This window comes from Rhea pennata, chromosome 4 (genome assembly GCF_028389875.1).
Source record: "Rhea pennata isolate bPtePen1 chromosome 4, bPtePen1.pri, whole genome shotgun sequence".
Lineage (NCBI taxonomy): Eukaryota > Metazoa > Chordata > Aves > Rheiformes > Rheidae > Rhea > Rhea pennata.
Genome location: NC_084666.1, coordinates 39,055,341 through 39,199,519, shown reverse-complemented (window position 1 = coordinate 39,199,519; position 144,179 = coordinate 39,055,341). Strand labels below are relative to the sequence as shown.

General features: G+C 36.3%; 2 protein-coding genes and 1 long non-coding RNA gene across 12 annotated transcripts; 2 read left to right on the top strand and 1 right to left on the bottom strand.

The window, feature by feature from the left end:
* Positions 1-58,522: 58,522 nt before the first annotated feature.
* CEP44 (centrosomal protein 44) lies at positions 58,523-116,870 on the top strand. 6 transcript variants are annotated; one of them, XM_062575792.1, is made up of 12 exons: positions 58,523-58,607; positions 61,359-61,490; positions 103,919-104,065; positions 105,468-105,615; positions 106,616-106,762; positions 107,656-107,763; positions 109,158-109,289; positions 110,227-110,436; positions 113,276-113,345; positions 115,449-115,576; positions 115,835-115,872; positions 116,670-116,870. In XM_062575792.1, exons 3-12 carry the CDS (start codon positions 103,977-103,979, stop codon positions 116,725-116,727), a joined length of 1,128 nt encoding a protein of 375 aa, XP_062431776.1. In that variant the 5' UTR covers positions 58,523-58,607; positions 61,359-61,490; positions 103,919-103,976; the 3' UTR covers positions 116,728-116,870. The 6 variants fall into 6 exon arrangements, with proteins under 6 accessions (XP_062431776.1, XP_062431779.1, XP_062431778.1 ...); XM_062575790.1 differs by lacking the exons at positions 58,523-58,607; positions 61,359-61,490 and adding an exon at positions 101,504-101,716; XM_062575791.1 differs by lacking the exons at positions 58,523-58,607; positions 61,359-61,490 and adding an exon at positions 102,009-102,097.
* Positions 81,814-101,417, bottom strand: FBXO8 (F-box protein 8). 5 transcript variants are annotated; one of them, XM_062575800.1, is made up of 6 exons: positions 101,217-101,417; positions 95,213-95,552; positions 92,662-92,788; positions 84,945-85,063; positions 83,157-83,353; positions 81,814-82,388 (listed from the first exon to the last, which is right to left on the bottom strand). In XM_062575800.1, the coding sequence occupies exons 2-6, from the start codon at positions 95,539-95,541 to the stop codon at positions 82,201-82,203; spliced, it is 960 nt and encodes a 319-aa protein (XP_062431784.1). In that variant the 5' UTR covers positions 95,542-95,552; positions 101,217-101,417; the 3' UTR covers positions 81,814-82,200. The 5 variants fall into 5 exon arrangements, with proteins under 5 accessions (XP_062431784.1, XP_062431781.1, XP_062431785.1 ...); XM_062575797.1 differs by having other exon boundaries at positions 95,213-95,549; positions 101,217-101,298; XM_062575801.1 differs by lacking the exon at positions 101,217-101,417 and adding an exon at positions 101,004-101,097.
* Positions 116,871-126,678: 9,808 nt separating the features above from the next.
* LOC134140285 (uncharacterized) lies at positions 126,679-138,029 on the top strand. Its single transcript, XR_009958379.1, has 3 exons — positions 126,679-126,834; positions 135,944-136,004; positions 137,950-138,029. It is a non-coding gene; the product is annotated as an uncharacterized LOC134140285 (long non-coding RNA).
* Positions 138,030-144,179: the final 6,150 nt, after the last annotated feature.

Here is a 144,179-nt window from a genome sequence, read left to right as displayed (position 1 = left end):
ATGACATCTGCTGCCTATACAGTTATGTGATATTCCTCTGCCAGAGGACAAGAATGGAGGGAAAAGGAGAGATGGAAGGGGAAGAACATGATACTTACTGGTGAAACATAAGCATGAAAATTGGTAGCAATATGAATTGGTGATAACATTATTTTTAGGAAATATGAAAGGAGGATACCTCAGCCAAGGAATATGTCACCTAGACAGAACAGTTAGGGAAAAAAGAAGGGGGGGAGGGCAAGTACATATAAGAAATAGAGTTACAGTGCTAAGAGTGCTGGAACACAACACAGAATTTGGTATTACTGGTCTATTTGAAATAGTTTTTATAACTAGACTGTAACTGTTTTCTATTTTCAGCTTTTTAGTCCTTAGTTTAAATGAAGCTTTTCAAGGTGAACTCTCCACCTTTTGTTTTTTTATTGGTCTCTTATGCATATTTATTGGGTTCTTGGACTGTAAGCATCACTCCCATTACTGTTGGTAGGTTACGCTGGATTTCTCTGTAAAGATTCCTGGGTGGACTGAAGGCTGCGCTCACAGTATGAAGCCTATTTTCCCAGCTGAAGGAAACTTACTTTCAGTTCAGACTTTCTAAATATTTTTTATCTGCTCTGTATATATTTTTTAAATTTAAATATTCAAATCATTCACATTTCTTCCTTTTTTCCTCATAATTATTCTTTCCCTTGAAGTGTACTGCAGAGGCTGAGTTACAATGCTGGAAATGGAAGTTACCAAACATTTTTTCTCAAATTTTTGTAAAATGGATGAACATGTGGGCAAAGAATTTATAAGCTAACATTAGCTAAATAGAATTTTCCTTATGGCTAGTTAATATACCCTTAAGGTTTGGTCTTGTTCCCACTGTTATCAATGAAAAATCTTCTGTTAACTTAAATGGGTGTGGAATCAGGTGCTTAAAATTTGTATTGAAACAGGAAATGGTATTGATGGTAGTAAACTTTCAAGAGTGATCTTTCAATGGCCCTGAGAATTCAGGGCGGATTTACACTAAGGTGTGCTTTCTGAAGAAAGCTAATGTACTGAAATATCACCAAATCCTCCTCCATCCCCTGGCCTTCAGAAAGTTAAAAAGACAAGTGCAGTGCGCTCTTCAGGAAACTTATACATTCTGGATTGATAACAGTCAGTGAAGCATATGCATTTCATTAAATTCTTGCACACATTCAGGAGATTTCAGGAATGAGAATTAGGAGGAAATACGATAGATACACTGAGCTTCAGGTCCTGGGTGCACATCTCTGTTCTTTGACTGAGGTGCACACACTGACAGTGACTTGGCTTCAGACTGGACCAGGACCTGAGGGCACACCAGGAAACCTTGAAACACTTGCCAAGAGGGACCACTTGTAGCTTCCAGTCTGTGTGGTAGGAAAGCCCATCAAACTCACAGTTTAGAGACAGACAAATAACAGAAATCTAAAGCACTGCTTTAAGGTTAACTTTAACTCTCCCTCTGTATAATACTCAGAATGTATTCATTAAAGGGACTAGAGATACTATTTTTATGTACAGTACCTGTATTATAAGTGTCACTTCTCTTTTTGTCTATTCCACTGTGTATTGCCTGTTAGAGTTTCTGATTGCTTCTGAAATTCCTGCTTATCTCTACCATACTGTTACTTACTTAGAATACGTATTACTTCTAAAATTCTACTTAATAGTGGTACTTATTTCTCTTGCATTTCAAGGCATTTCATAAACATGAAGAATCTTATGCATTGTTTTTCATACATCACAGTTTGAGTAAAAAGGCATAATTAGACCTTAAATAAGTCACTCTGTGTGTGTGTGTGTGTGTGTAAAGGTACACTATGTTAATAATCATTCAGAGGTATAGGACAATATCTCAAAGCTTCCTGGGATCAGAGACTAAATCACCATCAAAATGCAGCTCAAGAATTTTAATTTCCTATGACTGACAGTTCATCACAAATTAACATCTTGGCCAAATGTTCAGCTGACATCAATTATTAGAGCTTCTCAGAAGTCAATTTACACCATGTTATAGTAGATGAAGATAGCTGTAGGATATCGTAAGGATAAAGGACACATTGTATGAAAAGTTCTCTCACCATATCAGATGGGATAAAACATACAGCAAAGTTTTCTGCAGAAAAATAGCTCCTTGGCTAATAATCATTGTTGTCAGGAAAATCCTTGTCAAAAAAAGACTTTTTGATTCAAAACTTCTCTTTTTGTATTTGAATAAGTTTTGTAGGATTTTATAGGAATTTTGCTTTGGTTACTTCATAACACAACAGGCTGTGGCTTTGGAGTTCTTTTACAATACCACTTTTCCTCCCCAAGACTGGAAATCCTTGTGCATTATTTAAGAGGTCATTAAACAAAGAAGTTCAGCAATGTATATACTATCAAATTATAATTTATATGAGACACTCCTATGGTATTTTGCACAAGTCAGAGGCTATACAGAGCAAAAACTAAACCTCTCTAATTACTTCTGCTTAAGACTCCTGTGAGTCAGTCTGATGAAGTGGTGCTTCTTACACAGACACACATGGAGCACAGCACTAGGGAACAGCGAAGGAAAAGCTCTGAATGATCCAGTGCTTTTCACATCCAACTCAAATAGGAAGTTCTGCAGTTCATCCCAGAAAACCAGAACATCAAAGCTACAAAAGCACATACTTAACATTATGAAATTCAACTCAACTGCAAAGAATATCTCAAATGATAAGCAAAGTTAACTACATTGGGAATGTCATTATCATCAGTTGTTATATTTTGAAGGAAAAAGACCCACACATTGTCATGTGTATTCTAACATTCAGCTGACGGAATATTTAGCTCTTTTACTGTTCTGAGTCAAACACATCAATAATATTTTGGCTTCTAATTAAAAAAGCTGCACCTAGGACTTGCTGATTCTACTGTATTTATGTGTAAGCTGAAGCTAAGTGCATACCTCAATGCTTTGATGAAGTAGTAATATTTTCTAAAAGCAATAAGGAGTTATTTCAGCAAAATTAAAAAATTCTACATTTCCATTCATAGCCGGTTATTTGCTGTAAATGTAAATCTAATGTGACGTTTTGAGTATAGTACTTAAATTAAAAGTTTGTGGTCAATAATCATTGTCCAGATTAGTAATACTAGATATCAGTTTAACTTTCTGTAATTTCAGAAAAATGTCAACCCAACAGTATTATGGTCTGCAACCATCCTAATATTTATGTCCCCTCATTTTTTACCAGACTGAGATTTGGTTCTTCCCCCTCCCCCCAAAAAAAGTGAGTTAAATTAGCTTATATGCCTCAAAATATTAATGCTAATTTTCTTTGCCAGTTAATTTGGAGGTAAAAAATAGAATGTAAACTCAGTCCACCTTATTTTATAATTTAATACCAATATTACTTACATTATTAGTTTTACTGGTAAATCAAGGAGCAACTTGCCGGAATCCAGCTGTGACCCCAGGGCAGGAACTTTCTGCCGGCTGTCACCTTCTGACAGTTTGGGCTGTTAATTACCTCCAACAGTTGGAGCACAAGCACCTCTCTGTCTGCCAGCTGGCAGCCTCAGCCTCAAACTGGCAGCCTGAGAAGATTTAAAACCTGTAACAAAAGGCTGCTATGTAAACAGTTTATTGTATAATACACAATGGCAACAGTAGACCCTCATCAGGAATCAAAGGTAGTCTCTGCTCTTGTGATTAGTTAGAATGGAAATGATGCAAGTCCTTGCTTGGCTCTTCCCATCAGTCGGTTGACAGAACCTGAAGTCCAAAGTGAAACTCAGTAGATATTAAAGCCTTCTCAAAATCTAAATACTTCGATTCTGAAGTTTCCTATCTAATTGTTGAGGTGTCCTTGAACTGTACTGATTACTTTAGCATATGAAAATAATACAGGCACACTTTAATTGCCTGATGACATGCCAGTCACCAGCCAAGAGAAACAGCAATAATTGTCTTTGAGGTTTTCTTTTCAGAAAACAAATGCAGACTTCATGAGTGCACTTACAGGACCCCATGAGTCCTTAAAGTGTCACAAATGTCCTCCAGAGCTTTAGCTGAAATACAGCGAGGAAAAGAGCTCATGCTTATATATCAGGGAGAATAAAAGTGTAGCCACTCTATGTATAAAGCTTATGAGCCACTCTAAAGGTATGAGAAGTAGATTCCTTATTCCAAATTCATAAAAGCATTATAGCTTTTGAGCATTACAGCTCCTGCAAGTTAGGTATGTGGATGTAAGACTAGCGGTCACTGTGCCCAGTTTGGTACTGGAATAGCTGTGAGGAAGGTGAGAACCTTGGCTGATGCTCACAGCATGCAACTAAACCAGTGCTTGAGCCAGGCAATAAAAGATGCCCAAGAAGTGGTTTGTATCTGAACCTCTGGACTAAATGATTTCATGTGTTTGCCAACCATCCTAAACAACAGCTGTCTCTTAAATATGCTGTATAGGGGTCAAAAAAGGTCTCAAAAACCTTTGTTAAAACTGTCAGCTTTAGCTGAGTGGCTAGAGCACTTGCTGAGAAGTAGAGATCTGGATTCCCATCCATCCTAAGCCCAGGAAGATTCAAACCCACATTACTCATTTGCCAGGAAATTGTCCTGATCAGCTTCCAGGTGAGGTCAGGCCACTGTGGCACACAGATCTCCAGTTCCTCCTGTTTATTCCCCATGCTGCATGCATTGATGTACAGGCATTTCAGAGAGGTAGCTGTGCAGACAGTTTTCCCAGGAGGGTGCAAGGGGATCCCCCATAGCCATGTCTCATATGCACCAGAGATAGCCAAATTATCGTTAAAAACGAAGCATCTGTGACTGGCTTTTATCTTACTCTGCAATTTCTCTCCTATATTTGCACTTCCGATGTTCCTAGCTGCCAGTTCAGAGCTACAGGCTGAATGATGCTTACTCTCACAGTATTCATTTAGGTCAAGTAGCTGCTAAGTTAAGATGTACCAAATTCTGGCTTTGCCTGCAAATTCTGGCTTTGCCTGGAGCTAACCAGGATTTACACCAATACAACCAGGAGCAAAGTCTAGTCCACTGCCTTCAATTCTTAACATCTGAGCTATTCTTAAATTGTACACATATTCTATGTGTATATTTGTGATTGTCTGATTTTAGTTATAAATTTAAAATTACAAATTTTGAAATTTAATTTACAAATAAAAGTAGTTTTCTATGATTTATACATATTAACAATTGCTTTAAATTCTTTGTATGTTTGTATTGAAGAAGCTCTTGCAAATGAAGCACAGAAATACAATCAATTGCTGATACAAAAGAAAGCCTGCCTTCACCACCAGCCGAGCTAAAACAAGGTCCGTTTCTTAGTATTCTGCTCCCTAAAAACTGTGGCACACCTTTTGATAGTTCCCATTCCGGCAGACAGTTCCTCTTTCTCCTAGTTAACTGCTTCGCTGCTGGCCCAGCAGTCACAGCTGCCCCACACTGCTGTATCAGGCTGATCCCTTGAAGCTAGGGGAATGTCAGCAAGACATACCTGGTATCTGTCACTGGCAGTCAAGCTATCAGTTAAACTGACTGGAGAGAGTATTTTGCAAGTAATTTTACTAAAATTTCTATGAATTTCACAGATCAGAAACACTCTGTTTGAAAGTATTGTATTTTTTTTTTCTGCTGAATAAGCCTTTATTTTAATTGGCTGTTGTTTAGTTTTCTAAACCTAAATGGTTGGCAAACACATGAAATCATCTTTTATTACCAAAGCAGACATGTCCGAGTGTCTGCTTTTATCAATATATTTTCTAGAAAGAAGATTTTGTAGCAAATTTGTTATTTTCTAGCCTCTTCACTTATAATAATAATTAAAACATCATTCTTTTGTTTGAAATTTTTATTCCCCCTCTGCTTCACAAAATATATTTAGTTTGATATCCTAGTAGAACTTTTCCAACTTTACAGTCACTCAGACTGTTTCATTATTTCATTGTTTGCTACCAATGGGAAAATCTGTTATTTTAATTCATTATATTTTTTCACATATTATCTATAATTAAAGTGACTAGATAGCGTAGTGCCTATTTCATTGGAACAGTGCCAGGTTTTTAAGACATTCTGGTATTTGAGCTCTTTCATAATGCTTAAAAATTTCCATTTCCACATTTTCATTCAAATAAATTGTTTTTGTTGGAGGATTTTTCAATAATGGCCAATAATTTCCTGCCTCAATCTCTTCTTTTTACCTTCTGTTCTTATCAGCTGTATATTTGCATGGACATTACGTAGTTGCTGTATGCTTGCCCTCCTCTGATTACAGACAGACTTAATGTGCTTAATTTTATGCATTGTGAATCGTTCCACTGAACTCAGTTGCTTCACTGAATTAGTGTTCCTAATGATGCAGAGCCACAAATGTAGTGAGAGTGTATGTTCCTTTGCACTCTGTCCGAAGCACATCGTTGCTTGTTGAGTGACGGCACTGCAATATGAGCCTTGTGACCTGATGCTCCTGCCCGATCAAGACATAAAGTTCTGCTCCTGAGATTGGAGGAGATGTGGCCTGTGGGGGAGGGATCCCTTCATTTCCCCTCTTTTTGTGATTTCTAGCACCATAGAGAAGAGGGAAGTGCAGGAGAGAGAGGTTCAGGAGGAAGAAGCATTGCTCAGTCTTTCTTTGATCTGCCCCAGGTGAAGCATTTCTGACCCAGACAGAGCAGATCAAAGAAAGAAGCCAGAATGCAGAGCACTTGAGTATTTCATGGTTGTAGAAAATACTGCCACAAAAGTGCCCCTTTTCTATTCTGAAAATGTGCTCGCCTTACATATAACCTGTCATGGCACTTATTACTAAAACCAGATGATCACAAACTATTGATTATTTTGTATATGTCCTTCAGGAAGGCATTAGCTCTGCTGTGTTTCAGATAAAAAATCTGTAACTGGTAGATAGAGTGCAATAAAACCAACAGAAAGAAATAATAATAAACTGCACATCTATTTTATTTCTAAAGAGATCCTTATTTAAAGGGATTCTAATTTCAAATCTTCAGTAATCCAGCAGTTAGTGGAAGATTTCCTTTGCTCATTAGTAAGCCCTAACATTTGCTTAAATTCAGTTTTTTTAAAAAAGATTACTAGCTATTGTAAACAGCAAATCTTCTAGTTGAGGCAGCAAACAAGCTGATGTATTACCATCTTCTTAAATTTGCTGTACTGAATAGTCCTTAAAAAGTTGAGCAGTATAATTGAATAAGGCTGAAATCCTGATTGCAGTATATGTGTTGTACTCAGATATGTGCTGCATACTTTACAGCCATAATTAAATAACTTTTGGCCCCAAAGTGGCCTCTAGCAAAGGCTCACACATTAAATATCTGCATTGTGAGCAGTCCCACTGAACTCCGTTAATTCCTCATGGTCTTTACTGGGATTACTCACACAGCTTGTCCATCACATGTGGAACATGTCTACAGCACTAGCCTCAGGAATAGACCCTTACTGAAAAGTCACAACAGTCCTGGTTAAGTGGTTTGCTCATTATTTTTTCATACCTCAAGTAGATGGGCAGTACCCGCAGCAGGATGGAGTGCTGGCTCCTCTGAGTCAGAGAGAAGGGTGCCATCTACTGAGTCAGTTACATTGTGTCTTGCAAAACACAGGCTTTTCTTGAAAATCTCTCATCTATATACCAGGCAGGAAAGCTCATAAGACCAAAGGAAATTTGATGAAGTTCACTTAAAGGAGCATTTGAGGAAGAGCTACATTCATTTAAATTGATTTAGTATTCCTTTCGCTTTGTACGGCTCTGAAAGGAATCTGATACAAAAAGATCATTTTGGCACATATGCTTTAGAATAAAAAAAGTTTATTATAAAAAGCTGCCATTTTCCCTGTTAAAGGGTGGAAAAATTCAATAGTTATTATGCAGTCATTTCAGTTGTTAACTCTGCATTTACTAAGTGTATTCTTATGGAGTCTGAAATTTCTATTAAGTCTTTGTTAAAATCCAGTCTGATAGTTAGGCAGAGAATTGTCATTTTATGCCACACGTGAAATCTCAAAACCGTTATCCTGAAAACATAACAGAACTGTTTCTGCTAATACTTTCATCCGATGCTACAAAATCCATCACTGTGACATTTTGTATAATGAGACTCACAAAAAAACTGTGTAATCACAGCATATTTTATTTTTGTAAGAACATTTTTGAAAGTTGCTTTCTAGTACTTGGTCATTAGGTTTGTTTCAAATGCTAGATCTGTATTTTGCAGGACAGATATATTTCATTATCTGTTGGTATCCATCTTCTTTAATGAGAAAAGGGCACTAAAGACACTAGAGAGACAAAGCAAATACCTTTATATGTGACTGCGAGTAAATCACAGTCTGTGTGCAAGCCCAACACATGCTTTCTGTTCATAATCCATAGGGCAGTGTGCTAATCATGCATTTTTAGTGCAGCTTTATGTATCTAAACATTTGACCAGGTAAAATTATTGGAGATGTCAGGAAAAAAGATCTATTTGCTGTTCCTACTTGCACCTCATCTTAGAACATAAAACCTGCAAATAAAAGCTGATCTTGGCAAATCATGCAAAAAACATCAAAATCAAGTTGTCAAGGTAATAAACAGTCCAATACAGCTGACAGGTTTCTTTTTTACAAAACAGTATGCGTGTATGTCAGCTATAAAAAAGATAGGCTGAGACCTAAATGTCCTGTTTTTGAAACAATAAGAGTGAAACATTTTTGTTCTTGGGATCCTGTACAACTGAGCTGTGAGAAGTTCAAAAGGAATCTTCATGTTTTTTTTTCTAAATATTTTTCATCCATCTACCATGATCTAATAATTTCTTGCAGTCTGATAGACAGCAAAAGCAGAGAGGACGATTGGCCAATAGCTGTACAGATTTGGAGGGATTTTTTTGTTTTACTAGTAAATGACAATTGTGATTCAAAATAGTTCAAGCTTATGCTGTTTGTGTCTTTGTCATTGTCACCACAAGATTATGAAATAAATGCAGATTTTCAAATGCAGGTGTAAATGCCATGACTGTGTTTGGTGTCAAGAAGCATTTATGGCAGATCAAATTGTTCTGTGACATTTTTGGGCTAATTTTACAATCAGCAGGTTGTGCTAATAGGAGCTGTGAATTATATGTGAATGGCATTTATAAACACAAGTTAACACATGCAAAAGAATACTGAGAAGTCTGAATAATTCTGTCAATATATCTAATACCAGTACTTTCCTCTTTCTCATTATTACTCACTGGCTTGATTCTTTCTTCTAGCCTCCAAATAAAACAAAGCTATGGAGTTGTTATTCCAGAGGTCACCCACTTGTGAAAGTACCTTTTTTTTTCTGATCTTCCTAATGTATTGCCACTTCTTTAATGTAGCTATACAGTATTTTAAGTATTTCAAGCCAAATTCACGTTTCTCAATAAATGCCTGGAGCATACCGATTTAATTTAGAACTAGCATGGTGCAAGTGTTTCTTGGTGTTTGATATCATTGCCTATGATGTTGTGTTAGATGATTAAATACTCTTTTCTGAAAGAGCGTGGCAGAAAGAACACAAAGAGCTGAGCATATCTGTTAAAAAGTTTAAATTAAGTGTATCTTTTTCTTTCTCATACTTAACTTTTTGTATTATTGTGGTTTACAGTTTCTAAGCTCCCTGAGGCCATGTTGTGACAAGCACTGAACAGAAATGTGACGAAAGGCAGTACCTATTCAAAATGCACCTTGTAATGATTTTGTGTTTTTTTTTTTTTTTTTTTTTTTTTTTTTTAATACTGCCTACACTGAAATTGTGAAGAGTCAACACAGACTTAATGCTGTCAGTCTGGGTTACCTCTAGAGAAAGATGTTGTAGTCTGGCCAGTAACAAATGATATTTTTAATCAGTTGCATCAAGGCTGTCAATAAGTAGAAAATAATCACGAAAATACTGCTGTCACATTTTCTACTTAAATGTGAACAATATGCTTGTGAACTTTGTGGCCTATGGCGTGTATGGAAGGCTATGAATCATGAACTCCAGTATTTTAACTCTGGCTTTTATATTGAGTCATTGTTTGGCTTTGGGCACAGAACTGAAGCACTCCATGCTTTACTTTTTGTATATTTAAGAAATGGGAGAGATGGCAACAGTGTACTTACCCACCTCCCCTTCTAAGGGATGATCAGTTAATGCTGCTACAACACTTTGAAGATAGGCTTTCCAGAACTTAAATTTGATTAGACATTTATACAGATAATAAAACATCCATACTTGTCTAGGATAAGATACAAGGGATTTAAAATACTCAGGCTTCCTGGCATAACTAACTGCTTGAGATTAGGAGGGAAACTTTTCATACAGGCAGGTTATTACTCAGGGTATTACATTTGGTGGTTGTAGGGTAGCTTGCGTGTTTCTTTGAAGCACTGTCTGCTGGCTAGAGCAGAACACTAGGTTAAACAAACTGCTGGTCTCACTGCCAACGGCAGCTCATAGTCTTACGCGTTTCTAGATCCCCCTGCTTGGTGCAGATGCACCCTTTTGCGTATCCTAGCTTCAGTAAAAATCCCAATGTACCTGGCTACAGCTGTGTTGGGCTAACACATGTCTGGCCCTGCCAGGCCCTTGGGTATTTCAATATTTCACACCGGTGAAATGAAACAAGCTTGTGGATGTTTCCAGCTTGTGGTTCTGCCCTGGTTCAGTCAGCGTAATTCAAATAAGACCCTTACTAACCAAAACTCTTAAACCAACTCTGGTTACCTTGACTGAATTAGGTTAGAGAGGGATTAAACGAGCAATTACACGGGCAGCTTTGAGATTAGCTCATCTCCACTGACAAAACCAGAACAACACATACGAGTATCCCACTGATATACCCAAGCTATTTGCTAGCCTTTGCCCATTCATTTCAGGGGGAAAATGTTTATCTCCAGCAGGCTGATAGACAAAACACTGGGTCACAGTGCTTGCCACTGCAATGCCTGTGAGCTGGCCACTTGCCAGCACAGTGCTGGCCTAGGCAATACAGAAATTGCTTGGAACTGGTTTCCCAACATCTACTTAAATAGCAAAATTACAGCCAGAATAAAAATCCTCTGTTGGAATATTTCTAGCAAAAGCAAAAGCAAGGCGCTAGATATGGGCTTACTACTAATAAATAGAAACATTCCTCCTGAAGAAAATAGATTTTTTCAACTTTGCCCTTATATTTTTAAATATGCATAACTGCACGCAGTGTGTGTGTGATGTATACATGTATATGTGTAATGGCTAGGTTAAATTGAGGCCTAATTATTTTTTAAATTTACTGTCAGACAACATCTCATTTAAATTTTATTCAACCCATAGTTTGTGTTTTATTGCCTTATTCTATTCTTCAAGTTCACTGAGTATTTCTTTTTCTTTGCACTTTTTTTTTCTTTTGGTATATGTATTCTTATATCTAAATATATATATTTTGATATATATATTTTTATATACATATATGTATATATGCACATGCATACACACAGAGAGAAAAATAATCATTCATGAGAAATCTTGAAACTCTTTTGCTTCCCTGAACAGCAACAAAAGATTTACATTTATAAATAGGGAACTAGAGGGCAGGGAGACAGCATGCTAACACACGACAGCAGTGAAATTACGCAGATAAATTTTTCAGTTCTTTTATCTAGTAAACATCCTAATGATCAACATCAAAGGCTGAAGAAAGAAGTTGTTCTTCTCTTTTGTGCCAGATTGAGAAAGAGTGGGCTCTTTTACATCTCATATGGGAGATATGAGGAGCCTTTGAATGGATCATTGCTTTTTATGAGTAGTAATGAGGTGAGAAGTATTCTAGTGTGTGGCACAGGCCTTCATTAAAAGCATGAAACAGAATGGCTTATGGTTAAAAGGAGTAATTTGTTCTAACATACTTGCTAAATTGTGCTGTAACCATGCCAGGTCACTGGACTACATTTTCCATAGGATTCCCGAATACATTTGCATTTAATTATTCTGCCTGTGCAGAGTTTAGGGATTTTTCCAATGGCTTGTGCTAACTAGTTGACAACGCTCATTCCTTTACTGGAAACTTCTCTAAATGCTGTATTTTAAGAGGTGTGGAAGAGCCCAGAACTGTTCTTATTTTGTTTCTCTGAGCCTATATTTTTTCACAAGAAACAGAACCAGCAAAGCAGCATAAAATCAGTGTAACCGACCAAAAATCAGAAGATCTTACTAACATGACAGAAAAGGAGGAAAACCATCCCCATGGTCTCCTTCCTTGGTCTGCCAGGCTTTTATTCGAAAGCCCGTTCACGTATGCAAGACAAAGGCAAGCAAGTTTCTGTAAACTGCTGTCCTCTACAGCAACATTTGAGCAGCCTGACTTTCTCAAGTGCTGCTCAGACATCCCTCACGATGAAGTCCATAGTAAGCACTCATGTCCATCACTATGGAAAATCAGCCGTTCGTATCCTGGGACTGCTGAGAAACATAGTCATGCAGCAGCATGATAGCACTATGCCCTAAATACTTTTCCAAGTTCTCTTTCTTGTTAGGCTTTAAGTGAGGAAACTGAAGTTATAGGTGCAGTATGCATTTCTGCCCTGGTACTTTTCTTTCATTCAAGAATACAGAAAGAGATATAATCCCTGAAACTACATTGTTGAAGTATGAGGAATTGGAATAAATTATACTGGTGAGGGAAAAATGTTTCCAGTACAGGTTATGTGCACAATAGGAGTCAATATCAGCAAAAAGCTCTTGGCATCTAGATATGACTTTTAGGCATTAAAAACAAGCAATCTGCTCAGGATTGTGTGTCCAGTCGGTGGCAGAATGAGGAAGAGAATGCAGACTACAGACTTTCTCCTACTCCAGTACCACATTACATTGCCTCTCAGTTCTGTAAACACATTTCAGTTCCCAGGACTTACAGAGAAATTGCCTTTAATCTTTTTCATGTGAAAAAAAGTGGCAGGTCTAAGTTTTCTGCTGGATCCAGCATAGAAGTTACGGTTGATCAGGACATTTTCTACAAAACTTCTTTAAAAGGAAGTGCTAAATAAAAAAATGTTTGCAGAAAGGAACTGCTTCAATGTGTGTGTTTTGAAACAAAAGGAAATAGGGGAAAATCAAAATATGTCAATTTCTTGTCCTCTTTTAGGTTTCTAACGCATTTTATAGAAGAAACATAAACAAATCACAATATCTAAAAGTAATTACAAAACAAAATCTAACCAAAATGTTTCAATGAACTTGAGCCAAGCTTTTGTTTGGAATGCACATTCATGAAAATTTATGAGATTTCAACTTTTTGCCCTGAGTCAGAGCAGGAAAATATTTGAAATTTCAAACCTATTTCATTCTTAGCTTTGAACTAAGGGAAGAGATGGAATTATGTGTGTGTGTGTGTGTGTGTGTGTGTGTGTGTGTTTGGCAGCAATTAAAATATGAGAACTGTGCTTAGAGCCATATGCTTCCTCAGAAACTGATAAAAGTTGCATGTGCATAACCGATGGAGAATTTGTCCCATGATGTTAGGACATCTGAGTTAAGTACAGTTGTTTCTGTAAATCAGCTTACTAGCTATTTCTATATAAATCAGAAAAAAAGAACAGGCTATTCCATTTTAATGTATTTAAATGAATGAAAAAGCAGAGAGAGAATTTTGTGAAGAACACATGAAATCTAGCCTTATTACTTTTTGTTCTCCTATTGTCAGTTACTTAGAGATCTATGAAAGTGATCAGTGAATTTCTCCACATATTTTCCATTCACATTGTCAAATATGTAAGATTTCAATACTTTATAGTCATCAATAATTCTTGGATCATTTCTGGTAATCTCATTTGCAAAATTTTGTTTTAAAAGTGCAATGACAATTATTTGAATTGCTGATTTCAGTGATATGAAAAATAGAATAAAACAGAAAAGTGTGGTCTGTGTTTAACCACTTTGCCATTTCCAAAAAAAGTGTGTATAAATGTATACATACACTCATACATATATATCACACCATTTGAACAAGCAACAAAATACAATGTCCTTCTATAACATTTGCTATTTTTTTAATTAGTTTTTCAGGCAGAGAGGCTAAGTGACAAGACAAAGATTAGGTAGCAGGTCAGTGGACAACTGGAAATTGTAGGAATCTAGCCATTGAATATATTTTCTCACTAAGTACGAATGAGAAGATTCATGCAAAGTCATCTACATTCTTTCAGACAGATAGGTGAATTCAGGTTGCTGTGAAGGGTTCAAAGGATGGGTCTGACAAATATCTGATACTTGTTTATTGAGAAAATTAGAATGCTCCTGACATTGAAAGATCTTTTGGGGATGAATAACATCTTCAGGTCAGATCATTCAGAATGCATATAACTATACATTCTAGTTATGGTACTAATAGACATTTTCACCTATTGTGTTTTACTAATTGAGATTTAAAATATATTTTGATTCCTTTTTTATGGTTTTAAATGGTGTTTGAAATGATATCTCTATTTTTTTTGATATTTTAGAATGTAGGTTTTACATTCTTTTGGTTTTATTCTGACCAGTTTGCAAACACCATAGAGTTTATGTTGGCTTTATAACTAAAATGCGTTATAAGCAAAACTGGATATGACTGTAATGTTACTAGGTTGCCAGTGTTGCACTTTCTCCCACCTCAGCTACAGATTAACTTTGACACCATTTATTTGAAATAGTTTACTCTGAATAATTGCTTGATTGCTAATTGCCTAAGAAGAGGAGAAAATACAGACAAATAAATCCAAACTTGCGACTATTTAGCCAATAGCAAACACTGTATGGATATGGATAACCAGAAAGCAGAATCCTAACCATAATTTGCATCTCTGGAGCCAAGTTAACATGTAGAGAATATCAATATCTATCTATAAAATGGCAGTCTGAATTCTGACCAGAGCTTCTAATATATTTTTGTTATACAGAACTAAGGTTTTTAAGTTTGCAAAGCACGCTCCGATTCTGATATGAGGACTGTCAACACTGATAGGAATGCCCTCTCAATTAGGAATTACTGTAAAATGCAGGAATATCTGCCTTATAAAGAAAGTCTCTTACCCCGTGCCTCAATTTCTTTTTATTGTATGTGTACAGTTTTCAGCAGTTTTCCATATCTGAGTTTCAAACAGTTTAAATGGCTTGGTGGGATTCAAATCACTTCTTAATAGACAGAATCCCCAAAGAACACAGTTTTCTATATATGGACACATCATGCAGTAATATCATAAATGACTCCAAGCATCACTTGATTAATCTTGAGCCAGATTATCTTCAGTCATTTGTCCACATATTTCTGGCTTCATGGGACCTTGCAGTGATGGTAAAAATAACATCAGAAGAGAAAAAAAGTTACAGTGAGTCTGGACTTTTAGAAGCCTTTAGGAATCCGTGTCAAGGTCCCGTTATCTATTAGTCCCTACCTATTTGTAAAGCATCACAAAGAGGAGCATATGTCCATTATGATTTTCCATTACAACCAAAATCCTTCTGTCTTCTTTCTGTTATATGAGTCGTGCATGTCAGCCAGAGTCATCCAAGAAGAAATTATAAAAGGCAAGAATACATGTCTTCTTCACGCCTCTAATTTTGTACATGCTGTCTAAGTTATGTTCTTTTGCCCAGTACAGGTTTCTCAAGAAAATGAATTAATTCTTTAAGGTGACTGTTCACATACTTTTGCCAAAGGTTTTATTTATTTGTCTTCTCCCCATGTCACATGCCTTCGGACACAGATGGCAGACCAGGCACCCCCCAAGGATGCTTTTCAGAGCCTGGGCCTCTGTGCCGTGTCCAAACATCCAGATGGAGCCCCTGTTGTGCTTGTCTTTAATGTCCATGTGCTGCCAGAATCTTTGATTTATTTGCCTCAAATTTCCTTGTCTTCTGAAGGGCCTGAGTATATATATCCTCTTTACCAGAATATCTCTTTGCAGATATAACCAATTTAGTAGATTCATTTTAGAAGAGAAAGTTTTTTTTTTGCACTTGTCTTTTTTGCAGGCATATACAGCAGATCTCATACAAGTTCAGAGCACTGAAAGTACTGTACTATATGCGTTCCAGTGATACCCTGCCGCTTGCTAGATACTGTACATTTATGAACCTTAATGACTTGCTGAGACAGCATGAGGAAAGGATGAGGAGACCACAGTGAGAAATAGCATATTAGTGGTTTCAGCCATAGATTATCTGTATCCTGGTGCTAAACTTTTCTTTCTGGATCTTATAAAAGGTTGCTTGGCGTAAAGAAATGCCTTTGGTCTCTCTTGGAGAAGTTGAAGGCCTATCCTGTAGAATAACATGTGGGACTATTAACTTTAGTATTAAACCTAAGCCTGTTGCTCAGTACTCAGATGACAGAGGCTGGAGGTGGGTAGGCAACTGACTGTGCCAATCTCCCTCTCCGATTTGAGAGACCTGTGGTGTTCCAGAGGGGAAGATGCAGATCAGTAAAACTCTCTCAGTTTTCTGTCCTTAGACTTAAAGTGAAAGCAAACAAACCCTGGTGACTTTAAGTTTGGATAGTGTTGAAATTTTACCAGTGTGTTATTCCTCTGAGTAGAATCCCCAAAGTGTGAAGTGCAATGATAAAAACAAGTTATATCAGTAACTAGAAGTGTGAAATGGAAACAAGAAATGGAAATAATTCCAGAGGAATCATTTTCCAAAGCTATTGTTCAGTTAACAAATACAAGAAAACCGTAATATTCAATGAAAGGGAAAATTAATTTGTTTTTTTCTTAGGTCTTCTGAAACATTTTATATCACTCCACTGACCTGATGTAGAGCACAGCCATGTAAAGAGTTGCATAGGCACAGCTGAGCCAACAGTAAATTGCAGCTGAAGTTGAGAGAATAAGTAGATGAAACCAGGAAACAATAGGAATGTCGTCTTCTCATTTTCGTATCGAATGAATCATAATTTCATTGCAGACCTTTGCTTCAATAAAGGTTTAACTTCTTGTGCCAGGTTTACACAAAATCTTAAAGCACTATGCAAAACACCTGGAAAGGAAACAGAGGAAGATTTTCTGATAGTGACAACTGTAATGGCTGTGCTCTGTAGCAGTAGAGGACAGTGGAGATCCAGTGCAGAGTACTGAAATGTATGAAATGCTAAGTAAAGTTCTGAACTACTGAAAGTGAAATACACTGGCCACTGCTTAAATTGCCATGTCTTATAAAAGCTGCATTATTCAAATATGTTTGCTACCATTTTTCTTTCAAAATGCCTGGAGGAAATTCATTTTTATAAAAATGGCAAACAGCTAAGCCTGACCCTTCATCCTTAAGCTTCTACTTGTGCCTTGGAGAGCCAGCACATATGGTACAGTATATTACAACAGGCTGCTAATTGAGCTCCCTGCAAACATGACTGTTAAGGTCAACTGAATCAAATGAAGACAGATCAAGCTTTAAATCCAAGGGATACATGCCCTTCTGCTGATTGCACACAGCTCCCTTTACTACTAATGAGAGTTAAATTGACTTATCCAGAAAGACTAGGCTCCTATCCAGCTTTGTTATTATTAATAACACTTCTTATATTATTATACACTTATTATTATAAGCATTTGGAATTGTACACCATAAAGTGTAAGGACAGTTCCCCAGATACTTTGAAACTAAATTATATATACTTTGGATTATATGGCATATTTGAATTCATCTCTGAATTTCTATCTTGGACTTCTCTCCACTGTATTTAGATAAAAAGGAAGTAAAAAATCAGAATACTAGAAATCAGAATATTTTAGAATATACAGAATATTAGAAATACTAGCTGTTCTGTGCTGAAAGAACATATTTCCAGCAGAACCATTTTAATCATGTTGATTCTATCCTACAGTAATAGAGTATTACTTAGCGAAAGTTGAGTGAGTGTGAAATAAAGCTTAGAAGAATCCATCAGCACTCTCTAATAACAAAAGTCTGTTAGTCTATATACTGTCTTGACAGTGGCCATGTAATGTATTTGTTTTTTAGACTATTGCTGTGTGAACATCCTGTCAACAGAGCGTGAACCTCTCATACATCTTAAGCTTGGCTATCAGAGTCGGTAGAAAATCTTCCATTGCTCCCAAATGTCTATATTAATACATTGTGTAAACAAAACATTTGTGGATACCTCACTTGGTCTGAAGTTGGAACAGTATGGAACTGTTGCTGATTAAGGAGTCTCTTTACTTAGCATTTGTCTTTCACATTTATTTTTCAAAGTATTTCCGTATCAGGCCAATGTGACTGAAGTTTCCTGACCCTTTGCCAATCACAATATAACCTTCAAAGGAAAGAGATAACCTCCCACTGAAGTAAGCAACAAAGAAATGTTCTTTAGAAGAAAATCCAGTAAAATTCAAATAGAGAGTGCAAAACTGGAACTGTTTTTGAGAGCCAAATACTGAGATTAATTTTACTCTAACTGGTTAGCCCTGTAGCAAAGGGGGTGATTTAAATCAGAGTTCCATCTACCCAGCTGTGTTGCAGGGAGTGAAAGCAGGGTGAGATAAGACCTTCTGTGACAGACTCTTTGAAAGACAGTGAGAAGCAAGGATCTTTCAGCTTGGACTGCTTGATGTTTATCAAATGGAAAAAGCAGAGATAAACAGGCCCTGAATTCTTGTTTTCATTAGAACTGAGAGAACAGTGAAATTTTGGTCCTTGGAGGAATTCTGATATACTGATATTTATTTTCATCCGAAATCATGGAATGTGCAATTTTGTGGAATACTTTTTGAATGAATGAACAATTCCAAATGAACATGATTTTGAAATGATAAATCATTGCAACTGCATCTGCTTATCATGCTACAACACCCCATGAGCATGGTAACCCTGATGCCTTATGCTCAAATGCTTTTCATGGCCACGTTTTCTGGCTGGGTGACATTTCTTCTGAGACACTGGATATACCATATTTTGATCAAAGGAATGACTGCAGTGAATAATAGAAAATAATACAGGAATCCTCTTTGTATACCACCGATGACAATGATGCATCTCAATTTATAACCTTCAAACAAAAATGATAATCTTCCACTGATATAAGCAGCCAAAACAATATTTTCAGAAGAAATTTCAGTTGAAAACAAGTCAAAAAACAAATCAGATTTTTCGTGCTCTACATGTGAGTTTCACAGAAATGGTAATTTCCACCAAACAGAGCTTTATAGCTATGTGTCTTCTGTCTTGACAGTGAACAGAAAAACAGTGCTGTTTAACTGGTAAGAAACTCAGCGTTTTTTAACTGTTATAGTTGACAGTGTTACTAAAACATCACTAGAGGCTTTATCTATTTTTAGCTTTTTTCTTTTTTGCTTTGTGAATGGCCTTCCTTGAAATTCCACCTTTTGGGCTGAAAATGGAAACTATTTGTCTTTGCTCCTTAGTAGTGAATCTTCTCTTTTACTTTTCTTAAACTCTGAGGGGAAACAACTCAGGCCGTGGCTGGCCCTTGCACAAAGCATAGGCAGGAACATCTCATCTGCTTTTGAGCAAGCTACAGGAGCATGCACGTCCCTTCAGAATATATGTCTGCAAATATTGCCCACACCCTCTTTTTTCTCTGATTGAAGAAGATAAATTAATCATCAAATTAATCAATTTCTTGCCTGGGATTTGGTCAAAGTCTCTGAACAAAAGTTTGTATTCCCTCTGAAGAATCAGGTGACATTTTATTTGTGTGAGTTCAGCCATCCCTGAAGTCTGGAAGAGGAAAAAGCAAAGAGACAGACTGTGCAATGAATGGGAGTTCGGAAGTTAACCAGCTGTGGTCACAGACTAATTATCATCTTGATAACTGTTTTTACCTGTGGTATGATTGGTCTCATTTTATTTCGCACACTAGTAATATCAACTCATTCACTTTTTTTAACAAACTTCCTTGACAAGTGAGTTTACTTGTATTTACTGACTGAAGTAGGAAATTTGTCTCATCCTCTGACAAAAGTTATCAAGGCGGATTTAAACTGAGGCAACAATTACAGTGTTATGACAAATGTTTAAAATGAAATGTTGTTCTTGAATTGTTTTTCTTGCCTAGCTTTCATGAAGGCCACTAAAAGATCCATTTTTGTATTAAAAGCAAGGGAATATGGAAGGAGAAAAGGGAAGAAATCCCAGCTTGTACCTTTAAAGCTCTGGAATGGTGTAAATTATTACAGTGGTTTCACATTTTCATGGGATCAAGGCAACAACAGTAAGCTCATAAAACAGATACCACTAATTATGCAGAGGAGAAGTCATAAAGTCACTGGTGGAAGCATGTTTTATATTCATGAACACATCATTAAAATTTTAAGACGCACTATCAAATTCTACATTTTAATACTACACCCAACAGCATTAAACCCTCCCAACAAGAAAATCGGATTGTTTAATGATCATGTTTGTCACACAGGTTTTATATGTCTGCTGTTGAAGCAGATGTGGACTTTTCTGTGGCTGGACAGCTTTTATCACTGGACAATTAAAAATATTTTTTTATCCCAACAGCTTTATAAAAAATAAAAGAAAAGAAAATTGCCAAGAAAGTTAGGAATGTTTAATTGAAAAAATATTTAAATTTACCCAATCACATAAAAATGTTTTTATAGCATTGTCAATTTGTTTTTACTTCTCCTGTATTTTCTTTTTAATTAAAAAGGCATTTTAAAGTAAAAGTACATTGATTTAGGCAGGCTACAAACCGTCACACAAATGTTAGATATTTTAAAGGAACCTTTAAATTAAATGTGGCTTTAAATTAGCCATTCAGATTAAGGGAAAAACTAATAGGAGATATTTGAAGCTCAGCTGCAAATTGCTTTTGATTCTCCTGGATCTTGAAGGTTCATAGAATCTCTTGGAAGAGCAGAGTGTGTCCTGAATGACTTTAATTATATGTCGAATGACTGATGCCACTCTGAAAATACACAAAGGAACTTTGAGAATCCAAATCCTTCAGGATAGCTTGAGTAAAAGGTAGAAAGAGACATGAAAGATGGTAAAGAGATTCTTGTCAAGATATAAACAACACAGAGCTGATTCTTGTAACCTACACTAAAGACTTCTGTCTGGACTAACAGATGCAATGTCCTTCCCGTGCCTCCTGTGTGGACTACTCAACCTTAATGCTCAATTCTCCTTCACTTCAGAGCGTGAACTGCATCGCTTCTCACTGCACTGGGACCCTTGGAAATAACCCCTCCCTTTAGAAAGAGTGGGCACATTGAAGGAAATTCACAATCATTCTTATTTACCAGTGTTAGTAATTAGAACCTCCAATGATTAACCTGCCTTTAAAATAGACAGTTTTAACACAAAACAACTGATTTTCATTAAAACTATCAAAAAACCCCCTGCTCTATCCTAAGTAGTTATTATATGATGATCATGTATCAACTAATATCATACTGAAACAATTATATGACAAAAAGTAAAAGGAGAGTTTCAAATATTAAGATAAATCTGTTGCAGTGAATTCTGTTAGGACTCAGTGAAGACTTCTGCCCCCCAAAAATCAGTGGTTCAATGTGGCCTAATATTAGTTTTTTTCTAAACCTTTCTTTCTCCAGAATCCATATTTGGTCTACACTATCTGCCAGCATCTTTTTAATGAGAAGCACACATCTAAAACCTCTCACAGCTCTCAAAATTTAGGAGTAAATATTTTTAAATTAAAACCGTATGCTAAGCAGTGCAGATTTGCTGTTACAGATGTTATTTTTGGCTCATTTCCTTTAACTGATTCGTAACCAATGTACTTCAGCCTATATTTCCACATTTATTATTATTCTGAATTCCATGGATATAGCAAAAGACATTAGCAGTGATAATGTATCGAAGCATTTAGGCCCAGTTTTCTACTTAGAAGCAAAATCCTTATTGAAACTCTGTGAGTAAGATGTATCCTCAGGACAATGTAAAAAGAGAAAATGTGAGAAAACAGAGAAAATGGAGATTAAAGTGGTTTACATAGAAAAGGGGACGAGCAGGATCATTTTTTGAAATTCTAAGTGACCTTAGTTGCCACTGAAATCAGGAGATTGAGAGAGCCCCACCTCCCTTGGGAGGCATGCACGATCATTTGGCATTTATTTCCTGATTACACTATGTGATTATGCAAACACAGTGCTGTTATTTCAGCTTTGGATTTTTGTTGATGATGCTTCCCTGTTCAGTTTATTATTTAGGATCATGGTAATGTCTATTTTTTGTTTTTTTATGTGTGTGTTCATTGTTCATAGTATCCATCAGTACACTATGGAAGAAGCTGAAGTCTCTAGTAAAAGTCACAGAGTTTTCCACACTCTTAATTCTTAATTATTTCTTAATCAGAGTTAGTTCTTTGGTTATGAGGGGCCTTGTTGACAGCCTTGTTATGCTGGTCAATGGTTTACTATAGGATGGGTTGTGCACTTTTTCCGTAAGTTGATCTGATTAACCTAGCATTCCTTCAGATATTGGTTATTCTTGGGTTCTTGAAACCATATTGCTTCAGAAGAACACAGGTATTTTTTTTGGTCATGGGCGGAATGCATTAACATAGTTTTTGGTTTTCAAAAATGAGGATCAAGCGAGGTTAATGTTCAGAATGGACAGAAGGCTGGCAGAAAGTTTAAAACCCAGAAATGCTGTCCATGTCACTTATGATGGCCAAATAAAATATTTTCTTTGGAGACCAAAAGTGCTAATTCTTGCTTAGTTCATAGACAAACAAAATTTCTACTTGTTTCAGAATAAGGTGAACAACTTTTGAGTATGCTTGATTATACTGTTGTGAAAAGCTGCTCTGTAAATATATATTCTTGATTTGTGTACCATATAGAGTTAATATGGGACTAATTTTTAGCTCAAAACTTACTTAAAGAATATGAAATACTGAAAATTATACCATTGAGCAACAGGATATTTTGAGTAAACCAACAAATGTGAAATTTGAGAATTAGACAGTTCTCAGCTACAGACATGAAGACAAAATAATAGGTTACAAATAATTTATGATACATAAGTTTATATGGGGAACCTGAAAATAGTTTTAAAATACTTCTGGCACTAAGAATCCAATCTGCTAAACATAATCTCCTTTTGCATAATGGTGTAACAAGTAGGCCTGTAAGTGCCAAAGAACCGATCAAATCAGTAAATAGTAAATACAGTTTCTGCAGGATCACGTCTTTTGTCATAATTGCATAGGAATTGCAGAATTCCTACTTTAATATCTTTAAACATTTTGTTTTGAAGTCTCTTTGTTCTGGTTTGCCAATTATATTTTAGACCTATGCAAGATACTTTTCTACTCTTGAATCTGAAACTTTGTAACTTTTCAAAATTTTTTTAGTTTTGTCTTCAGACAACATTTCTCAATCTATAAAATAGAAGAAGTAAGCTGTTCTAGCATTCTTACATCTTTTGGAATGTTTTCCCCAAATTTGTGGATGTTTTGCAAAGTGTCACATTTTTTGAAAAGAAACAAAACCCAAACCTGCAGATCATTCGTTTTTATTGCCCTCTGGAACAAAGCAGAAACATGCAAGTGATGGAAAATGTTAAAAACACCATTTTCATTGAATTGTTCTTAAAAGACCCTGATATTTTGGTGAGTAGATTCAGGAAAAAACTTTCAAATGACATATTTACAAATTGTTGTTCCATAACCAAAAGGATAAGTATTTGACACCGACAGGATAATTCCTCTTACCAAACTTAACAATGAGACCCTGCTTGAGTGCTTAGGCTTGCTAATCAATCAGCAGGTAAATCTAGGCAGAGTTCATCAGATGAATGTCATTAAATAAATTTTATATCCTATATCACACAAAAGTAAACTGCATAATTAGAATTAATTGCTGCCTTCATCGGTTTCAGCATGGGTCAAGGATTAACTAGCCTTGGAGAATGATCTGACCTTTCACTGTGATCCTGCTCCCACCCAAATCCTTAGCTATCAAATTCACAGTTATGGGCGTCCCTGGAGTTTGCCCCAAAGTATGTTTCAATGTTACATGGTTTTATCCGTGCCCCACTTTTCCCTAGCTGTCAAATAGTCATGGTTTAACAAAATAGCTGTTTTGAAACCATTGTAAAAATTACGTTTGCATGCAAATATTTCCAGCTTTTGATATGTTGTGTCACTAAATGGGAGCTAAAGCTGAAAAATAACTGAATTAAAAAGGAGAAGCATGGAGCAAGAGTAATTTTTATGTCTGTAGAGAGAAAAGGCTTGAATTTAATAGGGCTAGCTGAAAATTTCATATCAAAACTAACTTTCTGTGGAAAAATGGCTTAGGATTTGCCCCTAAACAAAACATTTTCAGCCAAAAATTTGTCTGGGTTTGGTTATTTGGGAAGGAGGAGATTCAAGAAAAATTAAAATTTTACAATATGGCTCTAGAAGTGCTCTTCTGCACTTGGTTACATATACTTAGGACATATCTCCCTCCTGGCATGATTTGCAAGAAAATAATAGAGCAATGTTGAGAAATCCGCACTATTGCTCTCTACTTATATTCCCCAGATTGTCAATCTGTCATCTTTCACAGTGCAACATTTACATAATTTTTAAATTAAAGACAATTATATAGAAACCTTTCTCCATCAAAGGCCCAGTTTCCTTCCCCACCTTCCCCCTGAAGTCAACAGCAAAGCTGCCTTTCTCAGCACTGCAAACAAAATATCTGGTGTCTATTCTTATGGAAGAGCACTGTATGCTTAAAATCATTATAATTTTGTTTTTGCCTAATATTATGGTATATGAGAAAGTATATCAGTAATGGGGATGCTATAAACAGTGGCTATGAAGTCACTGATGGTAACCACTGTTTAAATTGAATGTATATGGTGACTATTAATTAAAAAAAATGAACAGGTTACTGGCTATCTGAATTTGTAAAACTAAAGAACCTCGTGAATTGAACTGAAAAAGAAGTTTGCCATGAAAACTACCTACTGTTTTTTATCTTTTTGTGTGAAATAAAATTGGCATTTGCCTAAATGAAAGAAAATCATAATTATCAACCAAGGAAACACATTTTCCCTAGTGCCTCCCTTCCATGCCATCAACCCTTCAGCCATGCAAAAATTACATTCTTTACAACTGTTAGTGTGAAGCAACACAGAATTCCTCTTATCTGTCACTGATACTGTGAAATTTTTTAACTAAATAGTAGACAGATGGACAGGCAGATGCATATTTGAAGGACTTACCTTTCTTTTTATTTTAGACGGCAACTTACACATGTGTGTGTATGTGTTCCTGTGTGTCTGTGTATATAATATATAAAGTTTATGTGTGGGTCCACGTACACACACAAATATTGTGACTGGTGTTTGACATATAACTGTGAGACAAGTGAGAGAGAAAACTTGATTGCTTTTTCTATTCTTTTATGTAATGAATGTTTGGTTATAAAAAGCTAAATCCAAATGCTTTTTCTTTTACCAAAGCAGCTGTTCATACAAAAAAAAAAAAAAAAAAAAAAAAAAAAAAAAAAAAAAAAAGAAAAAACAAACAAACCCAACAACTTTGCTTTGATTTTCCTGCAGGATACATGCTCAGTTGCTCTTCTTGTGATGAAGAAATAATGCCACAGTGCAGAGAAGCAGTGGACCTTGCCCCTTGTTGTAGTTAACCAGTGAAAAAGGCTGCATCTGCTTATTCTCAGACATTAATGCAGCTAAAGGAATAAGACATCAGAGGCCTGTGAATGAGAAGGTCTTTTAAAATTTACAAAGCATTCGCTCCTGAATCCACCTCAGCCAGTTTGGGGAAAGAGCTTTTGGCACCAAGTCACCCTTCAGGGAAAGACTGATAATGATCACTAAAGACATACTACGGGCTCCTGCCTCACTCACTTCAAAGGCCTTCTCTCTTAATCAACATTAAATCATCATTTTGCCTTGAATATAGGGACAGCTGTACACAATCTATTTGTTTTAAAACAGATTAGGAATGGTTTCTCTGCCAGAGTATAAGCTGCACGATAAATGCACTTTAAAGATATAACTAGGAAAAACAGTGCTCCTTTGGTTAGCTAGATCTCAATACTAGTTGAGAACACACAATATCTTCCAAGATTGAATCCTTATTTAATTGTTTAGCAGTTCCCAAGAAACTCAGGAAATATAACAATTTATAAAAATCAAGTATCTGTTGAACTTTTGATCAGTGGAGTGAGCTGTCCCCAACGGCCATAGTAATAATAAGTTATATAAGAACAACTAGGTCTTCTGCTTTCTTCTTTTTTTAAAACTTAAAATTGCCTTATTTCTTACACTGATGGTCTTACAAATGTTAGAATGACAACAAAGAGCTTTTATTACCCAATTAAAAGCTGATAAAGAGACAGCTGTTAAATAATTAGTCAAAGGCCCTAAATTACAGGGAAAGATCCATCTTCTAGATCCATGCTGGAGATATTTTGATACAGTTGTTAATCACCTCTGTAAAGCTTGATTCTCTTGTAAATGTACTGACACGCACACAATTTAAACTGATGCCTAGAAACAAGGCCTGTTTCTGGAATGGGGCAGGATATCTGTGCAGTGGCACTCGAAAAGGATTTGGGAGTCAAAATGAGTACTCAGCTGAGCATCAGTACCAGTACAAACCTGTGCTGAAATGATTAAATACTCGGTCTTTGTATGCACAGAGAGAACATTGGCTAGAGCATAAGAGAGGACTTTATTGATATATCTGGTAACGATAATGACTACATCAGAAAACTGTAGTGAGCCCTGTTGTGCACTTTTTAAAAATACGTTGAAAAACTAAAATGAGCATATAAAAATATTATGAAGGAAATGTCGCACAATGAGCAACTGAGAGTGTTTAATCTGTATTATTTCTCAAAAAAAAAGAAGACTCACAGATAACTTGATTATATGGTATTACTGCCTTCATAGAGAGAAAGAAGTGTTTGTAAATCTTTACATATTAGAGAAGTACGAATTGAGATTCAATAACTGGAAGCTGAAGCAAGACAAATTCAAATAAAAAATGAGGTAAATTTTTAAAAACAAGAGAGACCACTAGAAAAATCTGTCAAATGAACTTTTCCCATCTGTACTTGTTCCCTCTCTTGGTGTCTTTAAGCGAGAATTGGTCATCCTTCTGGTAGATATATTTTAACCAAACATAAGCTGCCTTAACCCAAATTATTGTCCATGCAATAACTTGATACCATGTCAGGACCTGGCTGAACAGTAGTGATTCCAATACTAGAATGATCAACTAGATTGAATAATTTCACACAGTATGTCCTGAGTGAACTCCAGCTTTCCTCTCATATTTTTGCTTCAAATAGAAGAGTCGCTGCTTGCCTAACATTTTCATGTAGTTATCTTAACTATGAGCATAAATCTTAGACTGTGCATGTGAATTGACATGTCTATTTATGTGCGTAGTTACTCCGTCTGCATACACAGACAGCCTATATGAAGGGATTAGGATTTGTATGTCTACGTGAAATAAAAACCATGTCCACCAATAAGGAGATTATTGTTTATTTCCCCCCAAAATTCCCCACTATTGTTAAGAGTTTTTTCTAGATCCAAGAAAATAAATCACTAAAAATTCATTTTTTATGATTTCCTCATATATTTTAGTTTTGCCCTAACCATCTCTTCTTTCTTTAAATATTCATTTTGAAATGAAGAATATCTGTTACCTGAAACTCTTATCACAAAATTCAAACTATTCTACACTAAAAGAAATCTAATAGATTAATATTTCTCTCCATAAATGCATTTGTTCATCTATATGTCTATATATATGACTGAATGCTATTTTATGGTAAAGATAAGATGAAATGGGCCAGTTTTTGGACAGGTAGAACTCAGTGGAAGATATTACCAGTGATTTCAATTTTTATGCTGTGTTTAGATTCATGATGGTTAGAGAGTAAAAGAAAAATGCAGTTTAACTTTTTTATGCAGGTGCTATAAAAAGAATATTAGGCTTCCAAGAAGCTACTGCTAGGCATGGGAAACAAAGGAGAAGAAAAGTAAAACAGATGAAATTTCAGCCAGCAAGCAGAAGAGGAAAACAGCTAAGCAAAGGAAGCTTAGGATATAAATGGAGTAAAAACTGGATACATTATTGACATAAATGGATTAAAGACTAAGTTGAGAAAATTCTTTTACCACCTAGCTGAAGAAACTACACCACATGTGGAAAAACTCTATTCCAACTTGAGAAAGGTTTCAATCAATGTGCAGAAGCCCTATTTAGAGTAAATGGAGGCTTGTTCCTTGTCCTCCTAGAGAACCTATTCATCGGTGGATAAGCATGCACCGAATGATGTAGCTAGAATGCAGGATGCAAGGAAGGAAAAGCATACAAAAATGAGTCGTATGTGTTTGAAAAACAACAGAATGCAAATCAGGGCAACATAAATTAAAGAAAGAGAGAGAAAGTTACTCCAGGGGTTTTATCTTCCCTCCCCCCACAGGATACAAGCTGTTTCCTTTGACTTTGCAATAGTAATTTCAGAATTCTACTTCTGGCTCTGAGCTGCATGTATTTTCAGCACTTGGCAAGAAGACATTTAGAAGATAGACATTATTCTTTCACTTGGGAAAGAGAATTAGACTTACAGTATGACAATAAATAATGCATTTCTCCACTTAGGTCACCGTTTCACAGACAACAGTAAATTTGGCATTTCCTAATTTTTTACTGCTTGATTTTGCAACCTAAATAACTTTTTTTCTTTTCATTGAGTAATTGTCCACATGGAGTCCATTTTTATTGTGCACATGCTCGTGGCTAGCTTCAAGCACAGGGAGCACGTACAGTCCAAGAATGGACTACATGTAGATAACACATTTCAAAGAACTACAGTTTCTGAGAGGAAAGGAACTCCTTACTAATGTACATTTTGCTATGCAGCATTAGAAATTAAGATAGCGTTCTCTGACCATTGCCAATACAAATTGCTGATCTTTCATGATGGACAACGGATAGACAAGGTTCTGATTGCTCATTAGATTTTCACTACTGTGTAATTCTACAAAATAATTTTTAGTAACTCATGATTTTTTATAATTGAAGAATCTTGTCCCTTTTTGAAGGTACACCAAGGTGTCCAAATATTCAAATATTAATTTCTAATAATATGAAGCAACACATTACTATATTTCTTAGATAATTATGTAATATATTATATAAAACCACTAACAAGTGTGATCAAGGGAAAAGGCTATGCTTTAATTTGTGAAAGCAGTAGTAGGATGTAGGAATAGCCATACTGGTTAGATGAAAGCCCCAGTCTCAAATGGTGACCAGTAGCAGATGTTACAGGAATATAAGAATGAGATGGTGACCCCTCCTATTTTATGCAATCAGACATTATAAGTTTCTCCAGCTAGACTTTCCTGAAGAGGGACAGATATCCAAAAAAGTAAATGATTGTCTGATATCTTCACCTTGTTTAGTAATAGAATTTCCATTTTCCGTTTTCTGTTTAGTCATATGAAAGATTGCATTCTCTTCATCCTCTCCAGAGAAGCTACGACACACTAGATCAAATAAACAACAACAACAAAAAAAGTAAATTTGAGCCCATTCCTATTACACGTGGTGAAACCACTGAGATTTCTGGGTGCCTGCCATTTTTCAGAGTCAGTATATACAACTCACAGGCCTAGTCAGAAAACTGATCCTTATTGAACAGACAAATTGAAACTATTTTTTTTTCTGGTTTCATCTATTATAAAATGGAAAAATAAAATACCATTAAAAATGAAATATTTAAAATTTACAAGTAATCTAACTAAATTAAATGAAGTTGAGACATGGAAAAAAGATTATGCTTTCTTTTCGTTTTCTTTTCAGAGTACTTTTCTGTGGGCATTTGTAATCACTGCATGGTGTCAGTTTCTTTACAGAGGGAGACACTTCTGAAAGTTAAACTGGGACATAAGAAATAAGCTTTTAGGAGTTTTTTTTTTCATGAAGGCTTGGACTATCGGTAACTGTAATATTGAAGAACTGGAAACCTTAAAAAAATATTTGGATTGGTAGTTCCACTTTTAAATAGGAGATAATGGCGGCCAACGTGTGCTATCGGAAAGCTTTAGAACTTAGAAAAAAAAAGTGAGGAATTGAAATTGTGCCTAGCATGTACTTAGCTTAGATCTTGTTGCTCCTTTGCAGACCTGATGAAGAGAATCTGAGCTCACAAAGTTGTTCATTTCTCAAACAACGAAGCCAAGGTGAGAAGAAACAAGAAAGAAAAGGTGTTTTTATCTCTTCCATTAAAAAAGTCCTCATAATCATTGGAAAAAAATGCTTTGATTAAGCACTGTTGTTTTAAGGATATATTTTCCTTCATTTTTAAGCTGGGCTGGAATGAATCTGATGATCTTGTTTATATACAACAGCAAAATGCATCAGCTTTTTCTTAATAGAACATCAAGCAAAGAAAAGAAAATTACTCCTTTTTCTTCCAGTTTTATGAAAAAGGTGTTTGACTTCCCCATCTGTGAGTCTTGCAATAAGGCAAGAAAGCTAAAGTGCCCTATCAGCTGTCTTGAAAAACTGAGTGAATAGGTTCAGAAAAAAGCTAACTCCAAATCAGTGCAGAAACTTTAGAAAGTTTCTAGACAAACTTCTGTGTTAATCCAGTCTTGTGGTAGCATATGTCCACTGAAACCAACAAAGTTATGTTTTTAACAAAGTTAGAGAAGAGCTTAGTCCTTAACTTGCTGGTGAACATGGGACCAGAGTTAGGACTACATTTCTCAGCCCTTTGCTTCCTCTTACTTCTACCCTCTGATGTTACATATGTTTCCTGAAGCACTTCATCTTCTCACCTTTTTTTTTATTCTAGACAATAATATCTACCAGCTGTGGTGCACTGACTCACAGATACCCGAACGTCTTGTGGATAGGGGTGTCTCCTCTTTTATGCTTGCTAAGAAAGACTTAGGATCTTTCTGATGGCCGAACTGACAGGTCACACAAGGGTGTATGCCCTACTGCCACTGGCACAGAGCAGAGCACCACAAGATGAGATAATACTGCAGGCTGAGATTTGTCCCAGACGACAGAATCAGATGTACAAACCTATTCTGGATTTTGCTCTAGGAGTGTAATTTTGGATTTTGAATCTTCCTATGTCAAACTAATGAATAAGAACTTAGATTGGTCCCCAAAAGAAAAAAAAAATCATTAAGAGGCACATACAAGAAGGAAGATTTTCTTTTTCTTAACTGTTCAGGATGCAAAATAAATATTTATTTACTTGAGAACATGGGAAACAATACTGAAAATTATAAGGGAAAGAGTGAAAACTCAAAACTCAGCGGAGCTGCTTGAATTCATTGGTGTATTGGGTACTTGTTTGGAAGAAATGTCAGGTCTTACGTGGAAGTAGTATAGCAAAATGAGTGGGTCCTCGTTTCTTTTAGTTTATATAGCTTCCTAGATGAGAAAGGGTTAAGTATGAGTTAGGGATGCATGTGAAAATATATGGGTGAAGTAGGAAAAAAAAAGTCTTCTAGCTTGATCCACTCCATCTGTTCCCTTAATTCAGTGGCAGACCTTGACTGGACCCTGGGATCTGCTAGTCCCACACTTCATACAACTTCTCTCTGTAAATTAAGTTGTTGGCTTGTGTTGCCGAGGGTTTAGGAAGGTGAGTGATGACCTTGGTTTGAGTATGTTTGTATAGAAACATGTCACTGCAGGATGATGTCTTTCCTCCAGGGACCTAGGGCCCAATACTAACCATTTGTTAAGAAAATACCAAAGCTAAACATATCCAGTGTATGAAAGGATCCAACACCCTTGCCAAGTGTAACTTTCACTCATCTTTGCAACATCAATGTACACTGTATTTTAAAGGTTATTTTTAGCACTTGTCTTTTAAACTGTTTCGCATCTGATGTTAACATCTTGCAACTTTAAAACTAATATGAGTTATTTTTATTATTAAAATGGGAAATCTCTTTAATATATTATATATGGCAATATGTTTAATATATGTTTTAAAAAGGAGGTCTAAAATAGTATTTATTCTCAAGACTGAGGACACGTAATTCCAGAGAAGCCACATAATGCTTTCAAGTTCTATGTTCTTTATATAGCAAAGATTAAAAATAAAAATTTAAGGAGGATATAGTTCTTTTTCTGTCTTCATTGCAGTATTTTCCAGGCAGTCAACTACATTCCTCAGTTTGGGGGGTGTGTATGTTGATATTTGGTGAATTCCTTATGCTTGTTCAGTTGTCTGAGAAAGTTCTATTATTAAATGACAGAAGTTCTCTTGCAAGGATAATTTTGAAACCAGATGAGGTGCTCTTGGTATCCTGTGCAGGTGCGGCTGAATCAGTTTCATTAGCTCATGATATTCACATGAAAACATGAAAAGAAAAATTTGGATTTGAACTACATTTTTCAAACCTGGGTAATCTAAAACTGAATTCATAAGTGTGGATTTAGATACCTAGCTTTAGACATCCAAATCTGAAAATGTTGGCTTTGTTTAATACCCCTATTCAGAATTGATTAATGTACAGTCAGGATGTTTTTCCTTACAGCAAAGCTATAAATGTTACCTTTCTAAAGTTCAGGCCATACTTAGTTGGTATATCTTTAAACAATTTATCTTCCTTCCCTTCACTCTTTAAATATTTCAGCCTATTTTAGGTTACAAAACAGTTGTGAAATCGTTGATTTGGCATTAGAGCTTCTCCAAATATCAGGCGGGAAGGTAGCTGGTGTGGAGGACAGCCCTTTGTTTAAACAGAAAAGTACAAAATCTTTGCACCATTACAGTCAATGGGAGCTTTGCCACTGGCTTCCATGTGGCCTGGATTTTATCCAGCGAGACAACTTTGGTCCTAAGTGATGCAAATCGAGTATGATTGCACCAAAGACAGGATACAAAATGCAAAATTGGCATGTAAAAGGAAATCATAGGAAAAACAGAGAGAAAAATTAGGAAAAGTCAAGCAAAGTAATGTTCCTGCATTAAAAGGAAGGTATATTTTGAAGATTTTTCCCATGTGAATTTTTCTCTAATACTATTTCAGGAAAGACTGTCTACTGTCATGTGGAACCATTCATAATGGATGAGTGGTAGAAAATAAATGATAAGAATGCTGAATATGCTTTTTTCTCTCGCAATGAACGATTTAAGAAATTGCCTAAAACTGATCATGAACCATTTCCAAAAGTCTTTTTTCCTCTACACTTATATAATATTTTGTCATACCTGAACTTTTAAAAATTCTCAAATGCTACTCACTCCAGTATAAACAAAAAACACTAATATGTTTTATTTGTTTTTTTTGCAACTGTGCCCTTTGATCTCTTCTATTTAAAGAACTGTTTTAGGAAAGACTTGGTGTAAGGAATGCACTCAAGCTCTTTAGATGAAAACGGAATGCTGAAAACAGACTTTGCTTTACTTACAATGAGTTTTCTATAATTTTTGGAAGCTGTCATTCCATTACTTTTCACATAAGTCAATGAAGAAAAAGAATATATTTGAATAGAGGAACAAGAACTAAACGTCCTCTCATTCAATAATAAGTATATTTTTGAATTGAGCCAGCCTTAAAGAACAGAGGAGAAGTTTGGACAGGTGTCTGGAGAAATACTCAAAATGTTTTCTGGTTGAGAAAACACTTTTAATTTAATAATAGAATAAACTGTTAAATAAACAGAATAAAATGTTACGTGCATCTTGGTTTATGTTGAGCATGAAGAAGAGAATAACAAACCCTTTTAATGGTAGCCAGTATATCATTCTCAAAATAATGTGAGGGGATGCAAAACCTTGTATGGTTAAGAGGACCACAGCTAGAAGTACATTGGAATAGGCTAACTGTTCTGTCGGAGCTGGATGCAAACCATCCGTACTCAGCTCCTCCAGAAAGACAGTTCCACTTTGACAACTATCTGATTTCGGTGGAAAGAAGCCAAAACCTTTAAAAGCCTTTCCTAACACCAGAGCTGTCTCAGAATCTGAGCTTTCCTGTTAGGAAGACAGGAGAACATATTATGGGGACCTGTGAAATCCAGTTGGTGCCAGACAAGCTCCAGAGGTGTGGCTGTTGACTTTTAGTTAATTAATACGGTGGGCTGTGAGCTGCGGCAGGTGAGGAGGTTGACTCAGTTCTGAGAAGAGCTTGCATCACCTCCTCACCCTGGTGAACCTGATGAGAAGTGAAAACAACCATTGCTGAAGATGTGCCATATTAGCAAACTTTTCTGACTTCTGTGACAGAAACTCTTCGTTTAGCAGAGAATCTCCACCTACTTGGTCACTGTTCCTTGCTATAGGGGGAAGATAGTTCCCCAGTTTACATCCATCCTGTTGCTACACAGGTGCAGCATTTTTGTGTGGTGGCTGGAGAACAGCTGTTCCTTCTGGTTCTCTATTTCTTGCTCTGTTTCCAGCCACTGCTTCTTGCTGCCAGGTTTGAGGAAGAATGTAATCTCCCTGGGGTAATGCTTAAATATAAGACATGAAGAGTTACTTAAATTTATTTCACTTTACTCCAGTACTTCCAAGGCTTCTAATAGTGAATGGAATACCTAAGGGAAGTAGGACAATAGGCTCTACAAGAAGTATTTTGGAGAGAAATGATAGTATTAAGGTCAGAATTATTTTGCTTCTCTTTCCTTTGAATTGTATGAAAATGTTTTGGATTTTTAAAATAGACTTTTTTTAAAGTATGTTAGCTTTTACCTCAGTTTAAAAACCAAACTTGGAAGCAAAGTTTCCTTTCTTTAAAGACCATTAAGTGTGCTCCCAGGTAGAGGTGCATGGAGTAAACAAAGCCTGTTTATACTTGGTACTTTTCATGAAATCATAAGTACGCTAGCAAACTTACCTGAGCTCCTGGAGCATGCTTGTCAAATACATATATTTTTAAATTGACTGATGTAAATGTGTTTGCTCTCAACAAATATTTTCTTTATATGTTGTGTTCTTCAGTGCTCTTCTTTAGCTAACCTAGCAGTAAAGTTACACCTCTTATATTGATCTTTATTATTATATCTATCACTTGTATGATGGTCTTGCTGAATCAATTTTTGCCCTCATTAGTACTAGTATTTGTAGGTGTTGCATATGTCCATAGCCATAAGGTGCAACCAGAGGGACTAAACACAATAACAATGGCAGGGAAAGTACTTTAAATGTCTTCTTTCTGTGTGTTTGTTAATGCTGATTGTAGAGAATTACAAGGAGAAGTAGTTACACTCTGACCACTTCAGGTTTTATTTAAATATTTTGGATTAAAAAAGTATGCCTGTGTAACTGAGTCCTTTTCAGATTTTTATGATATAAGTGAAAACAAATATTTTGTTTTCAATCAATAGATTTACAATACTGTAGGCAATTATATCACCTCATGATCATCACTAGGATAAGTATGAAAAGTGTGACTCTGTACCACTTGCAGACAGAGAAATAATAGTTTGGAACTTTAAACTAGCTTTTCTTCAAACATATTTTTAGTCATATTTTAGAAGGAAAGTCTGCAGATGTCCATCAGTATTCACACGTCTGTCTGTGGCTATATTTCTATCCTATTAAGAGTTTAATATGGCTTCTCAGCATTTCAAAGCTGTAGGCAAAAATTTGCATGAAAAAATGTATTTCTGTGGGAAGTACATGATACCGTAAACAGAAACCAGGTTTAGTTTTCAAAATTAAGATTTAGACTCAACTTCTTCAAAGCTAGTAATTTACTCTCCTCTTCCTCATTTTAGAGGTGAAATTTTGGCACAGTTGGGTCTGAACTTGTGAAACTGTTTTCCCAAACAGGAGTATCTGGATTTATGTTCTGATGGATGTGTTCTGTAAAGAATTCCAAGGGTGGCTCCTAGCAAGCCATCTGACTTTTTCATTGTATTTTTTTTTTCTGGTGATGCTTTTCTGTCTCTGTTAAGAGTCATTTAAAAAACTGCCCAGCAGAGGAGTATCTAAGCAAAAGATACTTCTGTACTCCTGTCCTTAAAATTCCATTCCAGGTCAGTTTTCCCTTCATTAAGCTTTCCCTTCCTGTCCGCTTGCACTCTTCAGGAGAAAAGGTGGCATCTAGGACCATTAACACAGTAAAGTAATCCCAGGATTGCACTGATGCCAAAGCTGAGGGAAAAGAGCTGAGGGAATGAATGGAAGTTGGAGGGAACTATCAGACCAGTTTCTTTCCCTCCTGTAGTGTCTCAGGAACCTATACACACACACAAAATCCCTCACCTTTGGGAAAAGGGAGAAGAGCTAGATTAGGCTCCTGAGTTTCCGTTACCAAACTCAAAGCAGCCCTTGGTCCTACCAGTTCAGCCTTGCAATGGTGGTAGCCTTGCTAATTCTGAATCATGGGGGTAAAAGTCTGTGTTCAGTAATTGAACCCTGATGATAATGGAAGGAGTTTTTTGCAGGAGTTTTTTGTGACTGAACAAAAACAAACCTTGGAAACTGTATGCAAAGAGCAACATTAGAAATTGAAGTCAAAAATTCTAGGCTTGAAAATGGGAACCACTGAATTTATAAACTCATATCCTTATGCAATCGTAACTCAACTATCTTAACTCTAATGAATATGAGCATTAGTGGTTTTTATTTTATTAACTTGCAAGCTGTGAAAATGAGTGGTGTGAAATGTCTAGCAGAGTGGTGAGTTGCACATGTACAGACAAGCATCTTTCCAACATATATAGGTTTGTTTTACTTCTTAAATCAAGATATTGTAGTCGAAGATATTTGGTGTATGTAACTTCTGGATATGTAACTCTAAGTTGAAGAGCGATTCCAAAGTCCCCAAAGTCAAAATCCAAAGTCGCCACAGCAAAGACCTTCTCAAGCAAATCTAAATCCAAAGTCTTTGAAAAGCATTTGAGAGCAAAATGTATATTGCCATCAGAAGCCAAGTCAGTAGTAGTTTATTTTAAACCTTTTAATGCTTTCTAAACTAAGAACAGTAGTTATTTCAGCCATCAGATTTCTGTAATGATTCTAGAGAGCTAAGTTTATGAAACACAACATAAATTATCACCATGTTTTTCAATTGTGTTGAAATAATAATTGAAAGTAACTTCACTGCTGCATGATATGTTAAGTAATGATTCTTAGGAACAAGTATGAAGATAAGTAAGAGGAATTATCTTGGTACAATGCTAAATCAGTTGTTCCCTATTAATCTCTCAAAACTGGACTGAAATTTAGTTTTTAATGACTAGTAAGAAATTTGTTTGCTTTCTTTTGATTCAACACTTTCTTAGTTGAAAGTGATAGCTACTGAATACCGTAGTGTGTGTAATGTTAGTTTATTTGAGGTGTTTCTATTGCCACCTAGTGGCTACCCCTCCTCCTCTGCACTAATGCATGTTTTCAAAAGATTTTCACTTGTGTCCAAAGCAGAGTTTATCGACAAGTGGGGGGATGATGCAAATGGTTAAATTCGTTAAATGTATATAAATAAAAAGGTGTAAATCAGTTTCCTTATTATATGGACTAAAAAAAGTGTTCTGAGTAGCTAAGATGGACCACATCTCATTAAGACCCATACAATAACTTTCAAATGAAAACTACTTAGAAAAGAAGTTGTACGAATCTGCATTTTCTTGTTCAGAGCAGATATTATGGCTATTACATGACTCTGTCTTTCCTGGGCTTTAATCTTCTGTAGCTGTCTTTGATTTCAGTGGGATTGATCCGTTTTCACACTGGAACAAAATCTGCTTCTACTTTTATAAAAAGAATGAGAAGTTAATGCTGTTCTTGACAAGATGTGTTGAGATAAATCATATGAAATACATGAGGTCTTCAATTCTCATAAATCTTTCTTGATGATAAATATAAAGCAATTATTTCTGAAGTTTTGCACTTGTACACTCAGTTGTGAGGACTTAAAATAGAAATGAACACAGTAATCACAAGCGGAATGCTCAGTCACCTCTTAATTACCCTGATAAACAATTTGACAGTCCACTGAAGTCAGTGAAGGTATGCATGTCTGCGGAGGTAAGACTGGTGTAAGTAAAATAAGAATCAAGGCCACAAACTTGAATAAAACCCAGAAATTTTTCTTTGTACCTAGTCCCATGTGAATTACACAGCACCATAATATGGATTATATTATATAATACCTGCCCTTAAGATCTCCTTGTATCAGGGTTTTATTTGCCCACAAATGTTCTTCAAAATATTGCTTTTGTATTAAAAAGTTACCTTTTTGTAAATTACTATCATCTTTTATTTCAATGTAAGCTTAAAAAAATCAGATTTTATTTCTTTAAAGTTCTATTTTAATGACAAGTAAAATTGTACGTATTAATTTTGCCTCCACTGGTTAAACAGAAATGGTGCGTTCCGAGTGATAACCACTCCTCCTTTTAAAATAAACCACACAGTTTTGTCTTGGCAGGCATTCAAAACTAGAAGACTTATCTGCTTGTAAAGTTTTCCTTCACATACATGGTCACTCAGTTTAAATACATTTTTAAAGTATGGAGCAAACTACAGAATGGAAAAAAGTGTGAAAGCCCTGATATATCTTTACTACATGTGTATAGAGTTAACTCTCTCATTCCTTGTGCATGACTCCCCTAGATTTGGTAAGCCTTTTCAGAGGCACAAGGACTGTCTCTCTGAAACTTAGACTTCCTGCAATGGGAGACTTTTCTGAGTTTATTTAATAAGCAGATTGACTGGGAGAAGGAGGAGTGTTTTGTGATTGGCATGGGACTTGGAAACAGGCATTAATTTTCCCACTCTGTCACAGCCTTCCTGTATAACTTTGGCCAGTTCATTTAGGCCTAGATTTTCAAAGGTATTTAAATACTTCAAAATGTACTTTTCAAATACTCTTCTGCCTCAGTTTTCTCCCTATAAAATAACATACTCCACAGTAGCACTTCTTTTCCCTGTCTTTCCTTTATTTATAGATAGTCTTTAGGAAGAGCAAAGCACATACCTGGCTTTTATCTCTGCAAATCCCTCCTAAAGACTGAGTTCTTGGAGAGTCAGTCTGTCTTTTCACATGAGGATCTACAATAGTTGGGATGAGGAGGCCCCATATTGGGTTTAGACCTTGAGTCATTGCCACAATTCAAGCAGTAAAATAAAACAGGAAACCCATGTGAGAGGCCATTTTTCAAACTGAGTATAACTTATTCACATTGAAACTTCCAATTGCAAAATGAGCAATTATGATGGTTGCACTTCTAGAAACAACCAAATTTGATGGAATAGACAGTGTGTTATGGAGAGTATATCAAGGATATCTATCAATCCTGTGTTAATGCTTGCTTGACAGTTCCAGGACAGGAACTAAACTGATGTCCCTGAGACTAGTAAACTGCAGTGATTCCTGATAGAAACAGTTAGGAACCAGCAGTGGTTTGCAATTCCTTTTCTTTTGTAAATGCTGTGTGTGCATTTGTGTGTATGTGCATATGTGTATAAATGTAAACATTTGTATTGGAAAAAAAGATACCTGCATTCCCAGTTAGATCTTTTTTTTCTTTTCTTGTCTCTAGAGGAGTTTTTCAAAATAGCGATTGTTGAAGCACATTGTCAAAGCAGTTTACCATTAGTATATCCCAGATTGTTCTTTTGTTATTGTGTTTTAGCCTGTGTGAATTTAAACGCTGCTTTTTGCTGTGTGCATGTATGTTGTTTTTTCTAAAGGCCCAAACTTCTCAAACACACATCATTTTCTCAAATAACACAAGAGAAGATCTATCAGCATCTGTTTAAAAATGTCCATTGTGTTTCAATATGATGACAACTACAAATACCTGATTTTTAGGAGTAGTAGCCAGCTGGATAATTTGCCTGGTTAAGGATATGAGTTAATGGAAATTTGAAGTTATCTTTACCACTCAATACTGCTGTAAATTTCCTGAGTGCTCTGTGCTGCAAGGTTAAGATGTTGCTTATAGAATAAGGCAGTTGCACCAGGTAGCCAGTATACTACTTTTACAATATGGCCACAGTCCAGCCAAAAGTAAATTTTCCAAGTGCAAGCATCAGATTGGCCATGTTTAAAATAAAGAAGCCTAAGAAAAATTTCTGGAAGAGCATAGCATAGAAAAAACTCTGGAGCTAATTGATAGGGTGAGAAGGTTGAAGGGAAATGCTGGTCACTTGGGTTCCTGAGACCATAAATATCTTTCAGAAATGTCGTTGTGTTTGTATGGCTGCAGTTAGTGAAAGAAAAGAGAATGAGGCATGTGGGAAAAGAGTGGAGTGGTCGAGAAGTGCTTCAAGTTGCTCTCCAATGGACTTGGTGATTAATGATGGGCTTTTCTGAACCTCCAAGTTGCCAGGGATAGAGGCTCACCCCAGCAGCGCTATATGATGACCTGAAGAGACTCAGGAGATCTTCCCCTCCCTGTAGCAAGACACCTTGGTCCTTTTCAGGTCCTCTCCAGAAACTGTCTCATATCATAGCAGGTACCATTCTGTGCAAGGTGAAGGTTCTCGCTAATGGCTTCAGACTTTAAATCATCTTTCCCATTTTCTAAAGAAAACAAGACATGACACTAGAATTTTACTATCTCTGCTATTGTTCTGGAGGAATCAAATCAGTGCAACAGCAGCCTCTGAGATGGCTGTGTTACTCATCAGCTCTGTACAATTAATTGGTCTTCCTGCACAGTCCTAATGCAGTCCACCTGAGTTTAGTGTGTTTGCGAGTGCTAGGGTAGAGGGAGGTACACCCTTATCTGGATGCATGTCTGCTCTGTATAGTGTAGCCCCTACCCTGACGGTGTACCAAGGGGAAGAGGAAGATGTGTTGTCCTCTTATCATCCTTGCCATGATCAGGAGTCAGGGCAAAAACAGCTTCAGTCTTCAAATTCCTACCTTCCTATATTCTCTCACATAAAGTAGTATGTAAAGTCTGATTCAGCAAAGCTCATAATTTAAGTGAGTAGGCATGTGAGTAATCCCTTTCCTCTTCAGTGAAGCACAGCGTGTGTTTAAATCCTATTAAAGCCTGTTGGACTTAAACACATACTTAAAGTTTGGTGGAGTTGAAAGGCGGACATGGAAAATGAAATTGAAGAAGCACAATTCTGTCTGTTAGTTTAACAAAGGGCTAACTGTAGATTCTCAGCATAGGTGTGAATTATAGCTGTAGTATTTTATTCATTTTTCTATTTATATTGTGACATTTTTGTAACTTCTGTTATGGAGAACTGCTGGGTTTTGCAGGTAGATTAGGACTTAGGTAAGAGCTTAATTGTCATCCTTCTCCAGAAGACTTGCTATAGTTAGATACCTGGCATAAGCATGTTCTTTCTCCCACTGATTTGAGCCTGGTAAAAATACTTGACTGCAAGAGAAAGAAATTTTGATCTACTCTGAAAATAGTCTGAGTTCAGACTGGGTGATCTCTGGAAACTCGTACCCCAGGTAAGTGCTTTCCTAAATAAGCTCTCAAGCACTGAGTTTGAGAACGGAAATGGAGTACGATTCCAGTATTGAGGAAGATATTTTTGTTAAATAAATGGTTTTGTGTGTGTGTGTGTCGGGGGGGGGGGGGAGGGTTATTTATCACTAGTAGATGATTCTGAAACCCCTTCTGGGAACAGCAAGTCATGCTGCTGAGGTGGAGGGGGGAAGCAACAACGCTATCAGGCCCCTTGTGTATTGTACCGCTTTGCTCTCTGATGGCACACAGTTCATTTCCTGACCTCTGGAGAGATAGTGGGGGGAAAAAGAAAGAAAACAATTCTTAATGTTGAGAAATGAATATGCAGTTCAGCTTGAAATATAGGAAAGACGGACTTTCAAAAGTCGTAGCTGTATTTAGCATCAGGGTTCATGAGATCCACATGTCTCATCCTCTTTCTCTACGATTCCCAGAGGGGGGGGGAAACATTTATTATGATAGCCTGGAAGGAAAAAAAATGTCTGTTCATCAATTTCCCTTCTTTTTAAGAGATAACCAGTGACTCTACCCATATGTTATCTTTATCCTGAGGCAGCAAATTTATCATAATTTATTCTAGTATATTCTAAATTTACCATGTTGATTACCACTGTATAAACAATGTCTGGCATTTGCCTCAGCCAAAGAATTGAGCCTGGCGCTGATTTGGAGTAGAGATCTGTGGAAGAGCTTCAATTTACTGAAGTGGCTGTAATATCAGTACAAACACCAGAGATGATAGATAGCAAAGGATATGGTGGTTTTAAGAGGAAAAATATAAAGATTCTTCTCCTGTGTAATGCTAATGAGCCACTTACTGAAATATATCTGTTTGGAGAGAGAAGTCCAAATGACACAAGGTTAAAGAACATTAGAAAGTGGTCTGCAAGTACAGCAGACTGGACTCTCTCTTGGAAAAGCTGCTCTTAAGGCTTCTTAGGGATCAGTGGGTAAGGGTTAAGAAAATCTTTTTGTAATTGCTGCATACAAATATAAGGAACATGAAAGCATTCTCATAAGGTTGGACTAAGACCAGCCCTAATCTTGGGGGCTGAAAAGGATTTAAAAGAGGGGGTGTGAGGAGGGAGTGTATGTGTGTGGGGGAAATGGGTTGGAGGGGGTAGAGAAAAAAGCTTAACTTGAGATAGATTTCTGTTTACAGGGGAAAAATGAATCATTTGATGAATTGACTGAACTGCATATTTACTGAAATATATCTGAAAGAAAATATAAACAAATAGATGAAGCAACTCCTATGTCTATTCCCTCATACAATCTCAAAGTGACACATTTCTTCACATCTCTTCAATAGTAATTCCTAATTACATGGCAAATTCTGAAATTAAAATCTGAATTTATGAACAAAACTTGTAAGTAATGTGATGAATTCCTTTATAAAATAAGTGTATTGAGGATTTCATTTGTTTTAATCTCTTTTTTACTTGATATTGTATTTCTCTGGTTTTGTGTGCAGCTTATTTGTCAGAGCACTGTTTCCTCTACATTGTGACTGTGGGTGAATTGCCACTGACTTTAATGATGCTAGTAAAGCCTAGCTGACTTTCCTGGCCAGGATTTCACTTTGTTTTTTTTATCTTCTATGTGCCATACCCAGGTAAGGTACCATGCATTCATATTAACCTAATTAATAAAAGAAAATAAAAAGAAGCAAAGATAATACTGAATAGTTTATAAATAGTTTATGGTATGTTCCTGGTTCAGTAATGTGTTTTCTATTGCTTTTTTTTTTATTTTTAAGTACCAGTTCTGGGCTCTATAGCTTGTACACTAGCTGATTAAAATGAAAAATTAGCTTCTGTTTTGTACAGAGAGCACAGTGTCATGATCTATGTGAACATAAGAGCTTTGAGGCAAAAAGTCTGCACAAGCATAATGAGTGCACCTTTGGAAGCTTCTCTGAAAGTTTATCTCTACTATTCTGTGCTATTGATTGGAATTATGGTATCTTTGTTTAATAGTATTAAGGAAATACAGACATGAGCTATGTTTCTGATTTGCTGAGTTAAGCTAGAAAGATAATTTCAAGTTGTTTTCCTCCAGCCTGGCACATTTTACTGATTCCACTATACTCTGCTCTGCTTCCTTTACTGAGATTGCTTAAATTTAAATCAAAATATGATTCATTGTTAAACAACACTAAAGGAAGTGGACAAGGACATTTTGCAGTGACATCAATCATGGTACTTTCATCAGTTTTTGAAGGTGCAGTAGATTGCAGGGGAAGTGTGAGCGTTAAAAGTAACTTTCACAGGAGTGAAAATCCCTGAAAATTCTGAGTATTTCCCCTTAGGCCCTGAAGCTCATGCTTAACTTCAATCACTTGAATTGTAACAGTGCCTACTTAAATATGTGACTTGAATTGATACATGGGATCAAACTGGGCTGAACGAAATACTGCGGAACTGAGTATTAGAATATATTTTCCAGGTGTTGGTGCTCAGTTTCATCACTTCCACCTCCTTTCAATTTTTTTGATGAATACTATAATATAGCTAAGCAGCACACTAAATCTTCCAGATAAGAACAAGAAAAGACTTTCAGGGATCTTTGGGAAAAATTTCAGCAGAATTCCAATATTTCTCTTATGGTAATACTATATCAAAGCTGGTGCCACATGAGTAGCAAACTCAAATCTTGCCAATTCAGCCTTGATCCAAGTAAGTGAAGGAGCATAAAATAATCTTTGAGCATGTCACCTCACCTCTAAAGTTATATACTTTAAATTAAGCATTCTGTTTCAAAACTTTACTGACTTGAGGTATACGAAAGTATAGTGACTTTTCACTTAAATCCAGATTAATTTCTTGATTTTGATGTTTGTGCTTTACAAGGTTCTATTCCAATGTAGGGTGGTTTTTATGAAACTGCAGTTGAAATCTGGTTTCCCCCCCCCCCCCTCAGTTCCTGTCAACTAGAAAATGAGATATTGTGAGAAGAGCTGCATCTGTGTATTTTTTTTTTACTTTGAATTATTTGCTGGTGTGCTGAAAGGAAGCTATAAAACCCTATAATTAGAAGCCAAATCAGCCTTCCCCCCCACCCGCCATGTATGTGTGAGGTAGGAAAGAAAGCAGGAGTGTCAGGACCCTGCACCAACACAGGGTGACTCCCGGGCCCACTGTGGTACAAATTTACATGTGTCGATGTGCAGAACTATAGAAGACATCAGAGGCAATCATGCAAAGTGTTCATTAGTCAGTTCATGCAGCCTTTTGTGACAGCTTTACCAAAGTCCATGCAAGAATAGCACTGACTCAGCTTCAGTTTCTTAACTCTGCATTGTTTTTCCTGAGCTTTTAGACAGTTTTCTTTGGCACAAATAAAATTGTGTTTTCCTTGTGTTTTTTCTAAAACAAATGTATATCTTCAGTGTTGCTTCTGCTGCGTGTGTGTGCAACTCTACAGCAGGCAACAGATGTGTACATGTTTGTATCACTAACCAATTTTTAGCCCATGGGCACATCTTTACAAAGCTGTCTTCTCTATCAAGCAAAGAAATTAAGGATTTTCTTTTGAAGAGACAATATTCAAACTGAGCAGATGTTACAATATCTTGCATGTGATAAGTCATATGTTGTGATTCTTCTCCACTCCTCCATTCCTAAATCTTAAACTAAGGTTTCTATAAATCCAGCAGTTTCTATGAAGGATCTGTCTGAGAGTTCTTTTCAAGGTTGTGTTGTAACCGGTTGCTTTGCATAGTCTGAAATATCAACTTCTTAAAATACTTAGTACATGTTTATGAGAATTGATTTTGACTAAGCAATTTGACTGAGTGAAATGTTATATTTCTCTTAATACCGTAACAGTCTTCTGGCACTTGGAATACAGGCACACTTGTTCCTACTTGATAGCTTCTGCATAATCTTCCTGTATTTGGGATAACCAATCTAAAATACAATATTCCATTCTAAATATTTTGGGAAACTTTTTGGCTGGATGACAGGGATTGAATCTTTGCTAATATGTTCTTTAAATCCCTGTTCTGTGAAATATAATATCTGGTTGGAGAGTTCATAATAAATACACTCCGCTAGGAAAAAGGTTGTCCTAGTCTGTTTTGTGATATAGCAGTTGTTTTGTGTGGCTTTAGCAGCTAAGCCATGTTATTTGTATCTCATTTTGGAAAGCAATCATGCAGGATAAAGAGTATTATAATTAAAAAATAAAATACCAGGTACTTAAGTTCTATTTCATGTACTGTCATGTTTCTAGTAATGCTATGAACAAAAGATTCAAGATTTTTCATCAAATATAATTCAGCCTAATATATCTGTCACATTCTCTTGTAAATGTAATTCAGTAATCATCAGTTATCATGTCCTGGATGTTATCTAAATGAGGATTCTGTGTGTCCTTTCACCAGCTGCAGTTTGGGATACAGGCTAACAAACTAGAAAGAAAAGGTATGCCAGCCAGCAAATCTAAGGACGCAAATAGTAATAGGCACCTGCTACTCGCACCCGCTACTCTGTGCTGGTTTTGTGCTTGTTGCTGTTGGAGCTCTGAGTTGTTCTGGCCCAGCTTCTCATACAGACATGTGGCCACCTGCAGGGGATGGCACTGACCCCTTGCAGGAATGTACCAGCCAAAACCTCAGCCCTGTTAGTGCAGTGTGATGATGGTGCTCAGGGAAAAGGGCAGTAATACTGTGCAGTGGTTGTAGGTTGATCTGATACTGTGTTAGGTTTTATCCTGCAGAGGAAGGGATGAATGAGCAGCTGGATAGAGGATCTTAAGAATATCTGAAGCTGGATCTATAGCTCGGTAAATAGTCCTGGGGAATGTTGCCTGCGGTCTTTCAGTGTGCCTGAATATATATTATATTGAGTGTTCCAGAACATGATGTTATGTGAATAACACTAGGGTAGAGTTCAGCTGGGAAGGAAAATGGATGCTCAAAGAAGAGGTTGCCTTCTGCATCTAGAGTGCAAGTCACCATGCTCTGATGCACTGTAGTGAACACAGTGGCTGTGGTAATAGCAGGAGCACGCATTTTCAGGAAGGAATTCTAACTCAAATAAGCAAGCAATATTTCTGTTTGCAACTAGACTGATGAGATGAAGAGCACTGAGACCTGTCGCAGCTGTCTCCTAACAGCTTCCTTTATGATATTCCAAAAAGACATGAAGCTGGTTTGGGCATCTAAATAGTGCTTGTGTACTTCTAGTACCTCTGAGGGGGAGCCTAGAGATGCCATAAATAGAACTGGCAATCAAACAGCATGTATTCCCTGTGAAAATTGCTCTTTACATGAAAGCTGAAGTTTTCTCACACTTACTTTGCATGGCTGACTTATTTTCATGGAAGATTTTTTCTTTTTTTAAAATTCAATCGCTGAAGTTTAAGCAGTTGAACCTTCTCAACTGGCTTGCCAGGGCTAGCATAGACTCTTGAAGGTAAGAGTTAGATTTCCCAGAATAAGACCACTGTATCTGTTTAGTTTTGTCCATATATTGCAAGCTGTTTCCACTACGATGAGTCTAAATATAAAAAAATATTATCGCAGTCTGTTTATATTTTCATCATTTAATTTAAACAAGATATTACAATGTCTTTGTATCTAAAGTAAACACTTGCTGCTTTGACACTGCAAAATGTGATGCTGTAAACTAACTGGATCTTTTCCAGCTCTACCTTGTGTGCCTTGGTTGGCCTCGAATCAGATTTTAACGTTACTATTGGGACACCATTTTCAAAGTAATAAACAATTAAACAGTAGCAATGTAGTGGTGAGGAAATTTTTTACTGTATGACTTCAGCTGCCTCAGGTTTCTGTTTCCAGTGATTTTTACAAGCGAACACTAAATTCCTTCTTTTACTCTTTGGGCTTTTCACAATCGAACTGGAGCAGGAAAAGTTCAGTGCCATAACCTTATATAAGAAATTTAGTTGCTTTAATAAATTAATTCTGCAAAGTCTTTATTAATCTCTCAGAACTAGACTTTTTAAATTGATGGTACTCGGCTATTGTACTTTCTATTAATTAAAATATAGTACTAAGACTATATTTTATTGTGTATTACACAATCTCACTGAACTGTAAGTTTTTCAGCTAAATTGAAGGCAGCATAATCATGCACATTTAGCTTTGAAGATGAGCTTGATCACTGATTATGGTCCAGGACTTGATTTTTCTCATCTTTTCTGTTTTGATCATTTATAAGGTCAAAATGGTTATAGAAAATAAGATTAAGAAGGGAAAAATTAAAACAAACTCTCTTATATTCTACCAGAAAGTATCTTAAATTATTTTCATAGCTCTGTCTTCCTCTTGTTTTGTGCAACCTGTTGTGTTCAGTAGAGTTATATAAATTCAAAACAAAAGAAAATGTATTTCACCGAAGTGCCAAAAGGCACATTATGATTTGTTCAAGATAATGCACATTTTTGTATGGATATAAAGAATGACAAAGTTACATCACCTGCTGATGGCTGCCCATGAAGAAGATAGCAGTCACTAACTATGAGGATTCCAGTGATGGAGGAAATAATATAATAATGGAGAAGAAAGCTTTGAGGACAAATATAAGATCAAAAAGACAGAGAAAACAAAATTCATTGAACTGGGAGGAATAACCTTTCTACCTTAAAGGCCGCATCCTATATAGGAATATACGATTCTTGTATCCTGTATGTCTATATATATCTGTATAGGATACACTGTTTAGTTTTACTAGAAATGCTAGGTAATACTGGAAAGAAGAGCGGAAATACTGAAAATATGTGGCCTTGGATTTTTATTTTTGTTCTACATAGATTTCGGACACTTGCCTTAGAGAAGCATGTGTTATATTCAGCAGTGGTCCTAAAACTGCAGTACACAAACCACTGAGCAGACATGCAGGATGGCATTTTCTTTTACCTTTCAGTCTCAGGTCTGGATAAAGTATTCCACAGTGTGCAAGGGATCCTGAGGGTTTGCTCAAAAAGTTTGAGTCACATGTTCAACCAGGGAAACCAACGCTTAACTTTGTATCCCCAGTAAAAGTACCTGTTTTCATTTAGACAACATAATTTCCCCTAGATCTCTCCAGGGGAAATCCAAACTGCCACTGTGGGAGCCCAGGCTGAAGGTGGTGCCTCTATCTCAAGCAGAGGTCACAGATGTTACTGCTTTCTGGTGTCCTTGCCTAGTTACAGAGTTCATGTAAAAATTCTCAAATAAATGGTATTTCTTGCTGTCGTCCTCTCTGTCATTTGGTCCAATGCCACAAAATTTTAGCAAACTTCATTCTTGTGTAGCTGTGATAATGCACTTTTATGTCCTTGTATACTGAGATCAAGACTGACCCATATTTAAAAATGTAAGATAATTCAAGAAGCCCTTCCCCTCCCTGCTTCTATACAGACTTTCTTTTATGCTGCTTTCCCAAACAATTTTCAGAAGTATCTAATTGTAATGTCGTTGTTTAAATCCTAGTGAGGTTGATGTTTTTTCCATTGACTTTAAAGAGTTTGGGATCAGGCCCTACATAAATAATGAGATTTTCTTCCACCTCAATTTATGTTTAATTTCCAAACTAAGCAGTTATGTCTTTCATCTTTATTCTTTATATTTTTTCATGACTCTGCTTGTTATTTTAAGGAAGCAGTAATATATACAGCATCTATATACACAGAGTGCAATATATATACTCCCTGAAGTCCGGTGGATTGTTTTTGTGGAGGGATGAATATATGACTATAAGAAACTCTTCAGAGTTCATTCAGAATACATAGTTGCTCATTACTTTGTAGCCTGGATTCAGTCAAAGGTATATTTAACAGTAATTTAAGATTTTCTTTTTTTTATTGGTAAAGTCACGATAAATGGTTCAGCAAAGAGATGCGCATGCTAAGGGAGAAAAAGCCCTCTGTTAATATCCAGCCTGCTATTCAAGCTTGCAAAATCAGGAAACATTAATACATGCTAAATAAGTTAAATAATAAAGCCAATTATCTCACCTACAGACTAAGGCAAAGTTGTTCCCAACTGTACTTTTTCTAGTGCTTAGTTCCAAAACTAAGTGCTTTTAATTCCAATCCTTTGCATGTGTGTATTATGCTAAGGCCTTTCAGTATAAAATCACATAACACTAGAGATATTAGCTTCTCCCTTCCAGTTTTCAAGTTAACTGTTGTCTATGAATGATATCATCATTGGCATGCTGTCTGTAAGCTGTTTTGGCTATGACATGAAGTACTTCAGATCATACTGTACATTCTGTCAAACACTAGCTTTCATTTTCATTTTCATTTCTGAGTGGAGGATAAATATTGTCTTTGGAAGGGGTGGCAGTGGAGAAAGGGGACGCTGCATATTAGACATTGCTGTGGTGGTTTTGTCGTAATGAAAGACATTGTTTAACATTGGCCTGGATGCACCTGACCTCCCCATAGGTATGGAATTGCGATCTCTAATTTAAGGTAAACTTAAGTAAGATAATACAATTAAGGTTAGGTTAAGGTTAAGTTAAATCATGACTAATAGAAAGATACCTCCAGGGGGGCAACTCAGATTTTAGGTGTCTGTCTCTGCTGATGTTAGAGAGGCCCTGTGTTCCTAATATAGTGCCTCCATCAGGTGGAGTTTCTGGCAAGTTGGACTTCCCATTTTATTAGGAAATTCTATACTGAGAGAAGAATAATGAAGGTTTCAGGAAAAACTGAATGAGCCATCCTCTATGTAAGTTAAAGAGGCCAAGGCATATTCAGGGATCAAAAATGAGAATTAGAAGAGGGATTTTTAAGGTAGCACATAAAATCTTAAATTTTATAAGTCACTGACTGTTATTTAATATTTTCTAATTATCACCTCTGTACTAATGTTCATTTTAAAATAGGTTAGGATAATCCCTTGTTAGGCTTTCCCCTTCTACAAATGACATACTAAAGTGATACATAGGATGGTCTCTTTTCAGAATGTTTTTTTCATTTCATATGTATATTTAAAAAATATTTTACTGAGAAGTGCCAAGTACATGTTTTTCTAGTCCTATAAAGGAAAGAAGAACTGGAAAAGCTATGGGCCAAAGGACATGTGCAGAAATGGTAGGGAAAATATGCTCTTTGGCTTTGGAATATGGGTCTTTGGAAGAGGAAGAGTAAGAAAGAGGAGAAAGCTGGAATGTATACAGGCTCGTTAGAAACTAGGAACAACCAGAAGTAAAGAATTTGTGATGCTGAGATGCTGGCAAATGTTAATGGAGGAAAAGGGGGTGGAAGAAGTGGCGTTCTTTCTTTTCACATTAGCTTTTAACATCCACTCTGTAAGGTAGTTGGTTGGTATAATATTCTATTCATATGGCTCCTAAGAATTTAATAATTTAATTTGGGTCATTTGGGGTATAAAAAAAAATCACAAATTGTGAAGTAAGTGTTTAATGGTCAATAGAATCCAACACATGATTCAAAAGAATGAAAGAAAACAATTTGTTTTTCTGAACCAAGTGTACACAGCAACCTCACAGACATGTCCCTTCTTGGAACAAGGAACAAGCCTGGCAACTTATTTCAGGGTAACAGTCTTTGATCAGTTCCACATTGCTGTTTGATTTCAAAATTAAACCGAATTAATAGACAATTCTGTTCAAGTGCCCAACTTGATTTAAATGTTTCTCTTGACATGGCACTGTGCTCCTTTTATGAATGAGCTTCATGGCTGTTATGTACATTTAAAGAAAAAGGGTTAGGTCTAACAAACAAAAAAAATCTTATGGAAGCACAGTAACTGAAAATGAACAGTGATTTCAGTATGTTAGTGAGAAAATTCAGGGTCATATTTGAACAGCAATAGGATTTTTTTAATTGATCTATTTCAATACAGGAGTACTTATTGACCTCCTTTTGTTTCTGTTATGAACCAGGAGCTGATCTTGCCCTCAGATTCAATACATATTTGTCTGTGGCTGACTAGCTAGTACAAATAATTGCAGACACTAGATAGGTTGTCTCACTTATGATATCTCTGTCTGAGCTTGTGGTCTAGAACTTCCTTTTGTCATCAACAGAGAGAAATAGATGCTTGAAGTTATGCTCTACCATACCTAGAAAACTAAATGAGAGAAATGGGTAAAAAGTAACCTAGATAACAACCTTTCCTGTGGATGTAAATGTAAATATATAGCAAATATTAAGTCAGGTCAGATGATTCCCCTCTTTGTAAGTACTGTCATGAATACAAAATAAAAACAACACTTGCTGTTGGAACAAGGAGGATGAGTAGGGCTTCAGTTTTAAAACTGAAGAACTGCAGACACTTTGAGGCAATGAGCTCTGTTTGGAAAGTACCCTAAGTCTGCATGAAGCCCCACATCTAATTCTAAGATCTGATTAAAAGCTATTTTGTTCTACCCCAAGAAAGGACATCTTTGTCTGGAAAAGTAGAATGAACCCATGGTCTCACAAGATGAATTTGGCTGATGGGCAGGACCACTACTTAAATCCTGAAATATTGCTAAGAGTGTAGGTAATTCAAGTAGGAACTGGTAAACAAGACTTGACAATTATTTTTTCCTTCATCTTTCATACAAATTAATTTGTCCAAAATAGTGTTTGATAAGAGAAGTGCAAAGTTGCACAGTCAGAGCAAGCACAGTTGCGGCACTGAACCCACCGGTACTCACGTACAGCCTTCTAAGGCAGAGCTATATCTACAGCTATAAAAACTTTCTGCACTTTGTGCTGAAGATAAAACAGTGTGTGGCTATGCTACTGCGAGGGACAAACTTTAAAACCCAGCCCTGAGAATATCTTGACAGAAACTTGTAGACACTTCCAAATAAAAATCTTGATGTTCACGTGCCTTTAGCCTAAAGCTAATCACAGTATCCTCAGAGCTACTTTAACCAAGTCCAGAAATTGAACCCTTGGCTTTGTTTCTCTAAAGATAAAATGTCTTTTTGTTTTAAGAAGAAGGGAATAGGGTAGAGGTACTTCTTCCCCTTTTCTTTCCATGCACTCCAAAAGCAAAGCAAATCTGGGAGAGTGATGAGGACTGAAGCCAGAAAGCTAGTTCTGTGTTATATGGCAATACTGTGCTGTGGCCCTGCTCCAAGAAGAATAAAGCTTTTATAGCTAAGGTGACTATTGTTAGTAGCAATTTTGCTTTACTTATCATAGATCCTGGAAAGAGATGAAACAACAGGGAAACAGAAGAATAATAGGCTGACAGTGAATGTTGTCTGGAGATTGGCTTCTACTCTGTTTTAGGGATGGGGTCCCCAGTATGGCTAAGGGGCAAAGCCATCTACACAAATGATAGTTCTCTCATTTGGCTATTAGCTTTTTGTTAAACTCTTGTATAACTACTCTGAAGCACCTGTGGCCAGCTTTTTAAGGGTACTGAGTCCTCACAACTACCACTGAAGTTGTTTGGAGCTACTCGTTAGAATCTGTCTATGTAGTGTCCAATTTTTCACAGTGCTAGGTATGTTAAGCTGATCTCACAAATTTGTGATTGCTCCTGAACACTTGATCTGAATTTTCTATTTCCAGTGAGGCTAAAAATGCCAGTAGTTGCCTATCAATAGTAAGAAGCTATGAAAATAAATTTGCAAATCACTCCGCTAAACTGGATGGGAGGGGGAAAGGTAGAAGCTGCATAAAAGCATGAACTTCAGAGCTTTGTATTCAGAGTAGGGTTTGGTTGATGTGCTTCGCTGTAATACACAAAGGCATACAATGAATGCAGAAAACATTAAAAAAGGCAATATTATAATTTTACTAAGTAAGAGAGGTGTCCTGTAGAAAATTTAATGGAGGATCATAGAATTAAAGCTGAATAAATATGTGTTTACACAAAGAGGCAAACTATGTGGGTATATTGCATGGATATAGGCAACATTTTTCTGATACTTCTTGACTATGTCTTAATTCACCAGCCTTAGTAATGTGGTCTAATGGGGATAAGAGTTGCACAGCATTTCAACATTTTGCTCAGTGTTGCGAAGAGTTACCTTTGCCTGTAAGTGTGATAGTTTGAATGCTTAGATTCAGGAAACTGAGAGTGCTTTTGAATGGAAGTTGGTGTACACGATAAGCACGTCATTCTGTGACATCCTTTGTGATTATAACGAATGGTTCTACAGTTTTGTCACAAGTTCTCTAACACCTAAGTATTCTGGAGCATAAAATCTTGGTTTGTGTTGAAATGTGTGACACTGTTATGAACACTTTTAGAAGAAATCTTTGAAAAGATATTTAACTAACCCTATGTTGTAGTAGGCCAGAAACTCAACGTATGCTGTCTGGGTTTTATCCACCCTAAGTTACACTTCTGCACAACGTTCATGCTGAATCTGAGAGAGTTGATGCCAATAAGGAATGAACTGCAATAGCCAAATCTATCAGAGGACAGCCACTGAGCTCTGAAAGTACACTCCAGCCGCATCACGACTTCATACGAAAGATTCATACAAATCCCTTCTTCGTATCCCTAACTATGTGTACTATGTGTAGAGTCCGACTGAGAGCTACGTCATGTTCCTTCCAGTCTTATGCTGGAAGAGACCTGGGGTGCATCTCAGCATTCACTCGTGGGGTCACTTTAGAAACAGCCAATGTTTCTACAACTAGTATGGCTCTTGTGGGGGGGGGGGGGGAGAGGAAATTGTTAGTTTCATTTTTTTCCATAAAGAATGATGAATATTCGATGTGGATGAGGGAGGTGCATTATTCTTTATTTGTATTCCTGGAGTGCCCTTAAATGCTAATTATAGGCTGTGACCTAAAGGTGTTTGCTGATCTGCAGGCACTCTGATAAAGGAAGCTATGCAACATTAGCACTTGAGCAGTGAACGTACTATGATCTCAGAAATGATGTGGGTGCTTCAAGATTGAAAGTTTGAGAATGTTGTCTAAGTTCTTCACTACTGAAATTTTAGCAATTTCTTCTGTGATTTTAGAAGTATCATATATTTATAGAGAAAAGATTGAACTACTCAGAAATGCAAACAGAGCATTTTCCTGGCTGTGGTTTTGGCACATGATATGGAAAGTATAATGATACAATTTTCTTGATCCTATGTCCTAGTGAAGTCGGAATAAAGCTTTTATTGATTCCAGTGCTACAGAATCTGAATAAGAGTTTTCAAAATATAGTTTTAGAAAATTGAATGAATACATTTCTGACTACAGCTTAGAGAACTGTGGATAGTAGTGTCAGTGTAAATATAGACTGCTTCATCTCTGTTTCCATTTCCATGCGCACAGTTTATACAACATATTCCTTGGTTGTTGCCGATATTAATAGCCTTTTAAATTTGCTAATATAACTTCGCTCTCTTGTAAATGAGTTTCCTTGTGAAACAATTAATAAAACTGGAATTACATTTCAGCATCTTAGCTGGTGAAGAGATAACAAGAAAGTTACAAGATAGATATGTTAATATAATTCTCAAACCAGAATGAAAATCTCAGCTATGTCCACAAAAACATGTTTCTTCTCAGATTTAATTTCCATGAGAAACTACGTTAAATTAAAACCTTCCAGTGCAATGTCCTTCCATTTTTTGCATTTTTACTACCTAGAGATCAAACAGTTTGACACAGCAAAAATTCTAGTGAGTTAGGAAGAAATGCTGATTGGTTTGTTGGCTGGTGGCCGGGGGAATGTTATGACCAAGTAATTATGTGTTCTGGACAGATGTATTAACCAGGCTTCGAGCTGGAGCCACTGGACATTATTTTAGTCATAAGACTAGAGGAACTGAATCCTTTTCAAAGCGCTGGCTGGCTGACACTGCTTTAGTGATGCCTGTTCCAATGATTCTTTGGCAACAACTTCCAACGCTGCACTTATGACACAGTAAACAAAAACTACATTAAAGGTTTGTTTTTTAATTATAAAGAAGTTGAACATTTCCACTGAGCTTTTTTGCTATTTATCAAGAAGCACTGAAGGCTATTGTAAAGCTTCCATCCTTGTTTCTCTTACCAAAGAACTGGAGCTGTTTAGCAAAACTGTTTTAGATCTGATGATAAGAATACTGCAGAATTCAAGGTTTTTATCAATTCATTGACTTCTTATCACTAAATCTACTATGTAATATTTACTTATTCATCCACTCTGTGAGGTAAGACTGAGTGTTTTTGGTTTTGTTTTTGGTTTTTTTTTGACTGATAAGTAGAATGAGGGAGGTTTTCACTATCAGCTTCAAATTAAGAGAGGGTGAGATTTCTCCTTTGCTGGTAAGTAATAAAATTGTTCTGCAAGATCCTGGAGAATTATATTACTAGATGCACAAAGAAAGTGGAAAGGAAGAAAAGTCTATATTAAATGCAATATTCACTAAAAAGTATAACTTTAATATGTAAAAAGACATAATGTGTGTATATGTTAATCTTTAATCTGTGCCAGGTATGAATTTGAAATATCTCACCAAGATTTGTGATCTAGAAACCAGACATTAAAATGGCCTTTGAGCTTCAAAGAAAAGCTGTTTTATTCGTCTCTAAGCTGTTCAATTCTTGCAAATAATTTGAAAATACACATTGAGTGTTTGGGTTTTTTTACTTTGTAATTTTAACTGCATGGCTAGTACTTTTCTGAGGACACAACATAGGAGAACAATGACACTATAATATGTAGTGGGAAAGATTTTGTTGTTTTGATTTCTCTCTACAATGATGGATTATGAATGTAAACTGTTATGTAAGGTCATTTTGAACACTGCCCTGGAGGCAGTATGTCAAATGAAGCATAGCAAACAAGTCAAAGTTTCTTTTTCTTGGAGTCCAGATAGATTTGTCTGAAGTGAGAAGGCTCTTTTCTCCCACCAGATTCTGAGGACACAGTATGTAACTGGTAAAATATGGACAATTACCTTGCAGCTGGTATGGGATTCCTAAGAAGTTTTATTTTCAGGTGTCCTACTTGCATGTCTGACCACAGTAAAGGCAGTTTTTCTGTGCCCAGTGTGCACCGTCTGTAAAACATAGTAACATGGCAAAAGGTTGGAGCTGAGAACAGCTACCATACGGCTAAAAGTCTGGTTTGGTTTGTGGGTGGTATGATAAGTGAACACTGAAAATCAATAACAGAAAGGGCACACTATATCTTCTGATAATTCTGATAATGTTAAGAGTGCCTTGTTTGTAGACCCTGGCCAGCTGGGGAGCAATTTGGCCTGCATGTTTGTCTTCCACTCTACTCCTGTTGGCAAAAGTGGAATTTGTCTGCAGACTTCCTCTCCATCTGCCTGTGCTACCAAAACTCCGAAGTTGGAGTTTGCAAGACTCTGAGCAAAGGAAAAGTGGGACTTTGGTTATGTATTTGTTTTTTCTTCATCTGAATAACCCTGCATTAAGGAAAACATAAAGAGAGGAAGGGTGCGAGCGGCGGAGATGGTAATCGGGATCCTATGCAAACATTTATTTTATAATTGCTTTATTTTCGTGATATTTTGAATAAACTGTAACTTGTTGCCTTTGCTATGCAAACATCAAAGAAGGCAGTTACTCAATCCTATGTATTTCCTGATATAATGGAAACTTTGTGAATAGCAGCTGCTTTTCTAATAGGGAATCAATGTCAGGAGACTTTTTAAAGGAAGAATCAGGAGATTCCTGCGTGATTCTGTTCTGTTGCACTGTCAGTTCTGCTGCTATGTTGCTGACTATACACCTGACTAGAGTCTCAGGTCCTAATAAGACTTGAAAGGGAAGTATTTTTTTCTTTTTTATTACAAATCATGGAAGGGCATCAGAAAAGTGTACATTTAACTTCCTAAATAAGACTTCATTGTCTACATCACTGCGTGTATCTATTAATGTACATATGTCTGGGTATAGGCACAAATAATTCAGATTATAATGAGAGCCATTCAGTGGAAGACTAACAGACAAAAAATAATTCCTCTAGTGGCACATTTAACTTTGTTCCAGATTCCTGATATATCTGAGAGAGGTGACTGATGAAGGAAAGGTTTGAAAATGTCTTCAGAGAGCTGCTTTCTCTGTGGGCCAAATCCAAACCACCTAAAAGTCAATGTCTCCTTTTGCATTCATCAAATTTAGAATAGGCCCGAAGGATCCAACAGGTTGATGTGATGAGAAGCTAAGTGATCACATATGCGTAAATGAAACCATGCTGTCATACGTGCCTGAATTATGTTCATTTAAATCCCCAGAATTGAGTGCTCAACAGTCATTAATTCCTTATCCAATATAATGAGCTTAACTAAATTGTGAGCTGAGGTGCCTGAAAGATTTATGCAAGTTTCTTCTTTTCCTTAACTGGAAAACTTCTAGCTCTTAAAAAAAAAAAAAAAAAAAAAAAGAGAGAGAGAGAGAGATTTAGTCATAATTTCTTGTACTCATATCCAAGATGTTAACATTACAGTATATGGCCCGGATACTGAACTCTCATGAATCAAATACGTTAATGGTTTATAGTTTTCAATAGTTATTATTTCATTTACTCCAGGAACAAACTATGAGATGCAAAAAATGAATGATTTAATGAGTAAATCTAACTTGGTCTGGACCAGGAGTTGTTCTTTAAGACCCAAAAGTGGAAGATCATGAGACTTTAGGGCTTTTCTTTTTAATGAAGTATACTGACAATCATGTCAACCAGCTGTAAACATTATATTGCAGCTATGCACTATCCCACAAATTGCTGCAAATTAGAATGAACACGGCCCCTTGAAAGCACTGACTTAGCAGATGAACAGAGTAAAATGACTCACTGAGAGTACAAATGAAGCCTGTAACATTTTTTTCCTTGTGTTAATTTCTTATAAATGTGTTTACGCTACTAAAACTGTGAGAACAGAATTAGAAATACATTTTGCTGTGGTTTTACGAGCGTGCACACAGAAATGGCCTCAGCAACCCATGGCTTTGGTGTTTTGAATAGTAAATGGTGCACTGGTGTAATGATAGGAGCTGGGAACCAACAGCATGTTCAACAAGGCTGAGAAGTGACATTTCCCATGCTTTGCTTGTAGTTGGAGATAGGAACTGCTACCTTGAAAGAGAGGAGGTAGTGCTGACCTGCAGATTGGTGACATCTGTCCTTTTTGAGTCTTGGTCCTGGTTTGCTTATTTTAGAAAGAGAAATACAACATACAATACTGCCCTTTAAAAGCCCACAGATTCTCATCTTGTGCCTAGCTTGCAGCTGCGGTGAAGTACCACCTGTGTTTGCCACGCTGCGTAGGCTAAGTGCACCGCAGAGGCTGGTTTGGCCCTTGGCTGGCAGATTGTTTTTTCTGGTGAGTGATTCGGAGGCTGATTTACTTTACCCTGCGGTTCTGGCATATGTTGGATTTTTGGAAGTTTGAGTTTCTCGGGGTTGGGGGGGGAAGAGGGAGGGGGTTTGTTTGTTGTTGTGTATGAATTAACATGTTTGTTTTGTTTTGTTTTCAAGTTAAGAAAAAACACAAATGCTGGTGCTAGTGGCTTGTGGCTGATGATGTTTACATGATGATTTGTGTGGGCTAAAGCAAAAAGAACATTTTCATCCTTTCTAATTAGTAGATGTTTGTGCAGCACTATGAAGATAGATGAGAGATGTGCTAAGTGTTATTAATATTCTTTTAAGCTATTTATAATATTTATGTATTTATGACAACAAAAATGTTTCAATAAAAAAGTGAATTATCACAGAGAAAATGCTAAGCTTTTGATCTACTTATACATCACATCACTGCAACCCCTTTCCTTTCAACCTAGAGTTACATTCAAAAGCCGAAAGATATACAGCTGACATTTCAAACTGAATGACGCTACGATAAACTAGGGTTTCTCTAGAAGATAAAATACATCATAAATCGGTGTAACACTTACCTCATTTTAAATATTACTGTCTCCTTTTATCAGGTAACACTATATAACCTCCCGTTACCTCCTTTCTTCCCATATTTTATTTGGTATATTAATTCTGAACAATGATCACAACCAGAATTTTTTTTAATTAAAATCAAATATATGGCTCTGGAGGCTTAGGTTATCTGATAAAAATATTTTAATTAAAAAGATACCAATTCTTTTGATTCCCTGTTAAATTGATAATAATTGAAATGTACAGTGTTAATTTTAGCCTGCAACAAGTTGTTTGAAGAAATAATTCTTACCCTTTTTCGAAGTCAAAAATAAATAAGGAAAAAGAGTTCACGCAAAGGGAGAAGGGAATCTCTGGTCCAATGGTCTCTTTTATTGCAGATTGTCACAAAATCACCCATTATTAGAAAGAACTTACTATATTTCCTTATGAAGTTATTTTATTTTTCTAGGAGTAAGGAAATGCTCGTCTAATTACAGTAGCTGAATTGTTTCTATTTTCGTAGCACTCTACCTATACAGGAGCATTACAGTGCCTGCACATGTACTAGCTTTACATGGAAATCACCTGGGAGACAGGCGTCACGGAAGAGAGGGGTGGCCCCAGGCGGTGCCCCGAGGAGCGCGCCTGCAGCAAGGACGAATCCCCCCGAGCTGGGGGACCCGCTCGCACGAAGGGAGCCCGGCTGCTGCCTAGCAGCTCTGTGATGCCCCGGTAGCGGGAATGGAGGTGGGGGCGGGAGGGGGAGAGATCAAACATTTCAAGAGCCTCTGAAACCAGGAAAAAAGAAAGTAAATATAGACCTTTCTGAAAAATAAATACCAGAATCTCTTTTTCAGGTATTTTTAAGAACTTCCCAATTTGCCTTTCGCTTCACCTGGATTTAACATGCTGTCATAAAACTCCAGGTCAAATTTCTATTTGGAAACCGATTTTAATGCAAGCTCTTTTTAATATGGATCAGGTGTGGCTATTCACAGTACATGAATGTTGATAATAATTAGGAATGAAGCAAAAGTATAGAACTTAGCTGACAGCTACTGTGCAACTATGTTTCTATATAATTTTAAGGAAAAAATTTGGAAATGCAAGATGTATGTGCGTGAGTTGCTGAGGAACTGATCTTTTCCTCTTTGAGACTGTTATATTTAACTAGATATTAAGGTGGGATGTCACTTGGAATTCTTCCATTTAGAATGATTGATTTTTTTTTTCCTTAAGATCTGAGCTGTCTCTATAAATCACTGCATGAGCATGGCTCGGTTCAGACGAGTGATTTAATTCTGTTGCGAGTATTCTGACTTCAGATATTAAACAAACATGTCTGGGATACTCAGTGAAAGCTATTATGGAATATTCTTTGGAATAGAAACAGTTAGATTCATTTCTTTGCAGAAAGTTGAGATCTTTGCATCTGATTTTCGAATCTGAAGCTGATTAACCAGAATCAATTAACCATGAATAAAGTGTCACTGATTTTTTTTTCTCTTAATAACTTCGGTTAACCACTACATGCACTTTATATTCTACCTCTAAGACGGTGAGAAAATAGAAAGCTCAGAAACTGAGAGCAGCTGTGTATGCTACTTAATACTACGTGGGATTAAAAACTGTTACTGTGCTATCTCCCCCCCCCCCCAAAAAAAAAAAAATAGCAGCAGCTATGCATAGTAGGAGACCAAGGATGCTGAAAACTTATGTGCTTTCATGTCAGAAGGATGTAAAATGTTACTCTTTTCCTTTAGTATACCTTCTGCCTAACCAAAGATCTTTTTTTATGCAGCTAGATACCTACCATACTTTTCAGAAGTGCAGAATGTTTTCCACTAATGTTAGTGCAAATCGTTGGCCAGGCTTATTTTTAGATGCCTAAATAAGATCCTCAAGAGTCTGACAGTAGGCATTTACCTCTAATTCTTTTGTTCAGCAGTCTTAGCATGTAAACCCTCTTAACACATGCAAAATTGATCTTTCTTCCTCTGTGTCCCCTCCAATCTTGCAAACACTTCTGGACGGAAGCTTACCTTTTTGAGTTCCATGGATTGTATTTAGTGTCTAAATATTTTCTTGTGTGTATCAGTTTTCAATTCACATACATTGCTTTGCCTTGATCCTGTCGTAGGGGAAGGGGTGAAGATCTATTTATGCGTACCATTTATTATTTTATATGTTATTTTTTCAGAAGTTTCATAAGCTCTAATAAGAATTACCATTTTGAATATTTCCTGAACTTTCAAGTGTGTTCACCATGTGAATGAGAAGGAAACTTGGCTTAATAAATCAATGAAATCATGAGCCAGAATTTTAGAAGCAGGTAAGTAACTATTTTTAATTATTTGACTCTAAATTGAAAAACGTTGGTGCCTAAAGTGGTGTAGCTATTTTCTCATTGTCTAATGTTACAACTTGACACATTTGCCTTCCAAATATCTACCTAATTGTAGGTAACCATAATAACAGAATTAAAGAGGGATGCTGAATAAATGTATAAAATCCACACTAATCCTTAGTGAGTAGAATTACCTCTTTAGGGTAAAATGGATTTGTAACAAACTCCCCAGAAATTTATTCAGTAGTTTTTAATCTCTTATTCCTGTCTCTTTTAGATGGAAGGAAGGAGTCTTTTAGTGGCAGGAAAAGATTAGCAAACAAAACTCTTCTCCACTAGGTCAATAGTATGATTTAAAAACATATTTTTGGCAACCAGGCATCCAATGGCTTTAACTTGTCTCTTTTCTCATGTCTATACTGTTTGCTGCATAAGATAACAGTAACAACCAATATGAAGAAATTTGGACTGCTTAGAAGTTTTGTCAGTCTGTGCTTTTTTTGAGTATAGCTCTTAAAACAATGTATTTCTTCTCTGTTTATTCTTTTGAATGAATTGATCTTTTTTTTTTATCTCTTTTCATAGAAGGGCAATGTTTGTTTCTTTATTTTGTATATGATATTACTGCAGTAGATAACAGGATATTGCAGTCTTTGTGATGATTTAGAACCAAGGAGGGAGGGGGGAGTCTTTCTTTTTCCTTTTCTTTACGTGCTGTTTCTTTACGTGCTGCTTCTTTACTTGGTTTGCTTTTGGTTTTACTCATGCTGGATTGACCTGCACATGTGCTGTAGACAGTCTTCTGGCTTACATGCATACACGCACGTGTGGTGCATATACCAACAGGATCCACCCTGGGAATCTGCATGCATTCCTGCAAATAAAATTGCTCTCCCTTTTGAAATGTGTCTCACTGCACACAAACAAACAAACAAACAAAAAAAACCCTCAGTATATTCTGAGAAAGGAATGCTCAAAAGTGATGCTCATATTTGAGAGGGAAGTCTATATTCATGACTGCCTTTAGCTCCCCATTTTTTTTACAGAAGAAATCCTAGAAAGGTGTGAGGTAGTGCTGTCTTTTAGCTTTGAACAATACATACACCCATTACAGTGGTTATGCCTTGACTATGTGATTAATTTTTACATATTTTGATAAGTAATGTTAATAAGACATGATGTTAAGGGCATTTCCAGTTTCCTGATAATACAGAAGCAGAAATAATCATATAGATAATAGAAAAACATAATTTCTAAGAATTGGTAACATTTTTGCAAGTTAAAACACTGGTGGAATACTCTTAAATAAAAGAGTATACTAAATTATTTCTACTTCATTTTTCGTAAATGATTTTATTGTTTTTAAAAAACAGAAAATTTCAGAGGAAAAGCATGTGAATTCCAATAAAATAACATATTATTCTGGGTATATGTAAAGTAAAACTGTAAACTGCTGAGGTTGTCTGCTGAAACATTTTGTTCAGAAAGGAGTCATATAAATGATCTTATTTAAAACAGAATTAGAGGATGGTACTTTTAAACATCACAAAGGTGTTACCATCATGTTTTGCATTTTATAAGTCTCTGTCATTCTTTAAATGCCGTCCTTTATTTTATTCCCAAAGGGGAGAAAAAAAATCTGACTTCTAACTGGGCTCTACTGCTCAAGGTATGAAAATTTGTTAACAAGGAAGTATAGGATCAATTTACCGTTAAATGTATTACAGAAGTGAAATGTTAAAACACTGCAATGGTATGTTGGAAACATTTAATTTTGATAGGCATGATGTATAGCTAGGGAAGTAAGTGTACTCAAATAATTATGCTGTTTTTGAAAGAGTAGGCAATTTAAAAGCAGATTATCCAATGAGACTCAAGTAGTAGTTGTCAAATTTTCAGGAAGCAATTAAACAAGCAGAGGTTCTCTCTTTTTACTGGCCCTTTCTGGGATACATAGGGATTATGAAGAGAGACAAGAAAAATGACAGAGCAGGCTAAACAGCACACCAAACTCCCCTTGAAGAAACCCTTTTTTTCTTTCTTTTTTTTTTTTTTCCCTTAGTGGCTTTCTCATTTATAAATAAATTAGGTCAGATTTTGCAATATATTTTGCAGCAGGTATCTGAGAAAACGTGCCCTTTGGGAAAGAGTGGAATTTTCTCGACTACCTCACAGTGAAATGTGTGTTGCCCCAAAAGACCCATTCCCCATTTGGGGTTTTTCTTTCTTTCGGGGCTTTAGTTCAGCGCTCAGCCCTTCTGGTTGGCAGCCACCTGGCACCGTGCCTTTGCTTTCCGAAAGCCGGGCCCCGGTTGTTTCCACAGCTGCTGCCGCTGCTGCCTGGCTCTTTGCGCGGCTTTCCCTGCGCTCACCTCCGTTCTCCCGCCCGTGCAGCCTGGCTTCCTCACACCCCGGTTTTTTCACTTTGCACGCTGCAGCATGCAGCCACTGCCTCTGGCTTCTCGGTGAGGTTGTCCCTCACGGTGATCCGCTCTTCGCTGAGGTCCTGGTTCAGCTGCGATCCGAAGGTGCCTGTCTCGGGGTGGAAACCAGGAGATTTCCTGTGCTTTCAGGCCAGTGGGTGGGTGCAGTCAGATAATCAAAAAATCACCTGCTGGCCAGGGGGAGCCGGCTTGCTCTGACCCCTGGAAACACGTGGGGCACGATTGTGTCTTTAAGCCCACCTATCTCCAGAGCTTCGCTTGCCTCATTTGGGGATGGACCCAATTGCCCCGTCTTCTGTGCCACATAACCCAAAATACTCCACAGAGATGGAGGGTACCTGGATGCATCCTTTGACTTTTAATCCATTTCTTACATTTCTTCTGTGTACAGCAATTGTGGTTAGGGATCTTTCCTAGGAAGTGCGGGTTCGAGCCCTACCAGGTTTTACAGTGCATCGAGTCTCAGTCTCCCGTTTCCTGGGTATCTGCTTCAGCCAATTAACGATAGTGCAACAACATGCTGTTTCTTAAGTAAAGTAAATACAGTTGCAGTTTATAAAGAGCTTCTACTAGCAGAAGGTATTATTAGTGTAAGTCTTTTGGATGAGGGTCCTCAGGGGATTTCCCCAGAGAAATTTTTACTTTCTCAGTCTTGCGTGGGGGGCTTAGTTCTCATTATTCAGGGTTAAATTCAAAGTGCATGGGAAATTAAAAAGGACACAGCTATTGAACTGAAGTATTATGGAAACAAGTTGAAAGAAAAATTATGTATCTAAGTCTAAAACCATGATTCAGAAATCCTGCAGCTTTTATCGTGCCTAATCCTTAGTTGTGGTTTCTAGGTTTTGTCTCCTTGGACAGGTTTCAGCAGCCATAAACAAGTCAGGCAAAATTGAATAGTTTTGTAAATTTGTATCTAGCAATCCTATGAATCAGCCACTGAGTAGGTAATAAGTGTTGTATTCAAATCTAGAGGGTTTCTGACTTCTGGAAGATGAGAAAAATGCTAATTTATGTACTTTGTATGTTTTGGAGCATCTCTAATAATACAGTGCCCTGTGAGAAGAGTTCAGTAGTTGTTCCTTCTTGTCTTCACTTCTGTGCCAGTGACTTCTGCTAGTGAGGGTAAGGACAAGATCTCCCGGGAAAAAGAGACTAGCCAAGTTTAAGTTTGTCAAAATATCGGAATTCTTTGGTGAACTATGGCTGAGTTTTGGATTCCATAGTGGGATACAGAACCCTGAACAGTCAGTCTAGTCCCAGGCTAAGCTTTGGCACATAGACACTGCTTTGGAGAGGGCTTATGTATCTCATATCAGTCATTTTTAAGTCAAATAGAACTGAAACCTGATGCTATTTAAAATACAATAACTTTAATGGTGTTTATGAATTTATAACTGTGAAGTATCTAGTTTTTGGCAGGAAGGCAGTATTCACGGTGTTTAAAAGAAAAAAGTTCTTCAGAAAGGGATGACTCAGTTTCAGTTGTTCCCTGTTTTGTCCAAATGTTGTCTCACTATCAAGGATCTTTTTCCCTAAATTTGTATACATTGGTTTGTAGAGCTGCTATTCAGGGGAGAAAATAAATTAAAGCTCAGCATATAGTTATGCAATTCTGTATGTGTGTTACGGCTTTTCTTTCTATTCTTGACAGGCACATGATGATTTTCTGGAAACAGTCTAGCCACAATTTGCAAAGTAGAGAAACTAATAAGCCCTGTCCGGCCTGAATAATAAGCTGTACTTCCATGACAAGGCTCATGGCAGGGTTATTAGCTCAGGCAAAAGGAAATATACTACTACTTCTGCATCTATGCTGATTGTACAAAGTAACTCACATCAGTCTGCGCCATCCTCTCCCAGCACTCGTTAGTTGAGCATTAGTGCCTGTGAAGCCTGGATGGTTGTGTCTCCTCCTTCACGAGCTCTGGATGATTTTGATACATTGGAAGCTTTGAATAGCTCCTCACCCACCTTATGTCAATATCCTCCAAACGTATTTTCAGTCTGTAGCAGCAAGAATCTGCTACAGAAGTGTCCAAGCCACAAAAATGGTTTTCAATTTCCACTCCTCTTTTTCTATGTATTCCAGCAGAGTAGACTCAAGAGGAGAAATTGTGATGCAGCAGGTTTCTCCGAGGACTGCCTCGCTAGAGGGGTACAGGCAGGAAAAAGCATATCCTATATGTTCCTATATGAGCCTTGGGGAAACCTCCTTCAGTGCCCTGCAACCGAAATTCCCAGCTGCACTGCACAAAGTAGTGGGCAGCCCCCAAAGCTGCTGGGGGGACTCCAGGACCGTGTACTACAGACTCAGGAGGGTAGGCAGGAAGGGTGCCGATGTATTGTGAATACCCAAGCTGACATTAAATTGCGTTCCAAAAGCCCTTTCTCTCCTGGCTCATTTCTGAGGCATGAAATTTCTCCTGTGAGCTTATTGCAGACTTTCCCCTCTTCACTTGCCTAAGGAGCTCTTAGTCCCCCAGGGAAACCAGTGCTTTGGCCACTGTCTCACTTGGTGCTAGGACAAGTGTGGAAAGTTCCCATCCTGTCAACCAAGCCAGAAAAGGCTCTCTTCTGCTGCTTTCTTATCCTCTCATGCAATAGATTAATGCAGGTTTCTCTCTAAGACAGCAAAATATAATTGTTTGCCTTACTGTTCCATGCTTTCAGCTACAGGATGCAGAAGTCCTGATTAATGCTCTTAACTACCAAACAACATCCATTGTGCTCTGTTATTATGACTGGAAGTCAGTGACTGGACCCTTAGAGTGATACTTCCTTTTAAAATCCACAGTCGTCTCATCCAATAACATTTCCATAATTAATCCCTTAGAAGTGAACTTGTAAACTAGGTGTACACATTCATTTCATAACTGGCTTTTCAGAACTTGAGTAAGATGCTGTCTTTTTAAATATTTGGACAATCACCTTAAATGTTTTCTTTTCCTTGCAAATTCTTAAACCTTTTTCAGATAACTTAGCTTTATGTTTTCCAGATCAGCTGTGTATTTCCATATCAAAATTATGGAAATTATGACAGTAGATGCATGCTGGCAGAAGCTATCTTTCTTAAGACTCTCCGTGGTCACAGTCTTGATGGGCTGGAGCAGGGCAAGAGGACATTGCTGTTCTGCCGTTGCGCTGTATGCTTAGCAGTGTATGCACTGCACCAGGTAGTGAAGGGACTACAGGTTCTTTTCAACCTCTCCATTCTTTGTAAACCCAAATGTGCACCTGTATATAAAGAACTGACCACCATTTCTAACAACATTTACTTTTGCATCTGATGTATAGATGTTGGCAGAAGCAGGTATCAGAAACAGTACTAATATTTATTGTTAGGCATACATATACATGAACATGAATTCAGTTCTAGGGTAGATCTGTTAACTGAGTAACTTTTTTTTCTTAATTGATATACCTGAAGAGAACTAATCTTGCTGTCTTTGGAGCTGCAGGCCTGCTGATGTTAATGAAAGTGATCCTGGCATTGATGTCTAGGGAGAGGCTGACTTGCAAAGAGGCGCAAGTGTTGCAAGCTGTTTTGTGGCTGGTTCCAGCAGCAGGTCTGCATTGGGAAGGGGAGTACTTGGAAGGTCAAATTTGAGGAAAGAAATGTTTGGGAGTGCATCTGTGTATGACAGGAACACTGAAATCTGCAAACTGCAGATCATCGGTCTAATTACTCGTAATTGCTGCAGCATATCAGGAGAGGCTGGAGAATATTTTGAGGGATTGAAGTTGTTAATTGCAGTTGTTATTTATTATTGTGGGTGTGAAAAGGATTCCGGGAAAGAATGGGATTGGTTTGTAGTCAGATCGTGTGTCCAGAGCACCCTTCAGTAGTATGCACACTTTAAAGCTGAAGAGTTAGAGACCAGTGCTTCAAGCCAGTGTGCTATGAGTAACTGTACAGTTCTGCTGGAGGGGCATGTTCCTGCCTGCCATTCTTCTACACATTTGTCTTATAAATACAGGGAGAAAATCTGGAGGGTATTATGTGAGACACTAGGCATCCCTCTGCTTAGACTTGTTTTCAGTCCTTACTCTCTTGGCTCAGAACTAGAAGGCTTTTGAGTTCACTCCCCAGAATTAAGGTATATCTGATCTCAGGGAACTTGATCCTTTGGTTTCTATGCAGAGAGACATGAGCATGTATAGACTTCCCAAAGCAAAAAAGAAAGAAAATTTTTCTAAAAAAAAAAATCCCTATCAGACTAAGTCTCGTTACTGTTTGTACCTGACTAAAAAGGCCAGCTTTTTTCATTAATCTCGCTGCACTCCTTGAGCAGCACAGGCTATTTGCAGACAAAAACCAAAATGTTATTTCATTTAATTGGATTTTATTTGCTCTTTTTGCATGCTCCTTTGCTCTTGTTTCAGGGTGAGAAGTGTGCCCACTTTCACCTCTCGGTACTGTCCCCGTGTCCCACTTTCCTCTCTCAGGGAAATATCCGCAGAGTCTGCAGTCCCCGCAGCTGGGGAAATTGGGGAAATTTTCGATGCCTCTTATCCTTTTCCCCTTGCCACCGGACTCCTCTCTCTCTCTCTCTCTCTCTCTCTCTCTTTCTCCTTTTTTTCTTTTTTTTTTTTTTTGTTTTTTTTTTGGTTTTTTTGTTTTTTGAGGTGGATAGACTAGGAGAAGGCGGAGGGTGAGTCGCCCACCCCTCGCGGCGAAGGGGCGCCTTTGAGCGCCGCCGCTCCTCTCGGGTCCCCCCTGCTCTGGTTTTCCTCTGGCTGAAGTGCTGTGTACACAAACGGCGTGCTTCTGCCTTGCAATTAGGTAACCCAGATTTATTTACTTTTGCCCTTTCTCTCGTCCATACACGTATTTCGTGTTTGTAGCTCTTGTCAGCTGCAGGGTTGGGGGTTTTGTCCCGAAGAAGTTATTTATTTTTATTTCTCAGGAGGCAGTTTTAAATCAAACGTCCGTGTCGGGTCCAGCCCGACTCCCCAAACCAGCCGGGCGCTGCCCGCCGCCGTCGGGGCTGAGGGCGGCGGGGGGCCGCGGCGGGGGCGGCCGAGCAAGAGCAGCCGCCGAAGGGGCTGCCCGGGGCCGGGGCGGCTGCGGGGGCCGGGGCCGGCGCGGACGGGGCGGCCGCACCGAGGGACGGTCCCGGGCGGCGGCTGCCCGGCGGCTCTCCCGGAGCACAGATTTGGGGCGAGAGGGGGCTGCTGTGTGTTGCACGGAGCGGGGGTCGCGCTGGGTGACAGAGGGAGCAGCTGCCAGGAGAGACGGGGCGGGCGGGGGTCTCTGAGGAGAGCCCATCCGGCAAGAAGCGGGAATGACTTTCGTCCCAGCTGCGGAAGGTAAATGTGGTTTGACCATTTGACTGCTGTCGCCCCCCTCCCGCCCCCTCCCGCGGCGTTTTAGGATCGCAGGGCCAGCCGGGTTTGCCCTGGCCCGCGCCCGCGGGTGCCTCTTTGCCCGGGGCCACGAACCTGCGGCGCCTCCCGCTGTCATGAAATACAGAGGAGACGAGAAATGCGTCTTCCAGGAAGCGTTATCTCCTCTCCCCTGGGGCTCGTTTGCCTTTCTTTTTCTTTTTCTTTCTTTTTTTTTTTTCCTTCTTTTTTCCCCTTCGCTTCTTTCCGCGCAGCTTCGCCCCCAGCGCGGCCCGCTCCGCGCCGGCGGAGGCCGGGCGGGGGGAGCAGCACCGGGCGCCCTCGGGGAGGCCGCGTTCCCGCAGCACCGAAACACGGAGCCCTTCGCTGTGAATGAGGAGCCGCTCGCTCCCACGGGCTTGGCACTAAGGATTTCGCTGGATAAGCTCTTTAGGAATTATGAATAGCGGGCCAATAGCTTTTACTGAGGAAAGAAACAAAGTCAGGGACTTCTCTGGTAACTGAAAATTAACCTCTGAAAACGAATGGGATTTTGCCTCCCTGTGGAAACAATTAAACTTCTGTAATGAAAGATCGAAGCTTGCTCTGAAAAGATCTACTGTATTAAAAAATAATAGCAGCATCCAGGGTAGTTTTGCAGCCTTAGAAGCACATTTTAAACAAAAATGTTGCCTGTATACTCTAAGAGGCGTTCAGAGTGGAACATCCACACTATCTTTCCTAGGATTTTCTCGTATGCAGGGAGCACAGAAATGTTATTCTTCCCTGTAGACCCTGAAGTTCTTCAGATAAGATTTTCTCCTTTTTGATCTTGCTGGTTGTCAAACGAGGTAGTTACTAGGAGGAATTATCCACTGTGGCATTATGCCTTCAGGTAGCAGAGGGATTGCTGTTGTAGGCTGCTAATTTTCTGACTGTCTCTTCTCCGGCTCATCTCTCCCCCCATCAGCATCGGGCCACCTGGGGTTTTTAGGATTTTTTTTTTTCCTGTATTCAGGTCTGAAGGGGTGACGACATCGCCGCTTTTGCCCGTTTGAAATTTATAGGGCTTTTCTAGCGGTTTTGTATGGGCAGGTAAAGGAAGACGGGAGGTTTCGTGGTAAAGAAGTCCTGCAGGGCAGTTCCCTTTCTGCCCCGCTCCCGGGCCGCCTCCAATAGCAAGGCTATAAGGATTCATTTAAGGGGATTGTTAGGGAAATGATCCGGGGCGAAAGTGCAACTTCCAATGGCTTGGGGAAGGCTCCCTTCTTTTGCTGTTGAACTTCTCCAGGTGTCATGCGAATTTTCCTCTGAGGTGAGCCTTTGAATAATAGTGTTTTCAGTGTTAACGTTATTACAAAAAAAAAAAAAAAAGTGCTTTGCGACTAATTAGTCTTTGATCTTTTTCCTCGTTTTCTCAGACCTGATTGTTCTAAGCTCTTAATTTTATTAGTGCAAATGAAAAAGCTAAAGATTGGGGTACAGATGCATAAAGTTGTGGCAGGTTTAGCTCAGTTGGTTAGAGCGTGGTGCTGCTAATGCCAAGCTCGTGGGTTCAGTCCCCGTCCGGGGGCTACGCTGAGGGTTGGACTAGATGACCTCCAGAGGTCCCTTCCAGCCGTACCATTCTATGATTCTATGTTGATGAATAAATACATATACGTACATACAAATATATATATATATATATAAAGGCAGTTTCTCACTTGTCCACAGCACTTTACTTGAAAAACAGGAAAGACTGACACAGTTTCCCCTTCATCAGATTAAAAACCATCTGCTATTTTTAAATGTTCAAATCATTTGCCAGGATTATCACTTTATTCCAAATGATAAAATGCAGAGATTTTGCTTGTCGTTGCCACAGAGAAAACAAAATATTTCCTTCACCTCCCCCCCCCCAAAAAAAGAGAAAAATCCAGAGCGTTTAGGGGGTTTTATTTTGCTGTCATTACTCTACGCTGAGACATAACAAACGATTATAGGTTGGAAAACGCATTGGAAAATAGTAAGGTCACGTTACGACAAAGGTCTGGCCAGCATTAATCTAGTGTTTGCAAAACAGTTGACAGTTGTGAAGGGTCTTTTTTTTTTGTTGTTGTTTGCTTGTTTTCCCTTTCCTCTTTTCCTTTAAAAATAACCCCCTCCAACAGCACGAAACTCTCCCACTTAACATAGGTGACATAAAGTCTCCCTCCCTTTCCAGTTGCGACCGGCACGAATGGTGCTGGTAAATTGGAAGATGATTTCATTACTTTCAGTCTGATCGCTGTAATCCCCATTATACCGTGAACAAACAACCGCAGTGGGACCCACACGGGGGGGCGGGAGGATGCTCCAGGCGCGGGGGGATGCGGCGGCGGTGGGGTGGGGGGCGGTTTGGGGGGTTTGTCCGGTTTCGGGGGGCAGCGGCTGAGCTCCGGGGTGCGCCGGGGCGGCCCGAGGCCGCTGTGCTTTGCCGCGCGCCGATGCCCCCGCTGGAGGGGCTGGCGCGGAGGGCGGCCTCTGGGCCGGCGGGAGTCGCAGCCCCCCACGCGAGCCCTGGCGGCCGATTTTCTTGGGGTGTTCCCCTACCTGCTCAAACACAGCACCAGCCCGGCTTTATGAACAGCTTTCGGTAAACACTCGATCAATCACACCGGCAAGGAGGCACATCAGGAATTGCGAATGCATACAGGCATAAAAACTCTTCATCATTGTGGTATTTGCACACATTTTCTCTTCTTTCCAAGAGTCTTTCCAAGAGAAATAGTATCTTGAAAGATCCAAAGTGAGGAAACCAAGGTGGAAAAAGAGTAGATATTGTTAAGAAGTCATACAATCTCTTATGCTTAACACCAGCAAGGCAAATGCACGAAAGAAAAGTAAGTCTAGATAATCTGAAGACTCCTTAAAGATGCTGTTATACTTACAGTCAGGGACACCATATTTCAAGAATGCATGGCTGAAAAACATGAAACAGTCATTTTAACGTACAGCACTGTGTGTATGTATATATATGTGTATATATATATATAAAATGTATAAATGGAAAGGATGAGCATTTACCAGAATTTCTATTCATCAAACAGCTCTTTTTGTTGCAGTCATTTCTAGTTTCATCTTAATTTGAAACACACTTGTATCCAGGGATAGGTCCTTGAAAATGCAGTGTATTTGGTCTAGGACCTTTTGATAATAAGAGTTCTGCACAGCATGGAGTTTGTGTCCTCGCTTCATGACACTGAGAGTCTTATACTTGCAAAAGGACATGGGCCAACCAGGAGCCCATAGCACAGTTTCACTGAAATGGGCAGGAAAATGGCTATTGTGGCAGAAATGGTAGATGGTGGTTCTTACGTTACGATGATCCTAAACTTTGCCCCACTCTTCTAGATAGTGAGCATCAGGGAAAAACCCTTGGGCTGCTTTGGCCTGGTGGGGATCAACCCTCAGAGAGCTGCAGCTGTGTTGGGGTGGGGGCTTTTCCCCAATGGTGAAACCTGCTAATGGACCATAGCGCTGCACTTCCTCGGGACGGACCTTGTGACCACATTCCTTCCGCAGAGCTGTTGTCAGGCATATTTTTCTTTTATTACAATTAGTACATTTGTTGCGTAAGTTTTCATTTCAAGAGTGAACTTAATATGAAACTCACTCATCTTCTGTTAATACAAATCATATGAGGAGCCTAAGACAGATAGTTCTGATGTTAGCAGAGTGATTTTTGATGTTGCCCTTGCAAGCTGGCTGAGTCTTACAAGTAGTATGGAAAGTTGATTTCCTTGGCTTCTCGGGAACTTAAAAGAGCATGTTTGAAGATGCATATATTCTCTGCAGAATAGGGATTGGATCTGCATCTGCTTACGTCTAAGACCCCCATGTAAGCACTGTGTTTAAAGGGACTGGATTATTCACTTTCCTGTCTGATGTATTATTTTCCATAGCAATATGTCATGGAGCCCTTTGACAGAAAAATCATGTCTTGATCTATTGTGGCTAAGACTGACACAGAGGGATAAAATTATTAATTGACAATTTCTAATTAAAATAGTACATGAAATGAACTCTAGAAACATTTAGTAATTCTGACATAAGTGACTTTCTTTTGTAAGTACAGTAACACTTTTTCCATGTTCTAATCTTCTGGATGCATAATTGTAAGAGTTTCTTCTGCTCTTAAGTATCAGTGGATACATTTGTGCTTATTTGAAGTTCAAAATTCTTGGCAATCCATAGGAATGGAATTTTAATGTTATGGAAAACCGTGAAAGTTTACACATTTTTTTTTACCCTTAAAAGTTCACGATTTTTCTTTTGTCAAGATCAGATTGTCAAGAATACTACAAAAAAAAAAAAAAAAAAAAAAATCAGCATCTTTGAGTTAAGTCTTGAAGCTACATGTTATGCTTCTAATTTGAAGAAAAGAAACAACTACTAGATACCATGAATACAAATAACATTAAGAGTTTGTCTGCTGACCTAGTGTCCTTCAGGAGAAATGTACCAAAGCTCCCCTTGAAAAGCTAGGACATTTAAATAAAATTTTCTTGGCCAAGTTATGTTTATGTGTCCCTTCTACTAGCAAAATTTTCCATGTACTATTTTGGTTCTGAAGAAAATTAGAAAGGAGGAAAAGGACAGGTGTGGATCAGACATACCTGACAGTATAAACCCAACTGACCAAACTGGCTTTTTTTCAGGCTTTGAGGATAACTTTTAACCTTGGTAATATGGATAGTGACAAATCTCTGTCTAGATCTTATTCCAAAGATAACACCGCCGACTCATAAGCACTGTTTATGAGTCAGTGCCAGCCACAGCAACTTCACAGAGATCACATTCCTGATTTTATATCAGTCCTGGTCTCCTGGGTAGATTATCAGTCTATGAACACCCAACACCTCCTTTGCTAGATTATGTGGCACACCTGTAGCCTGTGAATTGGCATCAAAGCAGATGAAACCAAAGGGGCACCTTAATTGCAACCAGAGACCATTACCTTGCAGTTTATTGCAACAGAGACGCCTTTTGTTTTAGCCTGGTGTTCTGCTGTGTCTGCACAGATGGGAGCCTTCCATGTACTTTATAGGTCTCCTATGCATCACGGACATTGAATTTTACTGTATTTTTTTCTTTGAGCTTAGACTATTTTTTCACTAAAGCATTGTGTTTATTAAGTAACAGTATTACTTGCAGTAAGTATAAAGCCTCCAGAGAGTCAACTAGTTTTGTTTCCCTTCTTTATACAGACTAGGTTATCTCAAAAGATTTGTGAATACTGCTCTGCAGTAATTGATAATGGCATTACACAGTGTGCTAAGCTAAGACTGTTTCTGGAAAGTTTGCCAGGAGAGGTATTAATGGTATTATTGAGCTTCTGCTTCTTCCAGACCATATTGATATTCTGATTCTACTCCCATAGGTAGCTCATCTGCTTCTGACAGTGGTAGGTCCAGAATTTAGTTATGTTAAATGTGATGCAAGGATAATATAGCTAAGCTTCTCCAGTTGTTGTATTTTGGTGGTCTACTTAGCTACCAAAGTATCATATATTCCATATAAAATTCTGCTTAATTCAAGTATGAAATGAACAACTTTTAAAATAGCCAAAAGATTGTTAATCAGCATTTGTGGACTTAATTTGAGGATGATTTTGGAGTAATGTGATGAGATTGACAATATTGACATAGAGCTGTTTGTCTGGCAACATGGACTTCCATTTCCATTTCTTTTGTAGTGACAAGAACAACTTTCTGCTTAAAAATTTATCAACATTAATTGAGAATACATCTTAAGTGCTAATTTCTTCTGATTCTGTTATTTAGCCAGTGTTAAGAAATGTTAGTTTTAGAATACAAAATGTATAAGAAGTGTATAATGTAAATACATTTTGTATTCTAAAACTAACAAGATTACACACAGTCCTTTTACTAATTTGGGGGGAGAGAGAAGAGTAGGGTACAAAGGAAGGTGCTGCTCAGCCGAATTCTGGACAGCCGTGGATAGAAGCAGAAGCGTGGGACAGGGCAGGATGGCTGTTACTGCTGGGAAGAGGGAGGGATGAGGGATGAGTATCGGTGGGACCATGTATCCTCTTACAGAGACCACTAATCTCACCTCTTCCAAACTTATGTCTTGATCCCCAATACAGCTAAGAAAATCCAGTCTTAATAAATCAAAGGTAATTTCTTCCTTTGGGCTTTCCTCCTCTTTCACTATTTTGTATCTTCAGATCCAGACCGTACATCTTATTTTTCCTGTTACTAAATGCTACTCTTTTAAAGGAATTGGATAGTTATTCTCTATGCATTTCAGGGTCTTTATTATCTTAAATAAAACCTGTTTTATATAGAAATTCAGCACAATGTCAATTACTATTTAAATATTCAAATTAGGCCTTTAAGTGTTGTGAATTTCAGTATACCTTATACAGTGTGATGTACATTGACAAAAATTATAGAAAAGGAAATAATATATTAATGAATTTACAAGAAAAAAAAGCTGAAAGAGAAATTTCAACAAAAGTTGATTACTAACCATGTGACTTTTGTATTTTATTACATAGTTATATTTTCTTATAAAAAGGGAAACACATTTCAGGCATTATCATATTTTTACTGTAACAGATGAAAGTTGTGTCTTATTGTAAATTTTGCTACTATGCCAGGGGAAAAACAACAAAAAAAATCTGCTAGTACAAATCAGAAACAGTACTGTCACATTTTAGAGAGAATGCATCAGTAACTAATACACTCTTTGATATAAATTCCTCAGTGGAATATAGAAATGAGAGGTTACATTTAATGATAAGCAAGACCCCGCACTTGTTTACATTAAGAAATGCACAGAGAGACCCACATCTCTCTAACACATCTAAAGCAGTTCAGTGACTTCCTAACTCTTTTTGTCATGCAGGTGATTCATGCTGGAGAAGGCAAACACAGATCATTGCATGGAATTTTTGGTTAGTCAGCAGGCCTGTTTGAGAGGTTCTCCAAATATAAAAACATATTTCAGTTAAATTATGTTAAGCATAGCTACAATATTTCTTAGAATTCTTAATGTGAACATAGGGTAACTGCAGTTGTGAAAATACTTTTTTTCCAATACGTGAGTAACAGCTACTAAGATAAAAGTCATGGAAAATACCTGTGGCATCCTGTCCAGAACAAGTATGTGCTCCCTGATGTGGAACAGCAGTACTAAGTCTTTTTCACAATCTGAATCTCTGTGAAGCCTCATAGGCTTTTTGGCCTGTTGAGTAGCAAGTAGAAATGGCCTATGAAGAGGTCCACAGGACTGAAATGAAAGGTCAGTCTAGTGGTGCATGGTCATGCAATTGCAGAAGAACTTGGGCAACATAGCAAGGTGTATGTATGTTGTGAGGGGAGAGCCTGCTCTCGCTGTTTGTAGAAATGAAAGTTGCCTTTTCAGTTTTCATTTATTTTATGTTTATGAAGAACACAAAACTTACGCTACAGTCCAACAGAATAAATTGCCACAGGGGAAGTAAACAAGAAAAATCATAATTTATTTCAATACCTACTTTACCTTTCAAAAGAACTGATCATTTCTTATGTTGTGGTTACACATCAGAAGTGTTGTGAACTTGTTAAGTTCACAACAAATGAGACAGGTTGCATATACGATCTTGTTCCAGAAAAACTTATCTGAACAAGATTTGATACTTTTCCATTAAAAAAAATGTCTTGACGGCATGGATTATAAGAACTTTTTTTCTATAAAGGTAATAATAAATGATATGCCTGCCCTGAAAACTTAAACAGTGTTTATACTGGTATTCATTGTCAAAGCCAGATTATTGAAATAACGAATGAGGTTCACTTCCTTAGAATGTGTAAATGTCCTAACTTAGAGTTAAACTGTCAACAGCTGAAAGACAATACCATTGACATGTACCTGGCACTAGTTACTCAGGTTTATTTTTTCCTGGAAAGCTGTTTTGGGCGACAGAGTGGCGTCCGGGTTTCCCAGGTTGTTGTGCTGACAAACTGCAGTGGTGGTACAGGCAGGGAGTCTGACAAAATCTCATTAATCATTTTAAATTAAATCCAACATTCCTCTCCAATACTGCCAAGCAGCAAGCTAACTTTTACAAATGAAATGAATGCTCTCTGAAAAGATCCGATATCCTGATCATGTTGCTCTCAGATAAATATATTCGATTTTTGTCACATACACATGCAAAATAAGTATTATTTTTAACCTTCAAAATATTGCGTGTGTTGGATTGATAGAAATCTTGAGTACTTTTTGCGCCTGTTTTCCGTAATAGGTGCTATGACTGAACAGCATCTCTGAAAACTAGGCTTTCTTCATTTATTCAGCCTTCCTGATGAATTGTAGTTATTGTTTTTTTAAAATTATAAGGCATACATGGAAAGTGCCTTTTTAACGGAAAAAACTTTCACATAGGGAATGGAAGTGTTCTGTGTAACATTTCATAATCCACTTCTCTAAGCTTGTTTAGATGAATAAGAATAGAAAACTGCAAATTTATTAACATTGTCAGCTAAAGTACTGAAGTGATGTAGTAGTAATATGTTCTCTTTAAAGCTTTTACATATACTTTCATTTCTATAATTCTAGATAGCTGGTTATGATTTAATTACGTATATTGTATAGTAAGTCTTAAGTTTTAACATCTGATACATAATATTAGAAGACCACATAGATTTTACTTTACTTACTAAATTCAACATTGAGTACAGATTATAAATGTTTGTATATTCTCTGTAAACCAAAATTAAACCATAATGTGCCTATGGGAGACACAGGAAATCCTTAAAGTCTGCCCTTTGTCCATTTTAGCAGTGCTTTTGAGATTAGACTGGTAGATTTTACAATGGCAGAGAACAAGTCACCAACCTGAATGTTTATTAGTTTTGATATTCACATGAAATATGTGAAAAGAAAAAAAAACTCTCTCTTAAATTTTCAACTGTAATGCAATATAAGGCAAGTAAATTTGATTTTTATACATGCTTAGTTTTGTATTATTTTGTGTTTTTTAATATGATAGTTGGTATATCTCAGTCTTTGCTTAAGTATTCAATTTAATACTCATTTTTAAAAAATAGAGCTTTAAAAAGTATCAAATTGCAAAATGATAGCTTATACAGAAACCAAAACTATTACTTCAAAAAAGAACAGTTCTTGTTGATTAATTCATCTATGTAATGATTATTACTAAACTTCAGTATACTGAAGACAGTAGTAACATTTATTTGCCCAGTTAAACAGTTTATTTTCCTAAATCTGTATTTTGAAATAGTTTATAATTTTACCTTTTCCTGTGCGTGTGTGAGCAGAAATTGAGGAGAACAAATTGAAACACAATTATCCTGAAAGAGAATTTCTTGTCCATTTCAAAATTGGCAATTTTGTCTCTACCTTACAATTGTTTAGGCTTTTGTACGTCATTATAACTTGAAGAAGCTTTGTTTTACTTTGAAAAGCCAAAGTTGTGTCTATTATTTAGACTGTGAATGAAAATTATACAAGTTTAGAAATAGTTCTGAAAAAAATGATGTCAGACACTGACTATAACCAAGTCATGTGAATATCTGATATACATCGTACTCCTTAAATATGTGTAACATTTTACATGGATACACAAACACTAGTCTTACCTGCGTGAATAAAGAAAAATTGTACTTACGTCACATCTGTGTACACTGAAGCTATCACAGTTTCAGAAATGGCCATTAAGAATACAATTGCACTATTGATTAAGACCAGAATAATTAGCGTTTGTAGGGCTAGGCGCTGCAGCCTCTTTTCTGCTTTCAGGGTATCCACCACATAGCCAGTGTACAGGCTGCCGCAGCGCAGTAGTGACGGTCCCCCAGTGCTCTGCCTTCACAATTCCACCTGTCTGCCGGGAGAGAGACGTTCTCCCATGGTTTCCTGAAGAACGGTCATAGAGTATTTTAACCTAGTACCAACTTACTAAATATAGTCAATTCAAAGGACAGGCAGTGATGGAATTGCACCCTAATCTGGGAATCACTTTGCAGTATTGAATACCATCACGCTCATGTAATAGGTTTGGGATCCTCTACCTAAGTCTTCCAAAGTGCTTGCTTAAGTAGTTTTTCACAGCACACCAATGAACACACTCAGTAACATCAGGATCAATGATGTTTCTATCACTTATTTCTTTTAAAATGTATGTAGGAAAGCAATAGTGCATTGAAGACCTTCCCACTACTTAGCTTTCAAATAGCTTTTGAAGGACTGAGAGAATTCAAACTTCATCTTTTCTCCCTTTGTAAAACTGGTATTAAATTGTGCTTAAGATTTTTCTTCTTTTTAAGACATGGCAGAAAACTGCCTAGCTTCATGATTCTTAAAAGGAAGAAATTACTTCTCTGCCAAGCAAGGACAGAAGAAACGTCTATTGTCACCTTTTTGTTTGTCGGCTAGTTCTAAGGGATTGCACGCTTGGTATATTGCATTTGCTGTTTTCTCTTCTACTCTGAGTTGGTAATGTAATGCACAGCATGAGTTTGACGCTAATGCTAGTTAAAATCCTATTGCAAAGGTCAAATGCTGTTATCTGTACACATGTAGGTGGGGTTTTTGTTTCTCCCTGACTTACGTCTTATCAAAAGCATACCATCCTGTTTCTGATTTATCTTCCTGGCCATTACGCTGGCCCTGAGGCTTTCTAAACCTTGTGAACAGAGGTAGACAACGATACCAGAATGACCAAGGTTTTTCTGCTTGCAGGCTTTGTTCTAGTTCTGATTGAGGATGGATACTGAGAGTAGCCGGAAATTAAGAAAAAATGCAGGTTAAAGAATTATACACACACATACATAGTGCATAATCCAAACCAGTTTCACTGATGTCAACATAATTACTAATGAGAAGAGCATTAGACCTTGCTCTTCATTTGCGGTATGAGAAGAAAACTTTCCCTGATAAGAGTACTTGTAATTTCAGAATTCACTGAATTCTCTTGCATTCTTTTAAAGGTGTGTAACTTCTGAGAAGCATTTTCTAGAACGCTGTATTTTGCAATCTTCATGCAAGAGCACTGCATGGACACTTATTGTTGGTTCTGCAGAATATGATGTTAAAGTTTTGCAACTTTTGTTTTTTTATAGGACTAGAGTCTACCTGTGGCTAAAGCAATGTTTAATATTAATACTTTTTATCATCTAAAAAGTTATATTTAAATATTCAAACAAAGCTCCTCAACTGAAGTCTTCATGTTTGAGGTTATTTTACCATTGATGTATGCATTCTTGGGCCTTCTGAAATGTATGAAAGAATTCAGAGAGAAATGATGAAAAGTTACCCTGAGAGAGGGGAATAATATTGCAAAACTTAGCTGGAAGATTGCTGCGATACTGCAGCTGCCTGGCTTTGCACTGTATGCTACACAAATGCAAATGAATTTTACACTTGATTAAAGGTAATGCATACAACTCTACATTATCATACAACTCTTTCTGGATGAATTTTTGCATATGGACCAGAACTATAAAGGAATTGTTGTTTATGAATACTTAAAATAGCAATGTTCCATGGGCTACCTACAAAAAAAAAAAAAAAAAAAAAAAAATCAAATCCATTTGTAAACAGAGCTAAGAATATTTTCCTACCAGATCTCATAGTGTGGTAGGAAAAAATGATAAATCTATTAGTTACCATGATTACCATGATGAATTCAGATGCTAGAAATGGCTGAATGTTTATGTAAATGAATATCACCAGGAAAAAATTAAGGAACAGCTCTTATTTCAACTCATTTAATTCCGCTGCAGTTGCCCTGCTAATACTCTAAATGCGTTAGAAAATGTATGACACGACCTGACTGAAATGAAACCATCTTTCAAATATTTTCATAAACCTAGTACTATTTACAATTTAGCTACAACAGACAGATCTAGAAAGCGTATGTTAGTATTTGAGTTGGCCAATACAGTTTGAAACAGCTCTAATCTTGCATAGTCACAGTTTTAATAGCTTTAACAATGTCACCTGGTATATGTTTTTCTAGGCATTACCATCATTGACACTTCTAGAGTAAGGGAAGCAGCTGAAAGCGGCAACATGCTACTTGCCCTTTACCACTTTCCCTGTTGAGTTTTTTCCTTGTTTATGGTGCTGAATAGTTAACTGCAGCTCTACATCATCAGTAACTACAGTCTGCAATATAAGTTAGCTATTGCCATGTCAAATGCTCCACTTCCTTAGACTATTCCTACGTAAACTCGTCTAAATTAGTGGTTTAAACTTCTTTAAACTTGAGTGAATAACAGATTGTCAATATTCTTATTTAAATTAGTCAATATAGTATTAGATGTAAAGTATTTTGTGAGTATTCTATCATGTCATAGAATAACTTTTGTTTTAATATTCAGTCCGATGTTTCTCTAACTCACATATCTTAGATAATCAGCATTGTAAAAAAAGATTTTAAGTGTAGAAAAAAAGAAAAGCAACACTATTTTAAGAGATCAAAGGAGAAACTTTAGTTAAAATATTTTACAATAAAATAATTATGATTATAAATCTCTTTAGTTAAATATATACACATTACATGGTATTTTCAAAAGAATGAACTTTTTAAAGTTTCAAGCAAATCTAGTGCACAAATCCACCACTTTGTCAGCTTAGACTGTAATGTCAGTTTAACATTCATAAATGGCTGTGTCAGACAAATCACATTGTTTTGTGCAAAACTAAAAAATATTAAGAAAGATCTCCAAGTCCTTCAGTTCCCATGGTAAATTGATAGAAAAGGTAGTATACACATACACACACTTACACACACAATCTTTGATTGCATACAGAGGTTAGAATGACCAGCACTAAAATAACCCCCATCTCTACAAAATAATTAATTTCTTGACTAGATTTAGTTTTTGAAAATTACAAATTTTAAGTCCTAGTGAACTGTGCTTTTAGGCAGCCACGTGGCCAATAAGGTAGATGTTGTCATAAAGATGCCCTACAAAATCTTCACTAATATTCTGTGCAGCTCGTCGTGTATTTCGGATGAATTCTCTTTTTGACATTTTGTTCTTCACGTGAGGGCTGGTTAGATCAATGGAAAGTAGAATCAAAGAGTAACATAGTACATAAACTGCATCTAGACAAGAGAGAGTAAAATAAAAAAAAATGATAAAAGCAAACTGTGCTCATTAAAAATACTGTTGCCTGTCCAAGAATCTCACAGTCTCAAGCATCTGGGTCTATAGTTACATGTACACATACATAACCTAACTCTAAAGATAAAGCATGGACATAAAAACTAATATAATTAATTTTCCAAGTGATCATGTCAGCATATTGCCAAATAATCACTTACAAATCTCTTAATACTTCTGTAGTGTCCAAAAATCACCCAGGACTTTACGCAGATTCATTTAAACAGACTCTTGAAGTTGCTGCAAACTAATGCCAAGATTCAGCTAAAGCTTATCTTTAAATATGTGAGCAATTCTGCTGCTGGAATCTGGCTCCCCAAAAACCAATTAGAAATGCCTGTTAACTTCAGTGAGGCCCAAAATTCCCTCTCATTTCTGTGAGATGGTCTATATGGCAAATTGTTAAGTGTTTGTCTTTGCAAGAGGGAACTTAGAGATGCTACAGAGCTTAAGCGCAGACAAAAATGAAGAAAAAGAAAACATAAAAAACTTATCAGCTATGTCTAAGAAAATAATCTGTGTTATTTTTGGTCCTTTTTCAACCTGTATGGAAGATGCCTACATACTGAACATGGGCAAAAGACTCTCTCAAGCCAGTGTCTGTACTTACAGAATTATATGGTTAGGTACTAACTTTAAAACCATCATGAACAGTAACATTACTTAAACATACACCAAAATTTCACTGAATCAAAGTTCTCTTTCCTTACCAGGGCTAAGGCCAAGCTCTCTCATCAAGTCAGGGTTACAAGCACAGAATCTGTGAGAGAACTTTGTTATAAGAGTCTCAAGGTATTCCCCACGTTCCTCAGGGGCATGAATATGTCTGAAGAACTCTCTCAGTGCATTTGGCAAAAACTGATTTCTAAAGTTGTGCAGTGTCACAAGGTCATCCAAAACATCTCGCCTGAAGAAAGAAAATCCCACATAATTAGAGAAATGTCTTTTAACTTTTTAAATTTGAAAATGTAGATTTTAAAATCAAAATGAAATCTTTAGAACAGCTTTTGAGTTTTATTTTTTTGCTGAAAGACAAATAACAACACAAGGATAATAATATAACCACACATTTTTCAGGCATTTATAATAGCCAAATACTACAAAAATATATATTAATCAGAATTACAAGTTTTTGTATATGCATATTCATTCATGGAACATATATAGATTTCACTTCCTTTATCTGACAAAACCAGAAGAAACACAGGAAGAAAGGAAAAGGAAGAAAATTTGTGTGTATGAAAAACATTTTGGTGCCTAAGTACATGCTGTTACAGAAGTATCTTGTTATAATGAGGCTTCAGTGAAATAAAATTCACTCTTTAAAGACTAAGTCCATTACAGTGCAACACACCAGAGTTCTCCTTTAGCACAAAAACACCTAAAGGACTCAGACTAGCCTAAGTGAACAGATGTGCAAAATAAATCTGAAGCAAATTTGGAAACAAGTTTGAGGAAAAACAATGAACATTCTTCTTTGTTGATCCTTTTTAAGTATTTCAATAAAAAGGATTTCATCATCTAAAAACCTAGTTTTTACTTTGAGTACCTGATTACACTCTATTATAAAAGAAAGAGGAATGGCAGTAGGGACTGGTAATAACTGAACTGCAGTCATATCTGATAAATAGCTCTGTATTTTTTCCTATTGCCTCCAAATTTGATAATCTGAAGTTTTATAGTACAAGAGTGTCAGTGCTGACGACACTACAAACTGATTCCTTTTATTCCTTTAGTGGCACAGGATGAGGATGAGAAGTAGGAGAGGATTCCTGCTAGAAGTGCTGCTGTCCCTCTACTCTTCCTATTTAGTTATTATTCTCCTCCTCTTTCAACTTCGCTTGAACTGGTTGTTGGTGCTCCTCCTTCCTGATACTGCACTACCCAAACCTGAAGGTGATCCTGGAGGGCAAGAGAAAGCATTTTGGAGGTGCGTGCTACCACAGTGGTAGTGTGCCCTATTGCAGTACAAGCTGCCATTCAGAGGATGCTCCATTGACTCTTACGGGGTGGATGTGCCTCCCATTTGAGAAACATCCGATAATTCAACATTAGTTAAAAAGCAATCATTGCTTGGTAAAGTGGTAACTGTGTTTCCTGATTAACGCCCTTACTAGATAGGAAAAAAAGAAACTCCAATTCAAAAAAGGCAGCAAAATAGCTATAAAATGTGAAGGTCATACAGCACAAAGATTTCCTCCGCAGCTGCAATGCACACTACAAATTCAGTACAGTTTGTGCTTGGAATTGTAAACGCAGAAAAGGTGCACTATGTGAGATTTACTAGTTATACTGGTATTTTCAACATTTCTTATGAATTGTTACAGTCAGACCAATACTAGCACCAAGTAACTGTTCAGTTTTAGCAATAGCATTACTTAGCTGCATTTTTGTGCATATTCAAATAATTAAATTACATTAATGTAAGTAAAATACTGATTCTTGAAAGGTGCTATAGACTGAAAAGGAGTAAGGACTTCATGAGAGATTCAAATTACCTTTCATCAAGATAGATTCTCAGCTTCTTCCAATTTAGTGTTCTTGTACAAAAGATAAACTTAGCTATTTCCTTTGGCGAATCATCTAGTATGCCCTTGGACATAAAGTAGTTCACCCCCTAAGATAAAAGACATTTATATATAATTAAGTTTAATCTTCATAATGGATTTAGGAACAAGTACTACACTTAACAACAAAGGAATATAATCCTACTAATTACTTTTTTTTATAGTAGAATGATTCCTCTTCCTCTAAATCTCATTTCAACATGCACAATACCATTTACAATTATAAATTAAATGCAAATAAACTTAATGCATTGTTATGGCTGAGATTTTACACATACACTAGGACATTTAAAATTATGAATCTCAAAAATATGGTTCTGTAGTGTTACAGTGCAAACTGTGTTTTGGTTTACATATTTTTATAATTGTACTTAAAATGGTGCAAGGACCGTAGCATTTAATTTCATAACTTTTGTAAATAAGAAAATCTTAGTCATAATATGTTTTGTCTTTAATATCTTTTATTAAAATATTAACACCAATGTTCTCACATGTATATTGTGTACCACATTCAAATAAATGCATTAAATGCATTTGTTTAAATGTGTAATAATGAAAATAAACAAACTTGCTGATTTCAAAACATCAGTCAATATAAAAACATATGTAAATATGCATATACCTAATTCAGAACACTGTTCCTAATTAAAGAAATAGTTAAAAAGGACAGAACAATCAATCAGCTATATTTTATACTTATATTATCATTTCTAGAATTTTCCATGCTTTGTAAAGCGCACATTTCTTTCAGAATATACATGACAAATTTCATATTGAAATATTTCAGTGGTATTCTGGATTCTTTCTGTTCATTGAAGTATCCCAAAGCATGAGAAATATTTTCTCATGATTTTAGACATAAAAACCAACATAATAGATTTTAGAAGTATTTAACAGTTTTCAACAAGTAAATCTAAACCTGAGAATAACTAACCAATTATTTCTGATTCAGTTTGGTAGGAAGCGAGGTGGTTCTGAACATTTGTTTTTTTAAAAAAATCCGTCTATATAGCTCTGTAATATCTCTTTTTTATATAATAATTCTAAAATATCTACAGTGTGCTGGACAATATATTTCTGAATAAAGCAAATTAGGATAATGCATCAATGCCACTGCCTAAATCAACCTTCAACTTTAAAAGATGTCTGAAATATTTTTCCTCATGAATCTTCTGATATTAGACTTCACAATATTTTTCAAGGCTGACCGTTCAGTTTGCATTACATCTATAAAGACATAGGAGCAACATGTCATTCAGTATAACTTCCTAGTGCTCTTCAATTTTGCTTATAAAAGAGGTATGGGACTGAATCTGGAAAATTGTTTTATGTACACATTAATAAACAGAAAATCTCAGTATTATCAAGAGAAAAAATATATAAATATATATTAATATATTTTTATATATATAGAAAATATAAAAAATACATAAATACACACACACACACACATATATATATATATAAAATATATATGCCTTGAGACAAGGAAACAGAGACTTAAAACATCTATAGAAGTGCATAGCCAGGAAACACCCATAATACTAGCTAGCCCTTTTCACCTGTCCATAATTTTTGCTTATATACTTACAGAAAAACACAGTAAAGAAACATTCTTTTTGGTTAATGATCTACAAATTAAATAAACAGGTTTAATGCAGTTAAGAATAAAAAAATCCTTGCAATTTTAGCAAGGATTCCTGATTTCGGTAAGAACCTTTACTCAAGACAGTAATGAAACATGCATTGCACTATAAGCTTTCGTTTAGGTCCAAACTAGGTCATACTTCGTTCTGTCCATGATATGGATGGGCAACATACAGTTAAATAGTTTCTGGAATCTAGAATAGGAATCTATAAAAGAGGACCAAAATGAAAATCAACTGCTTATTGTATTGTGTATTTTGGCACTTTATATATGACAAACAACAAAACACTAGGGCTGTACTAGTCTTTTACATCTTTGACTTAACTCTGCCTTCTTTACATATATCCTTAGACTTACGTATTTGCTTCAGTAATAAGCATTTGCTTAAGCTACTGTAAACTGAAGCCTGGAGAGGAAATCTCAGTAGCGCTTTACTTTTAAAGCACATTCCTGCTACAATTATTTAACAAGAACTTTTGTGACATATCCAGAAAATATCTGGCATCTCATGGAATATACAGGGTGAAAGTAACACCTTCTTTAAAAGAGTCAATGGGTTGGTTTCTCTGTGTCAATAAATTCCATAAATCATTTATTTCCTGTATTAGCTTACAATTTAGTATAGGAGCCTCCTTGATAGCCTACAGCTCTTTGCGAAGCATTCTTATTCTCTGTCTCTAATTCCCTGTTTCTCCCTACCGTAAATACACTTTCAAAATATCTTTCTCAGTAAATGTTGTTTTACTCATTTTCCTTATCACCTTTAAACATAAAGAGGGTATAACTGAAGTATACTTCAACACAAACCATCATTTTTAGTTGCTTTTTGTTTCTTCTCAAGAAATAACAAGTATTTTAAGAAGAAATCAAGCTTCTGTTGTTGCAAACTTCTTCAGTTTTTGCTCACAACAAATGACATTTATTTACAGGATTTATCATCATGTCATTGAATCTACTTTTTGTAAAACTGTAAATGAATTCCCTCAGACCCCACATTTCAAATAAATGACTTTTGGCAGGTAGATTGGTCACCTGTGGTAGGTATACTAGCTGAAATAAGTAGTTCTACACAGTATTAAAAACTATGCTAGGAATATTTATCAGTCATCTGGTGATTCTCTTAGAAAACATTCGACTGAGGCCAGCTAGCAAATCTGTGCCACTGCCTACCACTTCCGAAGATGTCTTTGTAACACTTATGAAACACAGAAGGGGATCCCACATGGTATGTTCTTGTAATCCTGGCTTAGTGGAAAAGTAGTTAGGTGAACATTAGAGCAGCCAAGATTTTCAGGAGCTCTGTATCTGCTTAACTGTCAGGAAACTTTGTCTCTATAATGCCTTTCTCATTAGAGAATTCGGAAAGATGCCTTAAAGATACCTTGCTATACTCAGCCATGAATGTTACAACTGAATTTCAGACAGCTCAGAATAAAATCTTAATGTATGGAAGTGTTTCTTGCCTTATATATACAAACAGCAAACATAACTATGGATTAATAGTAACAACAAAAGCAATTCCTTGTATTTCAATATGTTATTTTTATAGTTACTATTTTTTTTCAAGTCAGACAGTGCTTTTATTACCAATTTATTCTGTAGCAGTACTGTCACTTCTAACTTGCTTTATGCCTGTTTCCAAAACAAAATCACGACAGCATTTATTTTTATGGAGTCTTTCAATTCATTATATCCATACAGGATACCTAAAATCAAATTAATTTTCTTTCTTCTGTATTGATTCCAGTTCTGTATTAATTTTCTTCTCTGTACCATAGTTACATTAAACCTATGTTTGCTTTTGACCTCTGTATTTAGATATCTACAAAAAACAAACCAATCATATTCTATGGTGGTGACATTTTATACCTTCCTTCAAATTAATTTTATTTTCACATAGATTAAAACACCTTTTCCAAATGTCATCAGATTTCACTGTCTTAGTGCTCCTTACGTAGCAATGGATTAAAACTAATGAATCTGTTCTGGATCTAGAAGGGCATTCTTCAACAGCCACAGCATAGGCATTTTACACTAAGCTGGATAGGCAATCACTGAAAAATAGGTAAAGAATAACCAGGTTGAAAAGGACATGTTTAGGAAAGTGAGATCAGGTTGAACTGCAGATGGGAGTAATAAAGAATCTGGCAAGTGGAAAGTGGCTAGTTTCGTGCTGGTTTAGTTCTGTTGTTTTTCTCACAGAATGTTCAGGATTGCACTTTCCACGTTTAAAGTAAAGTACGTGTAGTGTATTCTAACAACTACAACATACATAAGGGAGCTTACAAAGGAAAACCACCATTTGATGCACACAACTTTCTGAAACCAGTACTTTTCTTCACATATACACGATTACTCTTTAAATATTTAAATGCCATCTTTTGTCAAGGCATTCAGTTTTGAGATGAAGCTCTACCTAATTCCCACTTATAAATAATACATCAAAATACACTCTTTGTCAGTAAAGACAAATTTCACTTACTGTTTCAAATTTCAACTTCAACATAAATAGCTGTAAACCTACTCTATTTGTTTAGCTTAAATAATTATAGAGGGTGACTAAGGAAATCACTAGTAGGACATTAACAGAGCATATATTAACATTTGTAGATGATTTATAATTAGAATGTTTGAGTGTAATAGTGAGTACAAACTCATGGTGGACTCCTTTAAATGCAGAAATATTTTTGATGTTAATACAGCTTGCAGAACTGATAATTTACAAGATTAATGTTATCTTATTTAAATGTAGAGTTTTCAAAAGGATTCAGCTGTCTGATCCATTCCCACTTTTTACATAAATCACACAGAACAATTCCTTCCCCTTCCTACATACACATACTTTTAATATTCTTAGGACAAATAAATCAATGCATCTCAAACAAGGCTTATTCTCTACAGAAAAAAGGTAAGTTTTCTATTTATGTCACGAGCTGTTGACCTTCCAGAAAAATTTGATTAGAAATACACAGCACAGTAAATATTCTACCATCTGCAGACCATCCATAATTAATAGCCAGTTAAGGTTTCTTTAGGTCTCTAAAAATTCATTTATAACCAAGAAAAGGACGAAAATTCACTTCCCTGACAAAAACTAAGGTAATGAATGAGACAATTAGGAGAGTGGAAAGCCATGCTTAGTATAAGCATGTCTCTTCCTGCTGTATTTTATTAAGTTAGTATACTGTGTGAAGAAAATTCTGAGCTCATTAAAGTGTGAGAGTTTCAGTGCAGCCCCAGTTTCACTAGAGACATGAAAATCAATGCTATTAGACAGAATTCATTAGAACTGCTATCATTAGGAATGAAACAGAAATTAGATCTCCTTTCCTCACAAATGTATTATCTATTCCACCTTCAATTCCAATTATAAATCATAATATAACCCCATGTAACAAACTTAATTATATTTTATAGGGAGTCAGAAACAGCACATAAAACAGTTGGGAATAACTTGCAGTTGCTTACAAACTCTGAGTCATAAGCATATGTGATACAGAATAAGCACTTCATGATAAACACTTCACATACACAATACACTAGAATAAAATACAGCTGAGACCATGTAGGGAGATTACACAACAATAATTTTCATATTCAAGTCTTGATACTACAACTATACCCACACCCCCCTCAAATCTCGACTACAACACTGCTGCCGTATGAAAAAAAGACGCCAAAATCAGAAATCAAGCATGCATTGGATGTTTTTTTTCAAATTATACGTAATGTGATTAGGCACATCCTTTCAGCAGAATGTGAGCACCTGCTATGGATTATGCAAGCTCATGCACACAATCAATACATTAAATTACAGCAGATATCACAACGCCATGCACACAACAATGGCTAACCAGAGAATCCTACCACAAAGTGTGTAGATGCTCTCCCCTACCCCGTGAGCCACCGCTAGCTCTGGAGCTGGTGCTGTGGAGCCTGGTTACCCATTTTCATGACATGGGCGGTGTCCTTTGGAGAATCTTGCTCCTGTGGCTGTAAGTATTCTTACTTTTATAGTATTTTGATCAGGTCTGTCATCAAATGTAAAGCAGAGTTTGGCAGGAAATTCGGAGACATAATTTGTAATAGTGGAATGTCATATCATATATTCCAGTCACAGTGTCCTTATAATAATTCTGCCAATATCACAGTTGTAAACAAGAAAAGCAATGGTATTTGTGAATTCTCCTTAAACTCAGGCCCTGAATGATTCCTACCAGGCTATGGTGCTCCACAGGGAGAGAGGAACAGAAGCCCTTAGGAGATACCCTGATCTTCTAGCTTTTAGCTAGTCCTGAAGCAGACTGTTCACACTGCCAGTGTTACAACATAACCATAACGAACCCAGAAGAAGCAGATGCCACATAATAGACTAAATACCTAATTCAGGCTACTCTATAGCTCTAATTTGCTCATCTTGATTTCCTTTAAAAATAACAACACTTTTATTGAGTGCCTTTCACGAAGACTCCAAATGCTTTCAACCTACCAGAATTACTTTAACATTAGGCTGGAATAAAACAGCCTATTATAGATTAAGACAGTTAATGAAGAAGTATCTTGAAATAAATTGGAAGGCAAAGAAAAGTTTTGAGTGGGCAAAGCAGTTACCATTAAGACTTGATTAGGACGTGCACTCTTCAAAACACATTTTAGTAACCTAAACATTGGAGTTTCATTTGAAAAGTCTCTCATTTAATATTAAATTTACTAAAATCCTATTGGAAATCAATGCTAATCACGCTTGAGTGACAAACTGCTGACAGGACTTCTCGGGAGAATGTACTGTAGTACAAAGCAGCACTATACCAGAGAAATTACTGAAAAATGTATTTTGTGATCAGTAATAAGAGTAATGGGTCTCTTTATCAAGCAAAATGTGAGATAAAACAAGAGTCAAGAGTGTAAACAAAGTCACATTATTTTAATGATTCATATGACTGCTTTATTTATTTCACCCTCTAGTCACAAGTTCATGTTCTCTGTATCATATCAGCAATACGAACTACTGGCTCCAGAAATGTATCTTTCTATGCCTCTTAATCCTTCCTATTTTGGATTTATTCAATTACCACTTCCTTGTGCATATGTAGGAATTTCATACTTAGTTTTGTTCAGTACTGTGTACTATCTTTTCCTAGGAAACATGAAACAGGAGAGGTCTGATTTTTATGTGTAATGATGACTTTAGCTTTAGCTGCATGTCTCCCAGGCAATGACTGTCATCTTTTTTTCTTCTTTGATAAGTGAAAGAGAGAAAGCAGAAATTGAGTTTTCCAGTTAGTTACATGAATTAATACATAGAAACCTTTTAGTTCTGTAAGGGATATTTTTTTGGAAATAATATATAGTGTTATATGCTATGAAGAAGTAATATGTTTATACAGAACAAACATCCAAGAAAATCAAATCAGACTGCTATTTAGGATAGTTCAGTAGAACATGTTTTTAATAATACTAATTGTGTGTTTTTATTTGCTTTTTTGGCATTTGCTTTGATAACATTAGCATAGACAATATTTTGCACATTGACAGTGGAAATATTTTAAAAATGTTTTACAAGATAATGTAACAGTTATAGAATTAATTGGTGTTTCTTTATACTTCATCCTGCTTTTCTTAAGTCAACTGAAGCAGGATTAAACCAATACTTTGAAGTAGCACTTTTGGTATTTTAATTTATGTGAGTATATTTTAATTGTTTCTAAACTGACCACTGTGTCTTCAGACAGGATCTGCCCCTCGTTCCTTTGTCAAATATGTGGTTATGAATTTCTGCCATCCATAGGTCAGACTTTTGTGCAGAATGCTTATGAGGCAAGCCATGTAAATGATGTACACAGGTATCACAGGCAAAAAAGATCAAGGTAGGGCTGTAATTTAGTGTTTACCAATCCTGTAGTAAAACAAACACCTATTAAAACTTGGCTTCTATATAATCATCAAACAAAAATCACAGTCATTTTAACTATTTATTACTGTCAGCAACAGTTCACTTACCTCATCAGGGTTGGCATTAAAGGTGAGACTGCCCTCATCTAGCTGCATATACAATTTTCTAAAAGAAAATCCTAGAGGTGGATTCTTATTGTATATAGAACAGTGACCCCAAGTGGATTTGCACAACCTATGAAAATAGAATTAAGCCTAATATCAAAAATCTTTTCTATATTTCATGTATTTTACACACACAAAATGTTTTCAACACTGCAAAGCTAAGTTGAATATTATAAAAAGACAAAAATAGGTTGCTTTTAATACTTAGTTCCTCAGCCTTCTGCATGTCTGTTGTTGAAGTCTTTAATTATATGATTATTATTCTCATTCAGGTTTCGGTGTACTTGAGTGCAATCTCAAAAAATATCCCAGCAGGTGGCATCATAACAACACCCATACAGCTGAGACTTCTGGCACTTCTAGTAACTGAATACTGGGTCGCAGTGACAAGTTGTTCTCCCGCAGCAGTACGACAGATTGAAAATTTGTGTTTCTTTTTTTGTGCTCCAACAGTGCAGTGAGTGGGAAGCCATATCTGCACCAAATTACACCATTAACTCACTGCTTTCCAGCTGTCCTTTTCCCAGCCTTTACCAATCTGGGTTATTTGATCCAGCCCCAACCCTCCATATATATTTCATCTATATTTTCTATTATTTCAATAATTATTTCATTAAACTCAAACATATTCAATACATAAGACTAAGATGTCTACAGAGATGATCTACAGGCGTATTTCAGGTTTATAAATTTGCTAAATCAGGACAGATTTTCATTACCAAACATATCCTTGTCATATGATCAAACATCAAAAACATAAAACCTTAAGTTATATTCAGGCACATAAACCTCAAATAAGTCCATGAACAATGAAGTCAGGACATTAGACTACAGCTTTTAAACCTTTTACAGAGAAAGACTGAAAATGGAGGGTGAGAAATACATTGAGCGTCAATGCACTTTTATTTAAAATGTTGAAGCTTCCTGTACAACAACTTTTAAAACAAATGATAGCCATGCGTACAGAAAAGATTATCAACATTTTCTACAGTGAGAGCCTTGCAATTTTTACTTTGCCCACCTTAATCTACTTAGGCTGAAGTTTTTCAAGCAGTCTTTTCAAGCAGTGCCTTGGACTGCACTTTTGGGAAGGTTTCACTGAAAATGACTGAGCTATTTCCCAGGATGAACTTTGAGGAAAATATACATTTTAAGCATATTAAAAATATATACTTCATATAATTGTTTAATTAAGACACTCTAGTTCCTTTATGCTTTAGTGCAGGAATTTTATTGTATTTGCAGTGATTTTGCTACCAAGAACTCAGGACACTACAGTGTGTATCTACCAAACTGTCAAGATATTCGGTGTACATAAACAGAGGAACTTAGCAGCACCTTCACTGGAGATTCTGTTTCCTAACAACACAACACTCCCTAACAACAGAGGAATTGTGACTAAGTTGTTATAATTGTGGCATCCTATTCCTGGAATTCATGAAAGGAAGGGAAGCTGCTTAACTCAAATGCAGAGGACCAAAGAATACGATGAGGGAAAGAAGAGTTGTAGAGCATAATGAAAGAGAAGAAACAGGACCTGGAACAACAACCCATGTATTATAGTAATACTACTGTCCCTTAAGTTAGTTAAGGGATAAAACTATGTTTTGAAAGAAGATAAAAATTCTGCCGACCCTCTAGTCTAAAGATAAATATGGTTTCATATGACTTTCTCCTAGTGCTATGAAACACCAAAGAAAACAGTATTTTAACGAAATTTAAATCTTGTACTATTGACAGATCATTCCTTTACTGTTCCTGGACTTATTTCTGAACTCCTTTTAGCTCTTTCCATTCTTACTGACTATAATTCATATCTTTTACTACTTCAGTACAATACTCTTGTTTAACTCCATTTGTCCTTTTCCTTGTTAATGCTTAGTTTAGCTACCAGATTTAAAATTGCAACCTATTTTAAGACATGAAAATGTCTTTTGAGATATCTGTGACCTAGAAAAGCTTTCCCAATTTCAGCATTAGCTCAAGCTACCTGTGTATGTATTATCTTCTTCTGAGTTGGCCTAGTCTGAGTGAAAACAAGCAGACTGCAAGATAATTAACAATAGGAAGTAGCTGAGTTCCCATTCATTTTTAGTGGAGCTTCAGCTGAATAAATTCACTTGCTCAAGCTAGATATTTGTCTGAGGTTCAGAGAGGTAATAATGGAAATACTTGATTTGTGCCTTGAGCCAATACAAAAGTGAAGATAAAAACTTGTTTTTCTCTGTGATGTATATGTCCAACAATCAGTTTGTAGTAACACGTGTACTTATTAAGCACAGTTGTATACGTATTAATATCCACTAATACCTGTTAGTAATTAGAAATGAAGAATAATACATTTTAAAACTGTTTCTCCTATGTCAAATCTCAATTAACTTAGGAAACCTTTTTTTTTTTAGTATTACAGTAGCAAAAAACCACATATTGAAACAAACTTTAAATCTAATAATTACTGTTACTGTATTCAGATGATTTTATATTATTTGCTTACCCTTGCCAGAGAAGCTCATCATTAGCAAGATCCTGCCAGACACATGAAGCCAGACAGAGATCAGTTGCATTCAGGTATGACAAAATGGTAAAACTAAGCTCTGGGGGCAGCATCTCCAGGTTAATGAATCCTTCTTGTTCTTTAGATTTTCTTGTCTTCAACAGGTGGTAGATGTCAATGCCTCCTTGGGCTTGTTTGCGATGGCTTGTATTAGAAACATTGTTAGTAGCAATCCTCCTACCATGTTCTCTGGTAAAATAGCCTTGTCCGCTATATCCTTGATGTTGCAGTTGCTGGTTCCTAGCAACTCTCCAGAGTCCCTGACCCATCTGCAAACCTGCTGGACATAAAATGCAAATCAAATATTGAACTGACAACTATTTATAGAAATTTATAAGATAGATGTATTGGAAAAGTTAAAATAAAAACCTAGAATTGATTTGAACAGAAAAAGTTAGTCTTGTCAAAATTATCCTGATAGATTATTCTGTCTCCAGTGGAGAAACTGAATAAATATTGAAAACAAAAAGCATTAAAAGAAATCAAGAAAATGCTTTTTCAAATATTTCTGCACCTGAAGAGTTGTAAAATTAACAATAGGCTTCTGCAAACAGTACCAAACATTATCCTTGTGAATTAATCTATGTCCAATGCAAGTTAAGACGACTTACTCATCAGAACATTTGGAATGATTACCTTCAGATTTTTTAAAAATTCACAGTAATAGCTTATTTAGAAACAGTGAGGTGCTATAAAATGCAAGCATAAATGTAAGTGTCCTGAGCAGTGAGCAGCATGCAAAATTAGGCAGGGACTGACATTAAGGCAAGACTTAACAACTTGGGAATGGCTTCTTATTACAGTATTCCTAACTTACTTCAATAATAACACATTAAGGGTTCAGTTTCTTGTTTCTGAACACCTAAAGTATCTTTTCAATCTTTTTTTCACAGTCATGAGGGCTAGGACCTAGTGTATATATACCTTTTGGAAATGAAAACTGGGATTCTAGCTGAAGCTACTTCCTGTTCATCATTCTTGTAGTTGTTCTACAAAAACTCACAATGCTGCGAATTACCTGCAACAAGATACAGCTACTAAAAGAGCAATCCTAATCTGAACACAAAGAAGCATGGCAACACAGACAAGTGAGGTAAAAAACAGCCATGTGGTACTGCTGTGAATGCACACAGACTAGTTTATGTAGTTCTAGCATATTACTTTAAACATCCATAGCTATGTTTTTTTTTAAAAAAAAGATTGACGAAAATACATCAGATGGTTGGTCTGATCACGATTCTTGAAGATAACATAAAGAAGTAAGAAACGTAAAGTAGTAAGTGGAAAATGTTGATAGCTTATTATTTTTTTTTTAAATTGCTGGCAACATAGTGAACTACCTAAACCCTTTTTTAATCACTGTGAATGAGAATAAAGAAATAAACCTAAGCGGAAACTGAGGCTGAATTCTGAAAACATCAAGACAGTTACAGTGTTGAACAGCTGTCCAAAATGGAAGTCTATTGCTCTGAAAACTTGGAAGGAGTCTAGATTGAAACACACAAAGGTATCCTTTTTTACTTTATGCCCTTCTCTAAGGCATTTTAAAAGACTGCAGTATAATCTCATATAATAAATCTTAAAGAGCATCCAAAAGTTATTAGGCTGAATGTAAGAGGCAAGATTAAAAGTAAATTTGTTGATAGCATAAAAACTTGATGATAAGGCTTCAGTATCTTAATTATCAAAACCAGTACACTGTGTGTTTGTTATTTTCTGTCAGCTTTTGTTGCAGATGGTAAGAAAAGCAGTAGATCATGAAAGTTATTAAATATCAAGGTTTCTGAATGAAACATTTCATATTTCACTAGATAAAAATAGAAGTAGTATAGATCACACTTGACCTTCTAATTTAGTCTTGGAACGTTGACAGAATCCTATAAAGTAGCGTACATATATTGATATAGCTCTTATTTTTCAACTTTTGCTATGATGACACTTCACTATAAATAATCACACTAGGATGCTGACTTTCAAAAAAAGAATTAGAAAAGTATGGTGTGGACTAATAGGATGTCACCTGCATTTTTAGTTATTCATTTTCTGATAGCACAGAGAATTAAAATTAGGGCTTAATCTGTTAAATTTCTGGTCAGAAATAGCTGGAAATGGTTCTACCTAAGCAGAAAAAACAGACTATGGATAAGGTGGTGGATCACAGGAGAAGAATTGAGAAGTGAAATGAAAGAAGAAAAGCACAATCAAGATAGAGGCAGGTGAAAGACAGAGTTCAGCTGATTGGTGAAAGTTATCTACACAAACATCTATTTGCTGCTGTTGTAGAATTCAGTCATATGTTCCAAAAAATCTACTCCTTGATGTCAAATATCTATGTTGCAGCTTTCTGACCTTTTAATTTAAATAAGGCCAAAGGTATGAAGAAACTGTAATCATATGTGTAATAATCAATTTAGTAATATGCAAAATTTTAAAGAAAATCATCACTACCTCTACTTTCACTTTCTGTACAGTTATATAGTTGGCTTAAGTTTCACTTCCTGTACAGTTATATATTTGGCTTAAGTTTTTTAGCATTCTGAAGACAGCTTAAGCCATAATCAGTAGTTATACTAGGCAAGTGTTAAAAAAAAAAAATAACTTACTGAATCACACCATAAATAGGATATACAGTTAGCTGCAAGAATGTATGCATAAGAAAATATTCTCATTTTCTTGAGATCAGCATTTAGCTTTTAAAAAGCCTTTATCACTATAGGTGAACTTGCTTCATGAGAGAAAGTCATACTGCAACCTGCCACTTAAAAATGGCAGCACAAGAATGAGTAGTCTGCTGAAAGTGGGCATTAGTAACTTACGCTGATTTTTGTGATTGATTTATGAAATACAGTCCAAGATGTAAATATTTCTTTACAAGATGAAGAACTCTGTATCCTTCATTCTACAGCAAGATTAAGAGTATTTTTTTTAAAACAGACATTCTCAGAGACGCAATTCAGTGCCAACTTTTTCAGGTTTTAAACAACAAGGAGAAAGAAGTTACTAACCTTCATCCAAGGGGAGTATCACCACCAATAATACCAACTGTAACAATAACACTAAAAGCATCAGTGGCAAGTGTGCCAGAATTGGCATTTGAGACTACAAGCATAAGGGCATCAAGTCTCCTGCCACTCCCAACTCCAGTTGCTGCTACCTCTGCTGTTTCTACCCTGGAGCAGACAGACTACATACAGATGTGCTGTAAGGAACCCTGTTAAGAAACAGTTTTTATGGGTATGCATTAACAACCGAGCAGGGTATTAGGAATGGAGAGGAGAATTTCCAATGGGATGAGGAAAACGGACAAGGAATATTTTTTGAACAAATACAACATTTCAGAAAGGGCTACTATGACTGAACTATACAATTCAATTGAGATCAAGTTCCCATTTTGCTAGGCACTGTATAAGCACTTGTTAATTACCTAAGCGCAAATTTAGACAGTAAACAGGTACCTCTAAACATCTTGCGAGGCTTCAACCAATTCTTGCCCTTAGCCTTGGGAGTAACACTGTCAACAAATAATTATACTTGCAAACATGCAGATGCAAATTTTAGAGGCTGTCTGTGTTTGCTTAGTGCAGGTATCAGATGATCTGAATGGCTGAACTGATGATTGTTCAATCAATTCTGTCAAAGAAATACTAAGTCTAAAAATATATGTATGTATACACACTTACAAACACATACAATGTAGATGTAACTCAAATGTCCTGCATGTTTTCTCAGTGTAGCTCTCTGTGTAAAAATAAATCTGCCTGAATATATATCATTGACACTACACTAAATGATAAAATAACCATACAGCAAGAGATCATTTTCAAGGACTGAAAGAACTAGGAGTGTGCACTTGTAGTTCCTCATCATTATTCCAAGTTGTTAACCAAGACAGCAACAAAAATCAGCAAAGAAAATAGTAACAACACTGAGATAACAAAACTTAAATTTCATGAAATATGAAATGATCCAACCTATTCCATGTAAACAATGTATGTCATGTAGAAAGAAATGAAATTTTTCTTAAATGCTAAAATCTGCTTCTGGAGGTAGTTTTTATAAGACAAATTAAGGAATGTATTTTGCTAGTATTTTTGCTCTCTCTTCTGACATTACTTTATATTATAACAAACCTACATTCCTGTATACATTTGTTAACTCCAAATTGACAAAAAACGTCATTTTAAAATAATTATTTGGACATGCTTTAAATATAAAAAAAGCAGTAACATCAAGCTCAACACTCTGAAGAACATTAGAAATCATATTGTGATAAGATTCATAATCATAATGTATCAGAAAGCTGGGAGAGAAAGAGCAGCGTTAGCAGAACTGGGTCATCAAGAAACTGTCTGATAAATTATCAAGTGAACTTTACACCCTCAGGTGAACATTTGGCAATTTTATACTAGCTTCAAAACCTCTCTAAAGTCAGGTGATCTTTTTGTCGTGTATTTGTAAAGAATTTGTAGTGGTTGCAGGAGATCAAGTATTCCTACTTAGCCCTAAAACAAATACCAAAATTTTAGCTTCCAGTTTCATGTTTTTATGGCTGTATGCAACCAGTAGTTCCCGCTCACAGATCACATTCTATTGAGTAATGCTGAGCTAACAAGAATACTAGTAGTTTTTGCTGATGTTCATAGGGCTTTTCTCCCTGCACAAAAGCAAATTCTGACACATCAGCAACAACATAATCTCTTCTAAATTACTTAATGTTAGAAAGCGGCTCCAAGAGAGAATATACTATCTTTCAAGAAACTGACTTATAATGTAAGTCTTCCTCCTGTAACTATCATACTGATATAAAAACATCACAGTATAAATCTTAAAAATTGGTTACTTAAAAACTGATGAAAAGATATACCATATATTTTTGTGCTGAGTACCAACTGAAAAACTTTCATATATGACACAAAAGGAGATACAATTTAAACCTATCTGGAACTGATTGTTGGAAATCTTTAAGCCTTATTATGTGTGTAATTAGCCAGCAGCTTATATGCCATTTTTAGCTCAAATGTCTTATTTTTCCTAAGCAAGCAATTATTTTCAGCTTTGTAGTAAACCAGGATCAATGCTTTGAGAACTAGCTTGTAAAACAAGATGACTAAACCCATTGTTACTGTAAACACACCTTTGAAATGTATTTTTAAATGTATTTTGAACATCCATCTTCAATTGCCAGATTGAATAAGCCACTTAAATGTATGTTCCCGTACTCTCAATTATGTAGCTTTACCTAGCAATTGAAACCTTTTAATGGCTTGCCTTTAATAATTATCAGAGGAAAAACACTCATCAGGCTTAATTATAAAGTGCTGACCTTCTCTGGCTCTGTGTGATGTCTGCCAGAGTCTGTTTTCAGTTTTGCTCGTGCCTGCCTCACGTTACACCTTATTACGGATAATAAATTGTTTACAGTGTTGAAGAGCATGCTGGGATACTAAACACTAAATGCAACCTCGGTTAAAAAAAACGCTTCTTTGCTACCGTGTTCTACTTTATCGAATAAAGCACAACGTGATGAACTGAAAACCCTCCTCTTTGTGGTGACCGGGCCGCATAGGTGGTGCTGCGTGACCACTACCTTCCTAACAGGGATGCTGTCAAAGCTGAAGTTTATTCGCCGCCGTCGCAAGCGACGCCTGCACACAGCTGTTCCACGCGAGCCCGAAAAGCCTCATTTCTAACCGTGACGCTCGCGGTTCCCCCGGCAAGCCCAGCTGCTCACCCTCCAGCCTGCCGGGCACCGCCGCCGGCCCTCCCAAGCGCGCTTCCCCCGGCAGAGGGGCGCCGGGGCCGGGGCCGGGCCGGGCCCCCGCCGGCACCGGGAGCGACGCGACCGCCAGTCCCGCCCCCGCACGCCATAGGGCCGCCCCAAGAACCTCGGCTCCTGATTGGCTGCGCCGCCCGTCCGTCTGCCCCGCCCCGTCCTCGCCCGTACCTGCGCGAGCGTGGCTCTCAACCGCCGCCGCGACGAGCCCGGCCCGAGTCGGTGCGTGGGCCGCGCCGGGTGGGACGGGGGCCCGCAGCCCCCGGCGGCAGCAAGGGGCGAGGGGAGCCGGGCAGGCCCCGCCGGCGCGCGGGGAGGACGGGGACGCCGCCGCCGCCGCCTCCTCTTCTCGCCGGGGCGATTTGACGTTTGCCGTTGTTGCTGGAAGTGACGTCTCGCGGCGACGCTCGCTGGAGCCGGAAGCCGCCGGCGTTTCGTGGCGGCAGATTCAAGCCGCGCCCTCGGTCGGCCGCGGGTGGCCACCCCGCGCGGCCGCGGAGCAAGGCGCGGCGATCGGCGATCGGCGAGCCGCAGCCGCAAGCAGAGCCGGGAGGGCCGCGGTGCGCAGCGCGGGCCGCCCCAGGAGCGCCCCGGGAGCGCGGAATCTGCGGATCCGGAGCAGGCGGGGCGCGGGCGCGGCCCAACCGCCGCGCGGCGGGCCGTTGGCGCCGGTGAGTGTCAGGGCCCGGGCCCGCTGTGGGGCAGCGGCGGCTCGTCCCTCCCCGCGACCCCCCTGGGCCCGGGCCCTCCGTCCCTGGGCGGGGGGGGAGGCGGAGAGGGAGCCCGGCGGCGCTGCCCGCGTGCGGTGGCGCCGTGTTTCGGGCGGCGTTAGGGCGGCGCGCTGGGCAGGCGGCCGCAGCGCCGCCGCGGGCGGTGCGCTCGTTTCCAAGCTCCCGCCGTGCTGGGAGCGTCTCTCTCGCACCCAGCACGATACTGAAATATCTCTGCTTGATATTTTTGCGCCTACGCAAAACCGCGTGAATTCTTCCCCCCCTCCCCAACCAAACAAAATGGTCTAACTACAGTTTGAAGAAATCAGAAATATATTTATTGTAAGATAAACATTGTAGCTTATTTACTGTATTTTTAAGCTTTGATTTATTTGCTTTAGTAGTCTAAAATTGTTTTTAAAGCCATTAACTATCTTAATATTTCTTTAAACATTATTACTTTACTTTGAGAGTTGCCAAGTTCAGAACTTTGCAACTGCTCTCCACCACTATGAATATACTGATGAAGTTGCTTACAGTTTTGTAATTGGGCTTTCAGTGATGGCTGGAACCTAATTATATAATTAGGCTTACATAATTCTTTATCTCCTATCTTTGAATTGCTCTTCAGTTTCTTGGACCTAATTTTTGTTTATCTGCCTAGCTTTTTCTCTAAACAATATTAAAAAAAAAAAAAAAAAACACCAAACACTGAACCTGGCAGTTTGCTAATAGACTCTCTCAAGTTCCAGCAGTCTGAATGCTAAGATACAGGCCACTTGTTTTCAATTAGGACTTAAAAGGGTTGAGCTATCCAATCTGTGGTCTTAAAGTCTTAGGTTGGAAAAGAACCAGTAGTGGATGCTTATAACTTCAAAATGAATGCTTGCAAGATACAATGTTCTCAGAGTGTCTCTAAATATATATTTTGAAGCAATAGAGTGAAGGGTTAGGTTTTGAGAAAACTAGTACTGATATTTTTATTTAATTTGAAGCTACTACTTCAGGTGTTTCTTTTTATAATCTACCAGGCAGACATAGTTGCCAGTGTTTTTAGATCTCTTAGGGCAATTAGTTTTTCTGTCTCTTCCTCCTCTCCTTGAGAATTTACTAATTAGTTTTGTTTCACAAAAAGTGTCATTAAAGTAGGAATTGCCTACACTTCCTAATCCTTTTTGAAAAAGCTAAAAACTTGTGGAAGATGATCTTGTGCTTTGCTGATGCACTTTTTTTTTAATTATTATTTGTTGCTGTCTTTAACTTCCTTGCAGGACAGTTCTGCAGAGAAAAATGCACCTTTGTTATTAGATAAGTCTGTTTCTCCTGTGAAGCAAAGCTAATAGTAGATGGAAAGTGGATTTTCAACTTGTGTGTTACAACAGAGAAGTTTGAGGTGGACTTCTTGTCATGGCAGTAAATTTACACCTGTCTTGAAATGTCTAGGCAATCTGTTGCCTCTCTTCCTCCCCACCCACTACCGCCATGATTTTAAACTTGCTTAATGGATTATTTATATAGAGAGCTGCAGTCTGTGATGAATTGTTAGGCATGTCTTCTGATGTTTACATATTCAAAGATTGCTCCTTTGGCTAGTAAACTTGGGACCAAATGATCTAAGCTAGTTTCTCTAACTATTTCAGATTTGCTGGGGGAAAGCTGTCAAAACCATAGGAGGGTTACAGTATCTTAAAAAGTTGCAGAATCAGTCAGGATGATACGAACAAGCTTCCTGATAGTAATGATTGTATATGTTTTTAAGGTCCTGACCTTGAAAGATCTGAGGAAAAGAACAGGAAAATTTTTAGATGAAAGAACGCAAAAGGCTTTCACTACTTCTGGAGTTTCTGCTCCTTTGAAACAGCAGAGGAACTTGTTCTTACTCCTTTTTAATGGGTTTCAGTCAGCTCTAAATTTTTAGTATGCATTTAGATCTCCTTACCTTTAAACATCTGTGATAATTGGTGGGATTAAGGATTAGTGCTTGATACTGAGTTAAAATGAATGAGGAAGATGACTGGTATTAACGAGTTTTGTGCTAGCCTGTGCTGTGTTGTAACATTTGGGAAATAGTAATGTCTAGAGAAAAGGAGCAAAAATAGATAATTTTAATGATATTTCTATTGCATTTTAAAATTTTCATGTATACATGACTTTTATTTGAAGGAGGAGAATGTACTGTATTATATTTATCTCATAATCTAAGAGAAGAATATTTGAAATAATGACAACAGGAGACCTAAAAGGAAGTTTAAGAAAAATAGAGCAAGGACTTCGCTTGTTAAATTATCCAAGGGATGTGGATTATACCGGGTAAGAAGCAATGTGATTCAGCTTATACTGATGTATGATGATAACAACATACATAAACAGTGTGTACAGATATGTATTTAGTATGAGAAATATGATCTCTGTATGTTTGTCTTCCTAATGGAAGCAATAGGAGGAGTGTAACTGGAAAAGAAAGATAGTTCCTAAAGGTTGTCTATTACTTTTGTGTTAACAAAACTGATTGAATATTGATGCTTCATGGAGTAAAAATTACTATTTTCTTGTATTGGATTAGGTAATAGTTAGAAAAACATGAGTGTTTTAAAAACTATCTTACCTGAAAATCAGGGCACTGAGAGAAGTTAGTATAGGTATTAGATAGTTAGATCCAGTGGGATGACTAATTTTATCTATTAAATACTTCTGGATGAATGATCAGTTCAGCTTATCTTTTGACTCCACTGTGTCACATTTAAATTAACGATTAATATAATACTTCATGGCTTTCCTTCTTTTTGTGGATCAGAATTACAGATCACTGTAAACTCAAATCCTTGTTTTCAACGGATTATTTTTTCTGAATGTTATCTTTTTTTCCTTTAGTAACTTGGATCTTGAAAGAATGTTTAATTTACATTATTAACAAGTTTTTCCACTAACCGTAAAAACTGCAAATGTAAGGAGTACACCTGTGTAACATTTACATTTCAGTTCTGAGAAATGGAAGGTTTTGTAATACTTACTTATTTCTGAATTTTAACATATCAATAGTAAGTTTCCACATTTCCCTCAAAATTGATTCACAAATAGAATTTCCCTGAGCAAAAAATTCTTTATGCAATTTGGGGAATAGGGAGAAATAATACTTAAGTGTGTGTTCTCTCATGATTATAAAGTTAATGTTCTTCACAATTTAAACATTCCATCAACTGCAGAGTATTTTGGTTTTTTTTTCTTTCCTAACTGACCTTAAAGCAAAACTTATACAAAACTTCTAAACACAGTTAACTACAAATTAAATACATTTCAGGAAACAGAGTAATACTGTTCTATATATATTAAAAAGAAAGGACTATTTTCTTTGATTTCATGCAAATTTTGTGGAAAAAACTTCCTTGAAGAAATTTTATCTCTTCAAGATCAAAAATTAAGCATTTAGATGATAAAGGCTGTTGGGCTTTAGATTTGACAATGTTAGAATGATTAGAGGGCTCACAAAACATTATTTCAGGATGTTTACACATAAAAGTAAGAACTACTGGATGACATATGCCTGCAAAATTCCATTGATCAAGATAGCTGGGAAAATCTTGAAGTTCAAGTTCAATTTATGTTTGATATCATACTGACTATATTAATATATCTCTGAAGTTAGATGTTAGAAGTGACTTACATTAAAGACTTTTCTCTTTCTGTTATGTAAAATACTTCTGTTTCTCAATAGGTTAATAAAGGGTGATCCAGCTGCATTTTTACCCATCATCAGCTATTCTTTCACATCTTTCTCCACTTCCATAGCAGAACTTCTGGAGAAGTGTGATGTAGAACTCACAGCAAAGAGTGACTTGCGTTTCATTGAAGCTATTTATAAGGTATCTGGTTTTGTGCTCTTTGTATTAGAGAGACAATTTTGAATAAGGCCTCATAACTGTTAAACATCTAGTGTGAGTTTTATTAGCAAGCAGTGAAAAACAATTGCAGTTCTGCTACTGCAGAAGGTAAGCTGTAACCAGCTGTGTGACAAATCTTAATTTATATTTTCCTGAAAATAAGGGAGGATATTATTAGCCAAATTTCAGTTTTGACACAATCAGTAAAATCATATTTTGTTAAATGCGAAGAATACAAAAATATTTATTGCATAGTAAGTTATATAGCCAGAAGTGACCTTAGGGGAAATTATGACCACCAGAAAACCATAGCAAACCTCAATAATAGTGATAACAGTTAAAAAGTGCAGTTATTTTAAAATGCTGTGCCAGATTAATTGGTGTATAAAGTCTACTTCTTAACAGTTTATAAATAGCATTAAATTCTTTTCTGAATTGAATAAAAGTAATTTCATGCGATTTTAAAGTATCTGTAAACACTTTACATCTTTGTTAAAAGGAGGCTGGATGTATTAATTAATGTTAGCTTATTCAGATTAGTTTTCCATCTCAAGAAGGTGGAGACTGCTTTGCAAAGAAACTCAGGGTGGGAGTCTTATTAGGCCTTTGACGTATTTGCTGAAGTTAACACAGCACTTAATAGAAGTATTGTACACTCACTTTGGATTTTTTTTTTTTTTTAAGGTTAACATCTACAGTCATTTGTTTAGTACATCTTAAGATGATGTGAGATATAAACTGCAAGAGTGACATGAATGAAGTGTTTCTGGAAGGGATAGGTTACAAGGCCTAACTGGAAGAATCACCCTGGAATATGTAAATTACCAAATGATTAAAGGATTAACTGTTAAAGGATTAACTGCTAAAGGGTAGAATGAAAGAAAAGATTTTTAGAGAAAATAAGAACAAGAGTATGCTATTTCTATGACAACTTACATGGTGATTTTGAAAAAAAAATGAACCTTTTTTAATTTTGTTGCAGCTTCTTCGAGATCTGTTTCAATATAAACCAATCTTAACAAAACAGCAGTTTCTTCAGTTTGGCTTTGCAGAACGAAAAATGCAGATTGTCTGTGACATTATCAACTGTGTGATAAAAAAGCATAAGGAATTAAATAACTTGAATAAGGTACTGATCAAATAAAATTATTCTGAGACATATTTCTCATGACATATGCTTGGTGCTGCTCCAGTTAGGTGAAGACCATTTTTTTTGAAGATAGAGCATCACTGATGTAAATAGCAAGAGAATTTAGTAAGAAGTACCATTATGAGATGCTTGAGTAGTATCAGGTATACATGAAGCTGTCAATGCTTTGTAGTATCAATAAAAGAAAATTATTAGAAAAAAGATAAATCTTTGCTGTAAGTGTTATTATTTATTTATTTATTTTTTAAACAGTTCTAAACGTAGTAAATGTTCAACTCATTAGATTTTTTTTTTAAGGTAGACTTAGAAACAAAGCAAACCCTTCTGATATATAAAAAGTTCTGGTAACGTTTAGTTTAGATACAATGCTTATATTTCAGCAGTATACATTTGTGATTTTTATTAATCATATTTGATATACGTTATTAAGGTATTAATATATATCAATGTGTGCTATGTTTAAAACTTTATATTTTACAGGATTTTTGTGATAAATTGGCGTTTATTGTAGTCTTCAAGACTTCTGTATTCCTTGTCACTTTTTGGGATGTGACTACATCCTTCTTTCCTATTTGTTTGTCTTTCAGTTCTGGTGCAAGTTATCTTTCTGTTTATGACCAGTTTTGATGCATCCTTGCATAGGCATTATGGGTATATATGAACAGTGTTCATTTCCAGATCAGTTTTCTCTGTTAATTTGGCTAATATTTACCTTCAGTGGTTTTTAGACACTGTTGTATAAGAGTTATAATTGTGTTTGCATTTGTGCCGTGCAGTATTCCTGTTAATGACACTTAGAAATGATGACTTTTTTCAGGAAAATATTCCTGGTATTAGAAGCATAATTTTTTTTTCTCTTCATTTTTTTGAAGGCCAAATCTCAAACAAGAAGGAAACTTGGATCTTTTAAGTACGAACTATGGTCAAATTGTGAAAAAGCCCATGCTGATCCCAGTGGCAATGCTATGAATTCCAAACAAGTATGAAAATAGATCTTATTATTATTTTACTCTGTCTAAAGGCTGCTCAGAGCTGTAGCAAGTCAGAATCTTTCAGAAATACGTGCTTTTATTTGAGTTTTTGTGTTTGAGTGGACAGGTTTTTCCAAAATACGCATGAGTTAATTGAAGTATGTTATTAGAGAGAATGTCACTTCTCTTTTACTGAGCAGTTGATCTCAAAGTTATGGTGGTAATGATCTAGTACTGTCACTTGTTGGTTGAATTATTCCAAAAAGGAGGGCTAGCAATCAAAATATGATTGGAAAAAGACAGAATATATACCCTATATGGAGTTGGAACTGATGTGCTTTCAAACACACTTTTTGTTCTGTTGTGCAGCTCTGTTCAGCAAAGTTTTCTAATGAAACATTTCTCTGACTTCAGCTTAATGCTTGATTGGCAGCTATGTTACTCTTCTCTTTGGAGACAGCTTTTGTCCTGTCTTCTGCCAAGAGGGTGCAAAGTAAAATCCTGCAAAACTTCTTTAAGACTGTGACTGTGATCTCTGTTTAATATGAAAATATTGTTCCTAGCTGTGAGGAAAACTTCACAAAGAAAACATATGGCATGACTAATGATACATCGTTATTATTGAATAGTAAAATTGAGTGGAAGTATATGAGAGTGTCCTTATTAAGAATTCCCTTAAAGAGAACTTCACTTTCAGTAAAACATGCAGTCTGTAAGTGTTAAAGCATTGCATAAAAGTAGGAGTAGCTGCAGATTCTCAATCCCTAAGTAATTTATTTAGGGAGAGAGGGAGAGATCTAGGGCTGGCTTTTACCTGAAAGGAAAATAAAAATTTGCCTTTTATTTTGTTCTTTCTAACAAAGAGTTTTCATCTGAAGTGAACTGCATAGCTACATAAGACTATTTTACCAACAGCAATCAAGGAATAGAAGAGTTTTAGTCTTTCTTATTAAACTTTATTTTTCTTCCAAATGCTTGTGTGGTAGTTTTAATGTTGGACCTATCTGTATGTGTGTTGATATATAAGATTAATGAGATTCACACCTCTCTATGTACATTTGGAAGTCTAGCACCCGGATGGTAAAAGGGAATGTTGGTATTTTCAGCACTTTTTATGTGAACCAAGGTATGCTTTAATATAGTATGGTGTACGCATAGGTCTTCTATGATTTTTTTCATGCCAGGTTCATTTGCCATGCAAAATGAACTGTTGGCTCTCTAGGTTTTTGCTTTTTGATTGTTATGTTTTTGAACCAGTGGAGATGTTTGTTAGATTACAAAAATGTTACATGCAAAATGCTAAAATAATAAGCCTTTTTGTATCAATTAACTGTCATGAATTTCAGAAGTGTTTTTGTAATGAATAACGCTAGTGATTTTCTTTTTTTAAACATACTGAAAAGAAGCCTCAAGTAGAACGACATCCAGAAATCAAAGATAGTGACAGCCTTCTTTCACCAGCCCTTCCAGCAGAGGGAGACAATGAAGAAGAATTATACTTAAATCATGATGTTCTGGAAGTCAAATGTGAACAAGTAAGAATTTTAATTTTAAGACTATGTCCACGCATATTCTTAACTCGTCTTACAGAGCTTTTCTAAAGGCAGAGAAATTTTTTAAAGATAGCTCCATGCACACTGACTATAACTTATATATTAAAATGGCTAGGAAAATTGTGCTGACCTTTCAAGAGCCAGTTCTGGCAACCCAGCTTTCTAGCTTTATCAGTTCTATTTGTCTCTCTTTTTCTTTTAATCAGTTTCTTTAACAATGGGGAGGTGCATCTATCTTGACTTGATAGTTTTTGAATTCATTGGTCCATTTTGTCTTAATTATGACAGTGGAAGATTAGTTTTCAGATATATTTTAACGGATTTTTGTGAAAAGGATGCCTTCCCTCAAAGGATGACAATAGAACTAAAGAATGTAGTGTTGATGGAACCTATTTTAGACAATAAGAAGCAAAACATCATGAATGCTTTACCCATAAAAATGTCTTTTCAGTCAGATCTCCTGTTTTCTTGGACACCAGAGAATCCTTTTTCTGTCAGAGTTTCTCTCTGCATGCAGTTTCTGATGACAGCCAAGGGTGAGGTCATGAGACACAAATTCACTGGAAATTAGCCTCTGTTATTACTAGTGCTTATGTTAAAATAGCATTTAAAAATGGGTAAAAATGAAATAATTATTGTGGTAGTTGATGTCCAAATCATTATTCTTTCAATAAAGCACCTTCAAATGCCTGAATCATACTGAAATCAGCTTTTTCTGAATTCATTTTTAGTATGTAAAAGCTAAATCTCATGAACAGTCTGTTTACAGCAATTTGGAGAGAAAAAACATTCTTTAATGTGACAGAATGCAGCTTACTGAAGTAAGGAAATAATCGCTTTAATTTCATAGATCAAATGATGAGCTATACTTATATCTATGTCTAAATTGGAGGAAATCTATTCTTATCCATATTTCCAGGTCTTAGAAGATAATTCTGAGATTGAGTTCCTAAAGAGCCAGCTTGCTGATTGCCAGGAAAAACTTCATAAGCTAGATTGGATGGAGGATAAGCTCCTTTTTTTAGAAGAAAGACTGAAAGGAAAAGTGGTTATAGATGAGAAAGACTGGAATAATTTGTTGAGTCGAGTTTTGCTCCTTGAAACAGAGCTGTTGTTGCAGTCCAGAAAAGTATGTCAACTTCTATTTTTCTCCTGTAATAAAAGGCAGATACAACTGTAGCAATATTGTCTATTTCTATAGTGCTATGCAGCCATTACCAAATGACCAAAAAAAGGTGTTGCCTAAGCACAGCGCTTGTGAACCTGCTTCTGCGCTTGCTGCTTTTCAGTCTCCTGATGCTTTTCACTTTTTTTAAAAAAGACTATCTAAATGGAAATGTTATTTATGGTGTTGGTGTTGTGTTTTCTTTTTTTTTGGTTAATTTCTTTGAATGGAGAAACAAATTCTTTGAATTTATTTCCTCAAGCTTTATGCAGCAAAGTTATCCAGTGTAAATTGTTTCCTAACAGGAACAGCAGGTATAGCTCAGCTCAGGTAATGACTGTATGTGTATGTACATATATGTACAGATGCATATTACCTAATGAGCTTGTAGAAGGAGCCTTTGATAAATAGCATATTTGATGGAAAAAAAAAAAAGAAGGTTAATGAAAGTTAATTTTTTTAATCCTATTCTTTTATGGTTATCTTAAATTTATGGCTTGACTGATGATACTTCATTTCCCTTCCCTCCCCTTCCCCCCTTTTTGTGCACTCCTAAATTCACAAGAGTGCTACAGTTGTAATGCGGCTACATTTGGCATACTTGTCAGAGCAAATCAATTACTGCATTGCGTTAAAAACTTTTTTCATGCTGCTGAAAGGTCCTTGTATACAAGTACATGCATATTATATAATTTCATATGTGTGCATGTAAATATTTTGAGATTTGAACTGTAGCATCGTATTTGTGAATGCATGCTTAATTTCAAAATATATTTACTTAGAGCTCGTCTATCCTTCAGATACAGTGAAAAGCTCTCCAGAAGCTGAAAACCTGTGTGAAAAGTACTTTATAAGTGTTGGTTTTTTTCTCTGTAGTTGCCAAAAAGTTTAATCTACTTGTAAACAGGAGCTTGGGCTATGCTGCTGGCCCTGTAAACTTGAAATTGTCGCCACTACTTGTATATAAGATGTTTTGTGTGTGTGTGTGTGTTCCTTGGAAGTGTACTTATTATGCAAACTGTTGAAATGGAAAGTGGTTTGTGTGTTTTTTTTATTTATTTATTTTGTTTTACCCAGTTTCAGGTTCAGTAATGCCTCAAGTTAATTACCATATGAAGTCATTCATATGGTGATTGAATGAAGTCACAATTACCATATGGATAAATACTGTAACTTAATTATTGGTGGGCATATGTCCAAATAAGACAGCTATTGTTAGGGTTCTTCTGGTAGCTGTCTCAACAGGCTTTCAGCTGAACAGCCGTAAAGAAATTTGTCCATCTTTCATGTGTGTTCTTTCCAAAAGGTGGTTGCTGCATTTATGACAGCAAGGGAAAGCTTGTGTTTCAGCTAGCCTTGTTCTGTTAATACTGTATTAATAATAGATTGGAGTTTACAGAAACATACAACGTATACTGAAGTTCAGAGTTTTGAGATAGTTGCTAATAAAATACTTAACACTAATATCACTCAAAAATGTGCAATAAGGTCACTTCTGTTCTACATGCTGTAAGAGGAAGTCTGCAGAAACAATTTGAATTCAGTTGGTATGGCATTGTTGCTTCAAAGCAAAAGAAGCTGACTTTTATGTTTTTAAGTCTTCAAACCCCTAACTTGTTTGGAAACTATCAAAAAAAATCCTTTGCGCCAGAGAATTGCTGTTTCTTTGTTTCATGAAATTCCATCCAAATTGTGCTTCACAGATATAGGAACAATTGAGAATTACTCCTTCTTACTCTTGCATTTTTCAGGAAACTGTTGGCATTTAGCCAACATAGCAGAAACACTCTTAAGATCTGTCCTGCATGGCTGCCAAAGTAGCAACAGCTCTGCATATAGCTCTAGGAAAGTCGGAAAGCTATTAAAGTAAATCCATTTCAATGAAAGGAACAGGCAGAAGAAATCAGTGCAGATACCTTCTACTCCTTCCCCTTCCCTGCGGCCTTTTGTTTTCTTTCCCTTTTTGGGGGATACTTAGCTGTTTTTCAACTTCTTCTCACATAGCACTTGTTCATATCTTTGGGTATAATATTCACTTGTTAACTGACATAACTATGTCAGTTACTCCAGCTTTAAAAGCAATAGACTTTTCAAATCTCAGTTTCATCTTCATTGGTGAAGAAAGTCTAGATGTTGTTGTTCACAAGTTTTTTGGAGATTTTTGAAGTTAGATGCGCTCACAAGCATTTAGTGTTAGTACAACTTTGTTTCCTTGCCTATAAACAAGATGTCATGGAACATAGATGGCATTAAACACAAAACCATTCTTGAAGGAACCTTCTCTCGTTGGGGAGCCTGGAAAACCAGCTTAAACTGGACTTAAGAGTTCTAAATATTGATGTGCGGTGAATTTCATTTCAGATATACAGCTCAATATTTTCAGGGCTTAGGAGCTGCATTTCTGAATATCCAGTGGAAGTGGCATTTACTTTGTTAAGCTAACAGCAGCAGACCTCAGCATGCAACTGTTGGGACAGGCCAAGAACTGTCTGATAGTTCATTTGAATTGTACCTGAGTTATATGCACTACTCTAATGCTGCTGTTAAACAGATGAAAAGCTTCAATTTTCTTTAAAATTGTGAGATGGACTGGTATTTTTTTTAATGCAGTATAATTATGTGAGTTTTTGGCTCTTACAAGCTGAAGAGCAGTCCTATGAAAATAGTTGTGTAGGGCTAATGCATTTGAGGAGATTGATAAAGCATATCTGTTTGTATTTACATTTAAATATAATTTTAGTTAAAAGACACTTTAAGCAGGATGTATACCTAAAATTCAGTAAATGTATAAACTGTATTGTAGAGTGACTTACCTACGGAGTTCAACAATGTAAATCAAGAATGTGCTTCCAGTAGGATTCCAGTTTCTCCTGGTGAGTGTTTATGATTTCCTTTTTAATTAAAGGCATATGCCAAATACTTCTTGCAAATATTGACTAACATAGTGTTTTTAAGTAGACAGTTTCAATTTAGTGACTTACTAAATCAAAAGCATGTTTCAAATAAGAACTGAGTCTGCAAGTTTTGTTTGTAATCTATTCTTTAGAAGCTTTCTTTACTGAACTATTTTTTAAAAAACATTAATGCAAACATATAGCATACTAACTACGTGTTACAAATAACACCAAAAAAATAAGATGCAAATTTAATTAGTGTATGTAGTTTATTTGTAAGACATGATGAATGCTTCAAATTATAGCTAACAGCCTTTATTATGTTTCAGCTCTATTCTTAAGCATCAAGAGGAATAGAGGGAATTATATTTGCTGCCACAGGTTTACTATAGCTACAACAGTGATGTATTTATATATTTTACTTTAATCCTGTGGCTTGAGACAAATCAGAACTGATTTTTATCCAGAATCTCAGAAACTATTCAAGAAAGAAGTACAATGTTCTGCGTATTTCATCCCTCTTGACTTTGCTAGTAGCTGTCCAGTTAGACTTTCAGCTGTGAGGTTTTTTGGGGTTTTTTTTGTTTATTTTTGAAGAGCAAGGCAAAATGGTGTTTTATCTCAAATTGAATTTTGATAAGGTTCGAGGAGTAAATGAAACAGCCATAAGTGGGAAAGAAATTTAAACCCCACCCCCATACCCTAAAGAATTCTATTCTTTTATCTTCCTCAATGGTAGCTCCTTAGCCTTAAGAGTGCATCATTTACTTCATAAATTTGTCCCATCTCCTCTATGGCATCTATTAGAATATTCTTACTTGTGGTGAGAAGAATGTTTCCCGTTCTTATTGAAGAGGCCTTTTCCTCCAGGATTGTTGCATTGAAATTAGAAGGGAAGGTAAAGACTCATTTCTGTAAAGCTCTGGAATCCAGTTTCTATGAAAATTGCAAGGCAATTTCTTATTTATGTCAAAATTTATTTTAATTCTGAAGTCTTAGAAATGCAGCCTTCCTTTTATGGATCTTAAAAACCTTGCAACATGTTTACTTCCATTTGCATGTTTAGTGGTCTATTACTGACATGTCAGAACTTCATAGAAAGCAAGCAGACTGAAGGTCTTTACAAGAGAACTTTATTTTTAGGGTTTTAGATTTTTTCCAGCATGTGTTTTCCTTTTTTTTTTTTTTTAAATTAAACATCCAGGAAATTATAAGAACTTGAATTATACGACGTCTTAAATTTTCTGTCTAAGAATGTACATTATTGAGAGTGCTTTGTTCTTGGTTGTAATCATTCTCTTCAGGAATCACAGCTGTAATGAAGATGCACTTTCTTAATTGATTAAAAATAATTTAATATGAGTTTAAATACAGAGCAGTATTGCCAAGCCCATTTCAAAGTAGGATCCGTAGACATTGTCTTATTAAAAATGCATGTGAACGCTTTTCCCTCTTGTTCTATAAATATTATATTGTTTCTGTCCCCTGACAGTGGTATTTTTCTCTCTTGAGTAATTTTGATTTTAAAAAGAAACAACATACCAAAGTCTTCCTAATGTGAAAGATAGCCATCCATTCAGCAGAAACAGACCTAACCTCATTGCAGTGGGAACAGAACTAGGAAAACTGCAAGAGCTTCAAACAAACTTCAAATAAAGCAATAAATTGATGATTTTCTTTCTATTTTTTTGCTGCTTATGACAGCAGTTATTTAGCACAAACGAAAAACATTTGAACAGGCAGTTTACGAATAATGAAAACTATGCAAAATCACTATTAAATGCTTGACCTAGTAATTATATTTGCTTAAGTGTTGATTTTACTGTAATGAGTATAAAGCTAGCATTCCTAGATATTTTTTGGAATTAGTCTTGTGTGTTGTTCTTGATATATTCCATCTTTGTTGCTCTAAGGAATGAGAAATGTACTTCGGATACTCACAGTAGCTTTTTTTCCCTCTTTCTCTAAACAATACATTCTCTTCTGTTATTACATACTGTAAATCAAGCTATTTGATAGCTGACCTTGCAATAAGAGAGCAAAAAGGCAAAGGTGACGTTAAAAATAAGTATTTCTCCATAGATATAGAGAGGAAAGAGGAGATGCCAGAGAGTCTTCATCAGTCGTCTGGATACAGTTCACTATTATCCACAGACCCATCTCCCAAAGCCATGACCATTAATTATCATGATTTGACAGACTTTTCAAAGGTAAGTAAAACTGGCAAATGCTTAGTCGATTTCCTCTCTAAGGTCAAAAGAATAAGTAAGCATTAGTTTTAGTTGTATATACTACTAGTGAAAAACAAGAAATCTATGCAAAACTACATCTAGGTCTGTCTCAAAAAACTTTGATAAGTAAACAGTTTTTAATGTCTCATTTTTCTCTATGAATTTTCCAGGTTGAAAGTCTATCTGAAGATTTCTAGCTTTGAAGAGTTCACTAAATTTGTTGCTTTTAAATTGCAGGAGACAACAAGGCAAAGAATGGAAAGGATAAGTAAAATGTAAGTAATAAGAAAGGGCAGCCGGAATTCATTTCCCAGGAGGGAATTATACTTGACTAAGGCATATAGAGAATGTACATATGTGTTCCAAACCTCAAAGGTCTCTACATCAGGTGTGGCATTTCCTTATGACTCCACTGGATAATAAATCCACTTACAGTTTTGTATTTGTGGGATGACTCACTGTTTTGGTTTCTAACAAGCAATGGAAAGCATTCTTAATGGTATTAACTGCAGATTAAGGGGTGTTTAGAATCTGGTTGACAAGTAATAAGAATATCATGTATCTTCTGATAAGAATTTCCTGGGACTAGAAATTTTGATCCTGTTAAGGAAAAAAAACCCCACTCTTTAATACAAAATAAGAGCAGTTTCAGGCCAAGTACTGCATTAGCTATATTAAGGTATATTTGATATTAGTCCTGAGATTTGTAAAAATATTTCTTACAAAATATATTCAGTGTTACACTTGGTGAGGAGAAATGAATTGCTATATAATAGTTTCTTAACAAGAAACTTTTATTGTACAAATGCCTAGCTTTTTTGTGTGATTTAACCTCAAATTTTATTGTCAGATACTTTTTTTTTTTTTTTTTTTTTTTTTTTTTTAATATATGCTTAGTGCTCATTGGTAGAGATTCAACATTCCTACCAACTGAAGGGGAAAAGGGAGAATGAGAGGAAATTTAGTTTAATGTTGCCTTTTTTTTTTATTTGAGGTTCTTTATAAGATAAGAAATTGACTTGCCTTTTACTGTGCTTTAATGTGTGTATGTGTATAAACAATGTATTTTCAGGATTGAGGAAACTTCAGAATTGTTGAAAACCTCAAACAGCATCTCTGAGAAGACCTGAAGAACAGGTCTTTGGACCCATTCTTTGTAGTCTTATGGATATTGCAACTGATATATGTTTCTACAGCATTAAAATTTTAATATATAATTTGTGTAATGATCACCAGTGCTTTTATTCTTTTAGAATAAATTTTTTTTAATGCATCTGTGTATTGATTTTTTCTTTTTTCTTCAACTTTTTGCTTCTAAAAACCTGTTCGAATAGCTTCCCCCTTGATAAAGTGAAGTCATTACAGCAATGTATTTTTGTGTTGACACTTGTTAGCAGTGTGCTAAGTAATACTTTTTTAAAGTGCAGGCTTGAGGACCATGGTTTACATCCCTTTGGAAACACTCCAGCTGGGACTAGCATATTGCACCCAGGAGACTTTCTTACATACCATCTTACCATCTGTATGATTGAATAAGTCTTAATGAAAACTTAAATACACAATTGTAAATATGTATCTTTGGGGGTTTGGGTTTTTTTATTTTTTTTTTTTTTTAACATAAACTTTCATGCCTGCTTGGAGATTATCAATACGTTATAGCTTCCATTAACACTGACAAAGCGAGGGTCAGTTTTATCCTAAGCGCTAAAATGTGTAAGTAAGTCCACAGACTTTGATTGCAAGAAATGTGTTGAGTGTTTTTAGTACTCTAACCCAACACATTAAGATCAGCAGCACAGATGGAGACCATCCAGTATTAAAAAATACACAACACTCATGATCTGGAACTGTAAAAATTTCTCTTTAGAGACATAAGTAGACGTAAGGCTTTTATAAACATCATATAATCAAATCAAAGGTGTGTGTGGGGCTTGATAAGAACAGGAGTGTTTTTTTGTTTGTTTTTTGTTTTTTTTTTGCCCTTTCTAAATCATTAAGTATTAGATCATATCATAATGAGATTTTTCTTGTGCTGTAATAACTCATTTCACATTAAAAGATGTAGTAGTTTGATAGCACAATATCAGTGTATCTTTTTGGACAGTTTGCAAATGAAGATGAAAGCAGCTGTTTGAGATTATGCTGGTAAAAATGATTTATATGATTTAGCAATAATTATGATTTTTAACCATATGGAATATAAATTGACTTTTCTTTTACATCCAAACAGAAGAACATATGGTGATTCATTATTGTTATGTAAACTTAGTCAAGAGACTTGGGACTTTTGTAGTGGAACTTTTTTTCACTGTACTTATTTTTAACTTTTTTTTTTTTTTTTTTTTTTTTTTTTTAATGTTGACTGATGATGTGAACTAGTTTTGCACCTTGATTGCAGAAGAGACCAAATCAATAGAAAACATGTGTGGTAATACAGAATGACAGCACCATCTTGTGGAGATCTTAAGATACTTTTCTATATTGCTTATTATTTTGTATAGTTCATCAAATCAAATTGTTTTAAACCACTAATGATCAAATATTTTGATATTACTACCTTTTTGAAATTCAGTCTCCCTGTTTATATGGAAGAGGAGAGACAGTGAGGGATAGAAAAAGGTATTTCTGGTTAAGTAACATGCAATTTAATGTCCTTTCTATTTGGTACTGCAAAACAGGAACAGAAACTTGCATGTGGTGTTTTCAAGTAATATGATTTAGACCTTGCAATTAAAGCCTTCACTTTCCTGTTTTCAGGACCAAACAGAGGATCAGTTTGATCAAACTTGAAGCCAAGCTTGTTTTTATGCTTTTATTTATTTATTTTGAGGGCAGTGAGGAATTGGTTTTCCTCTTTCATTTATGAAGCTATCTTCTCATGTCTGTTTTTTCTTAATGAGGAGTTATTTGTGGGATATGGTATTATTTTATGAAAAATATGTACACCACATTCCAAGCCTCTTTACATGCTTGAATTTTTCATGGAATTCTATCATTGGAAACAATTAATGCTAGTAATAGCATATATATCACAGTAAAGCTTCACTAAAGTAATGCAGTGGTGGGAAACACATGTCAAAAATTACAATAATAGTACAATTTGAATAATGACTAGTGTGATGCTACTTTAAGCACTGTCATAACAATCAGTGGTGGCATTCCACATCTGCAAAACAGTTGTGCAGGTGGATCTTACTGAGTGGCAGAAAAGTTGGAGACTTTCCAAAACAAAAGTTAAATTTATTCAGTGAATATTCTTCACTATTATTTTCTATCATAGGAAGCTCTTTCCAGTAATTTGAGAATTCCTATAATTCAAAATATGAACTTTATATATACAATTACTTCTTATTAATTAACTGAACTGCTATTTCTTAAAGCTTAAAACGTATGCATTATCAAAGAACTAATAATTAATACTTCTGTAGTTAAAAATCTGTCTTGACAATTCTAATCATTAGTCTTAAATGTCGATACAATGATTCTGCTCTAATGCTTAGACTTTCAGTCACAAGAGATAATGAAGCATAATTATACTTCAACACAAGTTTCTACAGATTTTTTTTTTCAAAATTTGATTTTCAACTGGATTCTAAAATTTTAATCTCCAAGATTCCCCCCCTTTTTTTTTACTGTCTTATCAAACATCAATATGCATGTAACTCATTTAGTGAAATTAAAATGTGCTTCTGAGTCCATTGTCAGAGTCCCACCTCCTCCCAGTCTTTAATACAGAAAGACAGTCTGATAACCTCCCTGAGTTACTCCTTGCGTTACTCTTACATTTGCAGTTTGTGTATTTATGTATGTTGATATTTTGTGGAATTTTGGTGCTCTGAGTCTTAATTAGTAAGGACATTTTTGTAGTCTACGACACTAGAATATATGCTTCATACAATTAATTTTGATGTTTAAGATCTGATACTTAACTTGTATTGTAGGCACAACCCAGCTTGACTGATCTAAACGTGAGTTGGCCATTACTGACTTTTGTTATAGTCTAAGTCTTGTGCCTAGCTTTGAGCTGTTCTGCATCATCAGAAGTGTATTCAAGTTCCAGGCCATACCTGCTGAGCATGTCCATTTCCTTAAGTGCATTTTTTTTTCTTATATTGAGAGTTACTTTATGTGTTTCTGTCCTGGTTCAGTGTCAGGCCCAGTTCAGTTTCTAGTCTAATTGTAGAGAAGAAATGTGCTTTGAGTATTTAAAAAAAATATATTTTTATTTAAAGTTGCCTATTAACAGAGCACTTGTTTACTTAATCAATTCTAGTAGGGAGAAGATGCCCCCATAGAATGTGCAGGAGTGAATAATGTGGACTTCTGAGGTGAGGAAAGTGCATTTTTAGCTTGTGGTGCTGGTAATATGTGGTATTGTCACCTCAATTTAACTATACTTGATGAGAGTGGCACTTCTGCTCTTGGAAGGTCAAAGAAGCAGTAGTTCTTTATGTGTGTGTTATTTTCAATTCCTCAAACAAGGATACATATTCAGCTGGGAGAATAGCTGTCTCATGTCTGTATGGCTTTGTAGAAAGCTTTATGGGTTGCTAAGGGTGCTAATAGAGTCTGTAATGCAATGTGTGTGTGAGCATATTGCTCATACTAAAGCAATGATTTTTTTTTTAAGGACTATCTTGTTTCCTTTTTTTTCTTGATGATTGGATTTTCTTTTTATATTGTATCTTTTTATTTTATTACAGATATAGAAAGGTAGGTACAGGTAACAGGCACATGAAGACACTGAAGAGATGCCTTCTTGAATTGTGAAGATCAGATTTCTGGTGAAAGAAAAATAGTATGCTAAAAATGAGACCTACTAATAGTAATGGATTTTATTTAGGTACTTTTTATTAAATATATTTAAAATTCCTTACCATTGATCAGTAGCTGCTTGTTTTGATACTGGAAGTTACCTATTTTTTCCTCTCTTGATTGTGTTATATTCCACATCAGAATTATTTATAGGCCATTGCAGTTATCCTTCCAAACACTTTAAGCCAGCAATAGTTCCTTTCAGTTACTATGTAGGATTTTTTTTTTTTTAATCTATATATTGGAAATTGATGGAATTTGCCTGTAAACCTCGGACAGCAGAGTAAGCTACTTCAGGAAAAATATCGTATCTGGTTGTAAGATACATAGGATGATGCAGTGCATCAGCTATGTCAGAATAATAATAAAATGGTAGTTCATAAAATTATTCAGCAATATTTTTACTTCTGCAGACTTTCGTTATGATAAGGTATTTTTGAATTAGGGTATCAACTCACAGCAAATCATTCCCTGGAGTACCTTTTTTGAGGGGAGAACAGCTTTTTTAAAACATACAACCTCCCCCCCCCCCCCCCCCCCCCCCCAAACATTGTAGTTGAATTTTTGGAGCAGTAGAAGGAAGCATACTAGCTGAAACACTTGAGTTGTGCATTCCAAATGAGAAGAAGAAATATTAAAAACTGTCTGATGCTTGAGCATCCTAGAGCTTATTTAATGAGATACAGTAAATTCAGCAGCTTTGTATATGCAATGTGACCTTATCTAAGAACGAAGGATACTACAAGATGATACGTAATTATAAAATTCTCATTCTCTTTAGACTATATCCATTTAAGATGTGTCCATCTTCTAATCTTGATTTGGAAGTAGTGAGGCTTTTTACCATTCAGGAGAAAACTGCTGTAATTCTAGATAACACCACTAAGCTATAGTGTTATCATGGAGCAATGGTGTTCTAATGCAGCAACGTCGTCGTTGTTGTTTTTCTTTTTTTTTTCCCTCTCCACTGCCTCTCCAGTTATTGTGAAGGAAACTCCATATACAATAAAATAATTTCTTATGATAGACAGTGGAATCGGCAGAAGGATAATTTTGCCCATGTTAGGTTTAAAATGATTAATTTTTTGTGTAGGTGGTATCAAACAATATTATGTTTCAGGATATTTTAATTAGTCATATTTTTCAAAAAAAACCAGCAAGGTCCTCAAATTTTCGCACTTGTATTCCAGTTCTCATTTTACCTGATGTCACTGCACTCAGTGGAGTGCAGGTTGAAATATGAACTGAGAATTGCAGTTTTGAGGGTTTTGAGTATTTTCAGTAAATACAGAATAGTTTCACAAAGCTGAGTTTTTGGCAGTACCAGGTTACCCATTGCTGCACGTTCCCGTCAGACCATGTTGTGACTGGACTGTGTCAGGATACTCTCCTGAAAATGCATTGTGCAGCACTCTGTTCTTTCTTGTTTTCCACCCACATCAGCTTTCTGATCTGGACACTACATCCAAAAATTTGTGCTTGAATTTTCTGCAGCATGCTCTGGTGTCAACAAGTAAGTGGGTAGCAGGGGAGATAATGTGTCAGGTCGGTATTTTACTGTTGAAGGATTTGTTTTGAGCCTGTAGTGAAGTGTAAGTGAAACATCTTCTAGGCAGTGCCCTGATATACATATTCATGAAAACTTGCTTCTTAGATGATTGTTTAATTTATGTTTGAATTGACCAAATGAGAGAGCATTTTCAAGTGTTAAAATAGCTCTACATCCTACATGTGCTTCTGATTTCTCCCCACCACCACCACTTCTTCTGGATTTAGAGCCTTATTTCCCCCCTTTCTTTTTTTTTTTTAATTTCTCCCCTGATGCTATGTAAAATGGCCATAAAATGTACTGTCAAATCCAAACCAATCCTAAGGGAGTGGTTTTTTTGCTTTTTTTTTTTTTTGTGTGTGTTTTTTTTTGGAAACCTTTAGTATTAATCTATAAATGTTCATGTGCACATTTATGCCACTTAAATTGACAATATTTCATATAGATAATCACGTTCTAAAAATAAGAATATAGTTAAACCTTATCTTAATTGGAAAGTAGTGAGCTAGACTGTATAAGTAATCAAGTGTGTAGCATTTTCATTATCACTAGTATAAGTGAACTTTAATACTCATGCAGACACTCAACTAGCATTTAGTAGTTCATTTTCTTTTGTTTCATAGGCAATTTGTGCTGTGTCTTCCCTATTGTACTGAGTCATGATCTGGGATTACATAGAATTTTTAGCCCTGTGTTACATAAGGCATAAGTCACTTACAGTAACTTCTTTGTCTGTTTTCTGCAGGTGTAAAATGGAGGGATTCCCTCTGTTTCCCTCTGAAGAGCACTGTGCAGTTTGGTTAATTGTTTACAACCCACTTAGAGAAGCACTTAGGAAAAAGCTTAATGGAAAAAAATGTAGTCTGGGTTTAAGAGTTCCCTTAATTGAAACCATTCCACTGGAAACTATAGCAGGAACTAAAAGGTGAGTTCGTGAACTTACTTGAGCTTTTGCGCTAGTACTAACTTAAGCTTTGACTTCTTGTAGCTATGAAAGTAGTTGACAGCTATGATTATTTCAGACAAAGTAGTTGTGTTTTTGTGTGAACTACAGAAAAATAGGTGCTGATAGGTAGGGGATTTTTGGCTGAATACTTTATCAGATTCCTGTTTAAGCTGTGATACAGCATTCTCCAAGACAAGTGACTGAAGTTTTATGTAGGATTTTTTTATACATTACTGTTTATTTGAACATTTCAGTATTTTTTTTGTATTCTGTACAGTCTTTTCTATGAAGACGTACCAGCAAACAAATTATTGCTCTAAGTATTTTGTGATTAAATCTAATATTTAAAAAATAAAAATTAAAAACTAAAACTTTAAATGTGGAGGTGACTTTGACTTGTTCCTGGTAGAATACTGCTTTGATCCATCAAACAAATTGTCTTCACTGTAAAATCATCCCCATATCTGCACAAGAGAGAAGGGAAGTAATCTTTATAGATACAACTTTAACTTCAGCAGGAAGAAGGGTGACTGTTCCAGTGCTTTGGAGGGGTTGAAAGAGGTGATTGTCGTCTTTTGTTCTTTTGCAATAGATTTCAGTGTGACCTTAAATGAGAGATTGGTGTGTTGTGTGTTTACGGGTATGGCCTTGATACACTGCTTGGATTTTGATTTAGTGAGCTTGCTGATGCTCTTGCCCCTAGCTTGAAGACTGACTTAATTACGTAAGTATGGACTAACACTGAAAAAAATTAGGAGAAGAAATGTAATATTGTCCAAAGATTGTTGCTAATCTTAATTTTTGCTAATTTAACACAAATATAATAAAAATTCAATATACTTTTTTTGGTATATGTTTTTCTCAGTTGCTGAATACTATACAGATTCTTATTCAGGGTCAGATTTTCCCCCCTTTGACTTGTAGCTGCAGTGTCAAAGAGCTAGGTATTTTCTCTTCTGCATGAATTTGAATTTGCTTTCAAGGCTTATTTGGACATAGTTAATCGGACCTTCGAAAACTATGTGGCTCCAACGAGCTTCTGCAATCTTTGTTGGAAGTGCGTAGTTCTTGATGAGCCAAAAAATGACATGCCCGCTTCGTGCCCGTATGGTCCTGTCCTGACCTTGTGTCTGTCCCCTTAATGAACTGGGTAATCTGGTCCGAAGCTGTGCACACAAAATTATGCACATTTTTCTGCTAGAAGAATGAGTTGGGCTTTTTTTTTTATTATTTTTTTTATTTATTTTATTATTTTTATTTTTTTTTTTATTGTGTATTGCCAGCTTTCATATGGGCACTTAAAACCCCAGGTATCCCCGGTAGACTAAGGTAGCCCAGGTAATCCTGTTTCACTCTCTCCACTTGAGGAAGAGTGGAACTGCAGCCGACCTAAACATAGCTACGCTGTCATTAAACCACGTAGCTCTAGTACTGGTTCTTCACCACGGCTACGAAGTTGTGCTGGGCACAGGCTGCGAGACCCGGGGAGCTTGTTGGTCGGAAGGTGCTGCCCTCCGCGTAGCTGCAGCTGCGCTGGCGTTGATAACCAGGCTAGTTCAGAGGCTTGAGCCTTAGCAGCTTGGACAGCAGCATGTACACCTTTAAGGCGGGATCTGGTGTTAAATGGTGCTCGTAGTGATTCACCTTACACAGTTGTAGTATCCTGCAGTGGTAAGGACGCAGAAGGAGTTCCTAGTCTGGCTTTTCGCTTTGAGGAGTACAAGTATAACTTTGGTTAGTTTACTGTGTGAAATGTGGGTTAACTTTCTGGTGTGAGCATTTGTATGTTCCAATAGTGTTCAAAAACAAGGGGGCAATTTTGATGCTTTTTGCTTCCTGTGTTTGCAGTTGATTGTTTTTTTTTCTTTTGTAAGAAAACTTTTTTTTTTGCTTTTCTTTTAGCATTTTTGTAAAAAACATTTTTATAAAATATGAAGGAAAGAGTTCAAAAGCTTACTTAACTTCGTATTAGCTTCTAACAGAAATGGTAAAATAAAATCAGGAAAACATTTTACTTTATATTTCTTGCGTAACACCTTAAAACTAATGAGTTTTTGCTAGCCTTGAAATTGTCGTTCATCTGAACTCAAGGCATCTCTTTTGAAATAGGCTTAATGCTCTCCTAAAAATTGAAATTGTATTTCAAGTGATTTAAGAACAAACCTTTTCTTTGTAAAATAAACCTGCTATTCATGCAAAAATAGTGCTTTTTGAATCTGAACTTTAAGTTAGATAACTTACCAAAGGATCGTTCTTTTGTTACTTCTACAGTGTTAGTCCTTATACAAAATAAAAAGTGAACTCTTACTACAAATAGCACTTTGGAAGTATAGCATGTTCATCTAAATAAAGCATATAAATTATGATGCAAGTTTTCTATTTCAGTATAGTTTATTGGCAAATGCAGACAGAAGTGTCTGCTATAATATAAACAGTTTAGTCTTTAAGCTATGTTTTTTTCATAAGATTGACATTTGCTGCTTTTTCCAGATAACAGTAGCCAACATTGTCTTATCGGGAGAAAGGTTCTGCAAGTCATAGTGAGACTAACAACAGCTTTGAGTAATGGAGTAGTGGTGCGAGTCTGCAGCAAAGTCTATGTTTGGGAAAAGATTGAAAACTAACATACCTCCAAATAATTTAACAAAACCAGCTTTTGTGTGCAGAAGAAAAAATCTCAATAGCTCAGAAATGTGAACTCAAACATGTTAAATTGGATTGAAAATTATGAAAGTACTCTGCACTTTCGGGAATATTTCAAAGTTGAGAGGTTTTCTTTTTAAGAGAAAGAATGTTCACTTCAGGAACTAATGTTCATGTTCACTTTTTAGTTTTCATTTAGCACTTGATTGTAACACTGAGCCTGTATTGCAAGGTAAAAATCTAATGATTGATCTTTTTCCCCTAACTTAAGGGGTTGCACCAAAGAATACTTTAGTAAAATCTATATCAAAATTGCTGTTCTGCATTTCTTGCATCTCTAGATGTGTATCTTCTCCTTTGATGAGAAAGGTTTTCCTGATGCCAATAAAGAACGTGTTATTATTGCACATAATGCTGGACGAGCCCAATTAATTCCAGCTCTCTTCTCTTTGTTAGTAGCTATATCACATAGCCCTTAATGTAAGTTCAGTTGAAACTATTTCTGCAGCTGAAATGGAGTTTTAGTATCCCCTTTCTCTTCCTGCATACCCAGCCTGCTAAGGTTTTTCCTTCTTTAGTAATAGAAACTAATTTTTTCTTTCAGAAACTGCTTCTTAGATTTAGTGTTTGGAATACCGGAGAGGAGAAAGTGCTCGCTTTCTTTCTTTTTTTTTTTTTTTTCCTCCCTACTACAAGTACTAAAGTTCATTCTCTTTTCTAGTTTTATCTTCACAGCTCCTTCTGTTGCAAATGAAAAAGAAACAGACCAATACTATACAGATCTATTTTTAGGATCAATAGAATTTGTTCTATGCGATCGTTTGAAAGAAAAAAGAAATAAAACATAAGAGGTATAAGAAATGCCAGAAACATGGTTTCCAGCCATGTTATTCTACTATGCCCATAAGCATAGCTATAATTTCAAGCCCTTGAGCTATCATCTTTTAATATCATTAAGCTTTAAGCTTACTCACTTTTCTCTGATTCACTAAAGAAGAAATTAGTAATGGCATGTATTACTGTATGGGGTGAATATGCAAGTATTTTGCTTATCGATATTTAACGCCTTGTACTTCAGAAACAGAGTGCTAGTGGTGTGATTTTTTTTTTTTTTTAATTTCCAGTGATCTGCAAGAAATAGAGGGAATAAATGAACAAAGTCAGTCAGTTGGCATTACCTGCTCCTCCTGTAGTGGCAGAGATTCTGCACCACCTTGAACCCCTCTCAGAAAATGGGAACCACTGTGGATTTTCTGCAGGCTCTTCCAGGACAAGAACCATAACGTAAGTGATAATCTAGCAGACGTAGTGCTGAGAAATAGACCAGGGAAGCTGTGATTGAGCGTACTAGCGAAGCTATAGCCCTATCTGCCTAGGGTATGCGAGCAGAGAGAGACAGCAGAGAGTCTGCATAGACGGTAAACTCCAAGTATGAAAACAGTGTTGACAGAACATAAACAGGTCAACTGGAGACTGGCATGAGCATTTTCAATGTTATTTGAAGATAGAAGGTAGATGTTAGTCTCGACTTTAGTGTAAATGATACTCTCATTTAGTGTTTTCTATTTCTTTTCTGTTTACTGGAACTCTTCACTAGAAATCTTCAGTGCAAACTTAGTATCTCTGAGGTTTTAAAAACGGGCTAGTTCACTTCTACTATTTTAGAAAGAATTATTTTTCTAATCAGTTACTATTATAATCGGAACTAGGGCAAAGCTGAGTACTTTTGAAATGTCCAGTCTAAGAGAATCCCAAATCTTTGGCAGAGACACTTAATGCAGATCTTAAATCAGCGTATGTTGTAATCAGAAATCTCTTAATCCTATTTCTGTCACTAACCTTATTGCTGATGGAACTGATTACGAGAACAGCTGTACTAGGACAACCTAAATGTCTTTCCAGCAGAATATTCTGTCTCTGACAGTCCTTAAAAAGAATAGGATAGAGGATATTCTTCTTGGGGTATTCTTCCCATATCCAAACTCTTAGGCCTCAGTTTCTTGTAGTAGAATTAAGTCAGGGCTGCTTTGATACTTAATGGCTCTCAGTGGGTATGCGTAGATGCTACCTGAAAGTACATGAATGTCATGTCCTGAATGTTGTGTCCCGAATGTCATATCCTGTGTTTCAATTGCTTAACCTCCATTTTTGTGAATAAATAGCTATATCTAAACTGAACAACTGGTTGCTATTCATCTTCTTCATACTATTCATAGTTTTATAGACCTCTATCACTTCTTTCTCAAGGCTAAGTAGACTAAACTTACCTAGTCATGAATCCATTGCCTTTCCTTGTCCTTTGAAACAGAAGGTTGTCTGCATTAGCAATTTAGCTTGGATCAGGATTGCACCTGTGACCAAATCTACTTGTCTAATTACTGCATTTTGGCTTGTATCACAGTAGTCCAGAAGCAAAATCTAGATTCTTTTTAGACAGCACTACACTAGAAGATGTTCTCCAAATACTAATGGTCCTGTGATGCAGAGGACTGGACAAGACCTTGTTTTAACAAACAAACAAACCAAAAAACAAAACCCTCTGAGCTGTGAATGGTGTGGCTGTGGGTCCTAAGCAATCAACCTTTCACTCAGCACATCCACTCTTGCTGCCCTGTGTTGTTTGTTAATATAGAACTGGGGAAAGTCATAACAGCACTTGAGATGCAGTTACACCAGGAAACTGCAAGACTGTTGTGTTTTAATTTCATTCTCTGTTACTTTTCTAGTATTTCCTAGCACTTTATTTACATTTTTAATACAATTTAACCTTAAATCCTGTTATCCTAGAACTATCTGTAAGACCAGTATCTCCTTTTTGAATAGGGGAAAATCAGCTCAGAACCCATTACTGTGCAAAAGTTGGACTTTCCATCATGTAACTTGTTTTATGTTTGTCAGCACTGAATTTGGTCAGCAACTTTTTCACTCAGACAGTATTTTTGATCTGTCCTTTTTTTTTAAGTATCTCTCATCTTCACAAATGTAAATATCAGCAAAATTATCATAGTACAAGGTAATGCCTTTTTCCAGAACATTTATGAATGAATTTGGAGTTGCTTTATCTTCTTTCTATTGTTGGTTGCTCAGCTAAGTCGATGAGAAAGGACGTTAAGGCATGTCCTGATAACCCCCAGCCTTCTTGGAAGCTCATTTCAGTTTTTCATACTGTATTTTATGCTTTGTTTCTTGCTACTTTTTCTATGTTTTTACTGGAAAACAGGGAGCCTATGAGTATGCTATATGTTTCTTATCCAAATCAGTTCTCTAGAATTTTTTTTAAAAATTCCAAAAGCTCAGAAATTCTTATAATTTATCTTCAGAACACCTTTTCCAAATTACAGCCTTATACCTGTCCAGTGTTGTGTGTGATTTCCCCCTTTCCCATGATTTATCCAGGTAAAGTGAACTAATGAATTTTTTTATCATTTTGCCTCTCTTTTTCTGCTTTCATGGCAGAGGTTGGTTTTTTCATTTGTGTATGTATGTGTGTTGGCATGTTAGCTCTAGATGAACTATGGTCAATTAATGGAGAGTATTACAGGCAGAATATTAAACAGTAATTCTCACCTAAATATCCCCTTAAAATGAAGATATTAAGATTTCTGCTTTCCCTTTTCTGAGTCCTTTGGGAGTATTACTTATCTAATATTTAGACATAAACTATTGTTACAAAAACTGCAAAAAGACAATGATGCGCACATTTTTGAGAATACATTAAGTTTACTTCTTGGATAACTGTAGAAATTAAAACTTTAAACTGAGTGAGGTAGCCTCTAACAAAGTGAATATAATTTTATAACTTAAGTGGTGTAACATAAGTTATGGGTTGGTACTTAAAAGCAACTTTAATTTAGGGAGAATGATTGTTTACTTTTTAATAGGAGTTTAAATGTAAACTTCAAGCAAGAAACTAACCACTCAGTTCATTTATCCATGGTGTCTCCAATGTAAAAGCATGCATTGTTTCTTCTTTTGGCTTGCTGAGGCCCCCTCTGGTCTACTAAATTTTGGAAATTTGTGTGCCTGAACCCTAAGGCTACTCAGAAGTCTCTTTTACAAAGTGGAGGAGGATTCAAAGTTACTTACGTAGTTAAAATTGCATCGGATTATCTGTGAGAAATAGGTACCATTGCAAATCCAAGTTACTGTTAAGATTCCTGTCAGCAAAGGCAGTCATTTCAGCTCTTTCTTATAAAAATCAACCTAATAAAGTATTATTCAAACATCTGTCAGCAGAGACTTGAGGACCTAACCTTCAGTGAAACCAGAAACCCTTAATGAAGGACAGCTGGTCCAAACTGCTTCTGCTTCCATAAGGCTTCAGCACCTCTTTGATGTATAGGTAGGTCACACTTGTGACCAAATAGCTTTCTAGGAATAACCTATTTAGCCTAATCTGTGTAGTCTGAGTATGCAGAGTTAAACTGGTTTGTTATTTATCTTCAGATTCTTTAAATGCTCTGCCTACAAATACATCAATGTATGATTTTTTTGAATGTTCAAACTTGAGATAAACTAAACTAGTCTGATCTGTTTTATGTATCCCTGTCCTGTGGCAAGCCAATAGAATCCACTTCCTCCCTTTTCTGAAATGGAAAATGTCTTCTATTTATCCATGATCGATGGACAAATTGCTTTGCTTTGCTTCAATGAAATATACCTGCTATTCCAACCTCTTATCGAAGGACTGGGTTTATTTCCTTTAGGTTTGCCTTCTTTTTAGGCACTTGGTTGTTCCCAGAGGTTTTTCACAAATTTGGGATGATCAAAAAGTTGTGGGCTAAGAAAAACTAAAAGATTTCACATTACACTTCCAAACTAGGTAGAAAGGGGAAGGTGAAAGGGTGTTTTTAACAACATAATAGATAGTAGCTTTAATTTCAGTCTAACTGAATGAAATTGGTATAATTTACTTAAAGAAACACAAGAAAAGGTCATTGATAACTATATATAGTGCATGTCAGCATCCTATAACTAATAATATCCTACTAGTAATAACCTGAAGCTTAGTGTAGCCTTGAAAAAAAAAATCTGAATTTCATACAGGAAAAAAGCCTAGGATCTTGGTCTCCATTTTTTTTCTATTTTTTAAATGGCATGACTACTAATAAGGTTAAAAATAGATACCTAATAATTAAAAATATTGCTGAAGCTGATGGAGATGTTGAAAATATATATATATATATATATATATGTGTGTGTGTGTGTGTGTATATATATATATATATATTCAACCGCTAATGTTTAGAAGTGACTTTTATGCATTTCTTACATTGCAAAAAGTATGCTATTCTCTTTTGTGGCCTTCCTGTGAGTGCTTTTTTCCCCTGACTTGGCAGAAAAGAAAGCAAGCATTAGTAAGTTGACCTATATTATATTTGGATACCCATCTGTCAGTTTAGTTGTCAAAAACTATCTAGAAACCGTTAAGAATAGTTGAAAGGGCAGATTGCCTAAGGAGTGGGTATGTTTGATAGTATCCCAACGCAGGTTATGTTTGGAAAGTGAGTAAATACAATCAGATCTGTTTATTTCTGAACCTGACAGTTCAGTTTTAGACTGAACTGGGGTCAGGATTTGCTCTTTTATGTAAGATGTTACTTTAGCAAGTTTTGGTTAACTGGAGTGTGATTAGTTGGTATGGAAAGTCCTGTAATAATCTGAGTAATACCTGGCCATTTCTGGGATCATCGTCTTTATATGTATTTCCTAAAACCACTCCGAGATTTTTTTTTTTTTTTTGGCCCTCATTTTGGAAGGTGAGTGCCATTGTAAGGCCACATTCTTGATGCTAAGGCCCCAATGGAGAAGCAACCCTGAGAACTGTTGATTGTGTGCAGGCAAGTATGTATACACATGTATTTTTCCAATGTCCTAACATGACGTTTATTTTCGTGTATATCCAGGTACTGTTTTAGATTACCCTGATCTTTCTTAGCATATACGAATGTGACTTCTGTCAAAAAAAACTGAGATGCACTGTAAGACGCATCTGAATGTTGTTTTATTTTAATAATTGTGAAGCAAAACCTCTGTGGATTTTATGCAAACTTTTGTATTCACTATAATTTTGATTGTTTATGTATAAATATATATATATATTTGTTCTTGAAAACTACATGAGACTTATTCTATACTTGAAATGCGCTTCTATGTACTGAGAGGTTTCGCAAGTATTCTGCTGCTCTCCTGGAGAAGTAGCAAAAAGAAAATACTTGCACAATCCAACCCTTACAGTAACAATGACTTTTTCTCAGTTGCTATTTAAAATTGCGAGCATTTGCTGATTTACTTCCTAATGTCATGTAAGAGCTTCTGCAAGTCTTCCTTACACTCGGAACAGAAAATATCTTTTAGCTGCAAAGTGTCTGGCAAATGTCTTTTTTGAATGGCTGTCCCTGTGGTGGCGAGTAGGTAGTGTAATTGTATCTTTGCTTTACTAAACTTTGGTATTCTGTGAGTTTGTCATCTTCCCCAAACATATTAATAGAGTTATATTTTGAGCGATGAGGAAATGACGCTTTTCACCATAAGATGTTTTTCTCAAAGAATGTTTCACTCCTGATAATTGTGAAGAAGTATGCAAATCCATTTCCAAATACAGAACAGACTCCTAAATTGGCTACAGCAAACTTACTCATGTAACTTTGTCACTTTTTGTAATGTACAATTTAAAAATGCCAGAAAATCCTGGGATGTTTTCTGAGTTCTTGATTCTCTGTGTTTCCCTCCCAGTGGGGAGACATTAGCAATTACAGCCAGATCACTGATTCACAGCATCCCAAATTTATTTTACCCTTTTAATTTTTTGTAGTATTCTTACAATGTCCTCAGAAATATTTTACGTATTTACCATAGATTTGAAAGAAATTATGGTGCATATAAGTGACATACACTGTATTCTTCTCACCGTGATTGAATCATGTGAATAACAGGTGGCAAGTTTACAACAGGTCTCAAAATCTTCCTAAATAGTTTTCAGAGTTGTGGAGAACAAGAAAACTCTCCAGAGAGCACTACTCTCTATGTAGGCACATACATCCCTGGTCAGTTATTAAACCTGGAGATTCTGAACGAATATCAATCTAGGATGCAATAAGAAATTTTAAGTGATTTCAGCTCTAAACTTGGAATTTGATGGCCTATCTATTATGTTGTTAAAAACACCCTTTCACCTTCCCCTTTCTACCCAGTTTGGAAGTGTAATGTGAAATCTTTTAGTTTTTCTTAGCCCACAATCTAAAGAAATAGTAACTGAAAAAAAGTGAGTCGGCAGATATGTGAATTGTATGTCACACTATTTAAGAACAAAAGCTCTAAATTATTGCCTGATTTTAAGTACTTCTAAAGTAAGACAAATGTGGAGAATATTTAGTTTTACTAAAATGCTTAAATATCATTGAATCTCTACTGAGTCTAAATTACAGTGCTTGGAAAATACTCAAAAAATAAACAGACTATTTTGATTCAATAAGTTATGTAGTAGTGGATATTTTATAGCTCCCAGCTGTAAAATCTTAAGCTCCCAGCATTTCTGATGGAAATCTTTATTGTTTATTCTACATATTTACCCCAGAGCAACAGATCTGTGGTTGTGGAAGGCCTTGGCTGGTGCAAGCAGTATGGGAAGACGATGCCTTCCTGGGACTGAAGCACAGAACATGATGTTAACGACCGAGTCACTTGCTAATTGAAGTAATCGGTCAAGATAACGATGGAGGGAGGATTTTCTAGTGAGTAGGGAGGGACGGGGAGAGATGCAGAACCTCATTGGAAGTAGAAACGTGATTCATGGGTATAGGCTTGGGAGGACTTGTGTTAGGGTTGGCAGTGAAGAAGTTTCTCACTCAACTCTCGGGAATGATGTTTGAAACCCTCACTGTTTATATTTGTTACCCTGAGCTGGCTTACACTCACCAAGTGTGTTTTGCAAGTACGTAGCAGACTGCAGAGTTGATAATGGCATAAAATGGAAGACTAACTGCAAATTCTAAATTAAATTGAGTTATTACTTCAGGATGGAGTTTTTCTTGCTTCTTACTGTAATTCATCCAAGTCAGTGTGGTCAGTATGGTGTTCAGCCCTCATTTATCACTTTTGCATGCCCCTTTTACAGTTGGATTTTCAAATCGGGTTTTAATGTTCATGCCTTTCTGAAAGTAAATGTCAGTAAGTTTTAGTTTATTTTACCTGATCATTCTTAAGATAGTTTAACTTAGTAGAAACCTATAATTGCACTCAAAAACTTTAGTCAGAGTTGGGCAAGACTAGTTTTATTTTAGATTACGGAAAGTGATTCAGAAACACCTGGAGTAAAGATTTATATCCCTATCTAAATTTTGAAAGCACTGTGGTTTTACAGCTCTTGGGAGGAAAGGCAGGAACTGCATTAACACTTGTTTGTGCAACAGTTAATGCAGTGCTGACTAGAACTTTAAAACCCCCAATATTGATGTCAAAATCTTTAATAAAAGAAAAGGGAGAGAGTTTAAATATTTGATCTCTTCAATGAGTAGTAAACTTTTAAGGCATTTGAGGAATATTATAATAATGTGAATAAGATTTTTTTTTCTTTTTGTCTTGATTTGGATGTCCAAAGTAAAGACCATAAGTTCTCCTGAAAGTTATTGCAGTGGTACAAAAATATGCAGAATTTAAATCTCCACAGGTTATATGCACACACCACTTGTTGGAAAAGTGATTTATTTCTCAAAGAATTAAATATCTCAGTTTCATTGAAGATTACTGTGTGCTTTTAGCCCAATATGTTGTAAATTCAGGTTTCGATTTGCAAGGATTTGAAAACCTCTAATTTTATGCTTTTCAATAGTAATATTGTATTAATCGGGTGACTTGTATCTGTGTAAAGCTGTACTGCTGTTTAAATCCTTCTCTAGAGATGGTGAAAACGATACCATGTGGTCTCGAGCCCGGTAATCTATGTTGGCTAATCCCTTGCTTTAAGCAGATAGAGGACGGCCACTAGCTGAAGAAATTCTGGCCAGTTTCATCGCTCCGGGTTGTTTGCGGAGCTCTAAAGTAGTAGAGTGATGCCAACTGTTGCTTTCTCTATAAATTTCCATCAGTTGGGGTTGTCATTCATCACTGACAGCACTCCATCCAGTATCGTTTCACTTGAGTTAGAGTGATATCACGCTATGTAATTTCTCTGAAGAGCGTAAAACCATTGCAGCAGTGTATCTGTTAAGAATATAATGTGAGCCTTTCGGAGCAGCAGAACATTGAAGATTTAATCGTAACAGCACCATTTACAGGTGTGCGCTAATGTTTCTTAACTAAAAAAAAATGACTTGCTTTCTGAATGAGAAACAAATATGTCTTGGGATAATCTCTTCTACCCAAGTTATTTTCTCTGTTAAATTGGATTTTAAGATACGTTTGTTTAAAATATACTCAGGAACTTGAAAGGAACAAGTGTTTCCAGTATTTCTGTAGCTCTGTGAGATGTTTGCACATAAATTTAAGGTGATCAATTATGGTTTCACAAAGGAGACAAGCAAATTCTATTCAGACTCATCGAAAGCTGCTTTTATCTCTTTGTTGAAGAGAATAACTTTTCCTGCTTTTCTTCAAGGTCACTAGGAAATTGATGGCAATAATGCATTTGTTTTCATTTATTTTTATAACAACATTATGATTCAAGGGAAATGTTTTCTTAAAGCGCTTGTTCCTGTCTGCCTCCGTGCATGTGTTTAGGGAAAACCAAATTCCTTTGAGTATTGGAGGGAGCTGAGAAAAACTGACAAATCTGTCTCTGACTAGGCCATACTTTCTTCTTTTCTACTGCCTAAATCCCCAGGACTAATTTATAAATTCTCTTGTCTCCTCTCCCTGCATCTTTTTCCCTACTTAGTCTAGTTTGTATTTGCTAAAAATAACTTTTCTTCCTTTGCAGCCAATGCGACATCAGATCTGTTTCCAGCTTAAAGCTTTTAAGACTTACCTTGTCACTGGAGAAATATTTTAAAATGGTCTTCATAATACGGCTTTTCAGATACTGTTATGTTCTTTAAAACAAAAAACCTTCAATCCTCAGTGCTCATTTTTCTCCACTTCAAGGCATATTCATGGCTTCTTGAAATTTTTCATTTAGTCACAGTCCAGACAAGTGCTTTCCATGGTAAAATATATATATATATATATGTATATATACACATACACACACACACACATACATATATATATATATATGTGTTTATATATTTGTTTTTCAGCCATGTAACTGTCACACTTCAGCACTATTTGAAGATTACACTGTAATGATTATGAATGATTTCTTGCTTAATTTATATAAATATTTTATATTGAAAGGTGAATCATTTGTACCATATGCAAGTCTTTAATATTGGCTTTTTCCTGACATTTGTCCTAGATTCAGAACCTGCAAGATGAGTAAACATGCATTGGGTATGAGAATCGGCTAGAAAACAAAGGTGAGTGTATTTCAAAGAGGAAGGACACCTGCAGCAGAAATGAGGTCAGTGGTAAGGGGAGAGGCAGTTCTCATAAGGCTATGTCCAACTTAAAAAGAGGTGAAGAAACACAGTGTACAGCACAACAGTACTAGATCTTTAAGCTGAAACTTTTAAGTTGGTAATAAGGACCGGCACCCCATAAGATGCATACTTTGGGTTAGTTCCAGGTTGCCCGGTGTGGGAGTGCTGTGCAATGCAAACTACGACACGGTAGGTGTTACACTAGGGAGATTCACTTCCACGTATTGCTCCTGTTCTGGTCTGAAATGCTAGTGTAAAGAATCCTAGAAGACCCAGATTGATGGTGTGAGGAATGGAATGAGATCAGAGGAAGGGGAAAATGCATTTTGTGCTTTAGGAGAAAGAGAAGAGAAGAATGTAGTCCTACAAGTCATTTTTGTGTGTACTCCTTAATAAGTGCATGTGCACTTGACTTAATGAAGGACAAATTAATTGCCTGATTCTTCAAAACACTTCAGGAATTTCACAGGCTTAAAATCAGGAAGGTCATTTTAGCGTTGGTCTAAAGTGCTAAGGTCTTCTGCAGGCTCAGTAAAAAGATCCATAGCTTTTGTAAAAGCCTAACATGATTGCTAAACACATTTCTCCAAAAAACAGCACATCAGCTTAAAAACATTATTTTTTTTTAAAAAAGTGTATGTTCAACTTTTTTTTTGCCTCTAAATATTTGTGATATTTATAAGATTTTTATCAAATATTTGTTTGCTGTAAAGCCTTTAGCCCAGTCATTTAGGGCTATCTCTTTAAAGAAAAGTTGTGACTTTTATGACTCCTGAAATAATGAAAGCAATAGCAAAATAGCATGAAACCCATGAGAAAAATCAAGAGAGAATTCAATTCTGAGCTTAATGCACTTAATGCAGCACAACAGTACTGACTCTGTTCTGGAGATACAGCAGTTTTGGACTGGCCATTAAGGGGACCCATGGGATATTTGTAGCTTCAAACTTGGAACAGTTTTCAGACAGGACTATAATGACACTTGGCTATATGAAAGTTCAGATATTCCTTTCTTCTCCCTCCATTGCATGTAATAACTATGCTTATATCTGATATGTAATGCACGTGGATCACTATATGTTTTGGTTGGCTCTTAACTGAGATTTCAAAAGGGCTGATATAATGTTCAGAGAAAGTTTTCTGAGAGGTTTTGGATGATTACAGAATAAGCGTTGCTTTTGCTCAAAACTGAGGTGTATAATAACATCCTGGGCCGTGGTGGGAGAGGTCATGGAGTTGGGGACTCATGAAAGGTGCTTTAAAGATGAAGAATTCCTGATCAAGTTGTGTAGGAAGCTTGATTGTACTTTAACTGAGGGCAGAAAGCTTCAAAACAGGGTGGTCATGGATTGCTGTAATCATAAAGAAAGGAAGCTTTTTCAAAATGTTAAAGACTTAAGTTTCTAATCATTGTTTCCGCTAATGTGCTGGCTATAAATTAGAATAAATTGCAGCAAAGATCAGTGTTTTCATATAATAATATTAGAAGAGATTTATTATTATTGCTATTGAGATTGCATTTAATAGAAATGTCTGTTTAAAAACTCTGGGCTTTGAAACATGATTAGCAAATATGAGATTCTTGTATCATCTGCAAATATGAGATATTCTCGTATCATCTGCATAAGCACCTCAACATGCATTTCTTTCTTGTTCTGGGAGTACCCCCTCCCCACCAACCCTGACTTTGCTTTACTTTCCCAGCTCTGTCATAATCAAGTACAATCCAAGTTCAGTACAACTGAAATAAAATGACATGTAAAGAGAAGAGATTTCATGTAAAAGTTAAGCTATACCATTTATGTGATCATTCAGAATGATGACACAGACCTTTAAATAAGTTATTACTCTAAATATTTTAAACATTCTTTTCTTTTTCGAGGTATGTACCGTTGGCTCCAGAGAATCATACAGAATGAAAACTGTACCAGTGCATTTTAAAGAAACATTTGAAAACAAAATTTAAAAAAAGGTAGATATGAAGCATACTTAATTGTCTTTTTTTGGAATGTCTTATTTGTCATTTCTAACTTCAAATCTGAGACAGTTTTCAGTCAGAACTAATAATGATATTTCTCTAAATGAGAGTTCACATATTCCTTTCTCTGTCCCTCTTCCATTACATATAATACATCCCCTTACCCACATGCACACAGATGAATAGATTATGTATAGGTTGTCCAAGAATAGGTTGTCCAAATCACATAAAAGACATTGCTTTGTTCTGAGAAAAATCATTGTTAACATGCCCTACTAGGGAATTAAGTCAAGTCTTTCATAAGCATTTTTCTCCATGAAATTTTTACTTCAGCTTATATTTGGCTAAATAAATAAGTAAACAGCAAATACCAAGCAAATGGTTTTGAAGAATTTACTGATCCTAAGCAATTTTTTCCCAGAAACTGGAAACGCCTGTTGGCTATCAAGCTTTCTTCCAAATTTCAGTTATATAGTCAAATGTGTCACTTATGGAACAAATTAAAGGTATGGAAGGCTTGTATTTTAAATAATCAACATTTAATGGTAGGCTATGAACAACACTATAAACTGAAATGATCTGAGATTGAATAACAGGTACATTAGAATAACTCTTCATTGGAATTCTGCAAACAGAAATGTAGTTCAATGTATATGAGTCTTCCCTGGCCACCAACTGGTTTGTGCTGTCTAACATGCTAGGGGTGTCTGAGAATCTGCCAAGTATATGGTAAAAAGTGAAAACAAACACGATTCCTCTCATGAGGATAGTATGCAGTTAGTGGCAAATGAATTTCCATGTGTATGCTTATCATGGCTTATACTTTTAATTTTACATAATGACTGAGATTGAACAAAATAATGGGCATCTGCTCTTTAGCAGAATTGTAAGCAGACTGTTATAAAACACTTTCAAATGCATAAATAGATTTTTCTGAGAAAAATAGAAAATATGCTCTTAGGTGTCTTGCTCTTCTTTACATGTCTTTATTATTCAAATGTGTTTTAATAATCATTTTTTTGTCGATTAAATAAAATCATGAACATGTCTTCATGATTATTATCTCTGATTACCTTATTATGCAACTACTTTTGCTTTTTGACTAGCTTCATCTGTCTTATCTCCTTTCTAGGATATGAACAAGTTAGAGCTGTAGAAACTAGAGTAACAGGAGAACAGGAGTTATTAGGAGGACTGAATTTGCAGGGGGGAGGGAAGAGGGCGTCAAGTCAAATTTGAGTGACGAAGTACAAAGCTGTCTCTCAAAAGTCACCAAAATTCCATAGAAACAATTTCTTTTTTTTAAAAAAAGGTAGATCAGAACCCTGTAGAATAGTACATCCATTTGTGTCCAGTCCTAACCAGCTCCAAGAACCCTTCCTCAAGGGTTTGGTCTGATGGACACCTTCACAGCCCCAGTAGCCCTGACCTAAATGCCCAGTGCGGTGGCAGAGCTTGCCTTTTGTGCCATGGCTTAGGACCTCCAGCGACTTCCTTAGCTGTAGGAATGCAAATTTGTGTCTCCTTGCAGACAAGTGTCCCAACCACCAATCTGCAGAGCAGTCTGCATGGAGAGCATTTCTCTTTCCTCCCCTTTCTTCCCTGCCACTGTATCATGCATACAGTAGTAGGGTAACCAGCCTTGGAAAAGGCAGTCAAGGAAATCACTCGTGCTCAGCTGAGTGCCAGGGCTACTGGACCAGCGTGTCAGGTTTTTCTGTCAGTGTGACTCAGTCAGTTTCCTCCGGATTACTTTATAAACATCGGCACCACGTGGGTTTTAAAAGAGGAAAACAAAAAAATGCTTTCCAATAATATTTAGGTAACTGTCATCTAGAGAGTGTTTTGGTCCGTGATCCCAAATAGACGGAGAGATTTTACTGTGGGTAAAACACCTAAGCCCCCCAAAGGAGAAGTATGTGTGTGTGTTTTTTATTTTTTTATTTATTTTTTTTTTCCTTTTTCCCCGGAAGAGTTCTCTAAATGGCTCATTTCAGGGAGCAGTGTAAAGGAAGAAGGAAGTGGCTAGGTCAAGGAGGAAAGGCATGGGAACGTCTTAAGCTGGCTTTGCTCACTGAAGACGAGACAGTGGATCATGTAGCTACAGCTTAGTACAGATGTTTGGATTCTTTTGTATTCCTTTGGGGAGGAGCTGATCAAGTGCTTAAGAGGTTCTGCAGCACCTCTAAGCTTTTAGACATGAAAACATGATTTATTGGTTTGTGGAGTAAGTACTTTCAGCAGTACAAAGGAAATTCAGTGTTGTTATAATTTATTTGAATACTTTTTCATATAACCACATGTTTACAGTGCACTCTGACATTCTGTTCTCCAAAAGAGATCAGTTTCCATGTTACCAATTTCTCAGAAAAGTTTGAGAGTAAAAGCATAAATGCATCACCCTTTGTGAAAGCATTCCTGTTTAGGAAGACCATTTTGTGTGGAATTAACTTAAAATTAAAACCTTAAAATAGAAGAGTGGATAGTTGGGGGGAAACTGCTTAAGAAAGCCTACTATATGAAAGATGCTTGCTTGTGGTAAGTGTGGTGTTTGCTGTTATCCTTGGGCAATGCTTATTAAGAGATTTTACAAAAATCAGATTATTTTCCCTTAGATTACTTCTTAATTACACTTTTACTTATCTTGTCTCTGGATGGGATAGAACCAATTAAAATGTGGATATCTTTACTTGCAGAGAACAAGCCTTGTTCATCTCCTTTCTCTGAATCATTTCATATGTCCTTACTCATTTCCCATTTTTTAAGTTGTCTTTTGAACACATGCTCACCTGCTTCAATGGATCAAAAATTACTAATAAAAACACCCCTAAATATATAACAGATGCACAAGTGAATATAAGTGGAAACAGTTGAATAAGGGAAGCAGACCTAGAGCTGTCATCAAGCTCTTCACAGGCACTGGATTTTTTTTCACCTGCTTATGCAGTGCTTGCTGAAGACCTGTTGGCAGTGACTATGAATTTCATCTCTCACCAGGTTTTTTCCTCCACCTTGCAGCCTTTTTGAGAGTTTGACTTTATTAGGTTCATCTTTAAATCCTCCTAAATGTGCTAAACAATGTAAAGTGGTTGCCATTAAAAAGACAAGTTTATGTGCTGCCAATATTTTAACTAGGGCCTCCTTCAAAAGTTTTCCTTTGGAAACTCTCTGGAATCTTTCCAGCTTGTGAGAGTGTTGTGTATGAGGTGCATGCAAGCTCCTTGAGGAGAGCACCAAAGGCCTGGGAGTTTGTTCATTTGTTTTCCTCTAAATGTACTTTCTGAAGAAAGATGGCAATGCCATTTGGCAAACTCCTTATGTAGTGTTTAGAAACTGAGAGTGATCCCATGGGTAAATGTGAGAGCAAAAGATTGAAGTTATCTTCCTTCAAAAATGTTTTTGAAAGCAGTTGATCCTCACTGGTGCCTGACATGTTCCAAAGCAAGGATTGTGTTTGCAGAGCTCTCCTAGATGTCTGAAGAAACATCTGGTGGAGATGCATTTAAACAATGTGCAGAGAAGTGCTTATGGTGGTCTTCATTTGGTCATAAAATGATTATTTCTGGAGTCCTTATTTTGTGTATGTCTCTTTCCTTCCAGAAATGTTCTCAGATTCCAGCTAAGGGAGAAAGCCCCTTTGCCTTAGGCACTTTATGGATACAAAAAAAGAAAGTAGCTGCTCAAAAACAAGCTTACGATCTAAAGGGTATTTGAGATGATAAAATCTGTTACTCTTCCTTGTGATCTCTGTCTCCATTGGTAGGCTGTAATAGAGTTGTTGGACAGTAAACTCATGAGAGAAGGATCATGTCAGAACCACTGCAATATGATTCTATTAAGTTAAAACAAAACACTTTTATATAAGAAAGCAAATTGGCAAATGACTTTAAGCTTGGATTAGCTACGTTACAGTGCTTTCCAGTATGATATTGGGCACTGAAATAAATTAAGGACACAGGCAACTTCTAGAAGCTTTTTCAGGGACTTACCTGTCCCAGTCGCTGGGTTAGAGAACGTCTCTCCAATTCCTTAGCAGAGAGTACAGTCAAAAAGACTGTCACGGTCCCTTCCTGTCCTCGGTCTCCTTTCCCCATCCCTGTGGAGTGGAGTGCAGCACTCTGGCAAAAGCTCATGGGTTTCTTCAGCTGCGTGAAAGGACAGCATTTCTGCAATCAATCAATGCACACACAAACATGTTTTGTGGTTTGTTTTATCTTGATTGGATTGAGCTATTTGTCTTGAATGTGACTGTTTCATTTTCTTCTTGGACTGGAGCTATAAAGTCTTTCACTTTCCATCACCCGAGACCTCTTGAAACCATGGGTAATGGGTTGGTAAGGCTGGTGAGGTTGTTATTGTTTTGGGTTTATTTTTTCTTTGCAAGTAAAATTAAGACAATGTTCTTTGTCATGGGATTAAATGCCTGTGCATGGATGGAGCAGGACAGCAGTGAAAGTCAGTTTGGTAGTGGCGTGTGAAACTGCTGTTCTCACTATGCTGTGAGCTTGCCTTTCTATTGCTGAATATATATCTTTATTTTTAAAGTGCATGCTACTCTGCTATAAAAAGGCCCCTTTCTTGATTTGTGCCCACCAGTACAGTGTAGTGCATACAGACAAAATAGAAGTAGAACTTCTAATGTATTTTCAGCTTGCAGCCTCATTTTTTTTATTTGGATTTATGCTAGTGTTATTAAAATAAAAAATGGAGTGATTTAGTAATGGTGAACAGAGTTTTTCTGGTCATATTAGTCTTGTATAAGTTTATAAGGCTGGTTAAGTACCAATACTCACAGGCTTAACTTTGTTCTGTTTTGTAACAGGTCACTGTTTTGCACCATAAATGAATGGTATCTAAGTATATTAATATAAAGTTAAGTTATTTGAGGAAATATCTTACTGGGTTTTCTTTAAAGTCTCAAAACTCTTATGCTGTCCTTATTTGAATTTATTATCTTGTTTAATGCATGTATCAGTATCATATGAGAATCTCTAGCTCAAAGGAAGAGCATTAGCAAGAGGGTGAGCATGTTTGTAATTTCTTTGAGGGATACAGATGTGCTGGTGTTGAGTGCAATACGTGTTCTGGCCATCTGCAGGAATTATAACCCACTTTCAACAACAAGATGCGGGAAAAATGATTTAGGGAGCAGTGTTCAGAATTAAAACTTCTAGTTGATCAGTTCTTGTCTTTCCCTTCCCAGCTCTTTGTGTTTTTTCAAGCTGCACTAAAAAGGAGATGGATAGATATATACATATATATGTACTAAAGAATAATATCAGTCCTTGAATAAATAGTATAAATCTTTCTCAAGTATAAAATACTATGATTTTATTATCTACCTTTTAAACAGAGTTTAAAATAATGTTGTTTTAAGGAAAATCACCATGGAATACACTTAATATGTTAACAGATGCTTTGAATGTTATAGGCATTCTGTAATATGCAAAAATGAAAGACTTGGGTTAGAAAACTACTGGCAAAATAAGTTGAGAGTAGAAGATTCCCTTTTAAAGATAGGAATGACTGCTGCCATAAGGTCTGACCCTGCATCACTTAAATCCGTGGCAATACTATATTGTGCAGTAAGGACTGACTCTCTGAATAAGCCATTCATTTTCTCTTTAAAATGAAAGCACTCTTTAAAATTTAAGCACTGCAGTCACTTCATATCTAAGATTATCTGAAGGCTCAGAATATCTTTATGGGCCTGAGCACAAAAAAAAATCATAGCTTTTAGGAGAATGATTTAAAAATAAATTCTTTAAATACTATCCCTTATTTCTACAGCCTGGGAAACTGTTTGCTGTCCAAGAGTATACTATTGAGAATGACAATAGTACACATTGATACCATTTTAATACAAGCAACATTTAGAAGATATAGTAATTTTCCTGATAGCCACACGTGAATAAATGCAAAGTCAAGGCCCTAAAGCAGCCAGAAATATTTAGGTCACTTGATGTCTGTAGGTATTCAAAATAGCCTCCATTTTTATTGACTAAAAGTGGCTCTTCTCATCTTGATCCACATATATAAAACTTTCATGAGTGAGAGAATCTGTGAGCAATTATGCAAGTATGCTGTAGGGAAAGGGGGCATAAAATCCTCCAAAGACAGGTGTTTAAATGATA

Coding starts and splice junctions, on each gene's coding strand:
- FBXO8 (XM_062575800.1), bottom strand. CDS start 95,541: ATGGGTCAGGGACTCTGGAGAGTTGCTAGGAACCAGCAACTGCAACAT. Junction 85,064..92,661: donor TTAATGCCAACCCTGATGAG/GTAAGTGAACTG, acceptor CTTTTATCTTAG/GGGGTGAACTACTTTATGTC. Junction 83,354..84,944: donor AGAATCTATCTTGATGAAAG/GTAATTTGAATC, acceptor TTCTTTCTTCAG/GCGAGATGTTTTGGATGACC.
- CEP44 (XM_062575792.1), top strand. CDS start 103,977: ATGACAACAGGAGACCTAAAAGGAAGTTTAAGAAAAATAGAGCAAGGA. Junction 105,616..106,615: donor TCATTGAAGCTATTTATAAG/GTATCTGGTTTT, acceptor ATTTTGTTGCAG/CTTCTTCGAGATCTGTTTCA. Junction 106,763..107,655: donor AATTAAATAACTTGAATAAG/GTACTGATCAAA, acceptor ATTTTTTTGAAG/GCCAAATCTCAAACAAGAAG.